Genomic DNA, 134,744 nt, shown 5'->3' on the forward strand with positions numbered 1-134,744 from the left:
TCCATATACCATCTCATCTAAACACAAAAAGGAGCACGTGTCACATGTATAGTGATTTAGTCACAAACAATGAAGTAACAATCCAGTCTACTGTAGAAAACATTGATGCATTGAAACTGGAGAACAAAAAATTGAAGGAGAAGGTCATCAAGCTTGAAAAGCAAATTATGTCTTCCAAAGATGAAATTGAAAAGTTAAAGGAAAAGTTAAAAGAGCAGCAAGATAGAGATATGTCTGATGAGGTTGAATTGCAACCGAATGAAGTAACGGATGAAGTCCACCCACCTAAAGAAGTGTAGCAGGGGCAAGTCACGGATGCAGTCCACCAGGCTAAAGTGCAGTAGGGGCATTCTGACGAAGTCACAACTGAAGTAACGGATGAAGTCCACCCACCTAAAGAAGTGCAGTAGGGGCATCTTGATGATGTCACGAATGAAGTCCACCTGGTTGAAGTGCAGCAGGGGAATTCTGACGAAGTCACAATTGAAGTTGCGGATGAAGTTCAGCAGAGTAAGAATGTTGCAGAACCCTTTGATGGTCCATCATTTGATCTACGCCTAACCTTGTCACCTCCAGATAAAGATGAGGAGAAGGATGTCGAGGGAGCCAAGAAACCTTGCTCACTTGTAAAGCGAGTGAAGCAAAATAAAGAAAGGAAAAGTAAAGTGATTAGCGAGGATTTCACTGGTGATGGGCGGAAAAAAAAGAAGAAAGGTGACACTGGCAAGCAAACTCTTGTTGATGATAGTAATGTTCGTCCTCTGCTTGACCTGAAGACGTGTCGATACTATGTGGGTTTGGAAAAAAACCCATCGAGAAGTCATTGACACGTTCTTCAAAATTGCGGACAATGGGTAAGTTTAAGATACCAAAAATTAATATTTTGAGTAAATATCTTGTTTGACTAATGGTTATTTCTTATGGTTTTTGAAGAGTTATTGCTTGGTCAAATGGAACTTTACAAATTCAAGGTGTTCTAGTTGAAGATATTCTCTTTGATAGAGAAATTGATCACCAAGTAAATTTTATTCATACCACAATTAGACTTTGAACAATTATTGTTCATAGTCTTTAGCTATGAACACTCATTGTTCATACCCACAATTGGACTATGAATAATCATTGTTCATAGTCTTTAGCTATGAACACTCATTGTTCATACTCCAGCAATGGGTATGAACAATATGAACAATCATTGTTCATACTCGAGCAACTTGCCAAGAATCTGGTAGCTATGAACATTCTTTGTTCATACCATAATTGGACTATGAACATTATTTGTTCATACTCCAACAATGGGATGCACAGTTATTATTCATACTCGAGCAACTTGCCAAGAATCTTGTAGCTATGAACATTCTTTGTTCATACCACAATTGGAATATGAACATTCTTTGTTCATAGTCATAAGATATTTATGTGATGCAAATTTAAAAAAAACTTATCCATTCAACAAGTCATCGACTGGTGGGCGATAGAAATTCAACAGAGGAAGGCTGGAAAAGCATAGACTTGTCTAGTATCTGCAAACTCTAAGGTGAATTTTTTATTACAAAAAATATTGTTTCATCTATTATTATTGTCACATTCTTATTATTTCACACAGTTGTTGACACAGAGATTGTTGGAAGAAGTAGGATTGGTAACCATATTGAAGAGCATCGACTTCTCTTTGAAATTCATTGTCATTCCAATTCATTCGGACAATCATTGGACTCTTTTTGTGTTGGAGTTGGTGGAGGGATAACAAGCAAGATGGTATTACTTCAACTCCCTAAGCCACACAAAAAAAGGGTTGGAAGTTGCAAAAGAATTTGTAAGTTCGACAATAAACACTTAAATTACATAAATTTTTTTATGTTGAAATATAAAGAAATAACTTATTGTAATTTTGCAAAAGAAGGTACTAGTTGAGTCAATAAACAAACTTATCATAAAGGGGGATTTGAAAATCCAACTTGTTAGTAATAAAGGAAGAATACTTTCACCAAAATATCCACAGCAAAACAATAGGTAATTATTTATTTATTCTTCTATGTTACATGTGTGAACTATGATTGTTCATACCTATTGGGTATGAACAACGAGTGTTCATACCTCAGATAGCTATGAACATTGGTTGTTCATGCCTCAGATAAGCATGAAAAATTATGAATGCAATGATTTGTCATATTTAGAATTGATTGTGATTTGACTGTGTATTTATCTAAATTGACTGTGTATTCTCTAAATTTAGGTATATAATAGGTATGAACAATGACTTTTGCATCAAATAGCTATGAACAATCATAGTTCATACCCATAGGAACTATGAACAATATTTGTTTATACTCCAATATGTATGAATACAATGATTCCTCATATTTTAGCACTAATTGTGTATTATTTAAATTGCAGCGTTGATTGTGGCATTCATGTCTGCAAAATGATGGAAATTTTGTATGAACAAGGTCATATGGATTTCTCTCAATTGATAAATGAAGAGGAAATACAAAACTTGGGTATGAACAATCAATGTTCATATCTGTTTTGGGTATGAACAATCAATATTCATATCTGTTTTGGGTTCATGTTTTGGGTATGAACACGGATTGTTCATACCTAAAGAAGGTATGAACAATTAATCAATGTCCATATCTGTTTTGGGTATGAACATTTATTGTTCAATCATATCTGTTTTGTTCATAGTCCAATAGGTATGAACACTCATTGTTCATAGCTAATGTTCATAATTAGGGGTATAAACAATGATTATTCATATCTGTTTTGGGTATGAATAGTTATTGTTCATATCTGTTTTGGGTTCATGTTTTCATAGCCACAATCAATGTTCATAGCTGATGTTCAACATGGGTAGGTGTCACGCCCCGAGACCTATCACGCATCCCGAGGACAAAGAGTGAATCTCGAGGCTGACACCATCCCAATTCTAACGAAATTTCCGCAGAGTTTCCTTTGTTTAATCGACATTTTGTATACTCAAAACCTATCATAAAACCTGGACATCGCATAATAAATCCATCCAACACCCATATATATACAATCTTAACTTTCTAAACAACAGTGGTGTATCTACCTACATTTCCACAAAATGCTTAAGAGCAACTATTTCCAATACATCGAGTAAATACATCCAAAACGAGCTAGCTCTCAATATATACAACAAAAGAATGAACTAGACTATCTCTATACAACCCAAAATATGAACTTGACTCTGTCCCTCATCAAGCATGGGGGAACCCACCCAAATCCCCATAACCATCATCCTCGGTAGTAGGGAAAGCCTCCTCTGCAACTGGTTCGGCTGAAATGTTAATGTAGGATGAGCAAAACAACTATGCCCAGTAGAAACACACATAACCAATAAATAGTCTACTTATAGAAAACATTTAAAACATGTAGGGTTTCCATAATAATATCCAAATATCGTGACTATACAATACATCACTAACCAGTAGAAATCATTTCGACATGCTTCGTTAATATTCAAAATATAGTTTTCACAATCATCATACAACTATTGTGACCGTTGCATCCTATTGGAATGGTGAGGGTACGACTGGTACTCAGTCCCAGTCACAGGCATATCTCGGTTCAGTACTTTCTAGTGTGAACCATGCACCGTTGTTTTCCTAATTTCACCAGCAGGAAGCTGAAATGCCGTTGTTGTGTTCGTACACACAAAATCCCCAAAGCTTTTAGGGCTCAGGTGGGCCCTATGACCACGACCCCCATACGGGCAGTCACCTAACTTACGGTGATCAACCGTTCGATGACTGCAGACTGCTCAGGATCCTGACACACATCCAGGAGTGGACTAAACTCTCACTCCTCGCATCTAAACCTCATCGAGGTAACATGTAACCTCACACAAGCTAAGCACCATACTGGCGTGACACGATCTGCAAAACATGGTTATCTAGAAAAGTAGAAAAGGAATTCCCGGACTACATCCGGTGATGCATCCCTTTAAAGGTGGCCCACCACTTCGAAGGTGTACACCACACGGTTGGAATCTAAATTAACTGCCGTCTCCGGTAATGCGACAACAGTTCCTTCTTTATAAGAATTCACAATTCCTTTTCTAAATCCCCTTGTGATAAGCATAGTAATATATATATATATATATACTCGTATTACCGGTCATTTTCAAATTCTATAGATACATATTTAGTTTTTCTTTTAAAACTGTTGGTTCTGTATGTGTGAGTTCCTGGATTTCCAGCAATTGAGTAATGTAACCTATGACTCCCAAACGGGCCAGTCATAGTAAATGACAACCGATGATTCCCAAACGGCGAATCATCGTAAATAACAACGAACCATCCGTGGAACAATCCAGAACCTCACACATAGTTACAAACAACCGGGTAATCCTTACCCGCATTACAAAATCCATCTCTCTGTCTCCTTACTGAGACAAGAGACGAGAACCCTTCCCAAAACCAGTTTTGCTCTTTTAACAAAGAAAATAAATCCCCACTACCCAGATTTCGCAAAACCATTTCACACGAAAGCTATTCATATATTTAGTTTATATCGAGTAAATACAATGCAAAACATGAATATCACATATACATGCATGGTTGATACGCAAACTATCTTTCCCAATTTAAAACAATCAAATCATGCATGAAAATAAGCATGCTATATATTGGTATGTAAGTTCCTACCTTAGCAAGCTCCGTTCTCCTCAAGCCCACTTAACCGAATCGAGCCCGCTTAACCGAATCCACTCGTAATTCCTCCTATAACATCATATACACGTAGGTTATTAGAATTTATAGAACGAACGCGAAATTCTTATCTAACGTAAGTTGAGAAGAATCTTGACGCTAAGAATTTGGTTTCCGGTATCTTTTCCTATAACTACTGTCAACAGCGCTACAGGCCTTTTCTAGCACTGTTACTCTGACGGTCTCCGCGGCCTTTATGTCAATACCAATCCTATCAATTCCACTAACGATTAAGATTTTTCCCAACTCCAACTACAAACAAATTCCACTCTTCAATTCACCTTAAATCTAGAAATAATTACGAGGGTGTTCCTTATCAATCGTTCATCAATCGACCTAATCCTAAACAAGTATATAACTAACATAAACTTCTCTAAAATAGAGTGAATATATATAAGTCTTACTGAGTCAGTAAGAATAGCTCCCTAGCTAGCTGCTCCACCAATATCGCTCAACTCGATCTTCTCCAAACAAGCTACTGCCGAAATTCAACAACCAATTTCAATTATTTTTCATCAATACATCACAATCCCATCGAAATCGAGTTTAAACTATTTAATTGAGGCGAAAATAACTCACCTTTCACTTTGATTTCGCTTGGTACGCTGGAATTTTAAAGAGATTTTGAATCCTCACCTTTGGTTTTACTGCCTCTAAGGATTGGGTGTGCGAATTGAGGTTTTAATCACTGAATTTTTGGTGAATTTGGGGTTTCTCTCTCCTAGGGTTTAAGAGTTACGAAATTGAGAGAAATTGGGTGCGATTTTGGTTTGTGTGTTTTTTGTTTTGATTTTTGTCTTTTACTTGTTTAAGTTATTAAGGCCCAAGCCCAATATGTCCAAATTAGGCTTAAGGTCCTAATTCACTCCTAACCACTAACTAATTTGATGTAGCGTCGTAATTATTTTTTTTTTTCGGCCCATCCAGCTAAATTTAATCTCCTACATTCTATCCCACCGCAGGCTATAACGATAACCCACTCATGCGTGTAAAGTACGTTAACTTCGTGCGGCTTGAACGAAAAGCCGCTTAACCGATATTTTTGTCAAATTTTCGTATATGAGTTGCTTACCTAACGTGGCTTATGAGTCGGAGTTAAGTTTCATTAATTTATGTACGTTTGAAATGTAAACCCGACCGACCAATTACATAAATGTCCCTAGGTTTGCTATATAATTTACGAAAATACCCTTAACGATAATTTGAGTCTTTACAGTAGGTATGAACAATCAATGCTCATAACTAGATCAATGTTCATACATGGATAGGTATGAACAATGCTTGTTCATAGCTCAAATAGGTATGAACACTCATTTTTCATAGCTAATGTTCATAATTGGGGGTATGAACAATCAATGTTCATAGCTATTGTTCATACATAGCATTGTTCATACCTATCCATGTATGAACATTGATCTAGTTATGAACATTGATTGTTCATACCTACTGTAAAGACTCAAATTCTCGTTAATGATTGTTCATACCTATCGTGGGTATGAACAATCAATGTTCATAACTGGGTTGTTTCGGTTGGGTCGGGCAGTTTTTTTTTTCCAGGGGTATACTTAACCTTTCATCTACCCGAGCCGTTATTATTTCGCGTCAAGGCCAGGGTAAACTTGAACTTTCATCCACCCGGTCCTTGTGAGTGATTACAAAAAAAAACGTGTCCTATAGAGTTCCTTTTTTGGCCGATTTGTCCTCTAGAGTCGCTCTCTGTTTGAAAAGCACCTCAAGATTTCGCTACGCTCACGGATTAGTTTTATAAAAACATGTATACTAAAAACTCAAAAATATCCCACGAATGAGTCATTTTTTAAATACTAGTATACTGCTAAGCAGTGGGGGCGTGAGCGGAGAGGAAGAGGGAGAAGGAGGAGTGGAGAGGGAGAGGGAGGAGTGAAGATTGAGAGTGCGTGGAGAGGGACGAAGAGGGAGAGGGATGAAGAGAAGAGAAGAGATGAAGACAGACAGACAGAAACCAACCAAACACATTTTTGTCCGCGTACCCCCCTTCAGCCCAGAACGTTCGCTCCGCTCACTTGATTAATGTAAGTAATTATGTCATTCAATAATAAGTTAAATAAAACCATGTATTTAAAATTGTAAACTATATTCTTATATTATTTATAGCACTAAATCCATAAAAACTACATGTTACAATAATAAATATAATTTAGTAATATATAAATGAACGTTTTGAGTTTTTATATACTTTATTTCAATATTTTTTTTATATTAAAATTACAATAATATTCGGTTCCGGTCCAGTTTCAATTCTAGTATGGTTTTTTTATTTAAAAAACAATTCGGTTCCGGTTCTATATGGTTTGGTTGTTCCAAAAAGTAGAAACCGTAACCATGATTTTTTTCTATGATTCTAGTTCTTGTTAAATGGGTACTGATTGACACCCTTACTATGCAATTTGCACATTTATTTTATTTTTTTCGTGGTCCAGTCTAGTCATTCCTTTTGCTAGTGTGGAACCATGGGTCGTTGTAATTTTAGGTTAAAATCACCCTTAAAGACACCACAATATTATAATCACCCATTAGGACATATCCGAAATTAAAAGGGTAATTGCTTGAATCGACCATAATAAATACACATTATTCTCCAACTGACCATGCATTTCAATTTTGACCAATTCAACGGGTTTTTCTCTCTCCTCCTGTACAACATTCTCTCTCCTCCTGCCACACTCTCTCTCCTCTGCAATACACTCTCTCTCCTCTTGTACTTCTGATGTTGACATGCACAGTCATATCTATCTGTTAGATTCTCTTAGCGATACGTACTAGCGATTAATGACCGTTGGATTTCAACCCAGTAAAAATAAAAACGGACATTAGCTATTGTGGGAATCAGGAACTAGCAACTTATGGACCTACTATCAGAAACTTTTATGTTGTTTTTGTAATTCAAAGACGAGACAATATTTACCCCGTTTTTTGTGCCAACCTCAAAAAGTTTTTACAAAGCTACACTTTTTTCTCTGGGTTCTTCTTTTTTGATCTTCTACCTGTCTTCTCCTTTTCGATTTTTCTAAGGATTGTGATGGATGAAAAGAACTCAAACCTCGATAATGGTCAGTTTTGATGTTTGTTTAGTTGTCTTTAGTGTTGGTTTGTTTCTATGTAGGTTTATGTTTTGGTTTGCTTCTTTGTAGTTTTACGTAGAAGTGTGAGTGTTTTTTATAAGGTTTCCATGGTGGTTTACCATTTCCAAGTTGATTTTGTTGTCATAGTTCTGGTATTTATGTAAGGGTTATACAATGTCATAAATATAGAACAATAAATGAAAGAACTTTACTGTCGTTTTATTAAAAGCTCCTACTTTTTATTGTGCTAACTTTGTATTTTTTCAGGTTCATTCGATATGCTTATTTATTATGATGGCGAGATGAAATCTGACAAGCATGGTGTGATGAAGTATCTAGGGGGTGAGGTGAAATTGAGAGTGTTTGATGTGGATACTCCCTTTGAAGGATTCATGTGTCTTGTTGAAGCTGTGTCATCGCGCATAAGATTGGGTTTTTCTGTTAGGTATTTGATGAACAAGTCCCCTTGTAGAATCGATGAAGAAACCGACTACTTGAACATGATTAAGAAGCAGAAGAAGACTCTAACGAAAGCAATGAAAGTTTGGGTTATCAATGAAGCAATCGTCATCACACCATGTGGTATGGGAGCAGGACAAATTAGAAGATCAAGTCCTGGACAACCTACTGTGAAGAACAAAAAAGTTCGTACTGAGTTGTTTAAAACAGATAGTGTTACTCCTGGAAAAGGTGGTGGACAACCTAGAGTGCAGAATAAGCCGGTTAGTAGTGAGCTATTTAAACAAGAAATGGTTAGAAGTGCAAGTCCTGGATCAATTTATGGAATTCCTAGTACGAAGAAGAAACAAGTTTGTAGTGAGCCGTTTAAACCTTCTCTGCTGCCAAAGAGTGCTTGTCCTGGATCAAGTGGTGGAGAACATTATATTAAGAAGAAACTCAATGAAGAAATTCCAATTACTGATTCTCCAAGGAAACAATTTTTTTTGAAAGAAAAAGTGCTAGCTCGACAGAAATATTCTTTCAATTAATTTAAACTTGTGGACGAACCAATAGGTAAATCACTGATTTTATTTTAGTTATTTTTAGTTCCAGTAAATGGTTTGGTTGCTGACAGTTATAAACGATGTGTTCCCCAGACAGTTGGCTAGAACAACCTTCAACTGCAACTCGTCAATTGCAAGATGTGGAAAATGAAAATGTCGTTGAAAATTTCCCACACAGCTTGGAGACGTTCGAAAAGGTCATGGGAGGTGAGGGATGGGGAACAAGTAGTACACCTGTAAATATGTTAGTTACAAATAAATGTCTGTTCAATTACTTACATTTAGTAACCATTTTAGATTTGTTCCCAAAGGGAACCTCAAGTGCAGTTGGTAGTTGCAAATCAATAGAAGAAAGGATACCTCTTCCAATTGTCATTGAAGGTGAGCAGTATAAACATTACATGGAATAATTATAGTTTAAGTCGCTGATAGTCCGTGCACTAATGGTTGACCTATTATAATGTAGAGGATGATCCCACTAGTATTTAAGATGCTGATCAACCAGACTATGAAGAGTTTGATTCTCAAAATCCATATGGAGAACAGCTGACATTCCTGAAGAATACATAATTGTCAGTTCTCGAAGTAATGAGGAGGTTGAATTTCAAGATGAAGATGAAGATGAAGTTCAAATACTAAATGATTTAGTTGATACACCTGACATTCCTAAAGAAAACATAATCGGCAGTTCTCGAAGTAATGAGGAGGTTGAATTTCAAAATGAATATGAAAATGAAGTTCAAATACTAAATAATTTAGTCGATACAGCTGACATTCCTCAAGAAAACATAATCGGCAGTTCTCGAAGTAATGAGGATGTTGAATTTCCAAATGAATATGAAGATGCTGCTATGGGTGAAGTTGTGGTAGTTGAAGATGATGAAGATGATCAAGTTGAAGAATACGATCGTGATGATGGCGATATATGGTCGACTCCGAATCGAAGTCAAGAGTATTTGTGGGGGGACACACCTATGACAGTTGTGAATGATGGCGATGAGGAAGGTGAGATTGATTTTGAATTGGAGGGAATGGTTTATGCTAGGGTTATTGGTGCTAAAGATCTGAATTCTAAAGACCTACGACAAGAATATGATCCTTTGTGTGGTTCTCATAGTCCAAAAACCACTACGAACCAAAGTGAGGTTGTAAATCCTTGTAATGAGGGGTTGAAGTTTGTACCCCCTAAAGTAGGTCAGCACTACGCCACTGATAAGAGCCCAAAACTGTAGTTTTAACCCCTTAATAATCATACTGTTAGACCAATTATGTGAATAATAAGTAAGAGTTAATACTGATTACGTGTTTTTATGCATTTCGGGCTTCAAAGTCCATTATGTGCGAAATGTGCCACATTAGCGAGATAAAGGGCAAAAGTCGTGAGAACTTCCGAATGCCATATCTTCGGACTCAGACCTCGAATTGTGCCTACCTTATGTCAAAAACGACCGGCTCGGAAAGAGCTTTGCAATGGTCCAAGCCTTGACCCAATCAGAGGAGCAGAAGTGGACGAAAAGTCTGTGGAAGCTAACTGCAGCTGAAGAGGCCTTTTGGACTAAAAAAGAATTGGGTTTTGGGCCTGATTCTCTGGCCCAAAACATGGCTCCAAGCCCATGCACGAATTTTGGATCTGGATGTATAAAAACAAAAGCTTAGCTCTTTGTTAATGGTAGCTAGTTAGACCTAAATTAGAATATAGAATTCTAGATCTAGTTTATTTAATTAAATTAAGTTTTAGCTCCATTTAAATTCTTGTTTTAGATTAAATCTCTGAATCATTGTTCTGGATTGATTAGATAAATAAAGTAGTATTTTTTATCAAGTTCGAATTTGTCATTTCCATTTTAGATCTAAATTCAATTCTTGTCATTGTTTTATTCCAGCCATTAAATTAGATTCATTATTGCTAAATTAAGTAATTCTCAATTTCTCACATTATGTTTAGTTTAGATTCAATGGTAAATGTTAGATTGATGACTCAAGGCTAAACCTCCATTAGAGGGGTTGATGAAGCCTTGATGAAAACTTAGTTGTTTAGTATAGAAAGCGTTGTAGAATCTATTCCACTATAGAAGAAGGTCGTGTTTAGCCATGAGAATGGGTGGGCGACCTCACATGCTAGTTAGTACTTGGTAGAAATGCCATGAAAACTAGGGATTAGACTCGGAATTCTTGCCGTGAAACCGTAAGAATCGAGATACCACAATCTATGCTAGGTCATTAAGTTAGATTCGAGGTGGATTCAATTCCCCTCTAATTCCTTATCTAGAGTCAAACAATAGTATTTCCATAGCATTTGTAGTTCATTTCTAGTAATCATCTTAATTAAGTATCGTGAGTATAATATTTAAGTAAAGCTCTCATTGACTTAAGAGCTTACTAGTTAGACTTAGAAAACAATCCATGCTAGGGAACTAGGAGTGGAACGAACTTCGTACTCCATTTAGTGCAATTCGCATTGAGAGTAGAAGCTTTGATAATAGACTCGTAAAAGGACAAGTTTAGTTTACTTACGTTTGGATTCATCGTTCATTTCGTAGGTAAACTACTCATTTTACATTTATCAAATGGCGCCGCTGCCATCTTAGTTGCACTTTAGCATTGTTTTCTTTGTAGAAGTAGTTATTTTTAAGTCCCATTAAACCCACCCACCCTTGTTTGATTCATACTGTGGTTGCCGTTTCAGTTTTGGAAAAATTCGAGAAAAATAATCGAAGGCGCTTCAAAAGAGAGACCATCTATCTTCTTATCTTCGAGCTTCGACATATCTTCTTCGGCTTCGACATTGCCTTGGCCATATACAATAAGATAAGCGCCCGCCTTCTCACGAAAAAATTCAGGATTTCCACGGTTTGATTCGAACTTCGAGTTGTCAAGCTTTTCGGTGTTCTAATCTCTTATATATATACTGAACGAACACGCATTACAAGACGCTATTCATAAAGCGAAGCAAGGACGCTTATCGGTATTCCTTTCTTCCATACCTCGCATTTTCGGTTAGAGGTTTTCTACTAGTATATATCAGAATTGTTTGGAGTGTTGCATGTTTAGTTGCTTTAACTTAGTCTTGCATGAGATTAAGGTGCGGTCGAACAAAAACAACAAAGCGTAATTACACTGACAACAAACAAGTCTATCTAGTACACCACCCACGACACCTCTAACTACTATCACACACACCATACCGACATAATGGTGAAGAAAGAGAGACTCCTCTCTCCGGCTTCTACAAAGCTTTGGCGATAGCCCTAAGTCTTGCATCGTTCTAGTGAGACCAACGGGGATTTTGAATCCCCAAATATATTTAATCTGTTACCCGTTTTTTTCATGGGTTAGACCATGAAAAACCCTATCAACATCGCGTAGGATTGAACAAGTCCTTACAACATTCCACCACCCCTACGGTTGGTGCGCGGAGCAGATTAAACTAAGGGTATTTCCTTTCACATTAGCCCGATAAAGGCGTCTTGGTTAAGCGCCAAAGCCCTAATGCGTGGACACGCGTGGGCTAAACTTGTTCATTTGTTTATGGAACATTTTTACCCCCTAAAGACGGATGAAATGCTTTCCAAGATTCATTTCTTCCCACGGAACCCTCATGAATCATTTTCGAGGCATGGAATCGTTTCACCGATCTCCTTATAGAGTGTCCACACCATAACCTAGCAAAAGACCGTTAGTTAGGTGCCTTTTCAAAGGACTTCAACATCACCATAAAGAAGTCCTTGACATAATGAATGGGGGTAGTTTCCTAAGTAAAGGAGCCTCGGAGGCTTACAAATTTTTAGAAGACCAAACTAAAGCGGAATAATAATTGGGGGTGATGATATCCCCGCTCCGCTAGTTCTTCTTCAACGGTCAAGGCCGCTAGTATGTTTGAGAATAAAACCGATCCGAACTTAAAAATTTTTCGAATCTCTAACTAAAAAGTGGAGGCTATTTACGTTCAACAAAAGCCTATCCCGTCATGAATGTAAACTCCAACCCATGTAATTTCTGTTTGAGTCCGAGCACCACGACAATTATTGTCCTCTAGCTTATGAACAACAACCACTAGAGCAAGATAATGTTTACTCTATTAATAACTATCCTATTCCTAAGCCCCTTGGAGACAACATCCCACTTCGGTTGGAGAAATAATCAACAAGTAACGCCTCCGAGGGTACAATAATCAAAGCGTTAGGCAAGCAAACAATTATAACCAAGCTCCACTTAGGCAAGGACAAGGACAAAGTCAAGGGAATTATAATAATTATAACAACCAAAGCGCAACCTAGGCAAGGTCAAGCACAAGGTCGAGAATAATTATAATAATTATAATACCAATAAGGTATCGTTAGGTTAATAATAATAACTATCACAACCCACCCATAAATAATCAAGCGAGAGATAGTTCGGTCGCACCACCCGTGACTACTACACCTACACAACCGGATCATTATAGGCGCCTTTATACAAGTTACCCAACAACTTTTCCGACAATGACTCAATCAAACCAACAGATCTTACAATCCATAAATCGGGGCATACAGCGGTTAGCCCAAGAGAAAGCCCAACCAAAGGCGTGTTTCAGTCAACCGATACCAAACCCTAAAACAGCAAACACAGCCTTTGAGGTAAGCGGTAATTCTAGTACGGAAACTACAATCGTAGGTGACCTAAATGCCATCACCACTCTCCGTTCGGAAGAGTGGTTGATAACAAAGTAACTTCGCTGTAGTTACCCCATCGATACTCCTACACCGGATATCGAACTAGATACCGCATGAAGCGAAGAGCCTACCACGGTAGAGGTACCGGTTAAAACCACAACCAAAGAAACCGAAAGCCAAGGTTACACAGCCAAGTAGAGCCATATCGCGAAATATAGAAGCGAAACCACCGTTCCCTCAAAAAATTAGCCATGCTAACTAGGGATACAAACTTTGAGGAAATTAGGAAGCGTTTTCAAGAATCTAACGATAAACCTCCCTTTTCTCGAAGCTATTAAAAGCTTCCTAACCACGCTAAGTTTCTTAAAGAGTTGTGCACTACTAGGCGTAAGACAAACATACCCAAAGGCGCTTTTTAACTGAGCGGTTCCCAACTTTATCCGAAAATAATGGAATTGTTAAGTACAAGGACCCACAATTAGATCCCTCTTGTAAAATGCACCTTAGGAGATTCCCACCACGACGACCGCTTTATTAGACACGGGGGCGAGTGTTAACTTACTCCCGTATTACTTGTATAAACAAATAGGTCTACGAGGAAATGCAACCTACAAAAAATAGCGTTGCAATTAGCGGACGAGTCAATTAAGTATCCTAAAGGTGTAGTGGAAAACGTGCTTGTTAAGGTTGAGATTTCTACTATCCTGCTGATTTTGTTATCCTCGATACGAGAAATTAAGCTAATGACTCTGTACCAATCATCTTAGGGGCCCTTCTTGGCTTCCGCCAATGCGCTTATAAATTGTCGCGATGGAAAGATGTCCTTATCTTTTGGCCATCTTTACGTCGAGGTAAATGTTTTTAAAATGATGAAAGCGATTACCGATTCGATCTATAGATGGGGAGGTTAGCATGATCGAGAGTTTAGCTCAAGATTATTTTAACAACACGTTTTCGAAAACAATATGTACAAATTCCTTTCTTTTGGAACTTCTGATTTTGTGAATGACTCCTACTTAGAGGAGGTCAACACCATCCCGAGTCCACACCAATTGTAGACCGTCGGTTGCTCCATATATCGAGTATGAAGACTTGCTACCTAAGCAAGTATTCATTACACAAGATAAGGACACTTATGAAACATCAGCGGACATTACGTCCACACGATCTTAAACCTCTTCCCGGAGTTAAAATATATTCAACTTGATCCGGATGGTAGTCACCCAATAATTATATCTTCTCTGCTAACTAAAGATGAAGAGACATCTTTAATAAGGGTGATTAGGGAACATCGGTCTGCGATTGGTTGGTCCTTAGTCGACATTAAGGGCATCGACCTAATGTGCGCACTCATCGTATACATTTGGAGGATAAGCGAAGACTTCTCGCGAACCTCGGTACGCTTGAACCCTGCCATGAAAGAGGTGGTTAGGGAAGAAGTCTTGCGATTCTTTGGATCGCGGGTATTATATACCCAATCTCCGATAGCGAATGGGTAAGTCCCATTCATGTAGTTCCTAAGAAGTCGGGGAATTACCATGGTGCGTAGCGGGAAGGGTGACTATGTTGTCACTCAAGGTCTATGAAATGGAGAATCTGTATTGATTCTGAGGACGTTTAAATGCTATGACACGAAAGGATCACTTTCCCCTTACCATTTATAGATCGGATGCTTGAGCGATGCATTTGGTCATGCCTTTTATTGTTTCTGGATGGCTACTCCGGCTATTTTCAGATTATTATTGATATTGATGACCAGAAAAAAGACAACCTTCACATGTCCGCCGGAACATATGCCTATAAGCGAATGCCTTTTGGCCTTTGTAATGCTCCCGGTACCTTCCAATTGTATGCTTCATATATTTAGTGACATGGTAAGCTTTTATGGAAGTTTTCATGGATGATTTTTCTATCTATGGAGACTCCTTCCGATTGTTTGTCTAACTTTGTCTAAGGTTTTGACACGGTGTGAAGAAAAGAGCCTCGTTTTAAATTGGGAAAAGTGTCATTTCATGGTCAAAAAGGGCATAGTACTAGGTCATATTGTATCTAGTGATGGCATCGAAGTAGATAAAGCCAAACTAGATAAGATAGCGACCCTACCTAAACCACGGACTGTCCGGTGAGATTAGAACCTTTCTAGGCCATGCGAGGGGGTTTTATAGGCGGTTCATTAAAGATTTTTCGAAAATAGCTAGGCCTTTAACTAACCTGCTTTTGAAGGATGCAATCTTTGATTTTAATTTTAAGCGTAAAACAGGCTTTTGACACCTTAAAAGCCGCCCTAACCATCTTGCACCTATTATCTGACCTCTGATTGGTCAAAACCTTTCGAACTCATGTGTGATGCTAGTGACTATGCGGTTAGTCTTGTCTTGGGACGAGAAAATAGATAATAAGTCCATCATTTATTTATTATGCTAGTAAAACATTAAAGCGATGCTCAACGGAATTATACAACTACTGAAAAAGAATTCTTAGCTGTCATTTATGCTTTAGATAAGTTTAGATCCTTATTTGGTTGGTTCTAAAACTTTAGTTTACACGGACCATGCAGCCCTTAGGTACCTTCTTGCAAAGAAGGATGCTAAGCGAGATTAATCCGATGGATTCTTCTCCGCAAGAGTTCACATTAGAAATAAAAAGGACAAAAAGAGGGGTCGAAAGCGTAGTTGCCGACCACTTATCTAGACTTACAAATGGCGATAGTAGTGATTCGAGTCCATACGACTCTTTTTCGATGAGCATCGTATGCTATTTTTTCATCACCATGGTATGCGGACATCGTAAATTATTTAGCGGCTGATGTTATGCCTCATAATTGGTCAAGAAATGAACGTAAGAAGTTCTTGGCCAGAGTCAAGTTATACTATTGGGATGAGCCCTACCTTTTTAAGTATTGTGCGGATCAGATTATTCGTCGTTGCATTCCCCAGTGGGAATATAATGAAGTTCTATCCTTCTGCCATGACAAAGAGTGTGGTGGCCACTTTAGTGGAATGAAAACAGCCGCTAAAGTTCTTCAATGTGGATTTTATTGGCCTACCCTTTTTAAGGATGCCCAAGTGCATTGCAAGACCTGTATTCGTTGCCAACAACTTGGGCGAATCACGAAGCGTAATATGATGCCATTAAATCCAATCTTAATAGTAGAAATTTTTGATGTTTGGGGTATTGATTTCATGGGCCCGTTCCCTGTTTCCCACGGTTATATTTATATTCTAGTTGCCGTGGACTACGTGTCTAAATGGATAGAGGCCCTAGCTTGCCGTAGCAATGACCATAAGACCGTAGTATTTTTTATTAAAGAATACATTTTCTGTAGGTTTGGCATTCCTAAAGCCATCATTAGTGATGGGGGAACACATTTTTGCAACAGAGTTGTTGCATCCCTAGTGAAAAAGTATGGAGTTACACACAAAGTAGCAACTCCTTATCATCCACAAACTAGCGGACAAGTAGAAGTTTCTAATAGGAAATCAAAAGATTTTAGAAACAACGAAGAAACCCGATAGGAAAGGCGGTCGGCGTCTATCGGATGCCTTATGGGCATATAGAACTGCTTTCAAAACTCCTATAGGTATGTCTCCCTTTAGACTTGTATTTGGGAAACCATGTCATTTGCCGATTGAATTAGAGCACCGTGCTCGTGGGCTATAAAAAGCCTTAATTTCAATATTGATGAGGCGTCAAACGCAAGTTACAATTAAATGAGCTTGAAGAAATCCGTAGCGATTCTTACGATCTCGCTGAAGGATTATAAAGCCAACATGAAGCGTGTTCATGATAAGCATATCTGCGTAAAGAGTTTGTGGTCGGACAAAGGTTTTGCTTTACAACTCCGTCTACATATTTTCCCGGGGAAACTAAAACCCGTTGGTGCGGTCCTTTTAAGTTTCTTGAAGTCACCCTTACGGGGCAATTACCTTGGTAAATCCCAATGACAACAGTACCTTTCAAGTTAATGGTCAACGGTTAAAACATTTTCACGAACTTTTGTCCCCCGATGTGGAGGAAGTCCTTTACGGGACCACATCTATGAGGATCGACCTTGTCATTTGGTGTACTTACTTTCATTTCCATATCTTGATAAGTACACCATTCAGGTAACCGGCCCTCCTTATGGAGTGTGTGGCTGTAAGTACCGGATCCTAAGTCCACAGTTCACATAATTCCGTTTTCCACTTTTCGCATGTTTTTCGATTTTTTGAGTCATGTTCCTCTATGGAGTGAATTATGTATTTATTGTTTTTCGTGTTTCTTATAGTAAACAAATAAAAATAAATTAAAATTCATAAAAATCATAGACATAGCAATCCAACAAGTCTTGGGAATCTGACTTTAAACGACCCACGTTGTAAACAAATTTTGTGGTTAAAAATTTGTTTGGGGGTGGGAAATCAGTCTTTCCATCCGGATTGCTCGAACTTTCTAGTTGTGTTGTTTAGGTCCATTAGTATAGTTCATTGGGGTTGACGTTATCAAATTTAGTGTTCATTCGTTCGCATAACTTACGTCATGCACGCACTACGAGGCGTTTTCCACTATCTTATTAGTCACCCCCGGTCGGAATAGAGTAGTTTATGGATCATTGGATTGGAAATTCTCTCCTGATCATTTCCATATCTCATTCGAAAGAATCGGACCGATAACGAAGCGGGAAATCTAGTTTGAAATTTACTTTAAAATCGACAAAAGTCGAAAAATACGAATTGGGCTTGGGCCGACTCAGCTCACATAAATGGCCAGCATACCTTTCCAAAACCAAATCGCGATCTTCTTCTTCTCCAGCCGCTTGACACAAAGTTTAAATCCAAACCCTAGCAACCCAAATAAAAAAATAAAATAAAATAAAAAAATAAATAAAAATAGAATACATTCAAATAGAAAGACCACCCAACCCCCATTGTCAAACACCAACACAATCTCCAACCGTTTCCACCAAGAAACCACCCACCAATTCGAGTTTTCGAACCTGCCGCCGAACCTACCATAACCACCACTGTTGGTTTGGTTAGTTTTCATCAAACTCGCATCCACCACCATCTACAAACCCCAAATTAGTAAATAACTTCAATGGCGCAACGACGTAGAATTCTGCGGAAAACCGCGTTTGCTTCCGACAGTTTCGCGCCATTTTATGACGCGGAGATGTTTAAGAGAAATTGAAGCGACTGTGGTATTCGATGGAGGATTTCTATCACTTTGATTTGGTAGAACAGTTTTATAAGAAAGCGAGAAGTGGAGGGAAATAGGATTTTCATTAGGATAGCGAGAAGCGGAGGAAGTTACGAGGCGGTTGTTGGGTGAGCTATTAGGAATCACCCCAGTAACCAACCTAGATCGACCATTCGGGGAATCCAAGAATACTGCAGTTCTGTTTTGATGAAAGATCACGGTCATAGAGGGTGAATACAATACGATATCTCATTGCGTTAAGCGGGCGACCACGAGAACCAATCAACCGGTCGTATTTCGGTGGATTGGTAAGAACGTCCTCGGGGAAAGACAAAGTCGGCGACATCGGACCGATTAATGCCGCGTTCTCGGAATTTGCAAGCGAAGGAGTATAATTTCTGCATCCTTGATTTAATTTTGAATGTGATTAGAGGAGTGGGAAAGAGCACGGTGCCTCTTCCCGTATTGATCACTAAGATTATGCTCTCATTTAGAGCCGCCGCTAGATCTGCTCCTATTAAGATCAAATTGCCTTCTAATCCAAGTATTTATAAGGAATGCATTCAAAAGACTTGGCCGTTTGTCTGCAGAGGCGGAAGTTGAGTCGGATAATGTAGGGAAGATATGACATGGTTGGTTGAGGATAATTTTGATAGTCATACTTCTAATTTAGAACGATTGATAATGCTGCAAACTGGGTTGCGATGCAGTTATCATATCTGTGAAGACATTAGACATAGACAAATTGTAATTCGAAATAAGCAAACGAACTTTCAGACGAGAGTTGAAATGCTCGAAAGGGTCGACAAGATATATTGTTTAACTTGGAGGTTATCCACAAGAATCACCAAGCCCAGTATGCAGTACTCAAGACTGAGATGGAAGCACAGCGCTTGTTCAGGATAGAGATGCTACGACGTATGCCACTCGTGGATGAGTCTGTCTCAATTTGAGTCGAGAGGCATGGCGTCGTCGCCCGCCAGAGCCGGATGGCTCAAGCCATTCGTCACCACAGAGCCAGTCTCCATCTCGGGGACCATCTTCTTCTGCGCCTAGGTGTGCACCATCAGTTGTGTCCTTTAATTACATTGTTTTTATTGTTTTCTTAGTGGAATTTTATTTCAGTAGTTAGATTTGAGTATTAAGTTGTTTGTTTTAGATTGCTTGGATTTCATATTATTTTAATATAATTTATTTTGATTATCTTTTTATATAGTTGTCTTGGAGTAAAAGTTGAAAATTAGGCCGATACCGGCATATCTATGATTTTTTGTAGCGGTAGCATGATATGTAGGAGAGTTTAGAAGTTACTATTCTAAACCAAGTTTAAAAGATACCAGGGTTGTTAGGAAATCAAAGACATGGTTAGTTCCGTTTTTGGGTTTGGCAGTTTCCTATTTCCGGAAATTGCCTTAAAACAATTTGGCAACTTGCCGATTCGTTTTGGAAATCCAGAACCTATTTAAACTTCCATCATACTACACTCACAACCCACACTACACCCCACAATCATCTTTCACTTTTCACTCCAGCCCTTTTTCTAGTTTTTTTCTTGTTTTTTTTCTTAGAAACTCACTTTTACGCACCCTCTGGCTTCAAGCAGAGCGCGACTTCGCCCTACTTTCATGTAGAATCGAAAATTCACTCAGCGCCCAGCGCCACAAGTAGAGCGCGACCAGCTCAAACACTGGAAATCAAAAATCATCGAAGCGCCAGCTGCAAGTAGAAGCAGCGACCAGCTAAAAAACTGTAATTTCAAAACCAAAAAGCGACTTCGCTCTCTATACTAAGCGCCAGCCAGCTCTTTAAGTAAACACGGGAATTTTAGATTTTCCGAGGTTCTTCCAGGTTTTCGCAGCTATTCTACAAAGTAGTGTTGAGATGACACCACCTATAGTCATTCTGAGCAGTCTTTTGAAGACTTGATGGGAACCTATACCTATGGAGCATCGTTCGCGGCCGGATCTTGCGATTAGGATGGCGGCATCTTCGGTGAGTGATGCCGATTCTTTTCACCTAAGCTAACTGAATTCTTCTATAATAATATTACTTTTTTTGTACCCAAGAAGGAGAACAAAAATTTTCCCTTACTATTGATGGTACGACTATGGAATTCAATAAGCACTTGATAGCTTTGGTTTTGGGATTGCCATTACGACCATGCTACGCGTGGGGATATATGACGGATAACTCATACCTATATGAATATGCCTATTTCCATGAGTATTATGGGGAGGGGTATTTCAGTATCATGGACCAAGACCAATATAACATGCATACGAGTAGCCTATCACTGAATGTAGGCACAACCATGTTGTTCATCATGATGAACATTCTAGGAACGGCGGTTTATACGCCAATAATACCGGTGACATTTTTTCCTTGCTTTAGGCGAGGGACGTCGTAGGTATGACATTCCCGAGTTTTAGTTGCTACTCTCGAGGCGAGCCCATACCTTGAGGCATAAGTACCTTCTTATGCCTGTCTTGGTCTGCCGCATTATCGCGGCGCTTGCCTACCGTGATTACATACCGCGATTACCGATTGGAAAAGGGTCGAAATCATGAGACCCACCAATCGCGGTGGTAAGATCATTCGAGCCATGACTTGGCGGGATGCAGGTGCAACCACATTTGGTTGCCCTTACACCCCCCGGACCAAGTAACCCTAGAGAGGTTAGCACTAGTTGATGATACACGGCACGGAAGGCGTGGCAAGTTGTTATGGCATGGCGGGGATCGCGAAAAGAACCTCTTATAGAAAGGAGGATGATGGCGAGTAAATCTTTGGGGTGCAGGGTAAGTTTTTAGTTAAGTTAGTGTCCGCTTATGTCCCCAAGCAATTCCATTGTTAAACCTCATAATGGATGGAACTCTTATAGAATTGCGTCAATTTTTTATTTCCTATATTAGTACGTTCTAACATTGTTTTGCAGATGTTTCGGAATTACACGAGTTTCAATGGTATTTTTCCTACACTCTTTATTTAAATGCTTTGAGGACAAAGCATGCTTTTTTTTGTTTGGGGGGGGCATAGAAACACGTGTAATTAAGACATCTGTTAGGATATAGATATGTATAATATGCACTTGTTTTCTAGTAAAAATTTCAAAAATTCAAAAATATAAATAAAAAAAAAATATGCTATACACTTAGGAATATTGGTATTGTTTTCTTCCTCCATGCTCTTAACAATCTAGAAGTCTCACGTAGCTGTTGCATCAGAATAATTGTTAGAAACTTAGGTTAATATGTATGTAATAATCTTTGCATCTATCTATAAATTTATTACATGAGTATCTATGATTGCTAGCGATGAAGTTTCTGAAATCTAGGCTAGAGTACTTATTCTACAAATCCTGTGAGAATTTGCCTAAAGCCTTATATGAGCGAAACATTTGAGAAATGACACAAGGGAGAAGTAAAAATCCGGATAGAGAAATCACACGTCCACTTGCTTGATCACTAAACCATATCCTAAGCGAGAATTTAGGCGCTCTTTGGATCGATATAGCCGAGAAATTCAAACCTATGAATTACTTTCCGCTAGTAAGCCACTCGAGCCTTTTCTTTAGCCTTCCATAAACCACAATTCCTTTACCCGTTACAAAACAAAAACAAAAACAAAAAAAAAAAAAAAAGAGAATAAATCAACCTACCCAATTTAGAATAAGTCGAGAATAGAATGAGTGAAGAAAGAAGAAGAGAAAAACACGTGTAAAAAAAAAAAATTTGTTAGTTGCTTGAGTAAAATAAAGAAAAGAAGTTTCCATCCAAAGAAAAAAAGAAAAAGAAAGAAATAAAATAAAAACTCCAAAAAAAAAAAATAGAATAAAAGGGAGTCAAAAGCCAAAGAAAAAAGAAAAAAAAAAAATATGGCTAAGGATGGAAACAAAGTATAGAAAAAAGAAAATAACAAGGTTTTCTCTAGTTACATAATATGAAGACCTATTATCTCAGACTTGTCCTCTAGAATATCCATTTCCTTCCTTCTTAAACCATCTCCTAATCCCCCATGACACCTAATAAAGACCTCTAGCTCAATTAGGAATAGGTTAGTGTGATAGTAAGTGGCGGATGTGTTTGATCGACCCGGCTTTCCTTGATGTCATTGAGATTGTAAGGTAAAAGTGTGCCCACTGCTTTGGAGTAAATTAAACTTGAGTGGAAAAATCAGAGAGGTTTTTGTCTTGACATTTATGTGAGGACCTACTTAAGGACGCTTATTCCGAAGTTCTCGAAACAAACCACGCTAAACATTTCATAGTATTACTCATTGTTATATGTTTATTGTAGATGATTGATTATTATGCATATATTAACTTAGGTTTTTTTACTGTTATTCTTATGTAATTGCTAGTGAGATGTATAGATAGTTGAGACATGAAGGAGAAAACAATAGTTTTATTTCTTAGTCGTTGTAGTATAGATGAAGTTTGTGAGTACCTTCACAGAAAAAACTCTCACGAGGCTATAACTCGTCCACTAGGGAATTCCTAGTGGTTTAAGGCCTTGTTGCATATGGTCAATGCAATCGCACTCAGCGAAACGAGATTAGGTAGAACTCCATTTTTGGTCACTTATTCTAATTTCTCATATTTGCTTGAGGACAAGCAAAATCTTTGTTTAGGGGTGGTTTGATAAGAGCCCAAAACTGTAGTTTTAACCCCTTAATAATCATCTTGTTAGACCAATTATGTGAATAATAAGTAAGAGTTAATACTGATTACGTGTTTTTATGCATTTCGGGCTTCAAAGTCCATTATGTGCGAAATGTGCCACATTAGCGAGATAAAGGAGCAAAAGTCAGTGAGAACTTCGAATGCCATATCTTTGGACTCAGACCTCGAATTGGGCCTACCTTATGTCAAAACGACCGGCTCGGAAAGAGCTTTGCAATGGTCCAAGCCTTGACCCAATCAGAGGAGCAGAAGTGGACGAAAAGTCTGTGGAAGCTAACTGCAGCTTGAAGAGGCCTTTTGGACTAAAAAGAATTGGGTTTTGGGCCCGATTCTCGGCCCAAAACATGGCTCCAAGCCCATGCACGAATTTTGGATCTGGATGTATAAAACAAAAGCTTAGCTCTTTGTTAATGGTAGCTAGTTAGACCTAAATTAGAATATAGAATTCTAGATCTAGTTTATTTAATTAAATTAAGTTTTAGCTCCATTTAAATTCTTGTTTTAGATTAAATCTACGAATCATTGTTCGGATTGATTAGATAAATAAAGTAGTATTTTTTTATCAAGTTCGAATTTGTCATTTCCATTTTAGATCTAAATTCAATTATTGTCATTGTTTTATTCCAGCCATTAAATTAGATTCATTATTGCTAAATTAAGTAATTCTCAATTTCTCACATTATGTTTAGTTTAGATTCAATGGTAAATGTTAGATTGATGACTCAAGGCTAAACCTCCATTAGGGGTTGATGAAGCCTTGATGAAAACTTAGTTGTTTAGTATAGAAACGCGTTGTAGAATCTATTCCACTATAGAAGGTCGGTGTTTAGCCATGAGAATGGGTGGGCTTGACCTCACATGCTAGTTAGTACTTGGTAGAAATGCCATGAAAACTAGGGATTAGACTCGAAATTCTTGCCGAAAAACCGTAAGAATCGAGATACCACAATCTATGCTAGGTCATTAAGTTAGATTCGAGGTGGATTCAATTCCCTCTAATTCCTTATCTAGAGTCAAACAATAGTATTTCCATAGCATTTGTAGTTCATTTCTAGTAATCATCTTAATTAAGTATCGTAGTATAATATTTAAGTAAAGCTCTCATTGACTTAAGATGACTAGTTAGACTTAGAAAACAATCCATGCTAGGGAACTAGGAGTGGAACGAACTTCGTACTCCATTTAGTGCAATTCGCATTGAGAGTAGAAGCTTTGATAATAGACTCGTAAAAGGACAAGTTTAGTTTACTTACGTTTGGATTCATCGTTCATTTCGTAGGTAAACTACTCATTTTACATTTATCAGCCACTCGAGATGATCTTGTGAAAGACATGAAATCTTATGCAATTGCACACATGTTTGATTTACGTCGTTGCAATACTACCTCCCAAAAGTTGGTAATCAAGTGTAAGGCAACTAACTGTCCATTTCATTTGTATGCAAAACCTGCAACTGGGTCTGATATGTGGGTGGTTATAACTTTTAGAGATGCACACACTTATGCACAAGATAAGGATGTTTCTAAAAATTCACAAGAAGACACAAAGTGGGTTTTAGAAATTGGTATGTCCAAGCTTAAGGACAATGAAGAACTGACTGCAAAGAACCTTCAGTTGGAGGTGAAACAATCACAACTAACTGATGTGACATATAAAGTTGAGTGGAGGGCGGGGGGCCAGAGAAATTGCGTTAGAAAAGGTAAGAGTACTATTGTAACTATCAGCAACTATGAGGATAACTAGTAGCAATATATAAAGTCTTAGTACAATTCTATGTTTAGGGTATACTTTGTACACCGAATTATTCTTTATAGTATGTTATGAAGAACATGTGTCATCTTTTCGATTAACTTGTATCTGTCATGGCGTGTAACTATTAGGCATATGTAACCTGAGCTGGTGTATTTTGTTTCGATGTAGATAAGGGGCAGCTTTAGTCAATCATACCAGATGCTGCCAGTTTATTTTAAAGAACTGAAGAAAATTGATCCAGATTGCCACACTGATATAATAACAACAAGCGAGCACAGGTTTGATCGTTTGTTTGTGAGCTATGACGTAACTGTTCGTGCCTACAGAAGGTGCCTTCGTCCGTTGATTATGATCAATGGAACTTTCATGAAGGGCAGATACAAGTTTGTCATCCTAACTGTTCTTTCTGTTGATGGAGATAGTTATGGCTTTCCAATTGCAGTTGGTGTAGTCCCAAAAGAGAATAATGAACATTGAGATTGGTCTCTTCAAAAACTCAGAGATGTTGTAGTTGGTCCTACAGATAAGTTTGTTCTATTATCAGATAGGCATACAAGCATTCTCCGTGCAGCAATTGCTAAAAAATTCTTCCAAATCGCATTACCATTGCTTTTTGTGCACAACATATCTCCAACAATGTTAGCAAAGAAGACACCAAAGAGAGAGTTAAGGCCGCTGCAGAAACTTATGATAAAGCTGACTCTGTGAGAATCATGTGTTGCATTTGGTGTAGTTATAGTAAAGGTTATGCAAAAATAATAAAGATTCCAAAGGAACAGTGGTCATTTGCCTATGCTGAAATGAGAAGGTATGGAATTTGTTATACAAATCATATCGAGAGTTGGAATAAGATGATTATGACTAAGCGAGCTATGCCAATTACATCTCTGCTAAATGGTATTCGAATGAACATTATGAGGCACTTTTCTGACTATCGAGTCATGGCTTCGAAGCTGAAGACAAAGCTGATGAAATCAGCTGAGGATGTAATCATTTCCTCTCGTTATGTTAGTCGGCCGTTCACTACAATAAGGGCTAGTGAGTACGTATACTCGGTTACCAGCGTAGGGCGCACGGATACAGTTGACCTACTAAAAAAATGTTGTACATGTGGTTTTTTTCAACAAGTTGATATTCCTTGTAGCCATTCAATGAAGGCCATTGACGATGGTCGGTTTTGTGTATATGACTTCTGCCTGCCGTGCTACTCAAAGGAAACGATGATGGATACCTATCAAAAGAATTGGACACCGATGAAGGGCAAAGAATAGTGGCATTAGGGAAGTTACAACATCATGGTTCGTCCTCCCACACATGAGATAATGCCAGGCAGGCCCCAAAAGAAAAGGAAACGTTCTAAAGGGGAGGGTGTGCCAGTGCAAAGAAGAAGGTGCATCCGTTGTGGTGCCCTTGGACACAACAGAGCAACCTGTCCTAATGCGACAGATGATGCTGCTTGGATTGACTTTTCAGCTGGGGTTCCGGCTGATTTTACCAACGAAGACAACATTTGAGTTAACCATCAGCGACGAATATAATTACTATCAGCAACTAATCTTGTAATGTTATTTGGATTTTCTTGGGCCTTTCAATGACTATATAAGTTATTTGGGAATCAATATAATGGTATTTTGTTGTTTATACTTTCAGGTGTTCTGTCTATTGAAGTTATCAATATGTAGGCAAAAAAAAACAAATACTATAAAAAATACTATAAAATTAAGGGTTAAAATTAACGCTGCAATTGAAACACTTAGGATTGTAACGTGAAAATTAGAGACGTTATCTAGGGCCGTTATCTAAACAAACCACTAAGTTCAAACCCCTTCAAAATAAGGTTATTTGGATTTTCTTTTGCCTTTCAATGACTATGTAAGTTATTTGGGAATCAATGTAATGGTATTTTGTTGTTTATACTTGCAGTTGTTTTGTCTATTGAAGTTATCAATATGTAAGGTAGCAAAAAAACAAATACTATAAAAAATACTATAAAATTAACGCCTCAATTGAAACACTTAGGATTGTAACTTGAAAATTATCTAAACAAATACTAATTTCAGGTGTTTTGTCTATTGTTTAGATACGTTATCTAAACAAACCACTAACTTCAAAATATTATGTTTATCAGAACGGAGCACTGCGAAATTAGACACATAAGTTCCAAAATAATAACGGAATAATAACAAACTTCTAAAAATGAGAGCATTTCGATGTCCCCTAGTTCTTGTCTTCAGCTATGTTCTCCCGCTGGTCAGCAGACCCATCTTCAGCATCTTTACCTTTGTTATTTTCTGCATCCTGCAGCTGTACCTGTCTTCCAGCTATTTCATCATGATTCTCCTCATCTGGTTCAATGTTGAGTTGGTCCTCAGTAGCAGCTTTTGCATCCTCCTTCACTTGCTCAATTCTAGCTGTTGCATCTGCTTCACTCTGTTAGCATTGGTTAGCCTCCACTTGGACCAACTCAGCAGCAGGTTCAACATCCTCCTTAGTAGCAGGTTCAACATCCTCCACAGCAGTAGGTTCAACATCCTCCTTCTCACATATAGCCTCCTTAGTAGCAGGTTCAACATCATCCTTCTCGCATACAGCTGCATCTGCTTCACTTTGTGGGCATTGCTCTGTCCCCACTTGGATCCACTCAGTAGCAGGTTCAACATCTTCCTGCACTTCCTCACTTGTAGCTGCATCTGCTTCACTTTGTTGGCATTGCTCCGTCTCCGCTTGGTTCAGAGTAGCAGGTTCAACATCTTTGTCCACTTGCTCACTTCCAGCATCATCATCCTTTATCTCAGTAGCTGCTTCAGCATCCTTGGGCTCTTTGTCAATTCCAGCTGCTGCTTCACTCTCTAGCTCTATGCCAATGTCAACTTGCTTCAGTACCTCTGTCCCAGTAGCTGCTACATCCTTGGACACATGCTTCAGTACCTCTGTCCCAGTAACTGCTACATACTTGGACACTTGGCTCTCTACTTGCAGACTTTCTTCTGTCAACCTCTTTTCAAATTATGTTCTCTTCTTAGCCACTTCATCTGGATTTAATCCACAGGATATAATGTACATTCCAATCCTCAGCCGCATTCTAAATGGTTGCATGTCAATATTGTTTACCCTCTCAGGAACACCTCTAAGAAGACTATCAATAAAGGCAAGGCAATATAACCCACAGCTGTTGGAATCTGGTTGTTGTGTGACACTAACAAATTCACGAGCCCATGGTGTGTTCAAATCAACAGTGGAGCTTGGATCAACACACCTGAGCACATAAGGAATCATTCTCTCCAAAGCTAGTTGTTCATCAGAAATTTGGTTTCCACCAAGAGAATCATAGGTGCACACTTTCATCTATTTAAAGTTAAAGACATCAACAATCCAGTGACTACCATGAACTTGAAGAGGTACAATTACTCCCCTTACCCCTGATCAAAAGTGCGGTTGATTTCTAATCCTTCTGTCAAAGGGTCCAAATACTCTTTAACAATTTCATCTGTATGGTACAAACCATTAACCACTCTTTCCTCTGGGCTTGCAGCTCGAAAACTTGGGTCTTGTAGCTTATTCTTGAATATCCCATACTCTCTTATCATGAATTTCTACATCCACAAAGTGATGATTAAGCTTATCAAACTTAAGTAAGATTAGTGAGTAAGCTTCAACAGAAACTTAGTATTAAAGTATAGAGAACTCACAGCAAAGTAAACATCCTCCACAACAGTATACACTTCATCTTCCGGAATGGCATGTTCCTTACAGTGCTGCTTATACCACCTTATCAATAGCTTGACATATAAGCTGAGAACCTATAAAATAATCAAATAGGAATTAGTAACAATTAACTTTCTGTAGTAGTTTACTTTGCACATTAATACCAAGTTGTTGATAGTGTTAGAGCAAATTACTAATGGTAGATTCATTACCTCACCATCCACCCATTGTCTTCCATGTAACGAATGAAAATTATGCACTGAAATAACTTGATCATACCCAAAAACTCTCATATCTAGAGAGTTCTCGTTGATTCTTCTTCCCTAATTTGCACTTTCTCCAAGTAATAATTGACAACATTTACCTCGCTTTGTGGTAGTTGTTTTCTTGTAAAAGGTTGATGACAGAGCAACCTTGATTAATGAGTCACAGTCCTTTCCCATCTTCTCTTCCCATAAACTAGTACTTTCTTTTCCCAGTTTTTTCTCCCTTCTCTTTCTTCTATGGCCACTCTCTGCACTTTTCTTATCCATTTCCTTCTCCATCTGAGTGTGAATGAGTACCACATCAGGGTCCTCCACATCACCAGCATCATGCTGACCCTCAGTGTTCTGATCATCATCTACAGCTGCCACATCATGTTCAGTGCTTATTCCTTCTGATGGTGATAGGGCTGGCAATACAGTTATGTCAGAGAGCTCTGCACTTCCAGCCAATAGAGAAACAAAACAAAATTTTTCCATTTCTCTATTCAGGACTGCTTCCCCATCACGATCACCAGGAGGAAAGACTAAAACAGATGCCAAATTAAAGGATATAATCCCCATCAAGATCCCCATATGACAAGGAAGAGTAAAAGGGAACATGATCAAGCATTGAAGATTCAGCATAAGGTACTATAGCAGTCTGTACCCCCACCAGGTCCTCCTCCAGCTCAACACTATGTTCTTGGTATGTTCCTCTGGGTATGACCTCACTAATCTGCTACAAAGCACTTGCAGCAACTGACTCCAAATCATTTTGCCCTCTTTGTTGTTGTGCAACATCTTCATACCTTCTTCTTTGTTTGGGTGCCTCAGCTTCCGTAAGCTTTAGCTCTCTTTCCCTTGTTCTCTCACTGATTTGATATTTTTTCTTCAAATTTTGCCTCTCACTAGCCTTTATAGCCTCATTTTTGCTTGCCCTAGATGGCTAAACTCGAGTACCACAAACTTTGACCACTTTCCTCTTCTTTCTTTCATACTGAGCAGGTATTGAAGTATCTCCCACAACTTCAAGGCTTTGATCCTTGTTCAATGCTCTTTTTCTTTTATTTGAGGAACTAGGAGAAACCTCAAAGGTAACTTTCTTAGAAACAGATGAACTCCCTTTCTTAGGTTCTAAGTGAACCTTCTTCTGGGAAGACTTCTTTGGGGTAGACTTCTTCTGGGAAGACCTTGTTAGTGTTTTCAGTTTAGCATCAGAGCCTACATTGCTTGGCTTCTTTGGGCTTGGGCTTCTAGTTCTACTCCTTGTTCTAGCATCAACACCTTTCATAACCTTAACCTCTAAACTTCTACTCCTTGTTCTACCCCTTGTTCCAGGCCCTTCCACAACCTCAACCTCTGAACTTTCTATACCACCTTTCAACCCACCATGAGCAATCTCTTGAATTATTTTTTCCATGTCAGTCCTTATTTCACTCTGGAGTCTATCCCCAACAACCCTAACCTCCTTACTAACCTGTTTTAGATTAATCAGAGCACATAACAAAGAATATAAGTAAGATCCAACTTCAATATTTGTAAACCACTACAGATACATTGTAGTGGCTGACATATCATGTTTAACAATAGCTCACTCATGGTACATTAACATATTACTGCCTCATATATGAAATAATGCTGCAACATGCAGTTCCATAACAACACATTATCAGTGCTTCATATAACAACATGGGTCCTAACAACATTTGCAATTTCAATTCAAGACTATATAATAGGGTACCCATATCATATTACAACTTTCTATAACATTTTAAATAAGATTATATGAGTACTTCAAATGTCAAAAATTGGTTACCCATATCATGGGTACCCTATTATCATTATGGGATCAACATGCAAGATCCCACTTCTCTATTTGTAAACCAGTACAGATACATTGTAGTGGCTGACATATCATGTTTCCCAATAGCTCACACATATATGAAACAATGCTGCAACATGCAGTTCCAGAACAACACATTCTCAGTGCTCCATATAAGAACATGGGTCCTAACAACATTTGCAATTCCAATTCAAGACTATATAATAGGGTACCCATATCATATTACAACTTTCTATAACTTTTAAATAAGATTATATAAGTACTTCAAATGTCAAAAGGGTACCCATGTCAAGCTGGTTACCCATATATTATCATGGGTACCCTATTATCATTCTGGGTTGCAAGATCCCACTTCACTATTTATACATTGTAGTTGCTGACATATATTGTTTCACAATAGCTCACTCATGGTCCTATAACATATTAATACCTCATATATGAAACAATGCTGCAACATGAAGTTCAATAACAACACATTATCAGTGCTTCATTAACAACATGGGTCCTAACAACATTTGCAATTCCATTATCATATTACAACTTCTATAACTTATAAGATTATGTGAGTACTTCAAATGTCAAAAGAAAACAAGTTACTTACAAGGCCTTTAATTACTTTTGCCTATCTTTGAAAAAGTTCCTCATTATTGTATGTCCCTGAAACTGCTGCACCACTTTGCATGGGCTGTTGCCCCAAAACATCCTTTAACACTTCTTCATTGAGTTCTCCTTCAGAAAGATCTAGACTTTCCAACACCACTGCCTTCCTCTTAAGAGGCTGAAGCTTTTTCTGATAAGTATGTAGATGTATGTTTCTAGAAGGCAAGTCTACCCAATCTAGTATTCTGGGGAACCTACCATCAACTTGTCTCCGAGCCCCAAGAGATGGGATGTGAAGATATACCCAAATAACAAAACAAATTAAACAAACATAAACTGTGAAAGAATCCTTTCTAACACTCACCAGGTTAGACATGTCTTCCAAAGACTCTTCCAACATTTCAAACAGAGGTGTGCCCTAAGGAAAGCTGTCAAATGCATTTAAATTCTCGGCCAGATCAATATACCTCATATCAATTGTCCTAGCAGATCCTGGAAGCACAACTTGCAACAGTATATATACAACATATTCAGCCTAAACACATCATTCTAACTTTCTTCACTAATACTTGATTTTGCCAAGTTTCTAGCTTCCAATATTTCTTTTTCAGAAATCGTGGTTCCTTTAAGAAACATTGCACGAAATTGGGATGAGATCTTGATGTCTGCCGTGTAGAATGAATTAGAAACCGGCTTCACACTAAGACCCATTATAAGAGCAACATCACTTTTCTTAAACACCAAATCCTTCTTACCGATTCGGTAGCAAAGTTTACCTACTTGGTGTCCCAAAACAACATACACTGCGTAGTAGTGGTGTGCATTCTCTCATTAATGCTTAAAAACTTACCGAAGCAAGACTTCTCAAAATCTTCCCTCTCTTCAGTAGTGAATGTCTTAAACAATTTATGCATTTTATCGAGTGACATATGATATATGCTTCTTTATTACTACTTAGAGGTTTGAACTCTCTAAATTGATGCAAAAGCAACTCAAGGTCCTTACTCACGATCTTCGATTTCGTAGAGTTGGAATAAGGATTCGAACCAACCTAAAGTCTAGGGCAACTACAAATTGGTTGTTGCAATAAAAGGAACTAAGGAGTAAGGTTATAATACTAATGCTAGGTTTTCTTTCCTACACAACATTTAGAAAAACATTAAAGTTTGAAATCATGCACTTAAACAAAATACAAATTACTAAGAAAAAGGTGGAGAGTTAATCCTCCTCATGTGAAACTAACATTTAGTTTATTGATTTGAAAAGGTTTATTGATTCTTCCTAGACTCATAGACAAGTCCCTAATGGGAAAAAAAAAAAAAAAGATTTGATCCCTAGCATGTATGGCTCACTAAAGAGCTCATACATGCTAGCAAGTGAAACCAAGCAATGACTTATCTCTAAGCTCATTGCTTGATTCCTAACTAGACACTACACCAACTATCATTTTGGGATAGGATGTAGAGTTAGTTGTTCTTCCTAAAAACCTACCAAACCAACAACAATTGTTTTTCCCTCACATGAGTTGGATTAACTCCCCAAAAGGGAAGTTAGCTCATGATCCTTGAGACAAGGAATTTAAACTAGAGAAACAAAGAAAGAGAGAAAAAGGAAGAAGATAAACAATCAAACTCACTTCTATTTATTTTCTAGAAGAAAACAAATGTTTCCTCCATTAAAACTATTACAAGCTTCTTACCAAAACTAAAAACTAACTTATGATTCTTTTCACTAAGGAACTAAAATAATGCCATGTAAGGAAAATAAGTCAAGGGAGTAAATGGAGTGTCCCCCACCTTTGTCTAATTTCTTCTCCATTTGAGAGAAATCTCATTTCCTCCCACGTGAATCATCAAACCACATTAATTCATTTTTATCCACCACATTAAAACAAAGTGACACCTTTTTTTTTTTTTTCACTATTAACACCTAATCTAATTTATTACATGCAAGGTGTCAACTTTGCACCAATAATTTGTTATTTTTGTCTTGACATGCTCCATGATTGATGACTCATCCAATCTTGTGCCCATATAGTAGTGGGTCCATGTGCATCCGATGGCGGTCCGGTATTTTGGGCGGTTTTACAACTTCCCGCCTATCGTAGAGTTCATGCATACGATTGTGCGGAGCAGCTCTCTTGTCGCGATTCGAGTCCCGGGTTTGAGAGGTAGGAGTTTTGGAAGTTTGATGCTCTTGTGCGAATTTGGAAGAATTCATATATACGCTGTTCCTCTTGCTTTATCGCAGGTTTAACCAATATTTTCATGTTTACTGCAAATACCTACAAAAGTATGAAAACATATTTATTTTATGATTATTAAACACATAATTAACCAAATTTATATGTCTCAATGGGGTTTCATAATACACTTTTGGGTGCTTATCAACATACAAACATTCAAATTAAGCTTTCTCATTTTTGAAAGATTGAAAATGGTCGGAAAATTAGGGATTCAAGGTATTCAATTTGGGCGGTTTTTTTGGTCTGAAAATGAACACTGAACAGTCCTTATAGCTCAAACATATTACTACCGACACGTGCCAATTAAAGGTTAAAAACCCATCATTTCTTCAACTGTTCGGCGAATAATTAATGTTATCGTATCGTTCCTAACACGTGTCAAAGATTTTTCCCACCCAAACTAGATTCTTCATATCACCAGTTTATCTTAGTACAGACATATTCGAACGTTCTAACTATCAGCAACTTTTGAGTCTAGTCATTTTACAAAGGGTGGGACTAGCTTCATAACATTTTGGCTACTTGTATAAGAATTTTTTTTAAATATTGAACTACGGACAAGCTTGTAACTGAGTTGGGTGCGAACAATGGTGAAATATAGCACTGAGATGCTACTCTCAACTTCAGTATGTGTTATTAAATGCTACACTTTTGCTTTACTTGATATTGAATAAAGGGTTGAATAAACTTATCAAAGTTAACTTTTGTTTAACTTGTTATTGGATAATAATATTTTGTACATAAAATATAGGTGTATATTAAAGCCAACCTGATAGTCTCAATTGCATGTGTTCTTGTTTATGGCTCCAGTTGCTGATATATCATACATAAAACGCTGCTAATTACCTCCATTTCGAATAACACATCTAGCCCAGTTTTGTGAATGATAAATGCATTTTTTCTTTTTCTTCTTATTGAGCTTCCATACAGATTTCTTTCTATTAGGGTCTCATTATCTCCTTATAAACAACAACAGTGATATAAGGGTACACCTGATATAATCACAAACAAAACATATGAACATTAACAGTTGATAAGTACCCTAAATTGTGTTTTAAACCCCGTAGAGACATTATATTTGGGTCAATTATGTGTTTAATAAATGTAAATTAATTGTATTTTCATGTTTTCACAGGTTTCGACAGTCAGCGATAAAATACACACAAAACCTGCGTTTTAGCATGAAATACAGCCGAATAAAGCTTGGACTTGAAATCTTCAGTATCAGCTCATTTAAAGCTCCAATCTGCCAGCAAAGCTCATGGACTCAGAGAACCATGAAACAAGTTGAAGAATCCAAACTTAAGTTCCTGAGCTAGCCAAAGGAGTCATGTTTGGGTCAAGACTTGGTCAAACTGACTTGTAACAGTCTGAAAATCAGGAGAAAGTTCAAATGGTGACATCTTCCGTCTCCTAACTCCGATTGAAGCATATGACCTGTCAAAATGATCAGCGCAGAAAACTCTACATAACGGTATATTGCTTTTACAAAATGGACGTATGGTTTGAAATCAGAGATAAAGCCAAGCACATCACTATTCATCGAAGACGACGTAGATATTTTAGATTTTTTATTATTTAACTTTTTGTAAAGTCAAAAGATGAATAGTTCTGAATAGTGTCAAATAATGTTGAATAGTGTCAAAAAGTTGAATAGTGATAAAATCTCAGTCGTTGGATCAGATTTCTGAGATTCGATCACGACCGTCCATTCAACTATAAATAGAAGGGTCTAGTTTTAGTTTTTCTCATGGAATGGTTAGCATTCCATCAGTAGGAGTAGAGTAGTTTACTGCTTTCCTAGTGTAATGAAGAATTTAATTTTCAATTTTTAATTAAAATGTTTTTAATTTAGTTTTATTTTCTGTTAATTAGAATAAAACTTTAGTTATGTGATCTCAAAGCGGAAACTCTGCCCGAGTGAGAATTATATCCTTTTGGGGAGTTAATCCAACTCATGTGAGGGAAAAACAATTGTTGTTGGTTTGGTAGGTTATTAGGAAAAACAACTAGCTCTGCATCCTATCCCAAAATGATAGTTGGTGTAGTTGCTTGGTTCCACTTGCTAGCATGTATGAGCTCTTAAGTGAGTTGTACATACTAGGGATCAAGTTTTCTTCTATTAGACTTGTCTATGAGTTCTAGGAAGAATAAAATGAACTTATCAAACAACAAAACTTATTAAAATCATTAAGATGAAATATTTTGCAATTTTATTGAAATGTGAACGAAATGACAAACCCCCATTTGTTTTCTGACTAGATTAACGATTCTTGTGGCGACACTCAAACCACAATGAACCGGCCGTTTCACAAACCACAAAATACCATTACATCGATTCAAGCCCAAACCTATACAGTGAAACATTTCCAAAACTCCATAAGGTGATTTGTGAAGTGAAGTGGAAGTGGGATTTCAAAAGAAACCCAAGTTCTTTGAAACACGGCGTGTATGTGTAAGTGTAAACATGGCTACATCCACAGAGTCTTCATTGCTAAAACCTGGCGAAACCGCGACTGATAATGCAAAAACTCAATTTCATGCGCTTGGGCAAACCTTCCACAAGACATATGAATCCTTCTAAGAAAATATACACATCAAATACTCTCAATTTCACCTCACCTGTTACATACTTTTTCACTCCATGCAAAAAGAACGAAATCAACATGGAAATAGTAAACACAACTATGGAAACCTTAAACAAACTCTATACACTACTACGTCAAAACAAACCCAAGTTGATGATGGTACATGTAAGTTTCGCTTATGGTGGCATCCACAGAGTCTTCATTGCTAAAACCTAGCGGAACCGCGACTGCAAGGGCAATCCAAGCCCACCACAATGACTGCTCAATTGTTTTCTTTTGCTTTTGAATCATGCCTTGAATCATATTCAAGTAGTCAATCCATTTTTTTCATTGATCTAGAAAGGGACTTGTTCATCAAGCACATCAACAAACCTTCCACAAGACACATGAATCCTTCTAAGAAAATATACACATCAAACACTCTCAATTTCACCTCACGTGTTACATACTTCTTCACTCCATGCAATAAGAACAAGGGTAGAACAAAATCAATATGGAAATAGTAAACACAACTATGAAAATCTTAAAAAACTCTATACACTACTACGTAAAAACAAACCCAAGACGGCCCAGAAAGAAACCAACACTGAAGACAACAAACCAAAGCTCAAAACATTTCAATAAACAATGAGAACCGTAGAGGGAGAGGATAATCAAGAAGATTAACCTTAGAAAAATCCATTATCAAGATTTGTGCTCTTGTCCTCCATGAAAAACCTTACCAAAATCACGAAGGACATGATAACCAAGAAGATGAAGTAAAAAAACTGGAAGCTTTGGAGGTTTGAAAACACTTTTATAGTTTGGCACAAAAATCGAGGTGAACGTTGTCTCATGTCCGTACAACAAAAACAAGCCAGAAATTGCTGATAGTAGATCCATAAGTTACTGGTTCATGATCCCACAATAGCTAAAGTCCGTTTTCATTTTTGTTGGGTTGAAATCTAACGGTCATTAATCGCTGGTACGTATCGCTAAGAGAATCTAATGGATAGATATGACTGTGCATGTCAACATCAGAAGTACAAGAGGAGAGAGAGTGTGTTGCAGAGGGGAGAAAGTGTTGTACGAAAGGGCAAAAGGGTAAAAAACCCGTTGAATTGGTCAAAATTAAAAGGCATGGCCGGTTGGAGAACAATGTCGATTTATCATGGCCAATTCAGGCAATTACCCAAATTAAAATAAGGGAAAATCCAATTTTTGATGTGAAAATAACCCAAGGCTATGACCATTTCGTGTTAGGGGTTATATATGACTTTTCATCTACCAGTCCTTATGAGTTATTATGAAAAAAAAACTTGGTTTTGTGGGTTATTTTTGCATATCTTTTGTCAAGTGACCTCATTTCCCTCTATTTTCTAGTAAAAAATCGGAGATTACAATAAATACCCTAATTGTCCAAAATCCCTCCCTCCAAATCAACGACAACAATATCATGTGAGCCTCACGTGTATAATTAGTGCCACGGGCTTAAAAGAACGGACGCATTGTCTACTCCGGTAGCCACATCAGCATTGAATGAATTGAATGAATGGAATTTTCTTATAGTACCAAAAGTGAAAAGAAAAAAATTGATAGTACACTGTATCAAAGTGCATAGAAAATAGTTTTAGTACCTAAACAAAAATGTGTGCATAGTACTACATTGTATACAATGCGTACAACATTTTGATTCGTGATGACTGATGAGCGAACGACTTCACCACTTCCATGTACATAACGGTAGCACATGGGATACAGAATCCTTGAACTCTTGAAGCACAAGATCATACCTCTAAGTAATACATCGTTAAAGAATTAGGAATACGCTCGGCATGCATTTTCAAGCGGGCAAGGAATTTAACAACCTATACGTACGGAATTCCTTAGTCGCTCCACTACTAGCTCGTCAATTTTCAATTAGAATTCTTCCCTAAATTCTCTCATGATCTCCGGTCTGTTTTCACACAACTGAAAGCAAACCCCAACCTTCTCTTTCACGCGCATCTCTTCCATAGTCTTCTCCTTTCTCTCTAAGGAAGCTCAGTGCAACGCATTGTATGCAGTTTTGTAGAACACACACTAGTATTGGTTTGCAAAACTAATATCATTTGTTAAACAACGCAAGGACGTCTTGTTTACAAGTACCACCTACCGAAAGCGTCCTAATTTATTTTTCGTGTCAACGGAGACGTACATATAGTGTGACACTAAAAACAATGCGGTGTCCTTTCTCCTTACAGGCGTTACAGCACACCTTATTGAGCACAAGACAACCGCCCAGGCCAGCTGCCCTTTCGGCTCGTTCAGAAGACTAATGATGTTTGGCAAGCCTTTGGCGCGACACATTTCAGGTAGCACATGATTACATGAATCACAAAAGAATATTGTTTTATTTTTAACATTTAGTGCTAATCACTTATGTAAGTTGAAAGATCTTGTTGCCAAAACGAACAAGTATACAACCTTGAGAATCAGAATTTATGGAAATTTACATTACGAATGAAAGGGGAAAAAAATAAGTTGAATGAGACTCATACTGTATATTGGAGTCTAAACTCATCAACACTAAATCGAACAGATCCTGTTTTTACAATCTAATTTTCTGAGTGTCTTTCCAAAGATACTTTTCACAAAAACATTCCCGATTAGAAAAATAAAAACAAACACATTGAACATAAAAAATCTCATATCTGAGGATATGAAGTATGCACTAAGCTAGCATCTCACTTAAGCTGAACTGGTTCTGGAATGCTTACGCAAAAAGAGGTAGTAGAGGAGCACTCTCTTTATGAAATCCTCCATCTTCGCTCATATCCGGATGCCCGTTGAGGTCAAAGTCTAGGACCACTCGACCTGTCTGAATTGGTTCAGTAACCTGCAATTTCACCACCGAGTTAGTAGTGGTAGGAGTCTCGGCCATAGCTGTCTGACTCGGTTCAACTACCTGGGATTTCACCGCCAAGCTAGTAGTGGAGGGACTTTCAAGCCCTACTCGGTGACATCTTTGGTGTCCCCCAAGAGCTTGACCTGAATAGAATGTCTTGCTGCGAATCTTGAACTTGCCACTGCCCTCTCCCTTTAAGTCCCCCACTTGTGTCTTTTCTGCTGCTCATTGATTAGCTATTGCAGAGTTCCCAGCATGAGCTATCTCAAAGCAATCCGAGTTTCTCTTTGTTGGAAATAATGCTGGGTCAGACCTGATATGGATAAACGCCCACCAAGATAAGGATAAATAAACCACAGAGATAAGGATAACCACCAAGTATTAGGATGAGTATAGGACTCTATCCTAGCCTATATTAGATGAGTATAGGACTCTATCCTTAGCTGATTTTGGATAAGTATGGGACTCTATCCTATCCAATTTTGAGGAGGTAGGAGAGTTCTATAAATAGACCCCCACCCCCTCACATATTGATCATTCCAAAAACAAGAAAAGTTCTCTCTCCCTTTAATGGTGGCCTCCAACATTTTCTAAAGTAGAAGCTAGTTTTTCGTAGAGATTCCATAGGTGGTAACCTTGGTCCTTGGTTCGTAAACAAAAGTTGTTTCCCGTTCATGGTTGGAACTTGACTCTAGCTAAGTTGAGAAGAAGAAGATCTTGAGTGTGCGAAGAATATCATCTTCTCCGGTAGATCAAAGCTTGAAACTTCGAATTGAAAGTCGCGTGACCAAGGGCACGATCTTCTGTTTCATTTAGCGCTATTTTATGCATGAGATATAGCGTAATTGTACATATCGTAGGAATCATGCATGAGATATCGGTAAAAACCCTACATTGGCATCGAGCCAGGTTTTCCATGGTTTGCATGCTTTTGTTTGTAGTTTTGATCTTGTGATCTACATTTTTTTTGAAAAACTGCATTTTTTTCAAAATCTTTTAATTAATTATAAATAATTAGGTTGTTTAAAATTAATTAGAAATTTCTTAAATTTTTTTTTGCAAAATAAATTATTTATGGGAAATAATGTGGTTATTTTTAATTAAAATTTTAGTGGAAATTTTTTCTACGAAATTTTTTTTTCCTTAGAAATTTTTACATGGAAATTTATTTTCTGAGATTATTTCTCTAGAAATTTTAGGATTTTTCACATGTATTTTTTCACGATTAAAAATTGACATTAGGATGTTTATTTTTACCATGCAGTAATTATTTAAATCTGGATTTTTACTATTGCATGTAAATAAAAATTTAAGTAGTAGATTTTTTGCATATTCTATGTTATTGATAGTCAAATGCATTTATTTTATTTAATGGCTAGAATCATGCTAGTAGATCATCATGATCATCTCATATGTAAAAATGTGGATTACTTAGATTTATTTTAAGAGATGATTCTTATTCGTAGTATCTTATTTTTGGAATTCAAACTTGATAGAATGACACCCGATGGAAAATCCTCGTTTACCATGCTACTTGAAAAGGACTTGTTAAACGATAAGAATTATGAACTTTGGTCTAGGAAAGTTAGGCTAATTCTGGCAGATATGAAGGTCATTGACGTAATAACTGAGACAGTAGCAAAACCTACCGCCGAAGGATTAACACAAGCTGCTTATACTGCTGCACTTAGGAAGTACAATGAGTATACAAGCAGAGACAATGTTGCCCGAATTGCCATACTTGGCACCATGAGGAATGACTTCATGATGCGGTATGATGGCCTTGGATCGGCTAAAGAGCTATGGGAAGTAGTAAAGGCAGACCTTGGGGGTACGACTACTACACAGCTGAGGAGACTACAAATGAGCTTTGACAAATTTATCAAGCTGCCCCATACCTCTATGACACAACATTGCACAGTGATGAGGAACATGGCTGCTGAGTTAGCCCAAGCAGGGCAGGTCCTGTCAAATGAACAGCAAATTCAAGCTGTCATTAGGTCTTTACCTAAAAGTTGGGAACAATTTCGTCTTATCTTGACGCATGACGACAGTATCACAAACTTTGCATAGATGCAGAGGAAATGTGAGCTTGAGGAACAAAGGCTTCTAAATGAAAAGTCTGTTGTTCAAACTGAAGCAAATGTTGTCAACTCCAAAAAGAGGAAGGCTCCTTGGAACAAGAAAAGTGAAAAAGGGAAAGGTAAGGAAAAGGCCAAGCCTGACCCACAGTAAAAGAAACCTAGAAAGTCGATAAACATGACTAGTGTTAAATGCTTCCGTAGTCATCAGATGGGACACTATGCTAGGGCATGTCCTTCTCCTGAGGTAAGTGTTACTTTAAGTACTATCAATGTGATAAGTACTGTCATGCTGTCTGATTCATCACAATATTGGATTGTAGATTCAGTGAAATATGCACACATAAGCCAGGATAGGTCCCTGTTTGAAGATTTCCGGAAACTTCCACAAGGAACTCGGAGAGTCCACATGGGAAACCAAAGTGTAGCTGATGTTTTGGGCACATGCACTTGTAGGTTGGATTTTGCGAGTGGGAGATCCATCCTTATTGAAGAAGTACACTTTGTACCCTCAATTAGGAGAAATCTTTTATCAGTTTTGAAATTACTTCAAGAATCCTATGTGTTTAATTTTTTCCAGAACTCGCTTGAGATATCTTTGAATAACAGTTTGATAGGTCATGCTTATTTAATGGATTCTTTTATGACATTACACTTAGCACAAACTGAAGTTTTTATGTCTAAAATGGTTGGTTGCCAATTGTCGCATGCTAGACTAGGACATATTGGACACAGTAAGATAGACCGCTTAGCAAGGGGAGGGTTGTTAGGTAACTTAACCTCTGTTAAAATGGAAACCTGTGAAAGTTGTCTTGCTAGAAAGGCCACCAAGAAACCTTTTGAGAAAGCCCAAAGGGCAACTTATCATTTACAACTTATTCACTCAGACATCTGTGGACCAATGAATGTAACAGCAAGGCATGGGGCTTTGTATTTCATTACCTTCACAGATGACTCTACACGTTATGGGACCATGTACTTGATGTCTCACAAATTAGACACCTTGGACTGTTTTAAAAAGTACAAGAACTTTGTTGAAAATCAACTTGATATGACAATAAAGGCCTTAAGAACTGACCGCGGACGTGAGTATCTTTCTGATGAGTTTAAGGAACTCTGTGAAAATAAGGGTATATCAAGACAGCTAACTATTCCTTATACCCCTCAGCAGAATGGTGTCTCTGAGAGAAGGAATAGAACCCTGATAGACATGGTTAGGTCTATAATGGCTCAGGCTAACTTGCCCATCTCATTTTGGGGTGATGCATTGTTAACGGCTGCGCACATATTTAACCTAGTTCCTTCAAAATCTGTTAACAAAACACCCTATGAACTATGGACTGGTAGACAACCCGTTTTGAACTACCTAAGACCATGGGGGTGTGCAATCTTTGTCACTTCTCAAAATCGAGAATTTGGGAAGTTGAGTGCTCCTGGAAAGAAGTGTCTTTATAAGATACAGTGAGACTTCTAAGGGGTATGTCTTCCTAGGGGAGGATACTCAAGGGCATGTCACAGAAATAGAAGCACGTAACGTCAGATTCTTAGAGGATCAATACCCAATGAGGGGTGAGGTTGATAAGGATCTACAACTTTACGAAGTTGATAACCTTATAACTGCTGTTGAACAAGGCGAAGATGAAACTTTCATCAACCTTGATTCCAGTGACAATGGCATTGATCGACTGATTGATCAATCCCAACCTCGTAAGAGTGTTAGAAGCCATATACCCAAACGTCGGTTTAAGATTGAAGGGGAGATAAATATGACAAATGCACTTACAGAAATATCTGATGAACCTAAAACGTTTAAAGAGGCTATTTCTGGGTCCAATACAAGTAAGTGGATGGAAGCTATGAAGGAAGAATTGGAGTCGATGAAGAAAAACAAAGTATGGGACTTAGTTGATCTACCTCCAAACAGGAGATCTATCGGGGAACAGTGGGTTCTCAAGATCAAGAAAAAAATGCGAGGAAGGGAACATAGACAAATTCAAAGCCAGGCTTGTTGCAAAAGGTTACACCCAAAAAGAAGGAATAGACTATGAGGACACCTTCTCACCAGTAGTGAGACTTGCCTCCATACGTCTCCTCTTGTCAATGGTTGCCCACTTAGATTTAGAGCTTTACCAGATGGATGTCAAAACTGCTTTTCTCAATGGAGAATTGCAAGAGGAAATCTATATGGATCAACCCACTGGTTTTTCAATCAAGGGTCAGGAACACAAAGTGTGTAAACTGAACAGATCCATATATGGTTTAAAACAGGCCTCTAGACAGTGGAATATGAGATTCCATGAAGATATGCTTCAAGACAAATTCAAAATGGTAAATGAGGACCATTGCGTATATGTCAAGACATCTAAAAATGGTTTTGTGATTCTATCTCTATATGTGGATGACATTTTGTTAGCAGGTAACAACAAGGCATTGATAAATTCTACTAAAGAGTGGTTGTCATTAAACTTCGAAATGAAGGACATGGGTGAAGCTAGTTATATCTTAAGAGTTAAAATAACTCGGGATCGACCCAAACGCTTGTTGTCTGTCTCAGGAGACATACATCAAGAAGGTTTTAGAAAGATTCAACATGACTAATTGCAAGCAAATGGATCTCCCAGTAAGTCTAGGAGAGTCTTTGAGTTTTGAAATGTCTCCCAAGAATCCTACTGAAACTCAGGCTATGAAAAATGTACCATACTTAAGCGCAGTCGGAAGCCTTATGTATACAATGTTGTGTACAAGGCCAAACATCTGCTATGCAGTTGGGTTAGTATCAAGGTTCCAAACAAATCCTGGGGTTGCACACTGGAAGGCTGTTAAGAAGATAATGAGGTATCTCAAAGGCACCGTGGACTACTCGCTTGTCTACCAAGGGAAAGATCTTAAGCTGATTGGGTACTCTGATGCAGACTGGGCTGGAGACCTTGATGAGAGGAAGTTAACTTTAGGATATACCTACACAATGAATGGAGGTGTTATATCCTGGAGCAGCAAGAAGCAAACTTCCATAGCACTTTCAACTATGGAAGCTGAGTATATTGTATGCTGCTCTGCCACACAGGAAGCTGTGTGGCTCAGACGATTCATCAAACACTTGTCAGTGTTCTCAAGAGCTGCTGAACCAGTCCACATCTGGACTGACAGCATGGCTGCTCTTGCATATACTAAAGATCCAAAGTACCATGGAAGAACCAAGCATATAGAGTTAAAGTACCACTACGTACGACAAATGATACTGAAGAAGAAAGTGGTTCTACAACATATATCCACTGATCAGATGGTTGCGGATCCATTGACCAAACCTATTCCAAAGGAACTCTTCCTTGCACATGTAAAAATGCTTGGGTTAAAGAGGATGTGATTATGCTAAGAACACTTTGATGGTTTAATGAATAAATGTGCATTCTTTCCAGATCAATTGCATTCTCATTATACTGTTAATCATCTCATATGTATGTCGGGTAGGGTTGTTATTTGGTTCACTCACATGAACAGTCACTTCCATTTTAAACAGTGGGAGTTTTAGCTTGACAAGTCACTAAACCTTATGGGAAGGGTGGACCTAGTGCCGAGTCATGCCCCTTCTTATAATTGGATAAGAAGAAACAGGCTTCATAGGGAAGATTCTATCTAAACCTACAAACGGTTGTTGCCAAGTGGGAGCAAAGTATCCTTGGAATTGTCATTAGGGATAACAACACTTGCATGGTATGAGTGGACATACAAATATCTATTGTTGAGTAAACAAATTAGATATTCTTGCCATGACATGTTTTCACACAACATGTGTATGTTTGACCACCTGAGGGCAAGAAAATAAATATCCCTACAAATTCTTGCTATGTGAGCTCAATTGATAGGTTTTTTGTTTAAAACATATCGAATGGTACCCTCCTTGAACTTTTGACCTTGTCAAGAAAATAAGAGGACTACTCATAACTTTGGTTTGCTCCCCACAAGCTCTTACTATAAGGTTGACTGGATGCATACTAGGAAGTTGGTAGAACTCTGACGACAACAATGACTTGCGTGCAAAGGGTAAAAGAACTGAAGGTTTATCACACAATCACTGGGATTCTACCTGGCCAGGGCAATTGATGATAATTGTGAATCATGTGATACGTTTTTGACTTTATGGTGTGGACTCAAAGGGATGAGTGCTATTTGTCAAAGTGATGAAACAAACAGGTCTTGGGGTATACACACACTCTCCAGATATTAGGTTTCCAGATTCGTCTTCTTTAAGATCACTTTCATGGTAGATCACTGTGTCGTGCTTTTCATTGCGACTTGCTACTTCACAGATATCATGATACTTGTGCTAGGGTCACACGAACCATTTGCCGTGTGAGACACACAAATGGCTGAGCATTCTACTTAAATGCTTCTCTTAGAAACCTTCTTTGCCGTTGTGGGCGAGTGGGAGATGTTGGAAATAAAGCTGGGTCAAACCTGATATGGATAAACGCCCACCAAGATAAGGATAGCCCACCAAGATAAGGATAAACCACAGAGATAAGGATAACCACCAGGTATTTGGATGAGTGTAGGACTCTATCCTAGCCTACATTAGATGAGTATAGGACTCTATCCTTAGCTGATTTTGGATAAGTATGGGACTCTATCCTATCCAATTATGAGGAGGTGGGAGAGTTCTATAAATAGACCCCCACCCCCTCACATATTGATCATCCCAAAAACAAGAAAAGCTCTCCCTTTAATGGTGGCCTCCAACATTTTCTAAAGTAGAAGCTAGTTTTTCGTGGAGATTCCATAGGTGGTAACCTCCATTGCTAGCCATTGTCAGTTCTTGGTTCTTGGTTCGTGAACAAAGGTTGCTTCCCGGTCGTGGTTGGAACTTGACTCTAGCTAAGTTGAGAAGAAGAAGATCTTGAGTGTGCGAAGAACATCATCTTTTCCGGTAGATCAAAGCTTGGAACTTCGAATTGAAAGTTGTGACCAAGGTACGATCTTCTATTTCCGCTACGCTATTTTATGCATGTGATATAGCGTAATTGTACATATCGTAGGAATCATGCATGAGATATCAGTAAAAACCCTACACTCTTGTTATGGCTAGACACATGACCACCCAAGGCTCGAAAAGTAGAGAACGATTTATGGCATTTGTGGGACTCGAATGTGTTGCCCCGAGAAGTACCTCCTTCAACTGCTTCTCGATTTGATGTCATTCTTTTCTTGCTCGACACTTGATGATACATCGAGACTACTCGACTTTCCAATTAGTAATATGAATTTTTCATCCCTTGCAATGTGACATGAATAGTCACCTCCACGAATTAGCATGTTCATCAGTTTTTTATTGTCAATCACAGTTCCGAAATTTGCAATGGTTACTACTTCCGCTAAATTCTTCTTCTTCGAAGGTACAGAGTTGAAGCCTTGTCCACCAATAATTCTTTTCAAACCATGCTCCTTGGTGGAATACCTCTCCTCTGCCTTCTCATCTATCTTCTGCTTCTTGGATGCAAAACTTGTACAGCCTAATTTAGCAGTTTCTAATTCTTATACTTTTTTATGTACGTCCTTAGGAGCAATCATTGATGGTCTACTCTGTTGGGGTTTATACCAATACCAATCGATTCCCCCACTACACAGATAATTTGTATTTGAACTCAATTTAACTCCAGACAAATTCTAAATATCAACTACGATCTATACTAACATACCCAACTCGCTAAACAACTATTAATAACAGATAATAATGTAAAGCAGTAAAAACAAACTACAACACAAAGATATACCGTGGTTCGGCCAATGATGCTTACTTCCACAAGAGCTAGTTCTTTATAAAGTGGGAAGGAAGATTACAATCTCTCCTTTCAGTCTCTTACCTTACTAGATCACTCTTATCTCTTTACAGGGTTATCTCTCTCAATCTTGATAGCTTTCAAGATTGGGTTTTCTCTCTCTGGTTGCTTGCTTGCATTAGTCCAGTTTTTCCAAAACCTTTATTTTGTTTTTATAGGAAAAAACAAATTCCGCGGTTACTGTAGCGAAGCCCACGAAATTAGACTTGGGCGTGGGTCACGCCTTGGTCAAGACCAATCTGAGCGCGGTTCACGCTGAAAGTACTGGAGGTCTTCTACGGCATGGGCGCGGGTCGCACCTTAGTCAAGGCCAATCTGGGCGTAGGTCGCGCTCTGACATTTCCACACATAATGAAATCCTTTCCTCCTCATGTGAGGGATAAAGCCAACAATCTCCCCCTCCCAAACAGTGAGGGGGGATACCTCCATGCAATTTCCAAATCAATAGGAGGAGTGTGCTGCCATTCCGGCAATAGCACAACAAACATCAAACTTCCCTTTCGGTAAGACTTTGGTCATCATATCCAACCTATTCTTGTCGGTATGGATCTTCTTGATACACAAATGCTTGTCTTCGAGTACTTCTCTAATCCAATGATAACGCATGTGTATGTACTTGGATCTAGAATGAAAACTCGGATTCTTGCTCAAATGGATGGCGCTCTGACTGTCACATAGAACTACAAACTGTTTCTGCTTTAGCCCTAGTTCGTCGAAGAACTTCTTCATCCATAGCAACTCTTTTCAACACTCAGTGGCTGCAATATATTCGGCTTCTGTAGTGGAGAGAGCAACACACTTTTGTAACTTTGATTGCCAAGAAACTGCTCCCCCTGCAAAAGTAACCAAATAACCGGAGGTGGACTTCATCAAGTCAACATCACCTGCCACGTCTGCATTAGTGTAGCCTTCAAGTAAGGGCTTACTTCCACCAAAGTACAAACACGATTTGGAAGTGCCACTGAGATATCTCAATATCCACTTAACACCTTCCCAATGCTCCTTACCCGGATTTGACAGAAAGCGGCTTATAACGCCCACGGCGAAAGCTATATCCAGTCATGTACACACCATTGTGTACATCAAGCTGCCCACTGCGGATGCATAAGGAATCTTTTCCATCTGACTCTGCTCATGCTCACCCTTTGGACACATCTCTTTGGTCATGCGGAACTGGCCACCAAGCGGCATTAACCGACGGGGTTTCGGCTTGATCCATGTTGAATCTCTTCAACACCTTCTCAATGTAGCTTTTTTGAGAAAGCCACAACTTTCCACTCTTTCTATCATGAGTGATCCGCATCCCAAGTATCTGCTTTGCTTGATCCAAATCCCTCATCTCAAAGGACTTACTCAAGTCTTTCTTTAGCTTGGATATCTTGTTGATGTTTGGGCCAACTATCAACATACCATCCACATACAATAATAACACTATGAAATCCCCATCTGGAAATCTTTGAACAAACACACAATGATCGGAAGCAGACTTCTTGTATCCTTGCTTCGCCATAAAGGAATCAAACTTTATGTACCACTGTCTCGGTGCTTGCTTCAACCCATGCAAGCTCTTTATCAACTTGCATACTAGGTGCTCCTTGCCTTTAACCTCAAACCCCTCTGGCTGGTCCATGTAGACATCTTCTTCAAGGTCTCCATGAAGAAAAGTTGTCTTAACATCTAGTTGCTCAACCTCTAAGTTCATACTTGCGGTCATACCCAATACTACCCGGATAGAAGTCATCTTCACTACAGGAGAGAAAATCTCATCAAAGTCAATCCATTTCCTTTGACTGAATCCCTTCACAACAAGGCGAGCTTTGTGCCTTGGGTGAGGATTGTTCTCCTCATGCTTGACTTTGTATATCCACTTATTCTTGGGAATTTTTTGTCCTTGCGGTTTCTCAACTAACTCATAAACGTGATTCTTATGCAAAGAATCCATCTCGTCATGTATGGCCTTTAACCACTTTTCTTTGCCTTTATCTTCAAGTGCCTCTTGATAGTACATAGGTTCTCTACCATCCGATAGTAACACGTACGTATGTGGTGGATACCTGGTTGAAGCTAGTCTCTCTCTGTCTGACCTCTTTGCCCTATCTGCTGGTGCCTCAGGAGGATGCATTTCTGCTTGCTCTAGTGGTGGTTCATGCATCTCAGCTGCATCTTCTATACCAATATGTTATATCCCATCATGAGCAATAGGATTCTCATCATGAGCTTCAAACTCATGGTTCTCTGCATTCTCAATGCCTTCGCGACGTTCCACGGTAGGAACTTACGGTTCGAATCAACAAGATCATTAGTGAAAGCTCAGTAGCTTTCACCCTCCTCAAAAGTCTGCTATGGTTTGGTCTTCCAGAACACAACATCTCGACTTCGGATTACTTTCTTGTTAATCGGATCATAGAGTTTGTAACCAAACTTTTCATCTCCATAACCCAGAAAAATGCACCGCTTTGGCTTTTGTCATCAAGCTTGGATCTCTCATCGCCCGGAATATGCACAAATGCCCCGCACCCAAATACCCTCCAGTATCCATAATCAACATCTGCCTGACCATACTCTCTACGGATAATCACTATTGAGGCTTTGTGGCGATAGGTTGATCACATGCACGGCCAGACGCATTGCTTCTACCCAAGAGGTTCTAGGTAGCTTAGAGTGAGATAGCATGCATCTCATCCTCTCTACAATGGTGCGGTTCATTCTCTCTGCTATTCCATTACATTTGGTGTGTCTTGGGGAGCGGTGCGCTCATGACGAATCCCATGACTCTGGCAATACTCTTCAAATGGCCTAATATACTCACCCCCATTATCTGAGAGAATACACTTTAACAACTTCCCAGTCTCTCTTTCCATCATGCTATGGAATTTCTCAAATACACCAAGTACTTCATCCTTGCTCTTCAGACTATAGGCCCATATCTTTCTTGACACATCATCAATGAAGGTCACGAAGTATGAAGCTCCCCTATGGGACTTCACTTTTATAGGACCACATAAGTCTGTGTGCACTAGTTCAAGGACATTGTCCTTTCTGTGAGACGCGAATCTTTGGAAAGACACCCTATGTTGCTTTCCTACCAAACAATGAGTACATGTATTTAAATGTGTACCTTTGATTTCTGGCAAGGCCTTTTGCTTAGCAAGAACTTCCATCCCTTTTATGCCCATATGACACAGTCTCTTGTAGGGGTGGGCAATGGGCCGGGTCGGGCTAGCCCGGCCCTAAACATTTAAAGCCCTTCAGATATTAGGGTGGGTCGACCCGACCCTAAAGTCAGCATAGGGCCGGGTCACAAGTCTAAATCTCAAGCCCTGACCCTGACCCTAGCCCTCTTTAAGGGCTTTAGGGTCGGGCTTTAGGGCCGGGCCTATATATTTTCTTTTTTTTTACTACATCAGTTTTAAAACTCATTTATATTACAAAAATGTACAATAATCTACAAACTCAAAGTCCAACCAATCTAGTAATAATCATGTATAAGTCCAAAAATTTAAAATGCACATCCACAATCTAATGAACTCAAGTACATCGAGAGTTGAATTTGTTCTTCCTTGTACTCAAACCTCACTAAAATTACATTTAACATTGAAATACATAGACAAATAATTATATTATCATTTTAAAGGAAGAAGTAATAGATATAAAAAAGAAACATAATAGTTTTGGTTAAGGGTCATGGAAGTTGTTAAACTATTTGTAATATCATAAATTATTTCTATAATAGATTCAAACAAATATAATATTACCTTTCTTCTAATTTAAAAGTGATTCAAGCTTTGTATATGGAAATGAAAATATTGGCTTTTGAACAAGTGATGGAGAAAGGTTTGAGATTACAAATGTCATTTTTCTGACAAAGGGTGTTTTTTGGTTTCTATGTTACAAATGTCTGCTCTGTATTTTGCTTTAATGGTGTGGAAGGAAACCTTTAGTTTTAGACTTGACTTGGATGTGAATAAAAATATAATTTATAAGAAATAAGTGAGAAAAGAAATTGAGAATAATAAATTATGGACTTTGACTTGATGATCAAAAGAATAAAGTTTTATTTTTTATTAGGCTAGTGCTCATTGTTCTTCATGGCTGCTAAGTTGACAAGTTTTTGTTATATAAAACAAGTTATTGGAAGTTCCCTTGGGTGTAAGTGATAAATTACAAAGGACAATGTTATTTTAATTGAAAATATTTAACAAAGAGTTAGACAATTATGGTATGTGTATTTATAGTGAAAGTATGAAACAGGGCCGGTTAGGGCTTGGTTAGGGCTTGGTTAGGGTCGGGCCTATGTTTTAGAATCTTAGCCCTAGCCCTGCCCTAGAAGGCATTATTAGGGCCGCCCGCCCCTAAACTCTGTGAGGGCTTTAGTTGTGAGGGCTTTATAGGGCTTAGGGTCGGGTCGGTCAGGGCCGGGTTAGGGTCGTTAGGGCCAAATTCCCACCCCTAGTCTCTTGTGCCACAGTTCGGAGGAAGCTTCTTCTTCTGCCGCATTCACTTCTGCTTTACACAAACTAGCCTGTGTTTTGTAAAAAGAGTAAGTTTTCTTCCCTCTGGCTGCTACAATGGAACCTCTGCTCAATTTCCATGCCCCGTTACCAAACGAGTTTACAAAGCCATCGTCATCTAATTTCCCAGCTGAAATTAGGCTTAACCGTATGTCAGGAACATGTCTTACATCCTTGAGTGTCAAGGTGTAGCCGACATTGGTTTCTACATGAACATCTCTAATGCTTATAATCTTCGGGACGCCACTGTTACCCATCCTCACTTCACCATATTCACCACAGTTGTAGGTAGTGAAGAATCCCCTGTGCGGTGTGACGTGATAGGATGCTCCTGTATCTATCACCCACTATGTATCCTGACATAAGGTACTAAGACAACACGCACCACAATCTGATACAATTCCCACTAGATCGTCGACTAGTGCAGTAGTATCTCTGCCTGTGTTTCTGTTCCTCTGCACCATGTCTTCATGTACACAGTTATTCTTCTCATCCCTCTTTAGTGTTCTGCACTCATATCTAAAGTGACCCTTGGTGGCACAATAGTAGCATTGCCTCCTCCGCGCTTTAGGATTTCTAGCTTCACCCCTAGATTTACTTACGGTATCATCCTCTAGAACAAGATGGTTTTCTGCTTTTATCTCTCCCATTTTCTCGTGAAAAGGATCTTTGAGGTGAGGAGCTGCCTTTTGAACTCCTTCTAGTCTCCTCATTCAACAAAGGCGTGGTAGCCATCTCCATGGTAACAATTCCATCTTGGGCTTTCGGTGTAGAGGCGCTAATGTCTCCCAACTTCCGGGTAGAGAGCCTAATAAATACAAAGCCTCAACTTCGTCTCCCAAATCAATCTTCATCAAATGCATCTGATTGATGTTATTCGTCAATTTGTTAAGATGCTTTCGGACATTGAAGAACCTTCTTGGTACTCCGTGTTGGCAAACTTCTTAACTACCAGCACTTTGTTTCCACCCGACTTCCTCTCATAAAGGTCTTCGAGTTTCTTCCACAAGATGAAGGCTGTAGTCTCTTGGGACACATGGTGAAAGACATTGTCGTCAATCCACTGTCGAATGTATCCAATCGCTTTTCTGTCAAGCTTTTTCCACTCAGCCTCATCAGTCTTTCCTAGTTTACTCCCCCATTCTCAATGGGTAGTGCCAAGTCCTTGCAGTATAGCAAGTCTTCCATCTTGGCTTTCCAGATGGTGTAGTTCTTCCTATTCAGACTTGTCATGCGAGTGTTCACGGACTTGTCCATCTCTACAAGTTATTTAAACTCAAATCTTCTCTCAGGAGTTTTGTCAAACACCTTCCAACCAAGATTTGGATAACACCCTAGGCTAATCTAACCAAGGCTCTGATACCACTTGTTGGGGTGTATACCAATACCAATCGATTCTCCCACTACACAGATAACTTGTATTTGAACTCAATTCAACTCCAGACAAATTCTAAATATCAACTACGATCTATACTAACATGCCCAACTCCCTAAACAACTATTAACAACAGATAATAATGTAAAGCAGTAAAAGCAAACCACAACACAAAAATATACCGTGGTTCTGCCAATGATGTCTATTTCCACAAGAGCTAGTTCTTTATAAAGTGGGAAGGAATATTACAATCTCTCCTTTCAGTCTCTCACCTTACTAGATCACTCTTATCTCTTTATAGGGTTATCTCTCTGTAAAGGTTATCTCTCTCAATCTTGATAGCTTTCAAGATTGGGTTTTCTCTCTCTGGTTGCTTGCTTGCATTAGTCCAGGTTTTCCAAAACCTTGATTTTGTTTTTATAGGAAAAAACAAATTTCGCGGTTACTATAGCGAAGCCCACGAAATTAGACTTGGGCGCGGGTCGCGCCTTAGTCAAGACCAATCTGAGCGCGGATTGCGCTGAAAGTACTGGAGGTATTCTACGGCATGGGCACGGTCGCGCCTTGGTCAAGCCCAATCTGGGCGCGGGTCGCGCTCTGACATTTCCACGCATAATGAAATCCTTTCTTCCTCATGTGAGGGATAAAGCCAACATACTCATCGCTTCTTGAACTTCAGTGTGAGCATGAAATATTTGATCTCCTGGTAGCCAATCCAACTGATCCTCTTTTTTGTTCTGATCAGAATGGTGACGTTTGCGGCCTCTCTTTGCAGTCGGCCAGGGCTTTTGCGAATAGGGCAATTGCAATAATAATCCTTGATCACCAGTGGTGGCCTGCATCTTGGAAATATCAATAAAATCATCAATCGAATACACTGAAGTAGTACGACTTCTGCTTTTCACACTTGCACCCATGGTGGCTGTTGGCGGTGCAGCTCCCCTCGAATTTTTTCCAGGGTGGGTGTTCATGTCACTGAGCATTGCTTTCTTAGATGGAAAATTTTTCTTATGCTCCAAACGGGCTGCTTCTTTGTTATTTTCTTTACGAGTAGTCTTCCCTCCCCAAGTGAAAGTGATTTTTCTTGGGTAGCATCTTTCTGCTTCATCCACGGTGACAACGACTGGGCGGCAGCGTGAACCCTTCTTGATCTGATTGAGGTAGAAGAACAGTTCTTGGTATTTGAAACTAGGGTAAGATTTCTAGTAGTACTACCACTAACCTTTTGTACGTGCTTCACAAGGTGGAGATTGAGAAGATGACATGGTGCAGTTTATTGTGAATGGGGCAATGATATCAGACCTTGCCCATGCATAATAAGCTTTTGTTTCTTCACAATCATCATCAGTACTTGTTGTTTCTTTTATTCCTTCTTCTTTTTCTTCTTTCAAGAACGGCACAATCTGTTGATCCATGAGAGCAACCAATGAAAAAAAGCATACTAGAGACGAGTGAATGAGTGGAGAAGGAAGTTTTTCAGTGTTAAAATAGTGAAGTTCATTCTATTCTGGGCCAGTCGGTTTAGAATATCTAATTGTTGTAAAACATTCATTTCTACTCTTAAAAAGGAAACCTGGAAACTGGGTAATTAATGAAGCCGTAATTAAGAGAGTAACTTGGGGGTCAAGTCACGTAATCACACTCCTACCACTCAATTTCTAGAATTCTTCGGAGTTTTAGAAACTTTACATTTGGGTAACTACAAGTCTTAAGGGTGAGAGAATCATCTAGACATCTAGTTCACACTATCTAAGCAGTTAAAATCGGTTTTTAAAACTAATCGGTCGAGGAGCAATATGCTATTAATCGGTTAATGGGTGATTTAATCGGTTATATCGGATATATATATTTGACATTTTCAAAATATATAATAGTATAATCATATCAAATATTTCTAAACAGTTATCCGAGATACAACAAAAAATATCAAATTCTCATAATCACATCTAACTAGCTCAATTTTGGAGTACTACAAATATGTAAAACACAAAAATTACGTTAAATATTTAAAAGAATAAGGGGATTGAGAAGCGAAAATATTTATTAGAGAGATAATACAATAATTTGTATATTTAACTTTCGTTAAGGAGGGGAAAATAAGTAAACTCTTAGCTTTGTGTATTGATTGAGTTCTATTATTATTAATACGGTTTAAGAATCCAATTCGCTAAATTTACTTATTTTTTTGGATAGGGAACCGATATTTTCAATAATTTTTTTTTCTCGGTTTAGCGAGAAATCGGTCATCTCAGCCGATTAATCGGTCAATTCGGTGATTAAATCGGTTCAGTGAGAAAAGTTAAAAAATCGGTAAAAACTAATTGGTTTACAAGCGATACGCGATTAATCAGCCGAGATATCCGATATTGATAGCATAGCACACTATGGTGTACTATGACTCTATGACACATCCCTATAGAGTATAGAACCAAGGATCGATATACCTTTAAGAGCAAGTCCAATGGAGGCCTGCTAAAAGGTGCCACATAGGCTTTTTAGCTTGCCCAGCCATATTTAGCAGCCCAAAACAAAAAAACCATTCCAATCACACTTTTTAGAACATTAGTTTGTTAAAAGTTCGAGAGGCAGAACATTACGAACATTTCAATCGCCATCAGACGTTAAATTGTCAAACTTTTTAAGACGGCCATTAACATTAGGAACTCCATATGCTATAACATACGTACGAATCTCTTCTCAATTCACTCCTTCAATTCATCAATCCCTCACTCTTCTTCTCTCCTCACTCCCAAAAACTAAAAACTAAAACTAAATAGGGCAATCCGAACATAATAATTAGGAACATTAGAAAAATAAAAGAATATAATGAGAACATAATTAATTAGGAACATTATTAGGAACATTTAAGCAATCCTTCACTTGATGAAGCTGTTTTATTATTCAAACTTTTTAAAAGTAAACAGAACATTAACATTAGGAAAATAAAATAGAACATTAAAACAGAACATCAATTTTCATCCTCATCATCTTCATCTTCATCTTCATCATCTTCATCCTTATCATCTGCCTCATCATCTTCATCTTCATCTGCTTTGTCATTACCCTTTTCATAACAGTACGAGTCTCGAAGTCATTCATCATCTTCTTTTTCTTCTTCTGTTTCTTCGTTTGAATACTCACTGGTAGGGCAATCCGACCAGTGAGACCATTCAGGGATGGCCATGAAAGCAACTAAAGAAATGAAGAAATATAACAGAGGAGACATTGTTTTTTTTAGTTAATCTCATATAGTTTGAGGATGGTTTAATTTTTATATAAGCAAAAAAGTTGTACAAACGATAAAACTTAATGGTGATTAACAAGAAAACGAAGAAATTTAATAGTGATTAGCAAGAAAACGAAGAAACTTAATGGTGAGCAAGAAAACGATGAAACTTAATAGTTATCTGTACATAAATTTTAGTGGAAAATAAATTTCTTGGTTTCTCAGTCCGCAGTGAGGACGGACGGATTAATCCGCCATCCGTCCATTTAATTAAAACGGGAGACAGACGGCATAATATCTGCCGTCCGTACATAAATAACCAACAAACGGCAGAAACTATGTAGTTCGTATCTCAGAACTTATTATGGCAGCTGCTAGCGAAGGTCTTAACTTTGGCTGGGTTTTTTACTCCTTCCAAATTTAAGACCCTTTTAGCAGCCCCATTAGAATGACATTTTTGTGACTAGGGTGTTATATTTGCCTTTAGCAGCCCATATAACCCCCATTGGACTTGCTCTAAGAAGTTGATTTGTAGCAATAATGGATGGTTGCAGCTTGCAAGTTGCAACTACGTAAAATTTGAATGTTAGTAAATCTTTTTTCCTACATATCGTAATACATTTTTGTATGCGTTTCTATATCGAAAATATACAGACATGAATTTTATTATGTATCTTGGATTATACTTATCTATCACTGATTTTATCAGTCAGGAAAACTGGAGCAAACTGGAGAGTGGTACTTAAATAACTAGATTGTCTTGATGATTACCGTGAAAATGCCTTTTTTTTTTCTCTCTATTTTGAAAAGCAGGAGAATAGTACTCAAGTCCAATGGGGCTTATATGGGCGGCTAAAGACAAATATAGCACCCCAACCACAAAAATGTTATTCCGGGGCTGCTAAAAGGGTCTTAAATTTGGAAGAAGTAAAAAACCTAGCCAAAGTTAAGACCTTCACTAGACGGACTACAGAAACTGTGTCGTCCTTCCAAAAAAAAATCAACTTAAATTACAAAATAATTGACGGACGGCAGAAACTATACCGTTCGTATCATTTAGCACTTCAAAACAGAAAACGCGATTGGATTGGTTTTTTTATTTTGGGGTGCCAAATTTGGCTGGGCAAGCTAAAAGGCCTATGTGGCACCTTTTAGCAACCCAATTTAACAGCTCTGCATTGGACTTGCTCTGATTAAAAGCAATAGAGAGAGCATCATTTAGCTCAGATGATGCAAAACTGTAAATCAAAATCAAAATCGAGTAGAGTTGATTTACAAATTGCAACATGGACAGAAACACGGTATAAATAAGACCAGGAGGAGCAGGCTAAATGACACCCATGATCTCATTTAGCATACTAATAGAAAACAACTCCTTTAGTTAATGAATAAAATAAATACATACATCCGATAAAGCCAAAATGCAATTAATAATAAAAAGGGGAATTTTGACTTAACCCCCCAAAGTTTGGTAGTATTTTGACTAAACCCCCCCATTTTAAAAATCATTTGAGTTTGCACCCCACTCCGTCAATTTTGTGTGTAACAGACATTGATATTTTATCTATTGACCATTTTGCCCTTTCTGACAAATTAGTTTTTTTTTTTTTTTTTTTTCGTTAAAACAAATTAAGAGGTTTACTATTAGTTAGTGTAAACCCCCAAATGTCAATATGCTATTTGCATAAACCCCCCCAATTTTTTAGTTAACAGTAAATAAGAAGAAGAAATCTCACGATTGGGACATAGTTGTTCGGTTTCCAAAGTTCTCACAATTGGAAGGGTACAGAGCTCTCATGAACATGATGAAGAAATATTTTCATGGTTTCATCACGTGGGACCCAAAGATATGGCATTTGCGGGGAGCATGAAATAACACTCTTGGCTTCAATCCTCTCAACGAGCTTGGGGCCCTTCTTTTGCAACTATCTGTTTGGAGCCATTGGTTGAAGTATTGCTAAATTTGTCACACACCACACACACCCCGACATTGCAATCTGGTTTTGACAACATCCAATGGAGTGGTAACTGCACTAGCCAAAACACCAGCCGCTCCACCAGCCGTTAGATGAACCAAGATTTGTTCTTCACTCGCATTCTCCAACGATATCTCACTCAAAACCTTCTTCATCGCTTCATAAGTAGCAAAGTGCACAGCCGTAAAAGGCGCATTCATCACAACCGTAGTTCTATACGAAGTATAAAAAGCTCTAAACCCCTATTCCTTCAACATCCTTGTCACACAATCCTTAACTCCACTATAAGGACTCTTCTTTAATTGCAACCTCTGTTTCACCACATCCAATGGAGTCAACACTACATCACTTGCAGTCGTCGCGAGCACGCCTGATGCTGTGTGGGCTAACGGGTGGTGTCCTAGCTTATTTCTGCGTAATTTTCTTTAGATACTTCGTAAACTGTGAAATAAAACAGCGTGAGCTAGACCGGCACCTAGACCAATAGCACCTATGCCACAGTAAAAGCCTAATGGACCTTCTTTTCGCATAATTGAGGTAAAAACTTTACCGGTATTGTGGCGGTGGGCAGATAATGAGGCGGTGGAAATGGTGCCGAGCATTTGCATACGGGTTTTGTGAGTGTCGACTGGGAACATTGCCATGTGTTCAACCATGCCTGCAACTAAGCCCGCCAACATGAATTTTCAAAAGCCCATCCTATCGTCATGTGCGGAATGGTTGCCCATCATTACCATTCGATCAGCATCCATGCAATGTTGTGTCTTGCTGTTTAATTTGATAAGTTTGCCGAAGTAGATCTAATTAAACAGGAAGCCCAACACTGAAATTATCAAATTGTCATTCAACATCAAATAAATCATAATCTAGTACTGATTTTGGATAGCATGGCAAGAGCATTGAGTGGGGTACTATACTTGCGAGGTTAGCAACACAAATCAACGATCTCAGGTTCTATTCTCATATTCCATCTTCTTCTTTACCTTCTTCATTTACTGTTAACTAAAAAACTGAGGGGGTTTATGCAAATAGCATATTAACGTTTGGAGGGTTTACACTAACTAATAGTAAACCTCTTAATTTGTTTTAACGGAAAAAAAAAATAAAATAAAAAATAAAATAAAATGTCATAAAGGGCAAAATGGTCAATAGATAAAATATCATCTGTTACACACAAAATTGACGGAGTGGGGTGCAAACTCAAATAATTTTTAAAATGGGGGATTTAGTAAAAACGCTACCAAACTTTAGGGGGGTTAAGTCAAAATTCTCCTATACAGATGTGTCGAACAAAGTTGGACGAATCCAGGTCCAAAATAGAACATTAACATATGACAGGAAACTATTTATTTATTTTTTGGTATTGACTATTGACATATCACAAGGAGTTACAATATAGTTTCTTAAAATTGTTCGCAGATGCATTTGTGACAAATGGAAGCTGGGAGGTTAATCAAAATTTTGTTACACCTTGCCAGTAAAAACCAATCTCCCCTCCCATCTGTGCATTCCACTCATTTTTGTATCTGTTTTTGTAGAGTTTACAAGTCTAAAATACACCCCTAGCGACAGAAATAAGGAAGCCGCCATGGTTGGTCACGCATGTACAGAGGACCCCGGTTAAAAGACAATAGGAGAGGCCTTAATATTTAATCGTCAAGCCAGCCAACAGATCCATTTTTCAGCGTGAAAGGTGCAGGAGCAAAGAGCATTGAGGTCCACGCACGTGCATTGGGGTCAAATTGTGCAGTAAGTCTATCCTCTTCACTGGTTTCCTCAGGAATACTGTTGATTTGATTAGTTATATCAGTGAAGCAGTTGCTATCCGTTGGCTCTCTTGAAACCTTTTCTCCTATATGTCCAGTTCCTATATCAAAATCATTCTGCCCATTTGATAAATGGCCCAGTTTCAGAGCTGTTGTGTTGTAAGTTTTTGTCCAATCCAAGCGGCTGTAAAGAGAGAGCAGGGGTGGCTCAAGTTTCCTTTGTTGACTTGAGCACGAAGTTTCCTTCAAGTGGGACTAACAAGAAACAAAAATACCTTATTATTTATAAAGGATACATTCTGAAAGTCTAGTCAGATCATCTAGGATCACTTAGAAAGGAGATAAATAATAGTCTCATTTCTTACCTCACTCGATAAAATTTCACTGTCTTCCCATACAAGTCCATATGCCGATTCATTTCCATTTAGTCTGCCAAACAAGAAAGCAAATGAGACGGGAAAAGAGGCAAAATAAGCCAATGTAACGTAATGTGTTGTATACTCGTATTACCTATCCCTTTCCATATCTTTTGGACAAATAAGTATGAGAAGCTTTGGCTTGAAGTTGAGAACCTCGCGAATGAACTGGTTGACAGAAACTCCTTTAGGTTCAGAAGGAAATTTTATCCCCATGATCTGTAAGGAAAACGAAAAAAAGTCAATAAACTTTCAACTATAAAAATTATAAAATTTTGAAGCATTTACACAAGAACTGTGATGCATGAATCATGATTCTTAAATTGTAAAGCTTCTCAAGAAATGTTACTTTCTTAGTTTCTTACCAAGCGAGATCCGGTGTCCAACTTCTGACAGAAACTCAGCCAACTTTTCTTCATAAAATCAAATTCACCCTACAAAGCCGTTGTGAGCATATGGAACACAAATGCCTGGCTAGAATAAAATGCTACTGCGAGTATAAATAATTATGCACACATCTAACACTTCATATCCAGGATTGTTTTCCCATTTTTCAATGAGGAAATTCACACGGTATCAAAACCAAGGGGAAAAAAGTGCAGGTGTAGATAACGTATCAAAGCACAGATCAAGAAGCATGGTCAAAACAAGAAGAAGAAATTGTAGACAGAGCCTCCTGAATCTCCTTATGGATCATGAGTTTAAATTGATCACACTAGAATGAATAGGGTAAGTGAGTTATAAAGAATTTAACAAACAATTCATCCAGCCAACCATAAAGCAAGTCCAATTGTGGTGCTATATGGGCAACAATTCATCCAGCCAACCTTAAAGCAAGTCCAATTGTGGTGCTATATGAGCCGCTAAAGGGCATATAGCACCCAAACACAGAAACATGTTTGCAATGGGGTTGCTATGTGGGGTCTAAATTTGGCTAGTGCGATAAACCCAACTAAATTTGAATCCTCATCTAACAGCTTCTTTAATTAAGTTGCGGGAAACAGGCAGCACAATTTCTGCTGTCTCTGCTTTAAGTAGTGAACAGAGGGCAGAAATCTTTTGTGTTGTCTGTTAAGCTAGCAATCTTAATTTGTGTGCAATCCCTGTTTTAGGACAAAAACCACAAACCAATCAAATGCATTACACATAATCCCACTTTAAATCCTAAATTTTGGACAAAATACACAGCCAATCAGAATACATGTATCAATTCTAGGACAAAAAACCCAAACTCACATAATATAATTTAGTTTTAGGATAAAATCTTCACAGATATAGAAAACCAAATCTCTATATTAGTTGGGACTCTCTCCTATTGGTCAAGGTTTTGATTAGAATTTATAAGAGGATTTTCTATTGGTTGATTTAATTATCTTGTAACAAGCTCCATCAATTGAGCATAAAATTAAGGATTTGAATCTCTTTTTTAATGCACCTGCCTCCAATTTCTGCTGTCTGTTCACATTTGCTTAAACCTGCTAAATTACTGATGTGGCGCCCTACTAGCATGCTATATTTAGCTGCCCCCATTGGACTTGCCCTTCAACCTTTGGAAGTTGGAACAGCACATGAGATGAGTCAGATGACACATGCACACACGGAGAAAGTCTCTCACAACAATCATTGAAGTCCACAAAGGATAACATGCTTTCAAAGTTGATCAGTGATGAGCTTGAAAACATAAAAATTAAATAAATAAATAAAACAAACAGAAAAAACAAAAACGCCAAAAGAAAAAAGACCATTGATGAGATTCACGTTAAGATGGAGGAATGTAATGACCAGAAAATATTACATATAAAGCCTTTATATTAAGCTTAACAAGAATTTACAGATAAAGAAGATTAACTATGACTCGAGCTTTTTCTATAATAAGCAAATAAGAGCAATAAGACCACCATTACTTTGGTAGATGTGGAAAGTTCTAAGAGACAGAGACACGAAGAGAGAATTATAACATGGATTAAGATTTAAAATTTGAACACTCCTGCATTCAAGATATGGCTCAAAATAAAGCTAGATGATGGCAGTAAATTTGTAGTTTATGACTGCAATATTTCTAGCATTACGATAGGACAATCAGTATGCCTCTCCCAACTCATCAAGCTATTTCAACCAGATTAAAGATTTTTCATTTTTTCTACAATTTTGTCTGAAAAACAGGTAACAGTAAGAGAAAATTTATAAGTAACGTAACTTTCGTTTAAACTACACATGTGCCAAACTTCCAAGAACATAAAACATCATGCACATCTATGCTGTTAACATCCTTACCGAGCATATGCTTATATGGAAGCCTGGAAGCATCAATATAGTTTCTGATTGACCGTATACAGAGAGAGTATTCAAAACATGATCCACAGGGGGTTTATTCAATGTTAATGATTATGACTCTATGGTAATTCCGATTTTGTCCTTTCAATAAGTTTAAACAAGGCTGCCAGCCAGATAATGATTGTAATTTCGAAGAATTGAGATTAGTGTTTGTTATTCTAGAGTTTTTATGTTCGAACTCTTAATCTCCTTTGAGATTTGTTAAGAGCTTACATTGATTGCTCATCCTCCTTTATAGCTTCTGCGAAGAGGTTTAGAACTTTAGATCAAACTTTGGTTTCAGAGCATCTTCTTTCTTTGGGACATTGAAGTTAATCCATGGGAGTACAACAGATATTCGTTTATGTATTAAGAAGGAATAGGGTGAAGGAATTGTGTTCACCTGATTCCTACATAAGAACCGCTCACAACTCAACAGTCTTCAAAATGATCTGAAGGAGGCTTAGTTGAGCCTAGAAAACATCCTCACAATTTCGAGCAACTCAAGAAGGCATAATGGGACTCCACATGGTGCTCCGAAAACCGCGAGCCATGCCAACCCCTCCCTTCACGTTGTCAACGAAGCTACCAGTTGTGCCAACCTCACCAGATCCGATCGGATGCCTTTTTAAAATTTTGACCACAACGATGGAGGGGCAGCGATCAACGCCGGCCTATTGAGTATTGACATCCCATCCATGTCGGTAATAGTGGGCCAACAGTCCTTGCAGTAATTGATGGTGGTTCCAGCATGAACTTGGTGTTGCAAGAGATGGTAGAAAAGCTCCAACTCAAAAAAGAGCGTCTGCTGGTCCCTTAAAAATTCAATGATTCGTGAAGGTGGGTAGGGTTAGCACATATAGGCCGTGTCTTGTTCCCTTACAGATTGGGACGACGTTGGTACTTGTAAAGGCGGAGTTTGTGTTCAAGTGGTGGAATCTTATGCACTTCATGCTCTTTTTTGTTTTAGCTTTCTTCGATTTTTGCAGCTGTTGTGAGCGTTAAGTTATGTTTTTTTATTATTTTTTCCGGCGGGGGGGGAGTGGTCTTAGTCTTGATTGGGTTTAGGATTCTCTAGTCGTAAGCATATTACCTTCTAACTACTAGCATAAGTATTGATCTAATATCATTAATTCATTATTATATCAACCAATTTTTAAATTTTATAGATAAAAGCAAATTCACCACCTCCCAAATCTTATCACCTTATGTACTTTGGAGTTTGGACTCCCCAAATTAGTTCTCAAACCATTTCGAACCAAAGGAGAGCATTAGATTTTTCCCTTCGTCACACCAATAAAGGACAGTGTTACCCGCAAATTGCAAATGAAACACGGCAATAGCATCAATCACACCATCCTCTACCAACTCCAAGGGAATCACACTAATCGATTAAAAAGGGAGATAATGGAGTACTGGATCACCTTGAAGAACCACCCCTTCTGAATTTTGGATTAATCCTTTAAGAGCTCCCTTAACAAGAATAGAGAACCGAGCATCCACGCCTATCTCCGACACTTGATCCCTAACCACATCTTTGATACCAAACCACATCTTATCTATAACAGCAAAAATACAGAATAAAAAAAGCCCAAAGACACATGGTGGTAAGCCTTCGTCTCGTCTACTTTCACCACCATCCCTCCAATCACTTCCCTCTCCTTGAAGGCAACAATCTAAAATTTAACTTCCTTTAAAGAAAATATTCCCTCTTCATCTTGTGGGAAGCACATTGGTTAAAATCTTTTACACGGCGCCCAACAAGCTAATAGGTCCATAATCTTGTTAAACTCTTTTGCACTTTAATATTGGATTGAGAGTAATAAAAGTATTCCTGAGGTGCCATTGAGGTTTGAATTTTAGGGCTTAATTCCAAATCCATATTCCCTTTTGGGTGTAGTCTATGAATTTTCATAGAATGTTCATCCTGTTTTTGTTATGCTTATGTTCACACCAGTTTCACAGTGAAGAAAAAAACGTTCTTGATAATTTATGTTCTTGGAATGAACTAAAAAAAAAGAAAAACAAACAAACTTTCAGGATAAGTAAAGAAAACTTACCATCAACTGAAAAATGTCAAAGTTTTTGAAAGAGTATCCTTTCCCCGTTTCTTCAAGCCTTTGTCTCATCAAGAAACTCAAATCCTTACCATGACTGCACAAACTGACAACCTGTTTGAAAAGAGATGTAATATTTAAACAGTGAAGTAAGAAAGAATAATAACAAAATGTCAAAATATGATACTTTCACAGGGAATTACATTGAACTTTCAGCTAATGACAAAAAAGATGTGTAAGGGTAACAGAGGGCAGAGATTCGAAGGAAAAATACGAGGAAAGTTTTTTTTTTTTGTGACAAATCGTCGTATGGTATATAATTCAATAGTATTTTAAGACAAGATTCCACAAATATTACATGGTATTTAACCACATTGCATTTTGCAAGCTAAGTTTCACTGCAAGCAACCCTGTTTTTTTTTTATCGGCAAATTTCACTATATATAGATTTAAAATAAATATTCAGGATTATCCAATCTACGTAGCAAGAAGCTACTCGACTTCATACAAACACCCCAAGTTCCCCCAAATGACACAGACTTACTCATCTCACAATCCCATCCCAATTACACATAAAGTCTAAAATGTTTACATCCTTAAACAATGGATTAACACAAGCCCAGTCAAATAGAATCTCTTTGACTTCAGATACCAACTTGTGCATTTCTCTTTCTTTATGCTCAAAGATCCTCAAATTCCACTCCTTCCGTACATAGTGTTCATACAATGGCATTAGGAAGATGATCCACAACCCATTTGGCTTTATTAGAAAGTGAAGCCGAAATAATATCATTCCCCAAGGCATCCTTGATATTCGATGGAGGCACCTACACAATGTTGAATGAGTAGAAGAATAATGCCCCAAAAGACCAAAAGCAAAGGGACAGTTGAGAAAGAGATGATCCCCATTCTCCTCTGTCATTTTGCAAAAAGAACATACATTATCAATAACCATACCCCTCCGATTCAAGTTATCAATACTTTGAATCCTACCCAAGTAGGCTCCCCAACAAAAGATAGAAACTTTAAATGGGATAGAGTTTTTCCAAATCTGCTTATATGGGAAATTGATGATCCTCTCATTGCCAAAACTTGATAGAATGACTTCACTGTGAATACCTCTTTATTATCCCACGCCCATAGTCTTTTATCCACCTCTCCAAAATTCCTTCACTGCAACCCTGTTACCGAGTGACTTGCAAATGTGACCAACACACGACACAATTTCAGCTGTATGTTCTAAAGCATGCAACATACGACAAAATTTGTTCCACCAGTCAAACCACTCAATTATTCTAAATTTCCTATTTCCTCCAGAATTACTGCAAATTAGGTTAGTAGAAGGTTTCTATTTTTGTTTCCTAAGCCAATTAGGAATAGACTAGGTAGTTTCCTATTTGGATTTCAATTAGTATTACTAGTTGTTTTCTTATCTAAAAGGCTTGCAGGCTGTTATTGCCATTTATTATTCTGAAAGAGTTTTTATTCCAATTAGATTAAAACCCTTGTTTTAGGGGCTTTATATTAACCATTCTATAAATGCTCTTCATTGTTGAAGCTCCCACCAACATTCTTACATCAGAAAGTAACAAACACATCTTTAATTATAAGTAGCAAGAGATTTATCAACTTATGGTTGAGGCCAAGTAGCCATTACTCTCTCAAGCTATGGAGGATACCAAAGGATGACAAAAAAGTCCAATGAGCACCAAGATAACTAAACCTTTTTGGGAGGAATACGTAGAAAACTAAAAAATACAATAAAAAAACATTAAAGAAAATGAGGGCCAGGACAAGCTGGATCACGATTACTGTGACATGCATTGCATATAGGGGCCTTATGGCAACCATTATAATTAGAATTAAATTGATTATGTTTTCAAAATTTGTAATTAATTTTGATACAAATCTTTATGAAATAAATGATAGCAAACAGAGAAATGCTAAATAAGTTTTTAATTATTGATTATCATAACATGGGATAGAGAAATTGCCAAAAACAAAAAAGATATAAAATAAGGTAACTCACGATCTCTTGTCAAGAGGAAAGTTCCACAATTTATGTTTCTCATTATTTAAACTAGTTTTTTTGCTTTACGTTTTAAAACAGATTATCTCAATTTGAGTATGAGATAATGGTTTCATATGCAAAATGAATTATGAAGACCATAATGGATTATTAATCAAATAATGGATTCTTATAATGGTTGCCAAACGGCTCCATACTGTTTATTTCCACATGCACTTATGATTGTCCGCATGTAACATAATAATATGCAATTTATAACATGCATACACATAATATAACTGACTCATTTTAATATTTTATATACGCTCTCAAGACTAAACGTTGTCATTGAAAAGAAATTTACAACAAATGATGATCAGGAAGAGAATACTATCTCCGGAAGCTCAAAGACCTTAGTATTTTAAGCTAAGTTACATTGACACGAATAGGTGTGTCCATGTCCGACACGGATACGAAGTGTCTTACACGGCGAAATATAAAAAAATTGAGGTATATCACATACAATATGTGTCCGACACGGACATGTGGATATGTATCCGACACGGATTTTTTTGGAATATGACATGTCCATGTTACATAGCTTTTAAGGAAAAGAAAAACTGTTAAATGTCTTTGATATACTAATGCATGGGTTGCATGTGCTTTCTTTATACGAACTTCCCTACAGCAACATTTTCTTTTTATCGACAAGATTCAATTCAAAACCACCAATCAGCCCCTCACAGCAAGGAGTTAAATGAACATAATAAGAAATGCACCAGTCCCGTACCAGCAGAACAAAATACAAAGAAAATGCCGACAAGAATTCCTGTTCCACCATGTATTTTATAAACGTCTGCCACTACAAGTCAACAAGCATAACTCAGATTAAACTCATATAAGCTGACAGTTCTTACCGTGTCACCATTCTGTACATACCCATGGAGCTTATCAGCTATCTGCACATAGAAATGGATACTATTAGCTATAGTCACAGTTTCCAGAAAAGGTAAGTAACAACTGCGGTTTCCTAAAAGAAACTGAATCAAACAACATGGATAGGAAGATCGCAAAAACCAAAAATAAAATAAAAAGCAATGGAACAAGCCCGAATTGTTTTCCCTTGTGCCAGTTCATCAGAGATTGAGGCCAACCGAATACATAGAGGCTGAAGGTTTGGTTCTCCAGTTTGGAGTTGGGGGAAGGGGGGGAGAGAAAGATAGCTTTGGGTTGGAGATTTAAAGAGATGGTTTCAGGCTTCCTAACCTGTTAGTTAAGTCAATTATAAAGATATATAGAAAGCACAAAAAGCAATGAAATATTTGCTTTATGACAAAGAGGTCCATTTGATCAGTATTGAACTTCTTCCAGGTAGACAAGAAGCCCTTTCAAATTTTGCCACCAACATAACTAATGTCTCCTCTTTTTCAGAGATTTCTCTAGAAATTTTATATAGAATCATAATCTCTCTCCACAAAGCTAATGGAACCATGTTAAAGCTATTACGAAAAACAGCTTCAGGTGCTAATGATATGATGCTACTGAAAACTAAAGTGTACAACTGGATATAGACAGTACCTTTGACTCAGTAATATAGTTAACTATCTCTGGATCGTTATCAGCTTTGGTGTCATCGAAACTGACGCCTACTAACTTCTGACCAGAGACTTGAACAGCCTGCAAGACAAAATAAATCTATAAGTATTATATTCCAATGAAAAAATTCAAAAGCTTCGGAGGAAAAGCGAATATCTTATATTAAAATAAGACCTACGTTTTCAGAACCCTCCCCCTTTCTTGGAGAAATGGCCTTATCTACTTTATCATTAAAAGAGTATCCTTGTGTAGATGCTGCATTCTGACTGTTTGCTACATTTGCTGATGTTTTTGAACATGATATCTTTTCCATTGGATTCACTAATCTGTATAGAAAGCTTAATTCATTAGTCTGAACGTCTTTTAACTTAAGACAACAAAATTTAACAAGTAACTGAAGTAGGCATATAAGTAGTACCATATCCTACCCTGTATCCATTTCAATGTCTATAGAAGGCGGTGAACTGCTTAAGTTCTTTTCGGCAGGTACATCTCTAATGATTTTTTTGGATTTAGTACAAAATACACCTTGCTTCTTAGAATTGTATAACTCAATACCTATGCTCCGCACTCGTTTCAGATGTTCATCTAATTTAGCTTCAGCTAATACGGAATCCTTGTTTAATTTCTTAGAGGTGTAGTTGAACCTGTCCTCCAAGTGCGATCTTGAAACATCAGTTACAAGACAATTCATTTTAGAGTCATCTCTTTGTTGATAGGTTACATTTGTTGGAGTTATGAACGGATGACCATTTCTTCGCACAAGCTGATCTTCTGCCCTACCATGTTTTTCTTGTATTTTGGTCCAACTGTGATCTCGTCTAGCAGAAGGCACCTTTTGAACTTCTTTCACTTTGTATACTGGAGCTCTTCCAGGAATTCTAGAATATACACTTGTATTCTTTGTTGCAATGTTCTGTTGGCTTGTTTGCAAATATGGAGAACGTAATCTCTTATTTTCTTGTGCATAAGGAAATATGATGTGATCTCCAACAGGCATCAGGGTAGAATGATCGATTTTATGTCTCCTGACCAAGAAGATTTTAGAAAAAATGTGTAAGAACTTTAGGAAAAGTTAGAAGGGTATAAAAACAATCATTAAGAAAACTTACAAGCAATATATTAAAATGCGACCAGGCAGCAACTCTTCCCATGCCCTTTGTAGAACGATACCTTCATTTACTACAGTTTTGAAAGAGATCTCCCTAATCATTGTAGCTCAACTGTTAGTAAACCAGATACTGAAAGTTCACTGGGTTTTCCATGACATAAATACAGACCACAGGGCATGAATAGTAAATACCTAGGCAAGCATTTCCTGTGGAAAACCTTTGGACAGCGTCTGCAAATTGCGAATTGCAATTCTTGCACATTTCTATTTTCTTCTTCTTTACATATGGAGCATTTATGGATGGTACAAATAAATGATTCCCCTGCAATGATTCTTTTCTGAACCTCTTCAGCTGAAGGTTCACTAATTGGGTGGAGAAGTTTTGCCACACACTGAGGGTGATAAAAGTGACCACATGTTGCAGAAGCACAACGGAAGACCTGAAAAACAACCGTAAGCACAGTACTTCTCAATCAAATATTACTTACACAGTAAACAAATGTGAAAAAACATAAACTGCAGAAAAAACCACGGTATCATAGCCACATTGTCACCAAGTTCGGCATTTTTTTGAAAAAAACGCGTTTAAAACCCAAGATATTGGCAAGGCGTCTGGTTCCAGTTTAAAACCCGGGTTTTTCAAAAAAACCCGTTTTAAACGCGTTTTAAACTTAAAAAACATTTAAAACCCGAGATTTTGAAAATCTCCCTTTTAAAACTTTTTTTTTTTTTTTTTTTTTTTTAATCTAAAAGAAAACACGAAGAAGAAAAGGGGTTTTGGAGTTTACCTTTTTGAAGAGTGGGCGTTAGATCGACTTATTGAGACAGTTTTATTTTGTTTTGGACTATTAATAATTAATTATAAATTTTAAAGTTATTAACTTATTTGTAGAACTTGATTATGCCATTATGGTTGGTAATTAGTAGTATCTTATTTAGAGTCGTATTTTTGTACTGAATCTAAAACTTCTAGTATTTGGATGAGTAATGATAATTTGATACTTTCATGTATTTGAATTTTCTTTCATTTGTATTATTTTTATTTTTATTTTATGTGTCAATTCTTTTTTCCACTCTTATAAAAAAATCAAATTCTTTATCTATTATATTCTTTATCATCGGTTTATACCGTTTCTTTTATGATTGTTAATGCATTATTATCGTTTTAAACCGTTTTTTTTATGCCCCACGTTTTTTTACGTTTTGTTTCCGTTTTTTTCTCGAGTCGTTCCGTTTAAAACACGAACTAAGTTTTTTTCAAATACACCGTTTTAAACCCGTACCATACTTGGTGACAATGGCCACAGCGAGAATTTGAGAAATAGAGCAACAAAGAGATGCAATCCTTTTTAGGAAACAGTCCCTATGTATAGGAAGTTTGGAAAATAAACTTCTTCCAGAAAAAGCGAAAAGAAATTGTAAATCATGTGTAAACGTTAGCAATTTCCCATGTTTGCCATACTCCCGCCAGGGGAAAAAAAACTAATTTATATATCTTAAAATCCATTTCGATAAAGAGGCCCACAAATGCAACTTAATTGGACAAAAAGGCCCTACCCATAATACCCCTAGACTAGATTCGCCACTCTTCGTAATGGTGAGGGTCCCTCAAAGCTTTACAGTCCTCATTAATCCTTATGGGGGGCCCCTTATACTCATCAACCCTAAAAATGTCAATTGTTATATTTTAGATAAATTTTAAATAAGTAGTTTTGTTTCCCTCTATATGCAAGGAACAATTCTTTTTGTCTTTTTTCTCCCTTCTCTTAAAAGAAAGTAAATGGTCATTATAAAAACTTATAGTGTATCTTCTTTTTATAATTTACCAAGTTAAACTAATTAATTTACTTTCCTTGAATAAATAATGAACTTAAATAGTTAAGTCACTAATAGTTATCTATAATCTAAAGTAATTTGATCTATATATTTACAGCTCTTCGATTACAGAATTAACACTAACCTTTTTTAGTAGTAAATTTTCTTGTTTTAATTAGAATTTCACAAACTTAAAGATACACACAACGTGCATTTACAACTAATACAAAAGAGATATAGAATAACCAAAAAATATAATGAACTTTGCATGTGGTTTTAAAAAATACAACATACTTTTTCCTTTATTCACAAAAGGCAATGAACTTTCAGTTTGTTTAAATTGATACATTCCGTCAAATTAATTAAATGGAATGCTTATGTGGACTGTTAAAAAACAAACAAGCGGACTTGCGCATTGTTCTAAGGCTGATTTTTTGTAGATATTATCTCTCTACCATAGATAGTATCTCCACAAAAAATCAGCTCAATCGGATATGTCTAATCTTGTCAAAAGAGTGTTAAAATTCTGGACCGTCAAATAAATTTCTAATTTGAATTCAATTTTTAGTAGGATTAGACATGTTCAAAGGAGCTGATTTTTTGTAGAGATCACATCCCTATAAAATCAGCTTTTAGTTTATTATGTAGGTAGGTAGGATTACGTATGTCAATTTTGTATGTCGACGTAGCCAGCTATATATATATACAGTAATTCTCTAAAAAGTAACTACTTAAGTTAACGTAAAATAAGTACGTACATAAAACTTCACCTATAAAATGAATTCAAATCTAATTTTTTGTGGTTATGAAGCACTCACCATAATGATTATCTTCCCAAAATTTCAGCTCATTTAGAAATCTCTAACATAGATAAAAATTGTTGGCATCTTTAAAAAGAAATCTAACGGTCCATAAATATTAAGTTTTTGTAATCATTTTTTGCCAATATTAGAGGTTTCCAAATTAGCTGAAAATTTGTAGAAATGATCTTAATATTGAGTAGATCATATCCACGAAAAAATAGGTTTGAATTCATTTTGTAGGTGAAATTTTATTTACGTACTTATTTTAAAGTTAACTTAAGTACCTACTTTTTAGAGAAGGACTATATATATATATGGCTGGCTACGTCGACATACAGAAATGACATGTGGAATTGACATACGCAATCCAAAAGCGGATTTGCACATTGCTCTAAGGGCTGATTTTTTATAGATATTATCTCCCTACTATGGATAGTATCTCCGCAAAAAATCAACTCAATCGGATGTGTCTAGTCTTGTCAAAAAAGTGTCAAAAGAGTGTTAAAATTCTAGACCGTCAGATAAATTTATAATTTGAACTCAATTTTTGGTAAGGTTAGACATGTTCAAAGGAGCTGATTTTTTGTGGAGATGATCTTCATGTTGTGGAGATCACATCCCCATAAAATCAACTTTTAGTTCATTATGTAGGTAGGTAGGATTGCGTAAGTCAATTCTATATGTCATTTCTGTATGTCGACGTAGTCACCGTATATATATATATATATATATATATATATATATATATATATATATATATATAGTATTATATTCATCTTCTTCTCTTCTATCCCACCACCACCACCACCACCTTCACAACCCCACCACCACCACCACCACCTTCACAACCCCACCACCACCACCACCACCTTCACAACCCCACCTCCACATCTGACTTTCAGTTTCTCTCATTTTTTTAACACAACTAGTTCTAATTAGACAAATTTCGGAGATGCCGCTACGTGGTTCAGTTAGATTAAAGTCTTGAATTTGGGTCCAACATTGTCCAACTAATCTATTTGATGATAGACACGTCACATTTAACTGTCCACATAAGATTACCGTTAAATTTACTTAAGAGAATGTATCAATTGAAACAAATTGAAACTTGGTTGCATTTTTTGAATAAAAAAGTACATTGTATTTTTTTGAAACCACATGCAAAGTGTGTTGTATCTTTCGGTCATTATCTCTTTACAAAATACTACTAAAAAGATAATGAAAACCAAGAAAAGATACAAAATAACAAAGCGCCCAAAAAAAAAGGTCGAAGCTCAAAGTTCATGCTACCGACCCACACATGGTGCCCTCACAGATCTCTCATCCAAACCCGACACTATCCTCACCTTAGCCACCACTTAGCTCAATCACAATTGGACCTCATCTATGGTATGGAGTTTTAACTCAAAAGGCCTCAGTGCTATTAGGAGTGAGAATCCACTTTACTAATTGGAGTGTAGCTTCTTTACTACTCAATGTGGGACTAATCACAGTTCTGTCCACATACCCAACATTCTTTTTGTCCAAAATCCTTCTCTCATCCTCCCTCTTTTGTCTCTAACACCAGTAAACCACCCTCATCAGTAAAAAAATAATAAATAAATAGAAAATTGTTTTTAAAACTGTCACCATTACCTTTACTGAGCAAAAAGAAAGCTAGAATGACTTCCATTTGATACGACAAAATTAAAAATCAAAATAGGTATATCAATTCATAAAAAGGTTAAACAAATATATCTAAATCCATACTTCAGCATTATTAGTTCTATCTGAAGATCCAAGCTTTCCACAAGCAAAACACTGGTGTTGATTAAATTTGCAATTCATACACAAAAATTCCTTCATTTCCTGCATCAAGTAATTCCAGAATTTGGTAAAACCATATAAGAAGCTAGGCAACCACCCACGAAAAAGAAACGAAAGAAGCTAGGGAAGCTAGGAAGTACGTAGAAATATAGATGAAAAGTTGCATGATGTCCATACCTTTACTTGAGTCTCATAAAGATCCAGGGACTTACAACCTGCCTGAGCACCAGCATCTACAGTGGCATGAAAAGACCTCAAGCATCTCCCATCACAACTGTAATTCCAAATATTTGAAGTCATACGTAAAATGTAAAAGGACCTTAAAATATAAAAAAAAACAAGTTGTTGAGATATTTAGTATAGTCCAACTCCCAAGATGTTTCAAGCCTTGCAGTATAGTCTAAAAGCTCCTAGGCCTCTCTAGTCTCCACTCATCACTAATTGGTTTTGAGTTGGATGCCCCAATGTTTAAGACAAATCAACATATAAAACCCTCAAATGTCACGAATTAACATATCATATGGACCAGTATTCAGCTACATGTTCATCTTACTACATGCTAAGAAGATGATCCCCTGCATGTTGAAGTAAAGATATACAAATCTTGTGTGTAAGGCATAGTATTTCTCATACCGTATACAAAACCACCAACCCATAAAACATTAGAAAGGAAAATGAAGATGAAGTGGAGTGATTAATAGCCAAGAAACAGCATACACTAGAAGTTCACCACCATTGTCACAAATTGCACAAACGGTGTCAAACATGTCCCATCCTTCCTCAGATTCATCTGCATTTGTGGCCCTGGTTTCTTCATTGAAGTCTCCATTATTGTCACTTACAAATTTACGTTTCTTCACAAATAACTCATTCTGAATATCCTGTCAAACAAGCAAGCCATTAGTCAACAGAGCTAGCGGTAATAAAATCATCCGTATATAAACAATAAGGAAATGGAAAGCAAGAAACAAAATGGTAAAACTAACCTCATCAAACACTTTTCTCTTCTTGGGGTCCTCAAAAAATGCACGCATAAACTGTTTACAATATAAATGTCAGGAAAACAGAGCCAAACTTTGTACTAACTATCTATAATATGGTGTTTTGGTAGCCATTCACTATTTTTTGGGGACAAAGAGAAGTTCTGAATTGCACTTGAAGGCAATTAGAATAGGGACATGGCCTAGGTAAAGAGAAGGAAGAACCAAATAAACAACAACTACGATTCCAGTATTCCCAGTACAAAGAAATTTATAAATAATGGTGACACCCTCTTCTATAGTGTTGGTGGCTCAGTTTTATGGGGAAAGTGTGTCTTACACATCAGAACATTGTTGGACACTGTCACATCATGACCATAATAAAAAATCACTTAAGTGAAAGTCTGGATTTGTAATCTGCTAGGAAACGATATGCTTTCTACCCTTGTTCAAAGAGATTTCCTTGTTTGCACATTGGTCTGCGGCAAAATTGACTTCCCTTCAGGAGCTGTTGAAGTGGATGTTATTGGTACATTTTAACAAAATTTAGCACAAACGTATAGATGTCTGAATCTAGACCAACTTATGCAGACGAATCTAATAACGGTATGAAAGTAGGTGTGACAAACGTAACATTTAAAAACTAGAATCAATTTTTGTCATCAAAACAGTGTCTGCTTCGTTTTGAACACTTGCGTAACTATCAGTAACCCGTGACTATCCTTTCAAGACATTGCGGGTAAAAAAAAAAGTTGTTTTTAATTTAATAAGGAAGAAACATGTACCACGGATTTGGCTAACGTGTCGTCTTGCTCAACAGCAGCACAAATTAGAGGCAAGTGATCCAATAGATCGATCTCAGATGGTTTAACATTGTATACACTGTAAATTTCAACAAAACTCGCTCAGATGTGCACTGCATTCTAGAAAATCTTGATGACAGAATAATAAAGTAAGAAAGAAAACCTAAAGTTATTCTGCAGGCGGCTCCACAGGGAGCTTTCTGATGAGTTTGGGTGCTTTTTAAGAATGTGAAGGCAGTGGATGGTAATCAGGATTGTCCGAATTGTGTCCTCAAAACTCCTCCTCGGTTTCTGAAGATTTATCCAGTTTTTCTCAATAGACAGCACCAAAATATCGGGCTGATCATGTGAAAAGTCTACCTTCCAAGCTATGACTTTCTTGGAGATCCTTTCGTATCCACCCTCCTTTATTCCATGCAAGTAAACGTTTCTATTCATCAGACAAGCTGAAATATCCTTCTCACTCCATTTGATAGGCAACACAGAAAAAGAGATTGGTTCACCTTCGTCATCAACAAAAAAATAATTCCAGGCTTCATCGTCAGAGAATGCCATATTCTTCAATCAGACCTGCTACATATTTATTACACACAGTCTTTAAACTCCCACTATAATAATATACATTTTTCTTTTACGAGTCTTAAATTGCTGATGATATTATTGAGAAATGAGGATACCAAGAAGACTAATAAGATTAACAAGCTCATTCTAACCTCTTTATCAAACTCTGTGATGTTGATTTCAAGTGGATAATAGTTATAAATAATAATAAAAAATAACAAGACAACTAAACTATGTAAGCTTACTTGGAATAATTCGTAATGCGGAGCGAGAGAATAGTAGAAAACTTTATTATGGATCTAAAAAATGAAGAGAGAGGCTTTGGATTTATGTAGGCATTGCTTTTTTTTTGAATTTCTCGAGTGCTTGGTTCTTGATTGTGTACACTCGAGTTAGGATTTTTATGTGTGGGACTTTGTTATTTGGATGCCGCGTGACATGACGCGGTATGATTTCTTGGACGTGTTGCACGTGGCGACTGCATAGGAGGAGAGTGGAGAATTTTGGTTCGGCCTGCGGGGAATTGTTTTTGGGTCCTATTACTGCCGGACCCCAATTTTTGTTGGTCGGACTCTAAAAAAAACAATTATTACAAATATGTCATTGGTTTCAAAAAATCTAAAAAAAAACAATTATTACAAGTATGTCATTTGGTAAAAAAAATTGAATTCAAACCCCAAACTTAAATGGCCATTTGGAGTCGTTTTGGACTAAGTCACAAACGACTTGGCCACACCGTTTGGACTAACATCGTTTTGGACTCAGTCCAGACGTTATGGCCATGTCGTTTGGGATTTGAACTTTGAAAAAAAATTCAAAGTTCTGTTTTTTGGGCTTTTGACCGGTGTGGCCGGGTCGTTTGGACTAAGTCCCGGCGGTGTGGTTAAGTCGTTTGGGACTTAGTCAAAAACCACTGCGAAATCGTTTAAGTTTGGGGTTTCGAATTCAATTTTTTTGGGAATCAATGGCATACTTGTAATTTTTTTTTTTTTGGATTTTTTGAAACCAATGGCACACTTGTAATAATCGTTTTTTTTGGAGTCCGCCCAACACAAATTGGGGTCCGGCAATAACAAATACCTTGTTTTTTTTTTGTCTCGTTAATTCGTTGTATATTACCGTTTGGTGTCTGTTTTCACGACAAATATCTAAGGCACGTCGCGTTCTATTTTTGTTTGAATTTCAAAAACTTTTACTCTTACGGGTAGAATAGGTGGGACAGTTCTGCCTTTTCATATTGTTGTTTGGTGAAGAGTAGTTTGATATCACGATTGTTTGGAGGCTACAATAAACACTTTTGGAATGAGAAATTTAGGGAAGTTTGTTCCACTTAAAGCAAGTAGGGTAGTAGGACTGTTCATTGAGCGAGTCGAGTTTTAGGGTGCTCAAGTTCGCCTAGTGTGTATCTCGAGTCGAGCTCAATTTTTGTTCAAATTCGTGATGAATGAAGCTTGGCTCGTCGAGTATTCAAGTAGCTCAACGAGCTTGAATTTCTATTGATCAACCCGATCATAGGTTTCAGAATTTAATTTTACTTGTTTTGTGAATAAGCTCGACTTCGAGCACAAGCTATAGACATGTGTGAACATATGGACATACAATTTTGTCTAAAGACTAAAATAACATGCAAAACCAATCTAACAAAATACTAAAAATGCACCTAGAATCCACTGATATTACAATTAATCACTATCTAACAAATATGACAAGGAGTACAATATATATACAGTACAATCAATAATATGTAGTGTAGAAATATAAGAGTGTGTTTGACAACTGAAAGTGGAAACTAATTAGGAATAGAATGGAGTTGGAACTCATTGGAATGGAATCCACTAGAATAGAATTTGATTCTAATTTACAAAATGTGTGTTTAGCAAACTTTCATAATTCAATTCCTATTTAGATTTTTTTGTTTGACCCAACACATATAATGTATGTATGTCTACAATTCTATGGTATTACCACGGATCCATGGAAGACTTCATAAAAGGACTTGGAGTCCGTATAGAATTCAATTCTACTGAATTTCAGGCCTCCCAAATAGGCCAAAAGTGGGGTGGTCCACAAAAGATTCTATTTAGTTTCACTCCTCAAGTCCGATTCTTGGTAAACAAACTCACCATAAGTAGTTATCCTAAATGTTAATAGAACCATATATGTTAAGAATGTAAGATGTGCTTAGACTTGACTCTCATTAGAAGCACGCAAGTTGGAGCCGAGAGCAAGTTGCTTGTGAGGGCAGCAACATCAGCTCCAGTAGTAGGTGGAGGTTGGAGCAGCTAGTCCATATTTATCATCTTGGTACAATATTTCTGATGATTTCTCATCATCACCCTTCTCACTTTCCTCAGCTATTTTATTCACACTTTCCAAATCTTGATTCATCAATCTATCTTATTCTTCTTCTTATTCTGCTTGTTCATCAACTCTACTTTTTTTTTTTTTTGTACTCTGCTCGTTCTCACTGACAGATGACATAGAAACAAGTTTCACAAATAGAAAATGTCGCGATATTTTATGAAGATTTGTTGGTAGGATGAGTTTTCCATGCCATGGTAAAATTCATAAGATATTGATACTGTTTTACTAAAATACGACGTGGACAAGGTTATGAGGATGTGCTTTTTGGGGCCCACCAAAAGAGAAAAGAACTAGGGTTTATGTCGAATCATTTATAAGCCCATTTCCTTCTATTTTTTTTCTTTCTCAGCTCTCAAAAATAAATAAATAAAAACTAGGGTTTTCTTCTCTCATGAGCCGCCGCCAAAAAAGTAACTAATTATGTTCTGTAATTAACTACTAATCTGTCATCTCTTTATTTATTTACACATAGAAGATTATATCTGATTTAGCTTACTAAATACAAATAAGGAATGATTTGACATATTCCACACAAATGTCTTATGTTACTACAAGCCTTTTGGGCACGCTCGATGAGCATGAAATTGACCATGAGCTATTTATATGCACATAGATTATGTGTGAAACTGACTGTGAGCTATTTATAATATACGCACATAGATTATGCGTGAAATTGTCGGTCAAGATTTAGTAATGGTAGTTTCCAATTCAATTAGCCAAATTGATAAACCTCCTTACAAAAGCAAGTCCATAAAGTCTTCTCTTAATTTTGGACGGGATGTAAAATAGAGAAAATGACAGGACATTTGGTAATTATATATGAAAGGTAATAATTAGGGGGGACAATAAGAGAAGATAATAAAACGCACCAAAAAGGTGTCGCAATTTGTTAAATACGATAAAGATTTATTTTGTTTAGACAATGCAATTTAAAGACAAAAATTGAGAACTTGAAAAAAATAGATTTTATGTATTAGCTAATATTTGTTAACAAAGGTAATAGACACCTACTCTTAAATTAAATTGACGGAGAAAAAAAATTGAAAACTTGAAAAAATAGACTTTATGTTTATTGTATATTTTGCAAAGATCTTGAAATTGTATATTTTGCAAAACTATGTCTTATTTTACATATTTCTATGTCTACTGATTTATATATTGATCCATGAAAATGTAATGAGCGATGGAGCACCAAATGAGCGATGGAGCAAAACTTGTGTTACTATACGCAATGCTACACAACATAGACACCAAATGAGCGATGGAGCACGAAGACAACAAAAGAAACTTCGAAATCGCCATCTAGCAAAATATGGACCAGCTGCTCCACCCCTCAAACTTCTACCTGCTGATGCTGATGCTGATGCCCTCCAACCTCCACCTACTACTGGAGCTGATATTGCTGCCCTCCAAGGAAATTTGCTCTACTTCGAGAGAGGTAGGTGTCACGGAGTGACTAAAGTGAACTTATATATGCCAAATATATGGAAGGTCCAAACCTATCCAAACATCACGAGTCGAGAAAAGTCAATAAAAGTTAACTCCCGGTCAAACCTTGAGTTTGGTGCTTGATCATTTGTAGTTTATAGTGGTTTTGAAGTTCGCCAAGGATTTCCTAATGAACTAGGGATGGTTCTTAATTATGAAAGATTAGAGTGTGAGTTAACTTTTTTTTTTTTTTGGTTTAACTAAATGAAAGCATGTTGAGTATAATGATGTTTGAAAGATTAAACTAATGATTTAAACCATGTTTTGAATGGTTTGTATGAAAGGCTAGTGATCTAAATGTGCATGATTTGAATGATTGTATGGAATGAGAAAATACTTAAGAACAAGTTCTAACCATTTGATGGATTTGCAAATGATTAGAACGTCTTTATGTAAAGAAAATATGATGGAAAACAAGTTGTAGTAAATAACTAATGATTGAAACAAGGTTGAAATAAAGAAAAGAACTTAGTATTGAAATAAAGTTTGAAGCTTGAAATGATAACAATTGAAAATAAGATAAAACAAATAAAACTTAAATCTACTCTAAACCTACTCCTACTCCTATCTGATTTACACTACTCCTAAAAATGTAGAGACTACTTTCTCTCTCCATCTTTTTCCTTTTTGTAGAGAACATTTACATGATTACAGATTTGCGCGCGTTGCCCTCTTCCATCATCATTGTGAACACATCACTAATTTGTTTTTGCTTTTACTTTATGTTTTATGGATCACTTTTCAAATACAAACACTATATAAGATCAAATGAATTCATCTTGTAGTCTTTTGAGTTGAGGACAAGTCTTCAAGGCCTTTGAGAATTAATCCTTGGTCTTCGGTCCTCGGCCCTTGAGTTGACTTTGACTGTTGACTTTTTAGATTCTTTTCCAATAAGCTTTAGTCTTCGTAAAATGTCCTATTTAGGTTCCTTTTGGCGCTAGAATTCCCCTTTTAAGATATTTTATCCGAAATAGACTTGTAACCTGAAAAAACAATAAGAACATAAGTTTTCCACATTATTGATCATATAATATGACTACAATGAAAACTCATATTTGATGTTTGATCCACGGCTCCCAATTCCATTACCATCTTTTAGTATATTTTGAGACACACCAAATAGAGTGGTCGAACATATAAATTGGAGCACTGAGGTGGAAGTTATGCCCAGCAAAAGTTCACACCTGGATCTGTGTTCCCTTTTGGTTATAGTGAAAATCTTTATTTGACGTATATAGGGAGGGATGAGTTCCCATCACTCCTCATGTTCTCCAGAGCATCAACTAAGAACTCCTTGGTGCGATACCAGGGCCAGTTCATGACGACACTCAAGGGTGCATCATGGATCTTTGACGACTTTAGGATGGGTCTAGAGGCATTGTGCATTTGGAGCATACATATATGGTACCGTTGGGAAATGAGGTTGCTAATACCATGTCCTAGCGCTTCGCGCTACGCCATGTTGCTTGGTCGTGGGAACATCACATACTCATCCCAATGGAGAATTTAGCTATTCGGTAGGTCTCAAAACATGAGACGTGTGCTTAGTCTCCTCTCGGACATATCCGATGATTCGACTGTGGCCAATCGGGGTAACCCTCAGTCTTGACTATTTGTGAATTACTCAAGCACTCCACAACAATGATTACAAACAGTTTGGTTTGCCTTGTTCATATTAGTTCAAAGTTGTGTTTGGAGAGAGGACAAGTTAACAGTTCAAGATCACCATGGTGTTCCAGAGTGGTCATCAATATGGATTCCTTCGTTACGGCCAAGAGAATTGTTTATGTCAGTTCAAGGAGATGACTATGCAACATTAGGCTACTACCTCCAACAACTCTACGTAATTAACCAGAGTATTCAGTGATAATCTATCGTAACAAGAGTGATTATTTCAAGTTCGCAAATGGATTCCTAATAAATTTTGTGAATGATCTTTATGGAAGAAAAGGGTAGTGAAACTCTCTTTTAGGTTTTTACTATTATATTATGAACTTGATTAAAACTTGAATGAAATGGGTTGATGTATTTAGACAAATGATTAAAACATGTTTGAATAAGTTTGTGTATAAGGCAATTGATCAAAACATGGTTGAAAACAAGTTGATGTAAGAGAGAAAATGATGGAATGAAACATGTTTTGAAGAGTTGATGGATTAAGCAAATGATAAAACAAGTTGATGTAAATAAAAGATGATGGAAAACAAGTTGATGTAAGGAAAAATGACTTTGTATTGATAAAGCTCAAAGCTTGAAAATGATAACAATGGAAAATAAGGAAAAACAAATAAAACTTAAAACCTACTCCTAATTCTACCCTAACTATTATATACCTAGTTTAATTTCCTATATTACTATATATGATTCTCTCTCAATATTTTTTCCTTTTTGTCGAGAGCTTTTATATGATTACAAATTTGCCCTCTTTCATTCTCCTAGTGATAACACACGTACACACATTTGCTTTTGTTTTATGGATTTTGTCTCCGTTATTTTTTCTATTTCAAATGCAAACACTAGATAAGATCAAATGAATTCATTTTGTAGATTTTTGAGTTGAGGACAATTTTTCTAGGCCTTTCAGAAATAATCCTTGATCTTTGGTCCTCGAGTTTTGACTTTGACTTTAATCGTTGACTTTTTGGCTTATATTCCAATAAGCTTTAGTATTCGTAAGATGTCCTGTTTAGACTCCATTTGGTGCTAAAATTCATCCTTTAAGACATTTCATCCAAAATAGGCTTGTAACCTAAAAAAAAATAAGAACATGAGTTTTCTGCATTATTTAACTAATTGAAGCATTGTAAGGGGATAAAAATGCATATTTGAGGTCTAATCAAGTGGTACAAACCCATAGTGAAGAGGAGAAGGGTAACAGTATGGAGAGGGATTTGTGCATGGAGACATTAGGCTCAAGGAGGAGCATTTTTCCTAGCAGAATGCCAGAGTTGTTTTCGCGTGGAGCCATCTCATTGCTCAAACAGGAGCGCAATTCCTGGCACAATGCCAAAGTTGTTTTGGCGTGGAACCATCTAGTCCTTTGGGATAATGCTTTAGTCATGTTAGGGCAACCACCTAAACCATGGACAATTAAGCAAAGTATAGAAAAGTAGGAGTTGTTTGTATGGACGAGCAGTTTCTCCTTAACCATGATGACCATGTTTTCTTCCCACAAGTATTACAGCAACAGAACTGTATTGTTTGCATCGTCAAGGGTCAGAGTGACAGTTTGGATGAATACAAGCTTGTTCTTAAGATATGATAGAGTTGATTGCTTGAAGTGTTTGAGTCAAGTATTGAGCCAGGAGGTGGCAGATATGGATGAACCAAGATCGATCACATGTACAAGCAGAAGATAGTTCTCTCGACGAGGACGTCGAATATTAAGTGGGGTAGAATGTTATGGAGTGACTAAAGTGAACTTATATATGCCAAATGGAATGTCCAAACTTATCCAAACATTATGGGCTGAGAAAAGTCAACAAAAGTCAACTCCCGGTCAAACCTTGAGTCGGATGTTCCTAATTTCATTACCATCTTTTAGTACGTTTTAAGACACCCCAAATAGAGTGGTCGAACATATAAATCGGAGCACCGAGGTGGAAGTTATGCCCAAAAAAAGTTCACACCTGGATCTATATTCCCTTTTGCTTATAGTGGAAATCTTTATTTGACATATATAGGGAGGGATGAGTTCATGTTCTCCAGAGCATCAGCTAGGAACTTCCTTGGTGCGATATCAGGGCCAGTTCATGACAGACACTCAAGGGTACATCATAGATCCTCGACGACTTTAGGATGAGTCTAGAGGCGTTGTGCATTTGGAGCATGCATATGTGATACCATTGAGAAATGAGGTTGCTAATACCACGTCCTAGCACTTCGCACTACATCGTGTTGCTTGGTTGTGGGAACATCACATACTCACCCGAATGGAGGATTTAACTATCCAGTCTCAAGACATGAGACAGGTGTACTTAGTCTCCTCTCAGACATATCTGAGGATTCGATTGTGGGCAAACGAGACAACCCTCAGTCTTGACTATCCGTGAGTTACTCGAACACTGAATGCTTATTAGGCTTGTGCATGCATGGTTGAGCTGAACGATCATGTACGCTGCACGGACCCCTCTCAACACATGTTTCGAGACGTATTCGTGACAGTAGGGCTAGTCATTGAGTGAGTCGAGGTTTAGGGTACTCAAGCTCGACTCATATGTATCTCGAGTCAAGCTCAAATTTTGTTCAGATTTATGCTGAAGCTTGGCTCGTCGAGTATTCGAGGAGCTTAACGAGCTTGGATTTCTATTGTTATGGAGTATAGAACTCGATCATATGTTTCAGAATTAAAGCTCGACTTCGAGGACAAGCTATAGATATGTGAGCACAGATGGACATATAATTTTGCCTAAAGACTGAAATAACATGCAAAACCAATCTAACAAAATACTAAAAATGCAACTAGAATCCACTGATATCACAATTAATCACTATCTAACAACTATGACAGGATATACAATATATATATAGTCCTTCTCTAAAATGTATAGTCCTTCTCTAAAATGTAGCTACTTAAGTTAACTTAAAATAAGTACGTACGAAAAACTTCACCTACAAAATGAATTTAAACCTAATTTTTTGTGGTTATGAAACACTTACCATAATGATTATCTTTCCAAAATTTTAGCTCATTTGGAAACCTCTAACATAGATAAAAATTATTGTCATCTTTAAAAAGAAATCTAACGGTCCAGAAATGCCGAGTTTTTGTAATTTTTTTTGTCAATATTAGAGGTTTCTAAATGAGCTGAAATTTTGTGGAGATGATCTTAATATTGATCATATCATATCCACAAAAAATTAGGTTTGAATTCATTTTATAGGTGAAGTTTCACTTACGTACTTATTTTAAGTTAACTTAATTAGCTACTTTTTAGAGAATGACTATATATAGGGGTAGGTTCCGTTTACAACCCTTTTTATACAACGTTTTATACAATACCCCCCACCATACCCTTCAAGATGATTTAAGAGCTAATTTTTTTTGTAGATAAGATGTTCTCACCATGGGTATGACCTCTGCAAAAAATAGGGTCCTTTGACCATTTCTAAATTTGACAAAAAAGGGTTACAAAATCGATATTTCTGGACTGTTAATAAAAATTCATAGGTTGAGAGCAATTTTTCTCATGGTTAGGAGTTTTCAAATGAGTTGATTTTTAGTGCAGATGATCTCCATGGTGTGCAAATCATATGTACAAAGAATCAAGGCTTAATTCATATTTTCAAGGGGTATGGTATAAAATGTTGTATAAAAAGTGTTGTAAACGGAACCTACTCCATATATATGTCTTGATTCTTTGTACATATGATTTGCACACCATGGAGATCATCTCCACAAAAAATCAACTCATTTGAAAACTCCTAACCATGAGAAAAATTGCTCTCAACCTATGAATTTTTCTTAACGGTCCATAAATATCGATTTTGTAACCCTTTTTTGTCAAACTTAGAAATGGTCAGAGGACCCTATTTTTTGCGGAGGTCATACCCATGGTGAGAACATCTTATCCACAAAAAATTAGCTCTTAAATCATCTTGAAGGGTCTGGTGGGGGGTATTGTATAAAACGTTGTATAAAAAGTGTTGTAAACGGAACCTACCCCTATATGTATATTAAAACTCCCATAAATGGTCTTTTTCTAGCTCTCTTAAAATTACACGGGTTGTCATCAACACCTATTAAAATGGGAATTTCTCTCTTATTGAAAATAAAAATTCTAGCACTTCTAACTAAAACGGGAATCATTCTCCTATTATAGTGGGAATTCCTCTCCTATTGGAAAAGAAAAAATCTAGCACTTCTAATTAAAATAGGAATCCTTCTCCTATTAAAAACGGGAATCACATTTCTAAATTAAAAGGGGATCCCTCTTCCAATTAGAAAACTGGTTTTTAAAACTTAATTAAAACAATATGTTGAGAAATTAAAATGGCCACAAGGGTATTTTTCTAACTCTCTTAAAATTCCATGTCATCAACTTCTATTAAAACGGGAATCCCTCTCCTATTGAAAAGAAAAAATTTAGCACTTCTAATTAAAACGGGAATCATTCTCCTATTATAATGGGAATTTTCTCTTCTATTGAAAAAGAAAAATCTAGCACTTCTAATTAAAACGGGAAACCTTCTCCTTTTAAAAACGGGAATCACACTTTTAAATTAAAACGGGATCCCTCCTCCAATTAAAAAATGGGTTTTTAAAACTTAATTAAAATAATTTGTTAAGAAATTAAAACGGGTTTTAAAAACTTGATTAAAACAATTTGTTAGGAAATTAAAATGGGGCATCGATAAAAACAATAATCACGATTTGTTTGAAAATTTGTATATATATAGTTATGATTGTTGAGCAAATTTTTAAAAGAGTCGGTGCGTATGCACGGATCAACTTTCTAGTCTTAATATTAATGCTCCCACAAGGAGTATTTTTCGAGCTCTATTAAAATTTCACGTCATCTCCTATTAAAACAAGAATTTCTTTACTATTTGAAAAACGGGAATCCTTTTTTATAACGGGAATTTCTCTTTTATTATAACGAGAATTCTTCTCCTATTAAAACAAATTATAACACTTCTAATTAAAGATGTAATTCTTCTCCTATTAAAATAGAAATTCCTCCCCTATTGAAAATTAAGAGAAAATCTAACGTATCTAATTAAAACGGGAATCATTCTCCTATTAAAACAGAATCTCTCTCCCAATCGAAAAAACGGGTTTTTAAAACTTAATTTAAAACAATTTGTTAGAAAATTAAAACGAGTTAGCGATTAAAACGGTAGTCTCAATTTTCTAAAAAAATCTAAATGTTTTCAAAAAAAACTGGTGTGTATGCACGGGCCTACAAGCTAGTATATATACAACCCAGCTCTTAAACGGACGTCCGTTTACGAACTTGTTATATAGTGTCGTGCGAAGCTTATATAATGTCTTGCACAACTTATATAGTGTCACATATAAACATAAATTAAAAAGTTAATAAGTGTAAATTAAAAAAGTTGTTCAAGACATTATATTAGTTGTTCACGACACTATATAAATTGTTCAAGACACAAGTCTGTAAACGGACTAGTCCGTTTAAGAGCTGGGCTATATCTATATATATAGCCCGTAAACGAGTTGAATTTTTGTAGAGATGTTATTTATGGTTAGTGGATCATATGCACAAAAGATTAGGTTATAAATCATTTTGTAGGTGAAGTTGTGGGTGTTTTAGATTTGGTACTTATTTAAGGTCCTTTTAGGAGCCGGGCTGTATATATATATATATTACAATAAATAATACACGTAGAAATATAAGTAATTATCCTAAATGTTAATATAACCATATATGTTAAGAATCTAACATGTGCTTAGATTTTTTTTTAATAGATTTGAGGTTATGGCATGACCTCTACTGGCATTCATAAACATCAAAATCTTAAGTACACGGTTTCATTTTTGTCCTCCTCAACAATGGACATAAGCACTGAAGTAAGAGGAGGTACAAAATATTCCACTTCATGATCCGTAGCTAAAGAAGCAAGGTGATCAGCAGCACGATTTATTGCCCTAAAAACGTGGACAAAACTAACACTAACAAACTCTCTCAGAAGCTTTTTTATCGCTGCTGTAACTTCTGCACACTGCCAAGGTGGACTCTCCTTTCCCTTCAAGATATTCACTGCTCTCATTGAATCAGAGGCTACTTGAATCCTTGAGATTTGGATCTTTAGGCTGTCCTTTAGACCACATAATATAGTTTTCAACTCCTGGAATAGTACACTTCTGATCCCACCAAAACCAGCAAAAGCTAATAGCACTTCACATTCGAGTCTCTAATAGTTCCTCCAATACCACATCTACTCTCTGACATGGCTCCATCTGGGTTCAGTTTAGCTATACCTTCCTCTGGCTTCTGCCAGATACATTGGATAGATTCCTTCCTGACTCTATCTACTCTATCTAGCAGAACCCTAGCATGACTAGTGTCCTTTACCGTCTTAGGCTGTGTTTGTTTAGTGGCAAATCTCTAGTGGGAAAATATTAGATTTGCCAGCATTTTCCCACTAGAGTTTTGCCAGGCTAATTTGTAGTGGGAAAATTTTAGTTTGCCGTGTTTGTTTGCAAAAATTCATAGTGAGAAATTATAAGATAGCGTTTGTTTACATGGTTTTTTTTTTTTCCGTGGCAAATGATTTTTTAACTTTTAGAAATATTATTTTTTTTTGGTTTCCAAACTCAATGAAGTATAAAAATAGAAAGAACATTGAATTCCAACTCATTGAACTTTCCAAATATGGCGGGTGAACAAACACCTCCATTGGAGAAACAAATTCAAATTCCAATATCCCCATTGCTCAATAAACATCATCACACCACTAACATACTACAATATTTCTACAACACCATTTCATTAACTCATCATCTTGATACATCACCAAGGATCATCAACTATTGCAAAGATGGAACTACCAAATTAAGCAAAGCAAGTAAATTGGACAATTCAAAACCTAGTCCAACATAAGAATTTTAAAAACCAAACATCCCATTAAATTAAATGCTTGAAACCTCTACTCACATATATGCAAAACATGGAATACCAAACTGAAAAGAGTTTCGCGGCAATATAACAACCATGCAACAGCACCAAATGTAGCACCCAACAGCACACAACAGCACCACCACCCAGCACCTTGCAACAGCAGCAGCACACAGCCCCAGTAGTAGCACACAGCCCCAATAGCAGCAGCAGTAGCACCCCAGCACGCAGCACCCAGCAGCAGCAGTAGCACCCCAGCACGCAGCACCCAGCAGCAGCAGCACGCAGCACCCAACACACATCAACCACCAGCAGCAGCAGCACCCAGAACGCAATAACACCCCAGCACGCCGCAACACCCCAACACCTTGCAGCAGCAGCAACAACACCCAGCACCTTCCACTAGCACCCCAGCACGCAGCAACACCCAGCACCTTGCAGTGGCAACAACACCCACCCAACCATCTAAACCAACCTGCACACAAACACTCCACCCAGCAGCAACAACACACTACCCAGCACACACTCACACACACCACACTCGCACACACTCACCACACTCACACGCACTCACCACACACGCACACACTCACACACAGCACACTCGCACACTCAAGAACTTTATCAGTTGCATCAACTCACAACACACAACACCAATTCCAAACCTCACAACATTCAGGTGTAGAGATGATACTTCTAATGAATACGCCATGGAGAATGTTCCTTCTCTTGTCATGGCAGACATTGACATTGAGTCCATAGACGAGTTAAGTACAGGGTTATTACAGATGTTTGGAGAGCTTCACAATGTGACCAGGTCGTTAAAGTTATCTGCTCCGCTCGTTGAGGTATGTTCCGATGCTCATCCTTTTCCTGGTTAGGCTTACTGTTGTGATCTGATAGTCTGATCTTTCTTTTATAGTAAGTTGAATTCATGTCTTCGTTTAGTTCATTCCGTAGAGACACGTAAAATAGATCTTCCCTTCTTGTTTTGCTTAAGCTTAAAATTTTGCTTTGCATCCAGGGCAAATGCAAAATTTCCTTCTTGGAAGTATGAGACAGCAAGCAAAATATAGGCTCCTGTTACATATGGTAGCTTCCAACTGTGATTTAACACATATAGTCTGCCATCCCCTATCTATTGCAAGAAGTTAAACAATGAGGTCCTGCTTTGTGTGCACCAATTGATTACCTGAAGCCATGGTGCTTGTTTTGCAGTCACATAATTAGAGTGGGCTTATATATATATATGCATATTAATTTTGCCTATTGAGTGCATAGCTCTGTTTAAATTGGTTTCGAAGGAGAAATCTTATAGACTGTGTGGATGTTACAATGTTTTGGTTGGTAAACTGACACTTTTGCTTTACAGAAGTCATGCACGGCTGGTGACTAACAAGTCAAATGCAATAGACTCCCATTTCAAATACGGATGTCAAATGGCCGAGCCAAGATGCCCAGAACTATCACTTTTCATATCCATTGTTAGAGATCTCACTCAGCACTATAATATTAAATGGGAAGAACAAAACTTCACCTTGACCTTATGCTAAAAATCTTCAATACTTGGCCCTACACATACTTGGGTATTGTCCTGCTGTAAAAGAGGGGGAATATACAATGTGGGTTACATAATAGACTTTCCTGCAAAATATTGAAGAAAAATAGCACACTTTTCATCCATCTGTGAACCTATAGTAGGTTATATCAGGTACTTCCCATCTATTCACCCATGAAGGTCTCCCTGGATCACCTAACTCATTGTTTTTCATTGTCGCTTCAGACTTAGCGGCTTAATTTGTCTGCAACAATATTTTTATGCACACAACACACACTCACCACCCAGCACACACTCACACACACCACACTCGCACACATAACACCACACTCACACGCAGCACACTCGCACATCGCACACAACACCACAGTCACACACACACACTCACCACCCAGCACACAACACCACAGTCACACACACACACTCACCACCCAGCACTCACCACCCAGCACCCAGCACACAACACCACAGTCACACACACACACTCACCACCCAGCACACACTCACACACACCACACTCGCACACACTCACAACACCACAGTCACACACACACACACTCACACACACTACCACCACCACCACCTACACACACTCACCACACTCATCACACTACCACCACCACCAGCACACACACACTCATTACACACACACACACACACACACTCATCGTCATAATATCGAATAGTTCAACCAAATCTACAAGCCTTGTTCAACATACACTATTTTCAGTAAAATCAAAATCAAAACCAAACCAAACCAAACCAAATAATACCAATTATAGTGAGAACGAAATCAAAACCCCAAAAAAGAAATCAAACCCAAAATCATACCTGATGGCAGCGAGTTGGCGAGAGCTAGAGAGAGATTACATTAAGAACGACCAAATCTGAGAAAGAGAGAAAAAAAAACACAGTGAGAAAATGAGAGAGAGATGCGAGAATGTAAAATTTACAACAAAACATGTCAAATTTTAAACTGTTGGTCGATTCAAAACAGATTGAATTGATTAAAGAGATTGTTGTTTGAGTTATTTGAGTTAGAAATTGAGTGAAGTGAGAGATGAGAGAGATTACTTGTCGAGACACAGAGATGCAAGCGAGAGAAGGAGATGAGTGCGATAGATTGATGGTGGCAAATGTTTTGGTCATAGTGGGAAAATTTGAGTGATTTTCATGCTGGCAAAAGAGTTTAGGGGGGGAGGTGGATTCTATTTTCCCACTTCTAGTGGGAAAATTTTGTTTGCCGGCAAATAGAGAATAGTGTTTGCCACTGCCCTTAAATGCAGCCAAACACTGGCTAATGGTGCATCTAGTGGGAAAATAAAATTTGCCACCCCTATTTGCCACTAAACAAACACAGCCTTAGACTTTACTCTCATTATAAACGCGCAAGTTGGAGCCGAGCGTGCGACTTGGCTTGATAACCGAGCTCTAATGGGAGGGTTTTGACACAACTTCTAACAATAGGTTTACCAACAAAACCATTTTTTTAGCAAATTATATGATTAATGTTCACTGTACGTTGGGGATTAAGTTTAGTACGCTAGAAATTCAAAATAATCTGCATGTTTGTTTGTGGAGACTGGAGACAATTTCGAAAGTGCAACAACGATCATGTGTTTGTTTTCGGTCGTATTAAAAGTTGAGTTTTGCTTTCCCTTGCCAAACGCTCGCTAAAGCTTCCTTTCCGCTGCTTCCTAAATTCTTATACATTTATGTAGTATTGCTTTACAGCTTACAAGACGCGCACACGAAAAAATTCATACAAAAAGGATTATTAAATGTTGCGGAAGTCTATGTATTGAACAATCAAAAATGAATCTACACAGTGAACTAGAAACTCAGTTTTATGTAAAGAGGATCAAGAACATTCTCACAAGATATCAAATCACCTGAACCTCTAGAATCCAAGGTTGGTCACAAAATTTGAGAAAGTCCCATCACTTACACATCTAATTAACGCAAGTCTACATATCCAGTTTTACATACTGAAAGGAAACGAACGAAAGCCATTAGTTGTGGAATAAATACACCCACTGCAAACTAATTGCTAACCAATAAATGATAAATCACAAATGGAAATTCTTACTTAATAAATACCGTCAAAGAGTTATGCCTGACTTCAACTGGAAGAATCCAAGGAATTTCCTTCGGTAATTGACATAAATAAAACAAATTTACATTACTTTTTGTTTCTTCAGAACACTACATTCAAAATTTTCCCTGTAGTATATGTAACAAATGTAAGCTGGGAAATGAAGCCGCAATGATTGGTCATTTCATGTACAGATCACAGATGCCATGGTATGTATAAGGCAGTAGGAAGGGCTGTGGTAGCTTACTCTTCCAGCCAGCCAAAAGATCCATTTGTGGGTACGAAAGGGCCAGGAGCAAAGGACGTTGAGGGCCACAAGCCTTGGTTCGAGACAGATTGTGCAGCAAGTTCTTCTGCCTCACTGTTCACGTCAGGAAGATTGTTGATTTGATTCAATAGATCAGTGAACCAATTCATATCCGTTGGCTCTGTTGAAACCTCTGCTTCTCTGTGTTTAACTTCCATACCTAAATCTTTCTGCTCATTTGGTAAATGGCCTTGTTTCAGAGCTGTTGACTTGTGAGTATTTGTCCAACCCCGCCAGCTGTAAAGAGAGAGCATGGGTGCTCTAAATTTTCTTTGTTGACCTGAGCACGTAGTTTCCCTGACGTAGGACTGGCAAGAAAGGAAATGAGACGTTAGTTGGTAGTCATAGAGAACATGCTGTGAAAGTCAAGTGTCATATCATCTAGGAGCAATTAGAAAGGAAATAAAGAGTAATCTCGTTGCTTACCTTGCTGGAAAAAAATTCACAGTCTTCCCATATAAGATCATATGTCGATTCGATATCTTTTAGCCTGTCAAACAACAAAGCAAATGAGATAGGAAAAAGGGAAAAATAAACGATGTGATGAAATACCTTCTCGTTCTTGGACAAATAAGTATGAGGAGCTTTGGCTTGACCTTGAGAACCTCATGAATGAACTTGCTCACAGAAGCTCCTTTAAGGTCAGAAGGAAACCTTAGCCCTATTATCTATAACAAAATAGAAAAACTCAACCATTTCTTTTAGAAACTTTTATATTAGTTATGAAGCTTTTACACAAGAACAGCCATGCACGAATCATATTTGTAAAGTTGTTGAAGAAAAGTTACTTTCTTACCAAGCTAGATCCAGTGGGCAACTCCTGACAGAAACTCATCCAAGCTTCATTTTTGAAATCAAATTCACCCTAAAAAGCAGTTGTTAGAATACAGAACATTAATGCCAGGCTAGAATAATAAAATGTTACCACCATCACAAAAAACACACGTACCCATCCATTCACATCCAGGATTGCTTTCTCAAGTTTCAATGAGAAGAGATCCCACATCATCAAATTAAAAAAAAATAAAAAAATAAAAAAAATTGTGTAGATATCCTCTCCTTCCACAGGTCATGGAGCATCGTCTACAAAAAGTTGTGGGCAGAGATGGTATTAAATCGGATAGCCCATGTTCAGAAACAATTATGAGATTGGAGAATGATCTGACCGTCAATTAAATGTCTCAATTTGGAAATCAGATCTTCCTGAATCTCCACGTGGATCGTAGGAGCACATTGATGACACTAGAATAAATGTGGAAAATAACTCGTGGTAAAGACAAGATAGACTTTAACCAGACGTGCTCAGAATCTTTTTATTTTTTGATTTGGGGGAAAGGAAGGACACCGTATCCTTGTAAGTTGAGTAAAGACCTGAACCCGCTGACGGAAGTGATCGATCATCCAACCAACCTTAAACGTTTTGAAGATGACAATGAGATTACACATGCACACAATTAAAAAGTTTGACCATATTCAAGTTAAAGACGACCAGAAAGGATATCCACAATATGCTTTATGAGCTAAATTTGAGACAGGTTTGAAAACATAAAATTGACCATTCACGAGATGCAAGTTAAGATGCATAAGAGGGTATGACTAGGAAAGGCTATACAAAAAGCATTAAGTTAAAAATGAAAAAGAATCAACTGACATGGGAGATTAACTACAAAATAAAAGCCTTATTTTTTTGGGAAAAAAAAAACAAAGCCGAGCCATTACACCACCACTATCTTTGTGCATGTGGAAGGGCTCTATAAGACAAAGAAATTATAGGAGAGAATAACATGGATTAAGGTTTTAAGATAATAAACCACACATTGATTGTAAAAGAGCTAAATGATGGGAGTAAATCTAAAGTTTATGACCCAAATTAATAAGACAATCTTCAGCATACCTCTCCCTACTTATCATGCTATTTCAACTAGATAAAGATTTCTTCGATACATGTCTGTATGATAGTACAGGCAGACCTTGAGGAAAAAAATAAAAAAAACATTTAAGGCTTAAGCTACATATATAACAAACTTTCAATGACATAAATCATCGTGCATTTTTTTATTCTGGTAATATACTGAGTACATATGCATATATCGAAATATTTCTGGCAGCGTCATCACTATAAACACAAACTTAGAAAGAGTTATCTTTGATTTATGAACATATCAACATCTACCTATACCGCAAGAAAACATTAACCATAGTATCTGACGCGGCGCACAGGTCAAGTGTCCATAAACATGAATAAGACAACCCCGTAGTTCAGTTGATTAATATTTATTATATTACAGTTTTTTTTTCCCTTTTTATTAGTATATGTAAGGGTTGTAGTCACAATAGTCACAATAGTCACAAGTAGTTTAAGGTTGCTTTAACATAATCCAGATGCATTCGAGCGTGCTGGCGGATGTCTAGATTCTCATTGTTCCACCACTTGTTTTTATGCCTTCTTGGGTTCCCCAAGAAGCAACCTACTGTCTCACGGTCTAGTGCTGAGACTGAGTATCGATCACTTGCTCATCAGCTCGTGTGTGCTGAAACTAGCTGGGTATCTCACCTTACTGAGAGAGCTCCAATGCAGTCTCAGGTCACCCTCCTCTGTGACAATCCCAGTGCTACTAACATGGCTTCCAACCTAGTGGTTCATGGGCAGAAAAAGCACATTGAGTTGGATTATCATTTTATTCGCGAGTATCTCATTGCTGGGACTCACCAAGTCCATCTTGCAGATATTTTCACCAAAAGGTTACAAAAGTCTTGTTTTCCAATTCTGCGCTCCAACGTCCAACCTTGTCTATCCAGCACAGTGGAGTTTCAGGGGAGTGATAAAGATACATATATCACAAATACCATAGCACATGTGTATCATACGCTGTACATGCACAATATCTTCATATTCATTTCTACTTTTATGTTTCTTGTAACCCATGGAAGTCACGATAGAGGGAAGAATATAGTGAAAAAAGAGAGACGAGGTTGACAAGGAGTATTCTACTAGGTTGGAGTGAGCTACTCCACGGTCCAATTTATAGTGGACTAGCCGAGAGCCCACTCCTAACCAGTGCTTCTTAGCAAGGAATTTTCAAGGTTTAGCCAATATCTATCAACAATTAAGTAAGAAATTTAACAATCTCATGAGACCCTAAAAAGCTTTGATAAACCTTTACTTGGACACCCAAGGTGAAAAGGCATTTCAACTCATTAAAGTCACGACTGTTACTTGAACAGTCGGAACTAGGCTATTCACACTTTATCTTCGCCACCAACCAGGAAACTACTCTTATCTTCCGGCACATGTCCTGGTTGCCCTTTACACTCTATATTTAATTTTCAAGAGTTGTCTGGACTCATCCATGCAAACTTGCAAAGTGACATTCTCATCGGGGCGTTTCGGGCTATTATATTGTCTAATGGGTTTCTTTTCAAGATGTGTACCATACAAAATTACAAATCCGCAATGTGCCTTTCTCATCAGGGTGTTTTGGGTGATTATATCATCCAATGGTATTTTTGTATTCCATCTTACTTTTAGAGAAGCTTCTGACAGAATTTCATTCAGGGAGACTTGGTGGTCATGTTGGTGTTGTTTGTAATCTTCCCGTTCTCTGAGACTGATATTTTTGGCTTACTGTAAGGCGCGGTGCAAATGCTTTCACTGGTGGTGTCACAACTATCCAGGGATATAATTCAAATGCAGGCTACTACACCCAGCTCACTTGACTTAATATGGTGCACAGGCTTCTACAGTGATAAATATTCCGAAACGGTCCATTTTATCCGAAATTCCATGCAAGAAAACTTGTGATGTAGGCCATACTGCTCATTTATAATTCTGTGACATCATTGCCTACGTATCCCTCATAGTATCAATTTTGATTGGGATGTGAAGTTTACTAGCTATTTCTGGAAGACTCTACAGAAACTCATAGCTGGACATTATAATTCTCCACTGTCCCCCACACAGACTGATGGAATACGAAAGTTGTGTAGAGAAAGCTTGGTTGATTTATTGTGCTCATAGTAAGTGATTAGTGGTAAACCCCTAGTCTGTAGAATTTTCTCTTTCTTAGGCAGAATTTGCTTATAAAAAACTCTGTCGATAGGTCTAGTACATTTACCATTTCAGATTGAGCACAGTATATTCTACTGTTCCTATAACCTTCTTACTTAGATATTTGCTATGGATTTTGTTCCTCGTACTATTTCCATCCATGAACATGTTCCTAAACATCTTGGGGAAATAAATTCTTTCTACAAGACACAAGCTGATCCACACAGGAGGCCTCTAAATTTTAGAGTTTTTTTTTTTTCTTTATTTTTTTCCTTTTTTCTTTTCTTTGTTTTTGATCGGTAAAGAAAGAGATATATATTATATATAAACAGAGGATACAATGCGATAAGATGATATATCCTAGGCTTCCTGGCATTAAGATTGCAACAACAACTGGAAAAAAATACAAAAAAACAAACAACTAGATCTTGCTAAGCATTGCCTAATAAAGATTCTTATCTAAACACAAAGTCTCCGAAAATAGTGTCATGCCATTCCCCCCATCTTTTGACCAAAGGAAAATGAAACCTTTTATCGAAATAGTCACCTCCTACACTGAGTGTGATGTATCCTCGAAATGCTTCTGATTCCACTCCAACCAAAGGCCCCACATGTTCGCAGGAGTAATATTCCAAACCTCATCCTCCGGAAGAATGAACCCTCAAACTGCATCTAATTTTACAGGATGATGACCTTGTTAAGCCTTATATGGGACATAACATTGTTTTGCCTTTCTTAACACACTTAAGATTATCAACCCGTGGAATAATATTGATCATGTGTCCACTGTAAAAGCACCCCTTTAGTATATTCATTTATATGGTATTTGTGAATATATATATAGATACATAGATAGTATAGTCGGCACATGCCATGCACATGTCAACTTATGTAAGTATTATATATACCTCACGGAGAAGAATAAATTCATTCATTATTTTCTCTTAGATTTATTCTCTTACATGGTATCAAGAGACTAGGTTCTCAAACCCTAGCTTCCGCCGTAGTTTCTCTTCTGTCTCTTAAGTTTCTCCTTCTTCTCTTTAGTGGTAGTTTCCTCTTTCATTCATCTGTTTGTTCTTCTTCTTGTTTTCCAGAAATCTTCTTGTTAGTTCTGGTTTGTTGCAAAAAAAAAAAAAACACAAACAAACTGCAGAGAACTGTTTGAAGAAAGTTCAAAAAGAATCAGGAATCAAATCCCATGGCTTCTAACAGCACCCTTTCCTCAACCTCAACTGGGTCAGTGGAATCCACCCTTTCCGGCTCTTCTTTGGGGACTCCTAATGTCTCCGTCTCTGCTGGACACCATGTCTCTCTTTCGGCACCAAATGTTGGTCATTTTCTGAAGTTATCCGGTGACAACTACATCACTTGGTTGCGCCAAATGGAGCCATTTTTGTATGGTCATGACTTCATGAAATATGTGGATGGCTCTCATCCTACACCACCTCGTACTCTTACTGGTTCTACCGAGGGCACCACCATTGCTAACCCTGCCTTTATGCAATGGTTCCAGACAGACCAGCTGATCATTAGCTACATTACCTCTACTTTGACGCAGAGTATGTTGGCTCTCTTAAGTGACATCACCACCTCACAAGCTGTATGGAGTTCACTTCGGCGCCATTTTGCTCAACAGTCCACAGCCAATGCAGTTAATATGCGATTCCAACTCTATTCTCTTTCTCGTGGGACTCAAACTGTCTCCCAATACATGCAAGAAGCAAAGACTCTCAGCGACTCGTTGGCAACAATTGGTCAACCGGTTCATAATAGGGAACTGGTTACAAATATTATGCGTGGATTAGGATCAGAATTTCACACCATTGTGACTACTATTCTCAATGGTGGGGAACTTCCAGAGTATGAGGATCTATGGGCACGCCTTCTCACTTACGAGACTCAGATTACCCACTCCACTCCTACTACTACACCGGCAGCATTTTTATCCTACAATCCTTCTACAGCTGCCCTTAAGCCCCGTCCTCCTCAAAATCAGCAAAATTGGCACAAGGGAAAGAAGCGAAACAACAAGAATCAACGAGGTCACAACTACTCTCAGCAGTCTTACCAGAGTTCCGAGTACCGCCCTCCAGGTCCTGGAATCTTAGGTGCATATCCAATTATATGCCAGCATTGTGGCCAACCCGGTCATACCGCACCCGCATGTAGGCGTTACTCCTCCCCTCCCGTTTCTCTTCAGCCTGCCTTCGCTGGAATACAGACCGTCCCACAGCCTGGTATACTTGCTGATCCACAGTTCCTCCCACAATTCGGCCAGCCTCAGTACCCCTCCATGGCATGCCAGATGACGCCACAAGTTGATCCTAATTGGTACCCTGACACTGGAGCTACACATCATATGACAGGCAACTCAGACCTCTTGCAGTATCGTGCTCCTTATAGTGGTAATGATTATGTCACTCTCGGTAATGGATCTTCTCTTAGCATTCAAAACACTGGTAGCATTCCTATTACTCTAGGTACACGTAAGGTTAGCCTTCCCAATGTCTACCATGTTCCTGCCATGACCAAAAAACTTGCTTTCTGTTGCTAAATTTACTCACGACAACAATGTCAGCTTTCACTTCACTCCACATGGCTATTACATTACTGATTTATCTTCTGGTGTTCCTCTATTTCAGGACCCATGTAAAGATGGTTTATACCCACTTCCACTTGCACCATCAAATTCCACTGCTTTAGCTGCTCTTTCATCTACAACTTGGCACAATCGCCTTGGTCATCCCAATACCAAAGTGCTTTCTTTCTTAGGTAGTAACAAATTGTTAAGTTCTGATTTTCAGCTTAAACACTCCTTTTGTAAAGGTTGTGCTTTGGGTAAATCCACACACCTTCCTTTTAAGAATAGTAATGAAATAAGTGCCACATTTCCCTTCTCACTTGTTCACAGTGATGTATGGATGTCTCCAGTAGTTTCTGTTTCTGGCTTTCGTTATTATGTTTTATTCACTGATGACTACACTCGTTATACTTGGATATTTCCTATGAAACACAAGCATGAAGTACTCACTCACTTTCAAACCTTCCATAATTGTGTTCAAAATATCTTTAACACTAGAGTCAAATACTTTCAAAGTGATGGTGGTGTATGTAGTATGTTAATAATCCATTTGGCACCTATTGCCGACAAATGGGTATTCATCATAGACTTTCTTGTCCTCCCACACCAGAACAGAATGGTTTAGCCGAACGTAAGCATCGTCACATTGCTGACATGGCCCATACTCTTCTTGCCACTGCTCATGTCCCTCTCAACCTTTGGGTAGAGGCCGTTTCCACTGCTGTTTTTCTCATTAATCGGCTTCCCTCCCCTCTCCTTCAGTGGACCACTCCCTATGCTCGGCTTTTTGGTCACTCACCCTCTTACTCAGATCTCCGCACCTTTGGTTGTGTTTGTTATCCGCATATCAGTGATTATAATGCTAATAAGATCTCACCACGAGCTGTTGAGTGTGTCTTTTTAGGTTACAGTGCTCAACATAAGGGGTACAGGTGTCTTGACTTGGCGACCAACCATCTCTACATCTCTCGGCATGTCAGGTTTGATGAGACCTCCTTCCCATTTGCACAGAGTTCTTCGTAAAAATCCTCGGCTTCTAGTACTGAGTATGTGGAGTTAGATCTTACTCCCATTGTTACACCTACAGTGCAACCTTTTGTGTCTCCAGTTGCTTCCACGCCAAGTGTACTGCCGGATCAGCCTCTGCTCCATGCGGCCCCTTTGATCATCTATCAGAGGCGTAATGTTCCTTCCACACAAGCAGTGTCTCCCTCACCTGAGGCTGATTCTCCATCTACATATGTGCAGTCACACTCTACTTCTGACTCTATGGTTATGGCTGACTCTCCTACAATGGTGGAGCCACCCTTTGCTCCTCTCGCCACAACTCCTTCTGAGTCGAACCATCCACCTCCATATGCTACAAGGTTACATGATGGTACCTTACGACAGGTACAACGGACAGATGGTACAGTCAGATACCCAATCGCCAAAGCACTTGCTGCTGAGCTCACTACTGCTTCTAAGGAACCAACCTGTTACTCTCAGGCTGTGAAGCATCCTGCATGGAGATCTGCTATGACTGATGAGTTCAATGCGTTGCTCAAGAACCATACATGGTCCCTTGTGCCACCCTCTTCTACTCATAACACCGTTGACTGTAAATGGGTGTTCAGATTGAAGCTTAAGGCAGATGGTTCTATAGAGCGACCCAAAGCCCGTCTAGTAGCCAAAGGCTTTCATCAACAACCGGGTATTGATTATGACGAGACCTTCAGTCCGGTTGTCAAACCGGTCACGATTTGTGCTGTTCTGAGTATAGCGACCTCTAATGGTTGGTTTTTGCGTCAACTTGATGTGAAAAATGCCTTTCTTCATGGCCATTTATCTGACTGTGTACATGACCCAGCCACCTGGCTTTGTTGACCCTCGGTATCCTCATCATGTGTGCCGCCTACATAAGGCCATCTATGGGCTCAAGCAAGCCCCTCGGGCATGGTTTCAAAGGTTCAGCACTTTCTTACTCCAATTTGGGTTTACACAGAGCCGAGCAGATGACAGCATGTTTGTATATCGAGTAGGCACTCAACTTATGATTCTCCTTCTTTACGTGGATGACATTGTTCTCACTGGAAAGACACCCGCCTTAATCTCTTCATTTATCTCCACCCTTGGGCGCGAGTTCGAGATCAAGGACCTTGGTGCTCTCCACTACTTTCTGGGTATTGAGGCCCTACCTATGAAACCCGGCTTGCACTTATCACAGACTAAGTACACTATGGAGATCCTTCAGCGAAGTAACATGCTTGATTGTAAACCTTGTGGGACTCCTCTAAGTGCCAAGACTCAACTTTCAGCTACTAATGGTACTCTCTTACCAGATGCATCTGAGTTCCGTCATCTAGTTGGTTGCCTCCAGTATCTCACTCTTACACGGCCCGACATCGCATTTGCTGTCCATCACGTTGCTCAATTTGTTAGTTCTCCCCGTACAGATCATCTTCTTGCTGTCAAGAGGATATTGAGGTACCTTAAGGGTACCTTGGAATTTGGCTTGGTTTTTCAGCCCTCTAATGGTACTCTTTCCATCCATGCCTATTCTGATGCAGACTGGGCTGGTTGTCCGGATACTCGTCGCTCCACTACTGGTTATTGTGTGTTCTTAGGTCCAAATCTCATCTCTTGGACTGCAAAGAAGCAGCACACCGTCTCATGCTCTAGTGCTGAATCAGAATATCGTGCACTTGCTCATGTTTGTGCTGAGACAGTGTGGATTGGTTATCTTCTATCTGATCTTCAATTTCCTTTCTCTAGACCGATCACACTCTATTGTGATAATCTCAGCACCACCTACATGGCTTCTAATCCAGTCTTTCATGCTCACACAAAGCACATTGAACTGGACTACCATTTTGTTAGGGAGCGTGTTGTTTCTGGCACTCACCTTGTTCGCTTTGTTCCCTCTGTTGATCAAACTGCGGACATCTTTACTACAGGGTTGCACAAGCACCGCTTTCAGCTTCTACGCTCCAAACTTGTTCAGCAGAGACCGCCAAGTTTGCGGGGGAGTGTAAAAGCATCCCTTTAGTATATTCATTTATATGGTATTTGTGAATATATATATAGATAGATAGATAGTATAGTCGGCACATGCCATGCACATGTCAACTTATGTAAGTATTATATATATACCTCACGGAGAAGAATAAATTCATTCATTATTTTCTCTTAGATTTATTCTCTTACATCCACCACGTGAAATAATACCAATCTTGTGTGTATCACATGACTAACCTCTTTTATATACTTCTTCTTTAGAGTTGTTAAGTTGCAGAGCTAAGATTGAAGTATTTTCTTTTACGATTTATGTAAAAAACTATTTTGAGAGTTGTTTGTGATTTTTCATTGATGTTTATCTTGTCTTTTGCTTCTACAACAGACGCCACCAGTTTCAAAGTGAAAAAAGAGTTTTAGGAGAAAATTACAGAAAACTTACTGTCAATGGAAAAATGTCATAGTTTTTGAAGAAGCATTGTTTGCCAGTTGTTTCAAGCTTTTCTCTCATCAAGTAACTGAAACCGCTTGCAGAACTGCAGATATTCACAATCTGTTTCAAAAGAAGTAAATCAGATAATGGAAAAATATAAAGGATAATAACAAGATATGATAATTTTTTTATCGGCAAAAGTGCTGATATGTTCTGTACATAATCAAAGATGGTGAACAAGGTCGAAGTGTAGGATGAGACCCACATTATGAGTACACTGTGTTGCATGGGTACGGGTACGAGTATCAGATTTGGACACAGGTATGAAGATTCCAACACGGCAAGGTCTGAAAAACCAGATTCAGGAACACAGCTAAAGTTTTATTTTATTTTATTTTTTAATTATAAGAAGAAAAAATCAGTTCTTAAAAATTAAAACTTTCAAAGCATAGTATTAAGTGCTTAAGGCACATACCTGAAACACGGATGCTGTATTGCACTTGGATTGTTTAATGTTAATGCTAGAAATCAAACTTAGCCGTAACCATTCATCACATTACTACAAGCAGAACTTTAAACACCCATTCCAGAAAGGCCCAGTCCACATTATTTGTTTCAAGGCTGGACCAATTATTTATGACCACCCATTTTTAAGTTGTCGTATTATACAAAACCTAGATCCGGTTCTACGACCGCGAAGAATCAAGGTTAGAGAATGGTGACCAAAGAGAAAGAAAAATTTCGCATAAGGGAGAACCAGCAAATCCAGCAATCAATATTTCTACCTTTCCTCTCTATTTTCTCTGGAAAAACTGTTTCATTTTCCACACTTCGATCACTGTATCGTACAAAAGTCCGAGTAGTGTCAACACAACACAACTTGGGACGACATGCGGGAATTTAGGCAGATCGTACTTGCGTACAGCCGCGTACCCATGTATCACAGCTACCACAAGAGCGAAACAAAGCAAACAAAAAATACAAACAGTGGAAAGAGTATATAGAATGAATGCCAATTGAAAACAAAAAGTGTGGAGATGGCTTCTTTGAACTCCACTTACATTGATCATGCAAATTCGTATTTTCTCTCCTCAACAAAAAAAAAAACTAAAAAACCCTTTAAAACCCCTAAAAGAAATTTCTAAACAATTCACTTAAAAAAAAAATCTTAGTACAAATATACACAATACCCTAGTTTTCTAATGAGGCTGGAGTTATTTTAGCCGAGCTGGTCTTAGCTTTTCGTTTTTTCCAATATTAGACTCACTATCTAAAATATTTTAACTGGAAAAGTTAGGTAAACAAGGGTAAATTTGATATTCCATAAACAACTCCCCACCATTAACACCATATTAGCTCTGGGAGTTATCATTTACGCCACACTGGGGGCGAACGTTTTACCTATCTTTCCCAATATATCTGTTAAGAGTTCTAAGAGGACATCTCCTGAAGGGCAGATTGGGCACATAATGCTACTTTAGTTGTGTGCGGATATTTAGGCAGTTTCTATTATTGTAAACCCTTATTTTTCATATATATATTGAAGTGATACAAGGCCGCCCAAAACTAATAAGGCTGTATACAATATCCACTTTTTCTACAACTTCTCCATTAACAACGATACAATTTTACTATATCCTCATTCATTAACCTCATTTTAGGACTCAATCACACCTAAATATATGCATTCTTGACTTTTGAGTTTTAACGTTCTCTAACTTCTCCAACTCAAAAACTACCACGAAGAACAGTTTCTCAACCACAGTAAAACTTCTATGAGTTGCCGCAGATTCCCAAAAAGATTAACAAGTATAAATTGAGAAATAAATTTCAAAATATCTCTTGATAAGATTAAGTGAAAGAGATTACTACTTGTCTACTTCTATTTGATCTAGCTTTATTTTCTGTTTTATTATTCTTTTCTAACTTTTTGTACTCATGCAATTGCATGCGTGTGCATTCGTGCTAGTAAGCTTTAAAAGGCTCCTAAAGGAAAAAGTCTCCATAAATGGAAAGAAACGAAAAAAACTTCGAAACGAACTTTCCTAAAACCAATATAGAAGCTAACTTTAAAAGCTAAAAGTAGAAAATTCTAAAAATAGAAACCACTCTATTTTTGGTTTAATCAATAAAATGTATATTCATTCCCAACATAATGTTACAGAAGTAGCTATTTTTTAGCAAGTTGCTAATGATAGTTACTTACATCCCCACAAACAAAAATCGGTATACAACAAAGGTTTACAAAACTAATGTGTCCCAATTACACATGAAGTCTCAACAAGTTCCTTAAAGATAGTGACTAACAACCCTCGAGCAATCACAATCATAGTAAAGCTCCTTGATGTCCACCAAGATCTTATAGACTTTCTTCTCCTTGTAATGCAAGGGCATGTAGGAAGCACGGATACTGACACGCGACACGGATACGCGGACACGGCATTTTTCAAAAATATAGGACACGGATACATCATGGACACGTTTGAATAATATATATATATTTCGCAGTCACAGAAGGGGCCCCCCACGAACCGGATTTTTTTGGGCTTTCTATATTGTAAACTGACTATTTTCCTATATAAGAAAAGTGTGAGGAGGGGCTGAAACCTAACTAAGTCGTCCTCTTTTCTCTCTCAAAAATTTCTTGTATGCGTGAGATTACTATTCTGGCGTGTCCCCGCGTGTCGGAAATTAAAAAAAATAATTATAAAATCAGATACTCCAAATCGCGTATCCGACACGTGTCGGACACTGATATTTCACCCTTAGAGACATGTCAGTGCTTCATAGGTAATAATTAGTACTTGGTTTAAATAATTAATTCTATCTAGTTAATTTCTATTTTTATCTATTAGGTTAGTAGGAGTTTCCCATAAGAACTACAATTAGAAGTAGATCTTATTACAAAAAGGCTTGGAAGCCTCAATGTTATTCAGCTGTCAAATATGTTCCCTGACCTATACACAATGTCAAGGTGCAAGGTTGGACTGGTTAAAGACTTTATGACTGGTGAAGGAAATATGGCTTCCTGGAATCTCCACACTCAAGCAGCAATAAACGATTGGGAGGTCAACAAGGTGATTCAGATGCTTGTGCTTCTGCAGAATTATCAAAGGGGGACGGTGATGATCAGTGGACCTGGGTATGGGAAAGAAACAATGTATTCACTGTTAGATCTTTATATGCGAAAATTAGAGAGGAGAACCATCTTGAAGCTGGAACAATAGCCCCACTTCTTTTCCCTTATAAATTAGTGTGGAAAAAAGCTATACCCTAAAAAATTCGGTTTTTCATATGGTGCACTTTCTTAAACCACATTTTAAAGATCGATAACCTAGCAAGACGAGGAATGAGCATTCCAATCATCTATATAATGTGTGGAACCGAAGAGGAGACAATTATGCATTTGTTCATGGAATGCAATGTGGCCAAACAAGTTTGGAGTGACTTAACAGATGGGATAGTTACTTTTAACTCATCAGCGCCTATGTTTTTGGAGCTAAAGGATGTGTTTCTTCTATGGCCGACACCTACTATTACAAATTTCAGACGAAGGGTATGGGAAGGCACACCGTACGCGGCTATGTGGTGTCTGTGGAGAGCTAGAAATGACCTGATTTTTCGCAACAGGCCTACAACGGTGGGAAAGATTATAACAGCTATAAAGGCGTGCATGTGGTTTTGGGTTTCTAATACTCCGGAGAGAAGCAGTATAAGATTCGAGGAGCTTATAACGAGCTGGGCTACTATTATCCACGGCAACACAATATAAGAGATTAGTTTACATGTATTAGCTGCTCCTGGTGGAGGAGAGGACCCCACTCTTTTGTTTAGCAGCAACAATATGTAACCATCCTTGATTGATTTTAATAAAATTCTTTATCAATCAAAAAAATTATTAGTAATTGAATGTTAAATTGAAGGAATTTCGTTTTTCCCTTTCAACACTAGTTTTTGGTTGTTTATCAGTTTTATTCATTGGTGTTATTAATTCGAAGTTGCTTCCGCCTTTGTAATACATCACCTTGTTTCCAAACACTCTATGACACTGTTCATTCCATGAACCCCACATTATTGCCTCGGGAAAATGCTCCGAAGTCCAGTTTTAGCTTTTTGGAGTAAAAGCCCACAATGATGATATGACCCCCAAGAGCCTCCCTAACATTTCCCAGAAGATTCCAAGATCTATCGAATGACAAGAAAAATAATTCTCACACTCCGTTTTGCTACAGGATAAGGCAGAAGAAGATAATCAACTTCCTCCACCACCCTACAAAGTGGACAAAGTTTATCCAACTTCATACCTATCTCACTAAGTTTATCAAGTGTTTGGATACGGCCAAAGTAAGCCAATCAAGAAAAAAAAAAACTCACTCGCCACGGGATTAAAGACCCCGTATCTTTTTGTAAATAAGGCTAGCAATGAACTCATGTTTCTTTATCTCCTCTAGCACCTTTTGTTTAGCAAGCACTCCATATAGAGACTTCACCATGACCACTGAAGACCTTGCTTCTGTCCAATTTCCACTCTCTCTCATCATCCTCTACAAATCTTTCTCCCTCTTGGTAATTGACTTCCAAAAACTCAACAAAGATATTAAACTCCCAATCATTAAGATACCTTCTCAATGCCACATCTCAAACCAATCCCTCCTCACTTATAGTATTTTTTTATCGGTAAAAGTAGGATATATATACTGATAAAAGAAAAATAATTACAAAAAGGATGAGATATCCAAACTACAAGTAACAAAAAGAAAAACTTAAAAACAAAAAAGATCATTCCCTAGGTTCCATACCTCGAAACCTACTACAAAGAAAGAAAAACATCGGAATCAGAACATGAGTGACTCCCATCTACACACAAAGTACTCAAAAGGAATGTCTTGGGTCTCCTCATGCACCTTAGACCAGAAAAATAGAAAGTCATTAATGTCCATAATGACCTCTTCCAAAGGTACCTCAACTCCCTCAAAGTGTCTCTTGTTTCGCTTCAACCATAGTCTCCACAAGATGGCAAAAGGAACCATACTCCAGATTCTCCTCCCCTTACGTGAGTGAGCAAATACATTCCAAGAGGCTAGAAGCAGCTTCACTGAACCCGGACACACCCATTGAACCCCTGACATATGAATAAAAGCACTTCACTTATAGTTAATAATCTAAAACTTTAGCGTGCCTTTTGTTTTCAATCAATGATAATTGTGAAATCAGCACTAAGCACCCTTTCTCCCACCGCAACATCAGAGATAATACTGTCTCATTGATTACACACCTTTGTAAAATTGATCACATACACTAGTAATCCATCTCCATAAATTGAAACAGTAAGGTCCACTTTGAATTTTAATTAAGGTCTCCACACAGTCTCTCTCGCAATATGTTCCCACAATTACCTTTCTCCATTGTTTTTCCCTCTTCTCCCCATATCTCCACTGATACAATAGTGCCTTATTCATTGATAAAACATATTTGCACCCTAATCCCCCTCCCCCTCCTTTTGCTCTTGATAGTTAGAACTCTATTCCCCTTTCCCCGGTGAAGGTGGGAATCGAACCTAGGACCTTGGGCCCAACCTCCCAAGGGTTAACAGTAGGCTGCTCGGCAACCGTCTAGACATAGAAACTGTCGGAAACAAGAGACTATTTTTGTTAAATGAAAAACAGAAACAACTCAAAATTAGAAACCAATTAAAATAAAAGGAAATTACTTTCATTTGGGCTGTTTCCTCCTATCTTCGCATGCATGATGTTCCACACCAGTCAACAGGCATAACTAAGATGTAACTTGAAAGCAGAGAAGTTCTTACCGTGTCGCCATTCTGTACATACCAATGAAGCTTATCAGCTATCTGCAAGTAGAGATGTACACTATTAGCTATTGCCACAGTTTGCAGAAATGGGAAGACGCAACTGAGGTTTTATAAAAGACATTGAAACAATAACATGGCTAAGAAGACTGCAGAACAGAAGGACACGCCTGAGTGTATTCTCTCTGTACATCAGAGATCGAGGACATCAAAAGACAGAATTGGGTATGCGGAGGCTGAAGGGTTGGTTAGTCCATTTGGAGAAAGAGAAAGATACCTTCAAGTTGTCCACTTTCTTGTAGGTGTACTTGTTCCTGTCCTTCAATTGCAATCTTGAAGCATTAAGTATTTGAGAATTCATTTTCGAGTCAAAATTTTCTTTGTAAGTCCGTTTGGTTGGAGTTAGGGATTGATGAGTATTTGGCCCAGGCTCATCTTTCTTCCCCTTATGTTTCATATGTACTTTGGTTGAAATCTGATCTCTTATAGCAGAAGGCATCTTGTCAACTTGCTTCAGTTTGTTTGCAGGATCTCTTTTGGGATAGTTTCTAGAATGTGCACTTATATCCTTTGCAAGAATCTTCTCTTGGCATGGTTGCAAATACTGAGAGCATATTTTCTTCTTTACCAGTGCATCAGAGACTTGAAAAGCCTGCAAGCCAGAATTAATTATGAACATTATTTTCCTATTAAAAGTTAAAGAGTTTCACAAGAAAAGAAAGCATCATAATGAAGACATACATTAACAGAACCCTCTAGTTTTCTCGGAGAAATGGTCTTATTTATTGTACTATCCAAGGTATTTCGTTGCGAAGATGCTGCTTTGTGACCATCTGCTAGTATTTTAGAGGTTTTTGAAGATGATTTCTTTTTCACTAGATCCACTAATCTGTATAGAAACCTTAACTCATTAGTGTGGAGGACTTTTAGCTGTAGGAAAACAAAATTTAACAAGTAGGCATATAACTATAACCATATAACAACATTTCAAGCTAGTTAATACCTTACCTCGTCTTAAGTTCAATATCTCCTGAAGGGGGTGAACTGCTTAAATTTTCTCCGACAGGTACATCTATCAAGGTCTTTTTAGATTTAGAAAGTACACCTTGCTTCTTATTCACCACCTGTTTCAGACGCCCCTCTCTGAGAAGTGCGTCAGCTTCGTCTAATACTAATAACTTGTCCACTTTCTTAGAGTTGTACTTGACCCTGTCCTTTAAATGCAATCTTGAAGCATCAATTACTTGAGAATTCATTTTAGAGTCAGATTTTCCTTGAGTTTGTTTTGTTTGAATTATGGGCCGACTACCATTTCGCCCAGGCTGGAGATACGAAGAACATAGTTTCTTCTTTTCATGTGCATCAGGAAACTTTATGTGATCTCCTACAGGCATCAGGGTACTATGATCGATCTTATGTTTCCTGGCCAAGAACATTCCAGAGAAGCAATGTAAGAACTTCTGGAGAAGTCAGAAGGACAGAGGAAAAATCATCATTAAGAAACTGAAAACTTACAAGCAATATATTAAAATGCGATCAGGCAGCAACTTTCCCCATGCCCTTTGAGGTACAATACCTACACTAGCTATAGTTTCAAAAGAGATCTCCCTAATCATGTTATAACAACAGTTAGTAAACCAGATCCTGACAGTTCACTGGGCTTTCCATGACTTAAAATCTGACTAGTCAACTACATGTCATGAAATAGTACCTAGGCAAACATTTCCTGTGGAAAACCTTTGGACAGCGTCGACAAATTGCGAATTGCAAGTCACGCACATTTGTATTTTCTTCTTCTTTACATATGGAACATTTATGGACAGTACAAGTAAATGATTCCCCTGCAATGATTCTTTTCTGAAGGTCTTCTGCTGAAAGTTCACTAATCGGATGGAGAAGTTTTGCCACACACCGAGGGTGATAGAAGTGGCCACAATTTGCAGAAGCACAAAGGAAGACCTGAAAAACAACCATAAGCAAACTACTTCTCAGTCAAATATTACCAATGCAGAAATCATATATGAAAAATCATGAAAATTGCAGATCAAACCACACATCCCCATAGATTGGAATTTGGGGGAAAAAATAAATCTTCCAAAAAAAGTGTAAAGAAATCGTATACTACAACGATAAAACTATAGGACAAGGAGCCAATATTGTTCCTAGCTGCAAAGGTATTCCGAAGGAAACTTCTTGGTAAACAGTTTTTGGCAACACCCAGTCACGCAAGTGCAAAGTCTTTATATTGATGCCTATTTATGTCATTAAATACAGTTTCATACTTTCATGGTGGACAATACAGAGTGATTTGAAAGGTGAATAACACTATTTAACCAAATTAATCATGATTTTGGTTACTCTAACTCATTGTACTAATTATTTTTTGCACAATATCTCGATGGCCAAAATAAAATTTGTCAAAGTATAGAGACTAATCTTGTCCACCAAATTGCCATTCTTTTGTTCTTTGGTCGGTAAAACTCAAATCATACCGTTCAACATTAAAGTTAGATGTTACATGTTACAAGTAATGTAGCAATAAGCTAGTGTTACTAGACCATGTTAAAGCATAACCCTCAGGTACAAGAGTATCCCACATACAAGTAAAGTCAACAAATCCCACTCCACGAAAGCTTGAACAAGCACTAGTCCAATCAACACTATGTTATTGCTCAGTATCCTCTCTCCGTTTGCTTTTCACATAAGATAAAGACACTTTCCTCCGCCCTCTTGCAATGTGAGCAAGGATTTGGTAAGTTCATACCCCTTTGATTGAGACTATCAATAATTTTAATCCTACCTAATAACCAAGCCAACAAAATAATGGCTACTTTGAATGGGATATAATTCCACAAACTTCTTTTCTGTCGGAAGAAAATGGTCATCTCCCGATTACCTAGAATTACGTGAGTACCTTCCTTGGCCAAGGCAAAGTAATGATCGAAGAATGACTGGTTTCAACATCCCTCCTCAATACTTATAGTTCACTGGATCTCTGTGTCCGACTCAAAGATCAAGGTTGACCTCCGAAGTCCCTTCCCTATTATCATCCCACAACCCTCTTCACTCACTGTCAATGATTTTATTTCTATTTTTCTACAACCATCCCCTCCCCCCCCCCCCCCAAAATCCATCTCTCTCCCTCCCTCCCTCTCGTATCTGTAATAGGGGTGATAATTTGGCCCTCAGGCCCTCAACCCGGCCCTCAAAAATACGCGTCAAAACCCTCAAAAGTTCGCCCTCACATATTTGAGGGGCGGGCTGGCCCGGCCCTCATGCTTATTAGGGGCGGGCTAGGGTCTAGGTTCTGTAGCATAAGCCCGGCCCGCATTTGGCCCTTCCAAGCCCTCACTTGGCCCTCATATATTTTTTTTTCGATAAGATATATATATATTTTTTTTACATTATATATGTAGGGTACCACAATTATCTCTATTTAAACTAAATATTTTCACTACAAATGATGTTTAATAATAGTAGTTTACCACATATCATATGGGGTATTTTGTAATTTGAGTAAAAGAGGTCAAATATAAAAAGAAAAGTGAACTATGATTATTTTGTGTAAACCCAAAATAGGGGTGATAATTTATGTATTATACTATATATTTGTGTAAACTCTAAAAGAAAACCACATTTTCTTGTTATTTTACATTATATTTATGTATTATATTATAATTATCTAAATTGTATAAAAAAATTATTAAATTAGTTTTCAATAGGGGATAAATTATAACATAATATAATATATGCACTTTAGTAGTTGATTTAATGATATGTATATAAGTCATACATAAAGCAAATCCAACCTAACAACATAGTTAAGTATGCAAAATGTAGATATTTTAATAATATCATCTCTTCTACCATCTCTATCTATTTTTTTTTCTAAAGATATAATAATTAGTTTTGTATACTTATATACATATTATTAAATCAATTACCAAAAAAAAAAATCACAAAAAAATTACAAAAAAATAGTAAACTAGTGAAGTATAATTAGATCGGGCCCGACCCGGCCCTCATTTGGCCCTCAAAAATGAGGGTCGGGGAGAGTTAAGTGGCTCGAGTTTTCATGCTTGACCCTACTCGACCCGGCCCTCAATATCAAATAGGGGCGGGCTGACCCGGCCCTCAATCATGAGGGCTTTTATGGTTTGAGGGGCGGGCTAGCCCGGCCCGGCCCTTTTATCACCCCTAATCTGTAACACCCTCACACCACCTTCATCAACAACCGAAACAAAATGGTTATCCCCTCTCCTGTTTTACTTCCTTCATCCCTCCCTCTTTTCTCCTCCGCGATAACCCTTTTACACCCTATAAGAACTTGGACAGAGTTCACCTCATTCCTCCCCTCTTCTACAACTACTGAACCCCAAAATGAAGCCCAGGACGAGTGTGATGGCTCGTGCATGGATGAAAAATGTAAACCATATTACTCAAAATAGCATCTCGATGCTGGTAAGTGTCGAGAGAGACAAAGAAGTGCTACAGAGACTGTACAGTAGATTAGTAGGAACTTTCTAAGGAATGAACTCAAATTGTATGTAATAAACAAGAAATAGGTCAGCCACACTAATGATGACGATCTACCACATCGAGTTATCCCTGAATTTAAGTCTCGATACTTAATCAACAAGATGGTGTTTCTTAGAGGTTGTACAACACATATTTGTAGTAATGTTTTTTCTTCATAACTTTCACTTTCCAAGTAAAAAAATTGCTTCTCCTCTGAACACTATTGTGGGAATAAGCCACTCTGTTCCTCCTTTCTTGTTTCAACTGATCATTGGGTTCTCATAAACATGAATGTGATCACTTTTCAACTACTTGGGGTGACATAATCATGTAGTATCCATATAAAAAATTCTTGGGATGAATAGTAGGGTTCATATATTTTAGGGTTTTGAGTTTAAACACGTGTTGCACCAAATCCTCCTCACATCCTAGTTTCTTGAAATAACCAATTGTGGAAGTTCGTACGAACCTTTGTATTAATCAAATGAACGTCTACCAATAATAAACGAAAGTATGGCACTAGTTTCAGAAGCAGGAAAATTGATAAACTAAGTCCATATGCCAAAAGAAAACACCAATGATACATATAAAAGAGAGGGAGAGAGAGAGAGAGAGAGGGAGAGGGAGAGGGAGAGGGAGAGAGAGAGAGAGAGAGAGTCATACATGCAATTGAATTTTCTTTATGTTGCACTACCAGCGAAACAAAGTTGAACTACTTATGGCTCCTACGTTCATGAATACTTTGAACTTGTTCTCATACGAAAACACAAAAAAGTAAAGTTTTTATGGAACCGTCACTAAATTTTGAGCATGCCAACTAGACTGACTTCCACTAATCCTTTACCGAGCAAAAAGAAAACTAAACTGACTTCCAATGACCCTAGTTCAGAACGACAAAGTAAAAACAAAAAATAAATAAATAAAAGAAACTGATAGATCAACTCAAAAAAAAACATAGAAAAGGTTCAACATAGTTATATGAAATTTCATACTTCCGCGTTATTAGATCTATCCGAAGAGCCAAGCTTTCCACAAGAAAAACACTGGTGCTGATTATATTTACAATTCATACACAAAAATTCCTGCATTGCCTGCATCGAGAAATGCCAACATTTTGTAAAACCATATAAGAAGCTAAGCAAGGTAGAAATAATAAGAACTACAAAGGAAAGGAACAGGAAGTGCGTACCTGTATTTGAGCCTCAGAAAGACCCAGGGATTTACAACCTGCCTGAGCACCAGTATCTACAGTGGCATGGAAACACCTCAAGCATCTTCCCTCACAACTGTAATTCCACATATTTGGAGTCATGTATACGGAAAAAAGACCTTAGAATACACATTATTAACATATAAAACCCTCAAACTTTGTGAGTTAACATATTTTAAGAACTCATCCTCCTTCATGCATAGAAAATATAACTCTGCGTGTTAAAGTAAGGATATAGAAGTCTCATGTGTAAAACTTATTAGAAACAAGTGTGGATAACAAGCATGTCGCCTATCAGTGGCAGAAGGCGAAACAGAATTGAAGATGAAATGATTAACAGCCAGGAAGCAGCATACCATAGAAGTTCACCACCATTGTCACAAAGAGCACAAACAGAGTCAAACAAGTCCCGTCCTTCAACAGATTCATCAGCAATTGTGGCCATGGTTTCTTCAATGGACTCTCCATTATCTTCACTTAAAAATTTATGTTTCTTCGCAACTAAGTGATGGCGAATATCCTGCTAAACGAAGCAATTATTAGACAGAGCTAGTACTATAAAAGAATTAGAATCATCCACACTTGAAGAAGAAGGAAATGGAAAAGCATGAAACAAAATGGATAACTAACCTCATCAAACACTTTTCTCTTCTTGGGGTCCTCAAAAAATGCAAGCATAAACTGTTTAATACATAGCTGTCAGGAAACGAGAGCCTAAATAACTATGTAATAGCTGTCTTATGGTGATTTGATAGCAATTCACTATTTTTGAAACAAAAAGGACTTGCGAATTGCACTTGCAGACAATTAGGATAGGGACATGGATCTAGGTAAAGAGAACGAAGAAACAAGTAATTTTCCAAGCAAAAACTGGAATTGGTACAATAATGGTGACACCTTTTTTCTAGGGTTGGTGCGTCAGTTTTAAGGGGGAAGTGCATCAGACGCATCACAAGATTGTAGGATACTGTCACATTCATGCCCATAATAAGAGACTCATTTAAGGCAAAGCACATCCACAGTCTCCTTTTCTATCTGAATAAGATCTATCACTTTTTACTCTTTTGGGTGTGTGATTGGTATTCTTTTATAGACTTATCAAACAACATGCAAATGTATAAATCTAGATCAACTAATGCAGATGAATCTAATAATGCTATAAAAGTAGTTGTGGCAAACAAAACATTTAATTAGTAGAAGGAATAAACAGTGTCTGCTTGTACCGTGGTTTTGGCTAATGTTTCATCTTGTTTAACAGCAGCACAAATTAGAGGCAGGTGATCCAATAGATCGATCTCGGATGGTTTGACCTCGTATTCACTGTCAACAATTCCAAAAAAAAAAAAAAAAAAAACTTGCTCAGATGTGCACTAGAATCTATATAGACGTGATGACAAAATAAAAAAATAAAGCAAACCTAAAGTTTTTCTGAAGGTGGCTCCACAAGGAAGTTTGAGATGTGCTTGGGTGCTTTTTTAAAATGTGAAGGCAGTGGATAGTAATAAGGATTGTCCTAATTGTATCCACAAAACTCCTTCTGGGATTCTGAAGATTTATCCAGTTGTTGTCCACAGACAGCACCGAAATACCAGGAAGATCACGAGAGAAGTCTAACTTCCAAGCTATGACTCTATGGGAAATCCTCCCAGGTCCACCGTCGTCCTTAATTCCATGCAAGTATACATTCGTTGAAACTTCATTCTCACTCCATATCATAGGCAGCACAGAGAACGAGATCGCTTCATCTTTGTCATCCACAAAGAAATAATTTTTAACCGACTGTTCAACCTTGCCTGCCATTCTTCATCTAAAAACAAATAAGTCAGCCCTCAATGATACCAACATTGTGAACCATATAACAACTCATTTCTCATTTAGTTATTCTAGTCGTAAAAAATAAATGAATTGAAAATTGCTTACTTGAAAACAGTCAAATGGGAACGGTGCCAGAAACCCTAGATAAATTTATTAGTATTAAAGTTTTAAGGAAAAGTTGTTATAAAAAAACGTGAAGTGGACAGCTTAGTTCTGGAAGCGGGAGAGAGAGAGAGAGACAATTTTTTTTTTTTTTTTGGACTATTAGTGTGGCTGGGTTTTGAGTACATACACCCGTGTGAGGAAGATGGAAGCTGCAGCTACTTAGAAAAAAGGACACGTTTGTGAAAAGTGCGGATATTTTGGAATTAGGAAAATATCCAAGGCATTTGGAGTTCATCCTAAATTCCTAATCTTGTGTTTATAGATCTCAGTGAAAATAAATTGTCAGCTGAGCTCTGGAGTGGGGATACGGGGATTTATAGTGTCTATTTCAGCCCCAACGTTATGAAGTTATATGGGAATGGGATAGCAGTTGTGAGTGCATGACAAGATTTACCCTCAGAAAAATTAAAATATTCTTCACCTGTACCATTCATAATTACCAAAAATTATAGTTTAAACCCTTTAATAATATTTCAATTGAGTCAATTATATTATTAATAATGTGAGTTTATCACTATTTATTTGTATTGTTATTGTGTATTTTAAGGCTTTGGAGTTGAATAAGTATTGAAATGATGTCATTTAATTATGTATGAAAAATGAGCTAAATTGATTGCTAAGTGAAAAACATGAATGAAGGCCAAGATTCATGAAGACATCATTTCAACACTTATTCACTATAAAAGTAGCGATTAACTTCATCCCTAAACATCCATCCATTGCATTATCCAACTTTAGTTTAGTTTTCAGGATTAGAAAATTAGAGTTTTGTAGCCACTATTATTCCACCATCAATAAAACTTCCACCTTTCTTCTTCCATATATATATATATATATATATATATATATACAATGAATAATTATACTTATATATATATATATACAATGAATAATTATACTTATATATATCCCATAATGTTTTCTTTTAATCATGTTCTTGTGGTTATTCTAATGATATTAGGCTAATATTTCAATTAGAGGGAGTGATTATAAAACATAATAATTAATAAATTGTTAAAGTATAATTATTCATTGTGTATGTTTTAATAGGTTTAGTTTATTATATATATGTTTAGAGATAAACTGTATATTGAATTAAACCAATGATTATTATGATTAGAACAGAGATGTTTAGTTGTAATTATCATACATGCTAGTAATAATGACTATAGAGATGTAGGTTGTTGCTAGGGATGATAAAATTTGAAGCTTTAGGTTAAAACATTGTGAGAAAACCTAAAGAATATTACTTTTCAATGAGTAATTTGAATTTGGCATGAAATAATTAATCATTGGGTGGATTATCATTCTCTCTAGTTTCTTTTCATTCATTCTCATATCATATTTTATTGTCTTAGTTAAATTAGATTAAAGTTGAATCCGTAGTATAATCATATAATAGAAATTCTTCAAATAAATATTACTCTCATAGTTTTCTTCTTGATTTAATTAGTTGAATTAATTATATCAGTTTTTGTAGTTTAAGAGTGGATCCAAACCTTTAAGAAAGAGAGAGAGAGAGAGAGTAGAGTATTGATCTAAACACGTGTTTGTTAGATTATTAGGTATTAGTGTTCACGTATTGATATTTAGTTTAATAAATTTGTGTTTATCACCCATCAAATGTGATATCTTGGCTATTATTTATTGGGTTAGTTAATGTTACCCCCCCGGTAATACTAGTTTTTCTCAAAATGATATATTGGCTATTATTATTTTGGGTTCTGTTTTTCTCAAAATGAATCTCTAACCATATATAAGGTTTCTACAATAAGATCAAATCATACGTTTATCCAGTAATATTTTGTTACTCTGGGACGTAAGATTTTAATTTTGATATCCTCAAGTTTTTAAAAAACTATGTAGAGATATTATAAAAAGAACTCGTACAAAATAGTGATTTCTAAGATTTGAAAACATACCATAACAGGTTATCGTAGGCAATTTTCATGTCGGCTCAGTGTGAACCCAATCTAGACAGATTGAGCTTCAGTTACCCGAGTTGGGGGATTTACTGCGCAAGACATAAACGTCCTAACCCGTGTGATTAGCGTGGTGATGTAGGCGACTCTTAATAAGCAAAACCGATCTCAAACCGCCCCTAGATTGTGTTGTTCTAGGGGTTGGTCTGTGTAGAATCTATTGCTCGTGTTTTTAGAAAATCACATAACTAGTGTTGTATCGAGAATCCCCTTATTATAAGCACTGGAAAAACAAGAATTTTTGTAAAACAACAACAAAGAAAATTTATTTTGAAAAAGAATATAAAATAAAGAAATAGAAGAAATGTATACTCGCTCCATAGGGGTACACTACTCAAACTACGAGTAAAAGTTTTAACAAGGAATATGCAAGATATACGTAGACTCAAGGCTTCGGCACTTACAACCACACACTCCAAGTGGAGGGTCTAGTTACCTCATGTGATGTATTCCATTGAAACAATTATAATAAAATGAATGGATAGGAAATACATCATGGAATAAAGGATTTAATCCTCATAGATAGGATCGTGGAGAAGGGTTTCTTCTACATCCGTAGACCGTAACTCATGAAAGTGTTTTACTTAGGATCACTTGTAACTTCAAAGGCTGTGTTTGTTTGTTTAGGATTACGAACTGCTTGTCCTGGGAACACACCTTTCTAGGTTTTTTCTTGAGTTAATAGGTTTAGAGATTGTTGTATGGATACCAAGAGTTGAGCTTGTTGTTGCATCAAAGATAGCATAATCTCAGATGTTTTATCTAATGGGACACTAGTAGGTGGTGTAACTGGAACTAGGTCTCTTTGGTTATTGATTGATGGATTTTGGTAGTTATGGTTAAAATATGATGGAACCATTGCTCTATTTTGATTGTTATAGGTACATTGTCATTATCTGAACTGGTTGAATGTATTTTGTGGTTTCACATGATTTGTGAACCTTGGAGGTGGTTGGGTTTGTGGATTAGTACTCCATGTATAATTTGGGTGACTTCTTCTGGCTGAAGTGATGAGATGTTGTTGAGCAAGGGACAATTGGCATCTATGTGATTTAAGTTGAAACAAAAATTAATGGTGAGGTATTTATGTTCATTACTGGGTTAGGAAAATAGTTATTTTGTTTGGTTGTGAGGGCATCTATCCTTCTTGTGAGGGATTTAATTAATGTCTTGATCTCTAGATTGGATTTTACTTCAAAAAGGCCATTGGCTTTATACGACTGGGATGTTCTAGAGTTGTTTGTGTCGCCCCAATGAGTACACTTTCCTGCTTGGTTTTCAAGAAATTTTAAAGCTTCGGTTGCACCTCTATCTAAAAAATTGTCATTACTCATGATATCGAGTGTTATCTTGTGTTCTTGGAGAAAACCTTTAAAAAAACATTGGACAATAGTGGAATTTTCTAGTTTATGGTGAGGACATGAATGAAGCGGGTCAAAGAATATATCCCATGCTTCGGAGAATATTTAACTCAGACTCTGTTTGAAGGACTGTATCTTGCTTACTATCTATTCTGTTTTCTTTGGTGGAAAGTTGTCACACCCCGAATTTCGACAGAATTCGGAAAAACATTATTTGTTCCCGACTCTTCGATCTCCGAGGTGTGACGCACTCTCAACTCCCAAAAACCCATAAACAGTTTAAATATGCGGATAATAAAAAAAAACCAATAAAAATTTTAACTTAAACAAAAGTCTTATTCATTACAAAAATTTACAAATGAAAATACAAATACATTGTCTAGACTAAAAATCTATATCACCTCAAAGGAAAACAAAGCCTATCTTGAAATGCGACACTAACGCAAACCACGAGCAGCAACCAATCTTCTTCAACACTAAACCTATCAAGACTTATCAACTGTGTTCATTTAATGAACACACCCGATAAGCAAACATGCAAATCGGGTCAGCATTATAAAAATGCTGGTGTGAGTAGCTCTAAAACACAACATATACTTGTACATATATTTACACAATCTACAAGGCAGTTAGTTCCTTCATCAAGGCGCCTTAACTTTCCACTAACCACACAACAAACTATACGCATCATAAAAAGGCATTTAGTTCCTCCACGAGGCGCCTTAGGTTCTAACTAAACAAATAACCAACAAAGCATATACAATTATCTATCTAAATATATATTATTAACCAACATATTACCATAATTAGATTAATTAAGGCTTTCTTTGTGTGTCCCTAAAATCACGTCGTATCTATGTCTTACCTAGTTTCCCTGGCTACCACAATCGCTACCCAACGCCGAACATGTACATCCACATGCCTCCCCTTACATAATGAACCACTCCGTGCGTAACCACCATGAGCGGGATGCCGCACACCAGGTAAATCCTCACACGGAAGCCATTATGTAAGTAATGCCACTATTCGGCATAAAATATCGCGCGTCTCGTTCTATTTTGCGAACGGAATAATCAAGCCATTATTCGGCTACGATTGCCCAACACATGGGTCAATCAACATCTTATATATACAACATCTTATATATCACATACGCCCACACAGGGCAAATCACATGAGTTGTGGTAGTCAGGTTCTAGGATTTTCGTTACGTAATTTATTCAGGTGTTATACATTTATGACTCATAAACATTCCACTATATCACGTGCAGGTCAATTACCTTATTGTACTAAGCCACAATATTTAGAAATATCTCAATTATATCTCATAACCACTTTCATTATTTCACGTGCCAATATATTATTGCACTACGCCACACTCCCGTGGGAAAATATTCACCAATACTATACTACCTCATAGTAGCATCTCACATATAAAATAATGGAGCGTTTATACATTTATTTCTCCAAAACTATTGCATTCAATATATATATATCCCAACATATTATGTAATGTCACAATATCAACGTCAAATCTTAATTAAATTATGACCACCAAATTTATACAAGCTTCCACAGCATTTTAGCATTTGATTTGTCCATACAATTTACAACATAAAATGTAGCACAATTAAACAGTCCACAGTCCACAATCAAAGCCCAATATATATATATATATATATATATATGTTTTACACACTACTCACGTCAAATCATAATTAGATAATGACAAACAACGTTATATAATGTTCGACAATATTTTATTATTATATTTGTCCATATTCTTAAATATATGAAAAACTGGAAAAAAAAGTCAACAGTCAATGGTCAACGGTCAAAGTCAATGGTCAACGGTCAAAGTAAAAGTAGACATGTCATGATCAAAGTCAAAGTCAAAAGGTCAACGGTCAAAGTCAAGCGGCAATGGTCAAAGTCAAAGTCCAACGGTCAAAGTCAAAGTCAAACTGTCGTTTCTATGTTCAACAGGTTCATGGTCATAGCCATGGTTCATGGCTAAGGTCAAAGTGCATGACTCATGGGCTCATGACTAAGGTAACGGTTCGGACCCAACTGGCCAAGCTCAAACCTTAGAACCCGAAAGTTTAAATGTTGAAAGACCCATTTAGATCTATTTTAAGTCCTATGGACTAGCCCCAAGCAATATTAGAAACTGGCCCAAAACTTTTGGGACCGAACTCGCCCAAAACACAACCGAAGTTAAGCCGAAAATTTGACTGAAAGGTGAAACCGCCCAATCAAAACCAAACCGGTCCACAACTTAATTTGAACTGCCTAACACTTTAATTGGGCCGCCCAAAAAGAAACAAAGAGAACTCGACCCAACATAACTAATGTGGTCCGACCCATAACAACTTGAACTAAACTCGGGCCCAACCACAACAAAAATTAGAACTGACCCAACCAACTTAACCTTGCTAAGGCCCAAGCCGGCAAGCCCCACTACAAAAAAAGTGACTTTTAGCCTCGGACATATTGCCACGGCAATTTGCTGCAAAAAAAAACCAAAAATAATGTCTTGCCACGGCCATTTGTTGCAAAAAAAAAACCAAAAGAATGTCTTGCCACGGCCATTTCTTCGCAAAAAGAACAAAAAATAATGGCGGGAGAAACATTTATTGCCACGACTTGTGGCAATAAATACTTTTTGCAGCGATCATGTCTGTGACAAAAAGAAATTAATTTATTTTGACAATTAAATTAATTCAAATAAAAAACAATGTTTTGCCACGACATGGTCGCGGCTAAATGTTCACTCTCTTGTAGCGGTGGCAAAAGTCGTGGCAACAAACTTCTTTCCACACCCTTTTTTGCCTCGAGCGAGGCTAAAAGTTTTTTCGTGGCAAAACACATGTTGCCACGAATTTTGGGCTTTTTGCTACCACAACTGACCGTGGCAAAAAACCATATTTTTAGTAGTGCCCCAGGCCCAATTCGGCCAACAGTTCACCTTTTTCCCCAAATTCTCTCCTCCACCACCAGCTCACGCGCCGGCCACCACCTCTCCCTTCTCCCTCATATCGGTTTGACTCCTAACCACAAACCCTACAACTTTACTAAAAGCCAAAAACTCAATTCTTAAATTTAACATCTTGACCAAAACTAGATCTGAGACAAAATTCGGCCACCATTAAAGCTTGTTTCAAGCTTCCAATCGACAGCCCCCACCCAATCCAACATCAACCCAACTACCACCATACATCAAACCACCAACCCATACAAATAAAATAGTTCAAACACGAAAAATAAAGACAAATATCACATCTTTCAGTAACACAGTAAAGGCGTTCGGCGCCATTAAATCTTTCTCAAGCTCCAACAACACACTCTAATGACGCTATTCAAAGCAATCAACTACCCCGACATCACCCAAACATCAACCAACATCATTCACTTCTAACCTCATCAGTAAGGGTTCCAGACCACCCCAACAGAGTTCAACATAAACATATAGGACGATTTCTTGCTATTGGCTTTATCTGCCATTAACAGGCCCAAACAAGATTCAACAGTTCAACCTCAATTTCCGAGTTTTCGAGTTTTAACAACTCGACAACACGACGTCGAATAAAAACAATATAATGAGCAGTATACAAAACAAAAACATTAGACAGTATACACCGATATACGAAAACTATAAATCCGGTGAAATAGCAAAATAGCTACTCACCTGTATTAACAGCTCGATGAATCCTTCTAGCCCGAATCGTCGCGCTCCACCCTCCAGCAAACGAGTTTCTAGCTCTACATCCATTTTTAATATATTTTATTCTCCAAGAACCCTATTCTCTAGAACAATGTGTTTATATACTTGGGTCTGAAACCCAAGCCCAACATAGACTCGGGCTCAGAAACCAGGCCCACATATCCAAATCCAATCTAACCGATTTTTAAATAAATAATTTAATTAATTAATAAATAAATTAAAATAAATACGTATTTTAAATACGGGCATTACAAAAGTACTTCTTCATGAAAGAGAACACTACATTTTCCCATGTATCGAAATAATTGAGCTTCTGAGATAGAAGCCATGCATGGCTCTTGCCAGCTAGAGTGAAGAGAAACATTTGTAGTTTACCTTGATCATAAAAAAATGTCCAGATGATTGATAGTATTGCATACTTCATATATCCAATGTAGGTGTTCGTACGGTAACTTGTGTTCAAAACTGTGGAAGATAGGTAAGAGATTAAACACATTTGGTGGGATGCTAAAATCATATCGCTTGTGAGCGGTGTGAGTCGTATACAAGATGGAGGACCATCTTGTAACGGTGTGTAGAAGTTAGAGAGAGGCTCTTCAGCTTGTACAACTTCCTTTGCCATCTTAGAAAGTGGGGGACGAGAGATAAGTGTTTGTCGAGACCAACGTGCTCTCCTACATGAGTGTGTTTTAGTTGTGCTAAACTTTTGATTGCCTGAGCATAATTTCATGCACGTTTGCAAGACTAGTAAAATCTAACTATATGGGCAATCAATAAGTTGAATGTTCGATCAATCGAAATACGTTTGTACGGTTTGGAATTTTGGAAAATTTGTTTTGTCTGTAGATTTGATATTATGTCCTGTTCGAAATGGACAGTTGGGCGCAAAACTAGATTTTGGGGCTCTACACGCTTCAAAAGGGAAGATCACTACTTCACCACGTGGGATGCTACCAATAATCTCACACTACACCATTTGGGTGATTTACTAACGCACACAATTTCCACTTTCTAATGTTTTATAACCGTTAGTTATTTGCTAACAGTAGACAAGCGTAAGGAATCATTCTTTTCCGTTTGTAAATATATAAAATTACTGTTTGTTTATTTGCTCACGGTATAATAACACTCACTTTCCGCTGGAAACAATTAAAACAAAAAAAAAAATAGAAAGGAAATGACATAGATCCAATAAATTCATCGATCTCGAACTCTCATCAGTTTCAGAAAGAGCAGCAACGCCTACGCAAGGGAGAGCTTGGGTGAAGAAGGGAGCACAAACCATCATCTCTTCATCTTCGATAGAAGGTTCTTTCTCCTTTCTGGCCTTCTCTCTTCTCTTCTTCATTTGGTTATGGGATGGAGAAATCGCGGGTTCTAGGTATGATCTTCTCGTCTTCCTTTTATTTAAATTATCTCCTTTTTTCATACTTAGGGTTTGAGAGGATGCGTCAGAGAGTGAATTAGTGTTTACAATAAGAAATTTCGATTTTCCAATTTCAATTTTTTAGTTAGGTCTTTGTGGTATAAAATTTAAACTGGTATGTGGGAGTCTATGAATTGGGTTTGCACTTTAAATTCATTCAGTACCTCAATACTTTGAAAATGAGGGGTTAATTTCTAGTGCATGCGGTAGAGATGTTATTAAGATGGTGATAGCGAAGGTGAGTGTTGTATTATGAGGATGGTGTGTGGAACTTTTCTCATTATCAAAATTTCCTAACTATTGTCTAGGAATTTTGCGTGTAGCAGGCGCAGTCTACATTTTAGTCTTTTTTTATTGACAACAACTACTAAACTTTGCATGTAACTCTCTACAGAGTACTCAATATTAGGAAAGCTTTTTAAAGTTATGTTTCCTAAGCTTTTGTTGGTCAATTGGCGTTTTGCCTTGGGTTTTCACTTTGCATTTGGTAGCTCTTTCTTCTAGTTGGACTTATATTCTTTGCCTTTGCTTAGAACTCTTCATTTTGTATTCTTTTCTTGTTGGAATGTCGAAAAGTAATAGATGGTCATATAATCAACTTTTCTCAAATTAAAAGGAAATAAAGCTTGTACTCGCTTGCTTTGTTCTTGGCCTGTCCATCAGAGGCTATATTTCTGTTTGCCTGTATAACACAACAATTTCTTATTTAGCGTTATGCTCGTTCTTGCCTACCATTGTGTGTTTTACAGATTAATTTAACAAAATTGTTTCTTCATCCAGATATTGATACGTTCTTCTTGCTTATTTTTGAAACAAGCTGATGGACTTTCTGTGGAGCTGAACCTTTCGTCTTGTTATGACTTAAGTAGAACGATGTTGTGACTCTATCCCAAAACAACTTTCAGTCATGCAAAAGTAGAAGTATGTCTAACTATTAATGAAATCTAACCTCTTAGTGCCTTCCATTATCGTAATAGCATATAAGTTTTCTCGCCCCTCTTATTTTATTCTTTTTTATTAGACCATAATATATTATATGCATGTACTCTTTAACTACCTCAATAACCCTCACCACAATATTATATTTTATGCATGTACTCTTTAACTACCTCAACCCTCATCACAAGATTAGTTCTTTCAACTACCAGCCTGCCATTAGTATTGAAGCCTGTGGTATCTCAGTTTGATTTTATTACACTTTGGTTAATGCATTAAAGTTGTCATAAGCTATAGAAGGGTCCCATAAGGACACCCAGGTCTGAGAAGCTTTAATTTTTCATACAAATTTCATTTTCATCTCTTAATCAGACAAAACACGTACCAAAGTGGTTTAATTTATATTTACTTTGTTTGGTACAATGTTGGTTCTATTTTGACTAATTTTGCTTTTGTAGCTGTATTATATATTTTAGAATTTGTTATCATCATTTACCATCTTTTTCTGCCATTACTTAGTTTACTGGTCTCTGTGTATTCTAGTACAACAACTTTACACTTATAATTTTTTTTTGGATGAATTATGTTCCCTTTTTTGTAGGGTTTCTTTTCGATATGATCTTACGACTCCTCATGTTTGCTCCTGATTGTAAGTTGTGATGCATCTTCAAAGAATCACTAAATCCATTCAGCATGGGTGTGCTAGCTCGATTAATTGTTGGCTTGTCACGATTATCTGATTATGAAGTCATTAATGTTTGATTGGGATCCAAGCTGAGAAGGTATATTCAATTCTTAGTCCTTTTATATTAACTTTGTTTTGTGATAACTTTAATGAGAAATCACATGAAAAGTATTATTTATATATAGTTTGATTCATTGATTGACCTCCAACCCCAAAACCGTTTCCATTGAAATTCTGTGCAGAAGAATCATGTAAGTTGCTTAAGGAAAGGTGCAAGCCTACACAAAAGGGTACTCGGAGTATGTTGCTTAAGTTTTGCCGTCATTCATATGTAAGTATTCGATCAAGTTCGATTGCTCTTCTTCAATTTCGTTGTTATCTAAACTAGCTTCTTGGTATATGTTGTGCAACTACATGTTGTTCTTTATTTTATGTTCTATTAAAGTTGATATAGTTGATATTCATCAGTCAAGAACATGGTTCTTATCGGTTTCTCTCTTGCAGGTGATTCAAGGTAAGGGATCAGCCACGTAGCTCAGACGCTGCTACTTTGTTTGAAAATTATGAACGAAATCATTCCCTTGGAGGACCAAGTTCTGGTGTAGGGCTTGAGCTTGCATTTGTTAAAGGTACCAAGTTCTACTTTTAATTTTATATTACTTCACTACTTCACTTTCCCTTACTTATTTTATAGTCTACAATTGGTTTTAGACTTACTTTTTCTTTGACATATACTATTCCTGATGGTTATTCATAAGCTAATTAAGTATTCCTTATTCTTTATTCACTACAATTCAATCAAATATCATGTTGTGTTATTAGAGAAATGAGAAGAGGCCTTCACTGTTCTAGCTCATGTACGTATCCTCGTGCTTCCATGTACAAGATAGTAACCATGTGTACATGGGGTGGTGAATAACAAGGTATGTACTGTTGAAGCTGGGTCCAGGTGCTGGTGGGAAGAAGTCATTCTCAACGATCTTAAGGCTAGATTCTTCCTTAGCTGTGATTGTATAAAAGTTTGATGTTCAAAGATGTTTAAGAAAGTCAATTACCATAGTCGTACTAGCTAGCGCATTGCGCTTTTGTAAACTTGCTTTATTTTTTAAATGTACTTGGAATCTTGTTATGTTTTATATATTGTTGTAAATCAATTTTGCTTGAGTGGAGTTCCTTAAAAAACTGTGATACTTGATTTTGGATTACATTCAATGCAAGTATGCAAATTAAGGTAGGTTCAGGTACTCCCTAGGGTATAGGGAACATTTTTTTTTTGTCAAATTTTACCACCTACCTAACGGCTAGAAACTGTTACAATACCTTATGGAACCGTTGCTAAGCAATTTATAAAGTAACACATCAACTTTTGAAAAACCGTTATAAATAATTTCAGTAACGCTCTGGAACCGTTACTAAAATTACCGTTTGTAATGGTTTATAAGCGTTACAAAAAAATTTAACAAATTTGCAACACCGTATTACTCACGCAAAAAAACCGTTACAAATAATTTTTGTAACGGTTTCTAACTGTTAATAATAGTTTGTTATGGTATAGTGTCACTCGTAATGAAATGAGAGAGGGGACTGAGGAAGATAGTTGGTCCACTAGAATCTGGTAGTTTTTCACTCTCAATCTTCGTGCTAAGTGTTTGTCCTGTGGACGTGACTAGATTGGCTTTGCTTGGTTGATTTTAGATTTTAGTTTAGTCAATGTAGCATTTGAATCGTGCAACATCCATTAACTAAAGTGGGGATTAATCCTACTTGTTGTTTGTTATGGCTCGGGTTTAGCCTTAAGCGCGTAAAGTAAATACAATATGAAAGTTAAACACGGAGTCACGCAAACATGTTTTTGTAAACAACCAAGTATCCTCGGACTAGGAGTTGAGAGGAGGTTAAGAGTTTACCTCCCAAGTGTGCGTACATGTACTTGAGGATGGAGATGACGTGGTGGGGTTTGACCAAGTGTTTGGTGTCTTGATACGTCAAACCCACCGTTCGAGCTTTACGTTTTTTTTTGTTACAAAATTTCTAAACTAAACTCACATTTTAGGTTGGAATGGTGGCGAAGCCAATAGGTTTACAAATTTGCCTTCGAGAGTTAAATAACAGAAATGTAAAGCAAAAAGTAACTAAGTTAAACTTCTTAATTAATCATGATTGAACTATTAACTATCTGATTATGAAAAGATAACAAGAATTGTCAAAGATTGAATCTTTAATCCCCAAGTTGATTTGTAATGTGCGAGCGTTTTGTTATACGACTTGCCTCGCGTATTCAAATGTCCTAAGGTGATAAAATATTCAACACTTGGTAAGTTTGTTAACTTTAACTTAAAAACAATTACTTCCTATTTTAAGCCTAAGTTTGATATTATCCTAAACCTTATTTTTGAACAAGTTGGTGTTATCCTAACTTTTTGAATTAACCATAATTAATAATGATAAAAGCAAAATATGATATTATCTAAAAAAACTTAATCTTTATCTAATAATGATAATAAACTAAGATATTTTTCTTTTCTTTTGTTTATTTCTATTTCTATTATTATTATTTTTTTAGATTTTGAAGAACACAAAATATTGAAAATCTAACTAGTTTCAAAACACTAACAGTTGAATAAAAAGGACTAAGGAAAGAGATCTACTGAACAAGTACTTCAATCTGAGCTAAGGGTTTTCCAGGTGGTGCAACTCAATGGGGCGGGTCGCGGGTCGTGATAACAGTAGAATTGTATATGTAAAAATAATACTTATCCTACCATTATCAATTAATAAACTACTCTCTAAACATGATGTTGAAGGGAGAAATCGTGTTCGATCCATTCTTGTAGTGCACGTACTTAATAGCAAATTCGAATAAACTAAACTATTCACTAATGAAAGTAATCTTAGGCTATGAAAACAATAAATTATTATGCTAAAACAATGAATTAAATTGATGAGAAAAAAAAAATATAAAGAGGGGTAATCTACCACACGATTCGATTGGTTATTAGTTTAGTCATCGAATCGATTTTCTTGATCCCTAGTGAACACCAAGTTATCTCTAATCATGACTTCACTAGCATGAAAGATTAGCACCCCCACAAATATCTTTGATGACTAGTTCATCATTCTAAACTCTAGTTCATCATTTTAAGATTTATCTCTAAATCCCAAAACAATGAACTTGAAGCGTTATTCTAAACAACGACTATTCTAATTAACAATCATTCTCACGTGGCTTCATTAACCCCCTATATTGGTGGTTTAGTCTTGTGTCATTAGATGCATCAATCTAAAGCAATAAAATAAAGACATAATAAAGTAAAGACAAGAATTGAATTGAAGAAACTAAAGTCTTTAATGGAGGTTTGGAGGCTACAGTTAAAAACCCTAATTACTTAACCATAAACTAATATAAACTATATTAAACTAAAGAAAGGGGAGCTAAGAGAGAGGGAGCTTAAGTTTATCCTTAATCTTCTTTATATAGGAGAGGATTAGGTTTATATTTTCATGCATACGTCTGGAGGTTAGACTTTGGGCCTCTAATGTGAGCCCAAAGTCCATTAGGTTAAGTCTATAAGAGCTAATGCTGCTGGAAAATACTTCAATGCACTTTTGGTCAACCTTTACAAATCTGATTGGGTCAAGTCTGGGTTCTTTGGAAAGCTTGTTCCGATCCGGTCGTTTTGACATAAATTAGGCCCAATTCCGAGGTCCGAGTCCAAAGATATGCCCTTTTGAAGTTCTAATGGCTTTTTGTCCTTTTTCTACCCGAATTGACTTTGACTGGTCATAAAAATGTTTTTTCTTCTTGATTCTTGGGCTTACCTATTCTAACAATCATCTTGACTCGTTTTCTATGCAAAATGACGTCTTTAATCACATAAATAGCTTCAAGACTTGAAATACACAAAAATATGTAAATAATACTAACTCTTATTTATTATAAACATAATTGACCTAAATATAATACTATTAAGGGGTTTAAACTATACTTTTGGGTGTTTATCAGGTCGCACAGGCGGTCGCGAGTCGAGCAAGGGAAACTTTTGATCGGCTTCATTCTATGGCTTCACAAAGTTGTTTTAGCCCATATTGATAGCTGAAATCATCACGAAACTAGATCAGTAAGATTCAAACAGAAAATAAAGCTTGAAAATAAGAAAAACAAGTTGAAAAGTATGAAGAAAAAAGAAAGGTACTCCTCTTTTGAATCACCCTTATTCTCATATCATCATATCCATGACGGCAGTGCCATTTGAAGAAATATACAGTGGTGGGTAGTGGGTTTTGAAGTTGTTCACCTTAGATCCTTGAAGAGTAGAAGTATAGAGAAAAACTAAACTTTTTCTTAACTTTTTATTTGTTCTTAGTAAGCTTTTGATGTATGAAGATGTAGAAAACAACTAGTTATTAAGGTTTTGAGGATTAAAACATAAATACTTGAGTTGGTTAAGATTAAAACATGTAGATCTTGATATGTAAAGATAGCTTGGTTAGCATGTTATACTCATTTGATTGATTCAAATGAGTATAACTAACTTTGGTGTGTTGAATGAATGAATAAGAAGATATTTTGAAGAACTATTTTGATGAAAGATAAGATTAAACACTTTGAATGGAAGAAAACTAATTTGATTCAATAAAGCTTGAAGCTTTAAAACAATGAAAATGAAAAACAATAATAATAAAACTAAATAAAAACAATTAACTAATTATTGTCTCCTACTCATACTAGAGTCTAACTATTAGTTAGCTAGCTCCCTTATTTTGTGGGCATCTCTACACTTATACAAGTTTGCCCCTCTCATATCTTATCAATCAAGCAACCTAATCTTGAACCTTCTTGTGCCTTCTAGACTTAAGTGGATAGGACCAAGCCCATGTCTTTGGAAATTTGAGCCATTGGTCTTTTGAAGATTTAGATGCTTAGCTATAGTCTTGCAAATGGTTGAGCCATTGGTCTTTGAAACCTTGGTGTGTTTCCTGAGCTTTTGAGTTTTTAGACCATTGAGTTGACTTTGATCAGTAACTCTTTGTCACTTTTTTCTAAGTTGTTCCATGAGATCCCTTTTAGGCTCCTTTTGTCTCTTTTTAGCTCTAGAACACGTCTTTTGAAATATTTGGTCCAGAATAGGCTTGTATTATGAAAAAGCAATAAAAACATGAGTTTTATACATTATTGATCATATAATTTGACTAAATTGAAGCATTATAAGAGGATAAAAACGCATATTTGGGGACTGATCAGTTCTTTGCATAAAAATCGCACCTACGACTTAGTTGAGAAACCGAAAGGAATAAAAATTATCAAGAATAAGTAGATTTTCAAAGTCAAACATAAAGAGAGTAATCCATATCTAAGGCATAAATCTTGTCTTGTTGTGAAGGGATTCAGTCAGAGGAAAGGTATTGACTTTGATGAAATTTTCTCTTCGATAGTTTAGATGACTTCTATCAGAGTGGTATTGGGTTTGGCCACAAGTATGAACCTAGAAGTTAAGCAACTAGATGTCAAGACATATTTTCTTCATGGTGATCTAGAGGAAGATGTCTACATGGACTAACCAAAGGGTTTTCAGGTCAAAAGCAAGGAGCATTTGGTATGCAAACTGAGAAAGAGTTTGTATGGTTTGAAGCAGGCACCGAGATAGTGGTACATGAAGTTTGAGTCCTTCATGGTGAAATATGGCTACAAGAAGTCTACTTCCGATCATTGTGTATTTTTTCAAAAGTTTCCAGATGGGGATTTCATAGTGCTCTTGTTGTATGTGAATGATATCTTGATAGTCGGCCAAAACATCAACAAGATATCCAATTTGAATAAAGACTTGAGTAAATCCTTTAAGATGAAGGATTTTGGTCAAGTAAAGTAGATACTTGGTATGCGGATCACCCGTGACAGAAAGAGTGGAAAGTTGTGGCTTTCTCAAGAAAGCTATATTGAGAAGGTGTTCAAGAGATTCAACATAGATCAAGCGAAGCCAGTGAGTTGTCCGCTTGGTGGCTAATTCCACATGACCAAAGATAAGTGTCCAAAGGGTGAGCATGAGAAGAAAGAAATGCAAAAGATTCATTATGCTTCCACAGTGGGCAGTTTGATGTATGCAATTGTGTGTACAAAATCGGATATTCCTTTCGTCGTTGGTGTTGTAAGCCGATTTCTGTCAAATCTGGATAAAGAGCATTGGGAAGGTGTTAAGTGGTTATTGAGATATCTTAAAGGCACTTCCAAAGTGTATTTGTACTTTGGTGTGAGTAAGACCTTACTTGAATGCTATACAGATACAAACATGGCATGTGATGGTGACTCGATGAAGTGCACTTCTGATTATCTGTTTATATTTGTAGGGGGATCAGTTTATTGACAATCTAAGTTACAAAAATGTGTTGCACTCTCCACTACAGAAGCCGAGTATATTGCAACCATTGAGTGTTGCAAAGAGATGTTATGGATGAAGAGGTTATTTAATGAACTAGGGTTAAAGCAGAAATAGTCTGTAGTTCTTTGTGATAGTCAAAGCACCATCCATTTGAGTAAGAATTCGAGTTTTTATTCTAGATCCAAGCACAAACACGTGCGTTATCATTGGATTAGAGAAGTTCTCGAAGAGAAGCAATTGTGCATTGAGAAGACCCATACCGACAAGAATGGGTTGGACATGATGACCAAAGCTTTGCCGAAAGGCAAGTTTGATGTTTGTTGTGTTATCGCCGGAATGGTAGCACACTCCTCTTGTTGATTCGAGATCGTGTGGAGTACCCCCCTCATGGTTTCGGGAGGGGGAGATTGTTAGGGTCCCTCACTATGTGGTTGTACGACCTGGTGACATCGAACTGGTGTGATGTTGGACGACCCCATAGGATCGGCTTTAAGGAGCTTGACAAATCTGCACACATCATTTGATGCTAATCCTTATGGAATTAAGCTTGAACAATCTGCTCACATTGAACCAAAAAGGTTAGCAACGATCTCGCCATGTCGTCTGGGATTTTGCTACGACCTCATCATGTTGTTTGGACATGATATCTCGACATTGGCATATTGGTTGGAATCAGAATTTCACAGATCGTCGAAATTTCAGAGATTTGTGGGGGAGATAATTAAACTCTCAAGCTAAGCTAGTGAAACCTTGATCCGAGACGACTTGGTGTTCACTAGGGATCAAACATGCGATTCGATAACTAACTAATAGTCAATCAAATCGGGTGGCGGATTAACCTTTTATATATCTTCTCTCATAATATAAAACACTGTTTAATATCTCAAATCTACTGTTTTCACTCTCACTAGTAGAGCATTTAGCTAATCTAAATTTGCATTCAAGTAACGTACGACTAAAGTGGTTCAAACACGACTACTCCTAATTATTCATATGATATTGAGAGTATTTTAATTACTGTTTTCACCCTTATATCTACTGTTTCTTCATCTCTAATCTACTGTTCATCAATAATATTCCAAACCATTATTATCAATGGCGCCGCTTGCCATCTAGTTTGTTTACATTATGCGTGTTTAGATTAGAAAACACTGTTTTTACTATTCAAAAATAACACAGGAAACACTGTTCGCAATTTCTTCGAATTTTTCTGCTATTGTCTGAGAGCATACGAGTTGCGCAACCAACTCCCTACCCTCCCATGACTTGACCCTAAAAAGTTCAAACCCTAGTTTTAACTCACGAGCGCGCGCGCGCCTTATATTTGCCTTCACAGAACGCGACCCGCATTCTACCCCTTAGGCGCAACCCGCACCCAATTTGCCCTATTTCAAAGCGCGCACACGCCCTAGGTCAATTAGCTTAGAATAATATTTTTATATTTATTGCAATATTATCTCATGAGTACAGTACAGTACTCGTATGCTATCAATTACAAAATTTTATTTATTTATTTTTTTCATTCTAAATGGTGTCTAGAAAACTCAATGAATTGGGGTTCTCTAATTAAGGAATTGAACGTGCACACATGGACAACCTCCCTCAATTCTTAAGTGGCCTGGCCGTTGATTTGATACAAAAATACAAAAAAAATAATTAATATTAGTTAGTAAGCCCACCCACTACCAAAGCCCATTTCACAGGCCCAACACGAAGCCCATAGTAAAAAGCCTTAACCTAATTCTTAAAACTCTTAGACTAATAAGGTTAATCTTTTTACAGGATTTCACAATCCACACCGTGAACCTGGACCAGTACTCGTATAATTGTTCAAGTAACATAGACGTGCTTCAAGGCTGTTGAAGACGCTATTTATACGTGTAGCAAGGACGGTCCAAGTAACACCTCTATACATCCTCGAATTTACTATTAGATGATTCTATTTCTAGTAATAATCAGGCTAATTTTTGTATGCTTATTAGGAATTGCCTATTAGACTTAAAACTTGCATGAGATTAAGATCTGGTATGCATAAACCTGCCATATTAG

The 134,744-nt window shown here is 37.3% G+C and overlaps 3 protein-coding genes, 2 long non-coding RNA genes and 1 pseudogene across 14 annotated transcripts; 2 read left to right on the forward strand and 4 right to left on the reverse strand.

The window, feature by feature from the left end:
* The first annotated feature begins 24,684 nt into the window (after positions 1–24,684).
* Positions 24,685–25,581, forward strand: LOC147503737 (uncharacterized). Its single transcript, XM_086604943.1, has 2 exons — positions 24,685–24,972; positions 25,273–25,581. Exons 1-2 carry the CDS (start codon positions 24,685–24,687, stop codon positions 25,579–25,581), a joined length of 597 nt encoding a protein of 198 aa, XP_086461069.1.
* A 30,384-nt stretch (positions 25,582–55,965) lies between these two features.
* On the reverse strand, positions 55,966–58,927 carry LOC147503738 (uncharacterized; annotated as a pseudogene).
* Positions 58,928–59,531: 604 nt separating this feature from the next.
* LOC147503739 (protein ENHANCED DOWNY MILDEW 2-like) lies at positions 59,532–76,643 on the reverse strand. 7 transcript variants are annotated; one of them, XM_086556968.1, is made up of 19 exons: positions 76,480–76,618; positions 76,177–76,243; positions 75,837–76,078; positions 75,656–75,752; positions 74,877–74,927; positions 74,608–74,771; positions 74,068–74,164; positions 73,834–73,932; positions 69,659–69,906; positions 69,468–69,560; positions 68,784–69,383; positions 68,534–68,681; positions 68,338–68,436; positions 67,677–67,718; positions 64,755–64,865; positions 60,747–60,815; positions 60,476–60,600; positions 60,331–60,394; positions 59,532–60,220 (listed from the first exon to the last, which is right to left on the reverse strand). In XM_086556968.1, exons 2-19 carry the CDS (start codon positions 76,210–76,212, stop codon positions 59,849–59,851), a joined length of 2,757 nt encoding a protein of 918 aa, XP_086413094.1. In that variant the 5' UTR covers positions 76,213–76,243; positions 76,480–76,618; the 3' UTR covers positions 59,532–59,848. The 7 variants fall into 7 exon arrangements, with proteins under 7 accessions (XP_086413094.1, XP_086413095.1, XP_086413093.1 ...); XM_086556969.1 differs by having other exon boundaries at positions 76,177–76,246; positions 76,480–76,617; XM_086556967.1 differs by having other exon boundaries at positions 60,747–60,794; positions 75,837–76,246; positions 76,480–76,643.
* An 11,809-nt stretch (positions 76,644–88,452) lies between these two features.
* LOC147503740 (uncharacterized) lies at positions 88,453–91,889 on the reverse strand. Its single transcript, XR_015192813.1, has 2 exons — positions 91,304–91,889; positions 88,453–91,116 (listed from the first exon to the last, which is right to left on the reverse strand). It is a non-coding gene; the product is annotated as an uncharacterized LOC147503740 (long non-coding RNA).
* A 407-nt stretch (positions 91,890–92,296) lies between these two features.
* On the reverse strand, positions 92,297–116,287 carry LOC147503741 (protein ENHANCED DOWNY MILDEW 2-like). 3 transcript variants are annotated; one of them, XM_086556971.1, is made up of 18 exons: positions 116,148–116,287; positions 115,645–116,034; positions 115,451–115,547; positions 114,858–114,908; positions 114,584–114,747; positions 114,207–114,303; positions 114,010–114,108; positions 110,211–110,458; positions 110,015–110,107; positions 109,508–109,921; positions 109,241–109,388; positions 108,777–109,151; positions 108,500–108,541; positions 102,700–102,810; positions 93,428–93,496; positions 93,184–93,299; positions 93,058–93,121; positions 92,297–92,939 (listed from the first exon to the last, which is right to left on the reverse strand). In XM_086556971.1, exons 2-18 carry the CDS (start codon positions 116,025–116,027, stop codon positions 92,568–92,570), a joined length of 2,943 nt encoding a protein of 980 aa, XP_086413097.1. In that variant the 5' UTR covers positions 116,028–116,034; positions 116,148–116,287; the 3' UTR covers positions 92,297–92,567. The 3 variants fall into 3 exon arrangements, 2 of the variants coding, with proteins under 2 accessions (XP_086413097.1, XP_086413098.1); XR_015192815.1 differs by having other exon boundaries at positions 92,898–92,939; positions 93,184–93,265; XM_086556972.1 differs by lacking the exons at positions 92,297–92,939; positions 93,058–93,121; positions 93,184–93,299; positions 93,428–93,496 and adding an exon at positions 97,103–97,351.
* Positions 116,288–124,405: 8,118 nt separating this feature from the next.
* Positions 124,406–127,519, forward strand: LOC147503742 (uncharacterized). Of its 2 annotated transcripts, XR_015220245.1 has the most exons (6): positions 124,406–124,655; positions 125,481–125,621; positions 126,238–126,418; positions 126,564–126,652; positions 126,826–126,950; positions 127,144–127,519. It is a non-coding gene; the product is annotated as an uncharacterized LOC147503742 (long non-coding RNA). The 2 variants fall into 2 exon arrangements; XR_015220246.1 differs by lacking the exon at positions 125,481–125,621 and having other exon boundaries at positions 124,457–124,655.
* The last annotated feature ends 7,225 nt before the right edge of the window (positions 127,520–134,744 follow it).

Source organism: Coptis chinensis, chromosome 4, assembly GCF_015680905.1.
Source record: "Coptis chinensis isolate HL-2020 chromosome 4, ASM1568090v1, whole genome shotgun sequence".
NCBI classification, from domain to species: Eukaryota; Viridiplantae; Streptophyta; class Magnoliopsida; order Ranunculales; family Ranunculaceae; genus Coptis; species Coptis chinensis.

Coding starts and splice junctions, on each gene's coding strand:
- LOC147503737 (XM_086604943.1), top strand. CDS start 24,685: ATGAAATCTTATGCAATTGCACACATGTTTGATTTACGTCGTTGCAAT. Junction 24,973..25,272: donor CAAAGAACCTTCAGTTGGAG/GTGAAACAATCA, acceptor GTTTCGATGTAG/ATAAGGGGCAGCTTTAGTCA.
- LOC147503739 (XM_086556963.1), bottom strand. CDS start 76,228: ATGGCATTCTCTGACGATGAAGCCTGGAATTATTTTTTTGTTGATGAC. Junction 68,682..68,783: donor GACATTGAAATGGATACAGG/GTAGGATATGGT, acceptor CTTTCTATACAG/ATTAGTGAATCCAATGGAAA. Junction 60,816..64,754: donor TTGACATTTTTCAGTTGATG/GTAAGTTTTCTT, acceptor ACGGCTTTGTAG/GGTGAATTTGATTTTATGAA.
- LOC147503741 (XM_086556971.1), bottom strand. CDS start 116,027: ATGGCAGGCAAGGTTGAACAGTCGGTTAAAAATTATTTCTTTGTGGAT. Junction 110,459..114,009: donor ATAGATCTAATAACGCGGAA/GTATGAAATTTC, acceptor GTTGTTTTTCAG/GTCTTCCTTTGTGCTTCTGC. Junction 93,122..93,183: donor ATTTGTCCAAGAACGAGAAG/GTATTTCATCAC, acceptor GTTGTTTGACAG/GCTAAAAGATATCGAATCGA.